We start from the raw sequence: 141,491 nt of genomic DNA on the forward strand, positions 1-141,491 counted from the left end.
TGGTTTTTGCTTGATGATGCTTATCCTACTAAGAAGGAAACCAGGACAGTTAGCTAAAATTGCTTAACTGAATCTACAAAGCTAGAAAGACCAGGATTGAATCCAAGGACTCTTTACTGCCAAATTGATGTCTGTACTAACAACAGCCATAAAAAAAAAATAACCAAAGTGGAGGGAATGTAGTAAGCAGTGGTAGAAACCACTTTGGAACTGAGGTCTAAAGTCCTTAGTGACCTTAGACAAATTATTTGACTACTTTGAGTGACAAGATACTTCCTTATAACATGGGAATAATCAATCTTTACTTCACAGTATAATGTTAAAGGACTGCACATGCCAAGTATTTCCTGTTGGTGTCTGACATGCAATAAATGCTTTGTAAATGCCATTCACTGTTAGTATTATTGCTACTGCTATTACTTCCTTCTTCCTTCCAGGGCTCTTACAAGGCTGACAGGGGGAAGCGGCTGGGAAAGTTCTGTTTGCTGTGTGCTTGTCAGCAATCTCTTTTGTTACAATTATAGCAGTCTAAGGGAAAGAGTTATTCCAGAAGCTCAGATCCCATTCCCCCTCAGAATCGTTCAAATTCTTTGCTCTGTTGCCAACAGTGATGACGAGCAAAGTTTGACTCAGTGCCCACTGTGAATGACGTCCTTCAACATCTCAAGAACTGTGCAGCAAATGCTTTTTCTGGGCTTATTTTAACATCAGAGGGACTTTGAAGCTAGGTTTCAACATTTAACATTATTATTTAGAGATGGTGTTTTTCAATGGATAAAGGGTTCTGACTTAGAGGTACCAGAGGGTAGACCAAGGGCATGAAGGAAAAGCACCTTAGATTCAAGCTAACTCTGTTGTTGATTGTTACTGATTATGACAACAGTGTATATGCATTGTAAAAAAAAAATGCAGAAATATGTGGAGATAAATTTAAAACATCCTGAGTGCAGTCACTCAGAAACAAAGAATGCTTATAGATCAGTGTACTTTGACTTGTTTTTATTCCGTGTTATCATTTTACATGTATTGCATAATTGTAATCATATGAGTTGTGTAATATATATTTTCCATAATTTCATACTACCAGAATATTAATTCACTTAATTTTTTTGTTTTAGGTTTATTTATTTTTACTTATGTCTTTGAGTGCTTCCTTTCTCTCTGATGGTGTTTGTGTGTGTGTGTGTGTGTGTCCAAGGATTCCAGAGGAAGGTGTTGGATCTTTGGAGCTGATGTTACAGATATCTGGGAACCAAACTTAGGTCATCTACAAGAGCAGCAAATTCTCTTAATTATTGAGCCATCTCTCCAAGCCCCATGAATTCATTTTCAGTTTGTAGATGCTTCATATTCCAACAAAGAAGCATAGAACACAAGATACTTAATCAATTCCTTTTTAATTGTTTGGGTTTTTTTTCTAATTCTTACTCACCTTTTTCCCTCCCTGAGGCAGGATCTCCAGGCTGGTCTTAATCTCTACCTCTACCTCTCAAGTCTTGGGATCATAAGCATCTGCCATCATGCCAAGCATTTAATTTTTGTACACACACACACACATTTATTTTCTTTGAGTAGAATCTTAGTGATAAGAGTTGAAGAAGAATGAAAAGGAGGAGGAGAAGAGAGTCAAAGAAGAGAATAAACAAGTTCAAGACTTCCTGGAAAGACTTCATTCTATTAATTTTTACAGTCCTAACAACTATGAGTGACACTCTTTGATCAGTAGCAAGTAAAAATAGTTCTTAAAATATTTTGATTCCATGCAAATCAGTAGGTTTAAAAGGATAGCAATCCGCCATCTTGGATTGCATTGCTGACTACTCTAGCTGCACATGCAGCATTTCTTGTTTTTAGTCACATGTTTCTTCTTTCGGGAGTTGTCTACTGTATTCTTTGCTGGACAGACTTGATTAATCGTGGCCCTGATAGCCCTACAGTTGTCTGCAGAAGATGCCAAACCTTGCATTCAGCCACATCTGATAGGAGACCAGATTCCTGAAGGATTAGTAAGAGTCTGTATTAGCACTTATGTTTCAATGAAACCAGAAAGGGCAAAGAGTCTGTGTATCATAAAGCCTTTGCTATCATATTTTTATGCTTTCTGACTTCCAATACCTCTTTTTTTCCGAACTGCTGCTCTAGCAGGAGGGCTAAATTTGGCGCAGTGTCTGACCTTTCTTCAGTATTTGCCTTTGGCCTCCTGCTATGCGCAACACCCAGTGTCCACATTAACAGACTCAAGTATAGAGACAAGAATTGGCTTTGAAGTCAGGCAGACCTTGGGCAAGTCTCAACCTTTTAGACATTTATTTTCCTCTTTCTTTCAAGTATAGATGACAGTCCCAACTATAAGGAATGAATGTGTTTCTGTTTTTTTGGTGCTGAGGATCAAATTCAACGTCCCACGCATGCCAGGCAATCACTCTACTCAGCTTCCGGGAGTATAAAACTCCGGAACAGTGCCTGCCCTATCACAAGACTCCTCTTACCTCAAGAATTTCTGAGCTGATTCTGTGGATTTCATGCTTAGCTAGTGCCTAGCACAAAGTGGAATTAGACTGTCCCTTCTTCAGCATCTGCTCAAACAGACTCCGAGCAGACCTTCTCTGCATCTTTGTGACCTTAACTGTCATAGTGGGACAACAGGAAAAGTACTGAACCCATTCTGATACACAGCATCAGAGTCATCACTTCTGTCTGCTCTTCTCTTCCTGACGTGATATCATGAGCATTTTCCCTTTGCAGTTAATGATGCCAGCCTGAATCCAGCCACTCTTCCTTATTAAGGGACCTTAGGCAAGCAGTTTAACTTCTCTGTGTCCTAGCTTTCTTACTTGGATCATACAGATAATGAAAAGGTATAGAATCACTCTGTGCTACTCCTAGGCTTGTGTGCTGAAATGCTAAAAGATCCTAGACAACTCCTTTGTCCTTTCTTCCACAAGAAGACAGTGAAAGGATGGTATCTGTGAACTAGGAATAAAGCTCTTCCCAGACACTCTACAAGGTGGCAGCATCTTGATCTTGGATTTCTGAACCACCAAAATTGTGAGAGACAAATTGGCATTGTTTGTAAGTGTCGTAGTCTTTGTTATAGTAACCCAAACAGTATAGGACATAAGTACTTACTTGGTGAGGTTCTGAGGGTTCAATGAAGTAAGTCATGAAGATCTCATGACTGGCACATGCAAACTCTGTTATCTGCTATTGATATCGGCTCTACTATCTTGACAGCCACCCTGATATGATGTTATATAACTAAATTGAACAGATGTATTCCTCTTTTCTGATGTTGGATATATATGGTATTTATAAAGTTTACTTACAAAATAAGTCATGTTGGGCATGATGTAATCCCAGTATTCAGGAAACTAAGGTAGAGGACTATTGTGAGTTCTAACCTAAACTGGGCTACATAGGGAGTTGCAGGCCAGCCCGGATCACAAAGTAAAACTCTGCTTCAGAAAACTTAATTAAACAAGCCATCTTGTAGTTTGTGGTTTAGAGATAACATCAAAGCAGTGACTTAAAAAAACGTGGGCTGCTGAGATGACTTAGAGGACAAAGGTACTAGGTACCATGCCTGCAACCTGAATTTGCTATGTGAAACTCACACAGAGGAAGGAGAGAACCAGCTCCCCCAAAATGTCTTCTGACTTCTACATGTGAGCCAAGGCATGCATATGATCATGTGCATACACACAAATGAAATAAGCTTTTAAAAAGTAATAAAAAGAATTAATGTTGAATGGAGCAATACTAGTATATTTAAGTTATTTTACAGAGCTGGAGTGGTGGTTATATCTGAAGCCAGCACCTGGGAGACTGGGGCCAGTCTATGCTATAAAGGGAAACTGTCTCAAAGTTTTATCATAAAGAAACTCAACATATCCTTGCCATGTTTCTGGCTAATTGTCCCACCTCAGAAACCTAGCCTAAAACATCCTTATTTGAGGCCCAGGAGACCTGGTAACTCTGCAAGGTCTTCTAGGCCTCTGCTCTGGAATCCTCCTGGCAGAAAAGCCAAATCAGCTTTTCTCCTCCTGTGGCGGAGAATCTCTGATACAGCACAGCTCCGGCCAGACCAGCAGTTTTTAGACAGCATTTGGAAATATCCAGTAGGGCAAGAGCCAAACCATGTCACCTGATCTGTAGTTTATGGGACAGAGGTTTCTGCAGACAGAGGCTTCTGTCTGTTAGTCTTTCAGCTAACAAAACTCAGAGTTAGCAATAGCAACCAAAATATGTAGTGACATACAGAGTGCATTTTGAGTGTCAGGGTATTCATTTTTTTTTTAAAAAAAAAGTTCTGTTTTGTTTAAGGAATTAATGGCCTCCTTTTATAGACCAGGAAACTGAGGTTCAGAGAAGGTAAAGTTTTCCTCCAGGGAAACTTGATCGGAATCTGTGGCTGTAAAGGCCCAGCTCTCCCCATGAGCACAACAGGATCTTTCAGTTTAACCAGCATGTATTAGTGCTCTCTGGTAGGCACTGGTACAGACAGAGCCTGATGGGAGAGAAAAGCAGGGTATTAATAACAAGTTCTAGTCCTAAGGATGTGAGTGCCCAGGAGAAGTAATTAAGTCATGTGGGTGGTTCATTTTATTTGTGGTACATATGTCTGAAAGCCTTCATTAATCCTTTTAGGAAGAGGCAGGGGTTGAAAGATCAGGGTTATAAACAAAGGACAGTAGGGAAATGTATGTGTGTGGGGGGTGAACTCCCACTCAGAAATTCAAGTCTCCTAGAGGATGTGGCATTTTGTTTGGGGTTGAGGAACCAAAAGAATATGGCTTGGGGGAGGGAATGCCATGTCCACTCCCTTATTAAGGACAAGTAAAAATAGAACTCTGGTCAGTACTTGCTAAATATTGATCTTCAGAATAATATATAGCCCTCTCATTTTGCCCCCTTTCTTACATAGATAGGTCTATAAAGACACAGCCAGAGACAACCTCACATTCAAAAACAGGAAATTGACACAAAACACAACACTGATACACATGCACACATTATTATGTTAAACATATCATATAAATTTATACAAGTTCTTATATTCACAGACTCACAGATACACACAATCTTCTCAGAAAAACAAATGTGTTTATGCTTTCATACACAAGCTTGAACATATCCTCTCTCCACCCACTACTCATTCAGGCAAATAAATGCATGCTTTCATTAACACGCACGAGTTCACACACAAATCTCACCCTGCCTGTCTGGTTGGAGGAGGATGACTAATGGGAAACCATGCACAAAGGCAAGCATCCTAGGAAAGACCAGGGCTGCCTTTAGCAGTGAGGCTGGTAGGATGGGACTAAACCATCGGAAGACAAACTTCATCTGCCAGGCTGAACTTAGAAGTTGCTCAGCCGAGGCTACAGAGTCAGACACTGCACTGGATCCTAGTGATGGTGTAAGTTTGCCTGCATGATTTCCAACGTCTTCCAGAGTTTAAAGTCATCCAGGGTCAAGCTATGCTATCAGCCCCACCCCAAGGCCGGCCACAGGCTGGAATCTCTGGGGATGTAGAGGCAGTGCAGGCTGCTTTCCAACGTCAGGAGTGTCCTGACACAGTGCAACCCCGAGTGGTTAGCATTAATGATGGTTTAGAAGGGTGGGTCAAGCACTAAGCCCTTCGTGTACATGATATCATGCTCACAACAGCTCTGTGAGGGGAATGGGGTGTTTCCTCTCATCTCACCATTTAAGTGGTTGAGAACACTGCCTGAGCCACAAAAACACTCAGCAAGAGGTGAGGAGCTGAAATTCAACCTGGTCCTGTCCTATTCTTCCCGAGGTTCGGGCCATAAAGTGCGCATGCGAGTGTGTCTCCCCGAGCCCGAAGCTTGCACCTTGTGCTCAAGATGGGACTCTAGACTGTCCCATCCAAATTAGTCTAGCGCCAGCCCCCTAGCAGGTGTCTGTTGGAGGTTCTAGGATTGACTTGCTGAAGCTGTCAGCAAGACCTTCAGTTTCCCCATCTCTGAAATGGGGGTGGCAGTGTTGACACTGCAGGGCGGGGGCCAGGCTCTCTTGAGCAACCAAGTGAGTGTAGAAAACCCATCTATATACCGCTGCCACCTCCCGCGCCCATCTCCGCGACGCAGCCCGGTCCCCGCCCGAGTCGGGGTACCGCTCCGCGTCCCCATTGTTCAGGAGGGCGGAGATACTGCCCCCAGGGGACTCCCCGCCCCGGGTCCAGATTGGAGCCCAGTGGAACAGATGACTTGGCCGGGTGTCTGCCGCGCGGGGCGCGTCCTTTGTCTCCTCGGCGGCGCCGGGTGCCCGAGGCCCGCGTCCCACTCTGTGGGTAGACAAAGCCGGGGCAGCCGCGAACCGGGCCGGCTCCAGCGCCGCTCGCGCCTCCCGACGTCCCGCCTGCTCCCTTCTGCGTCCTCTGATTGGTCCGCGCCGTTACAAAGAGGCCGGGGAGCGGGCGCGTCACGTGGGTTGATGCGGCTTCCTATTGGTGGATCCTGGCTGTCTATCGAGGAGGGCGGGCAGTGCGCGCTCCGCCGGGTCTCTCCCTCCGCTCTGAGGCCCGCCCGCGGGGCCGGCCGCCTGTCAGAGGGAGGTGGCGATGGTGCGCCCGGTGGCGGCAGCGGCAGCGGCAGCGGCGGCGGCGACGGCTTCCTTGGTCGGACGGCAGGGAGGAGAAGATGACTGACCGACCGACCGGATGAATGAATGAATGGCGGAGCCGAGCGCGCCATGAGGAGCCTGCCGAGCCTGGGCGGCCTCGCCCTGTTGTGTTGCGCGGCGGCCGCCGCCGCTTCAGCTGCCTCGGCGGGGAATGTCACCAGCGGCGGCGGGGCGGAGGGGCAGGTGGTCGTGTCGCCCACCCCGGGGCTGCGGGACCAAGACAGCCACCCCTTCCCTAAGGCCGCGGCTCCCACGGCGCAGGCCCCGCGGAGCGGCCCCCCGCGCAACACTGTCCTCAGAGCAGGGGCTGCGACCCCGCCAGCCGGCTCCCCGGAGACCACCCCTCTCCGCCCCACCGCGCCACCCGCTGCCACCACCTTCCCGGTTCTAGGCCCTTCGCCCGCCACCCCTTCGGAGGAGGGACACACTCCCGCCACCCAGCCACCACCCTCCGGACCGGCGCCCAGCACCCTTGAGAGCACAGCTGGCCAGGTGCCGACCACCCCCATAGTCACCACCGCTCAGGCTCCCAACACTGCCGGGACCCCGACTGCCGAGTCCTGGAACAGCAGCCGCCACAGCAGCGTCCCGCCCACCGCACCTGCCACTGAAGCCCCTGCGCCTCCTCCCCCAGGTGAGTCTGGGCGCTTGCTCGCTCTCTGTCCTTTCCCCAGGCACTGCCCGTCTTCACCCCGTTCTGGCCACTTCGTGCCCTATAGACTCCCAGGGAAAATCCAGGCTCCAGCTAAGACTCAACACCAATCCTCCAAATCTAGAAAGCCTTTTGTCCCCCCTCACCCGGTGCTGTGCTCCATCCACGAGGAAAGGCTGCTTAGTGCCTCTTCCTAAAACAGGGTTTTCTGGCTTTTATCAGAGTCCCAGAATGGCCACAAACTTTTGGGATCCGCTAAGAAGACCACCCTGCTTGGGTTATTTGGGGGGAAGTTTGAAAGCCAGAATGGTACTCTGTCAACCCCCAGGTAAAAACCTGAAAGGATTCCTCCGAAGTTCCAATTTCCTCGTTTCTTTTTATTGGTGTAGTTAATAGATGCTGGTGTGTATGTGGAGGGGATGGGGGTGGAAGACATACAAGAGTGAATTTTGCCTACAAACAGGTCACTTTGGGGCCTGAAATTAAAAATAAAAATGGCATTGTAATCCATATCTTCTCTGCAAGGGAAGTAAGTAGACTTGTTAGATTATTTGGGACAGGTGTGTATCTAGGTTGAGCACGTTTATAAATTAGGTTAAATCCCTTCCTTGCACTACTTCATTTTGTCTCAATTCCAAGGTCAGTGCTTGGGCAAATGCCATTTAAGCAAGGATGTCCATTTTTGCCTGTTTAAATCTAGGATGTTCCTTACTGCTGATGTTGACATGCCAATTTCTGTTTGCGCTCACAGTAAGAAATACAGCTCTTCTGCTAGTGAAACTCTTCAAGCAAAGTTAAGAGGCAACTGCCGTTCTTTCGCCCTTTGTATCTTAAGTGGGCCAGGAGTTTAACCCATAACTCCTACCTCTCTAAGACATTTGACAAGTTTCTGAGATCCTTTGCTTTGCATTGGGGTGGAGATTTGCCTAAAGCACTTGTCTAGCTTGATCTGATCATTGACCTAATTCTTTGGCTCAGTGGTTTACTGGGGAGTCAGGTATGGACTTTGGACTATAATTGAGCTGGTAGAGGATTTTCCCAGATGGTTAAGTCTTGAATTGTAGTTGGAGCTTGGCAAAGGCATAAGTAGGAATGCAGATTATTCACCCCCAAGAAGCCACATTTGGATCTCTTTCAGTTTCAAGGAACATATTAACTAGCCATTTTTTTAGACCTGAAATACTTTTTGGCTTTTATAAAGAGATTGACATATTACTAAAGTTAGACTAGTAGTTAAGTGTAGACTCTGAAGTCCATTTTTAGGTTTGAATTACAGCTTATTGCCCCCCTTTGCCTGTGTAAGTATGAACAGGTCACTTAGTCCTTGTGCTCTCACTTTCTTCAGTCCTGAGATAAAGGTTATCATAGTCCTTATAGGTTTGCTGTGCAAATTATGTAAGTTGGGCTGAGTGTGTATAGTGATATACTGAGGAAGCAGAGACAAGATCAGTTCAAAGCCAGCCTTGACTACATACCAAAACTCTATCAAGAAAAACAAAAACAGGGAAGAGAAGTTAGGAGAGCAAAAAATATTTCCCTAAGTTAATGCATACCTAACTAAAGCTTAGAATAGTTCCTGGAGCATCATGCACACCACGTGTATGCCACTTTTTGCTATGACCAGCTCTTTTTCTGATCAGAAAATTATTAGAGAAGCTGAGTGGAGATTTGTGATTTTTATACTTTGTTTTAATAACAGAAAAAGAATGTTAGAATCTTTAGAGTGTTAAGCTTACAATATTTAAGTAGAAATTGCATGTTTTTGTTAGTATCTGACTTGAGTCATTTCACTTTTATCATTTTAAGTTCAAAAGAAATAACTAGAACCCTACGAAGAAAATGGTAAGCATCACTTTATCGCTTCTCTAGTTCCATTCCCTAGAGGTTACTCTTCTTAGCAGTTTGGTGGAGCTTTAAAAGAATGCTCTGGGCATATATCAACGTAAAAATACTTTAACATAATTTTTAGGGCTCAGGAATAGAGATTTGCTTGGTTTGCACCGTCTCTGACACCATCAATCTTAATCAAATAGTCTGTAAAAATTAAAATGGAATAATTCTATACATATTGTTTCAACTTAGTGTATTCACTTAACTAAGTAGCATAAAACTTAATTTTTTCATATCAGTACTTAGGATCGACCTTATTCCTTCCAATAGTTGTGTTTTTCATTGTAAATGTACACAGAATAAGGAGACTTGTTTAACAAGTTCCTTATTAATTTATTTAACTGGTTCCTAATATATATACATAGATTACTTTGAAAATCACAGAGAAGAATTCTTAAGTCTATATGTATTTATTATGTTCTCTGATACTTTGATACCAAATCAATACATATAATTCAAATCAACTTGAAGTGAAGCAAAGCTGGGGTGATGAATATTTACCAATCTGAACTTTCAGTAGTTTCCATGTTCTAATATTCATATGGTTGTCTATCTGTAGCAAACACGTTCAGGATATCAAACTGAGGTCATTCACCTTTGTTTAAATAGTCTGTAATTTATACTCTTCTGTGAATTCATTCTGTTGTCTATATTTAGTTCTCAGAGACTCAACTGACTTTGTGGCCTTCTGGTAGGCAATTTTAGCCTTACAGTGATATAATTAAGTGGGACTTTTTAATTGTAGCATGAGCTCCATTCTACTTTAGATAGTGAGTATAGCTCTTTGACAGAGGTAAACTTCTATTTGAATTTGAAAAAGCTGATTTGGCTTGCAAAGCTGGATATCCTGCCATTGGGGAAGATGGTTGTAGAATTTTATTTCAACATTTCTATGAGGACTGAGTACCATTTACTATATCATTTGGTTGAGCAGGTCTTATGGCTGCTATATGAATCAGTAAGAATTTTTCTCCTGGAGATTTAGCTGAAAGCTCTTACCTAACTATCAGTTAGGGCCCAGTTGTTTACAGGGTCACTGATCTGCAAACTGAAACTAATTATCGAGCAGGCAGGCCCTTTCCTCTCACAAACCTAGTACAACACTATATGGATTCTTGGATGAAGAGTGGAGAGAAATGCTGTTATCTTACTAGAGAGTAATAATCAGCAGTAAGGCCCTGAGGTAAGGACAAATAATTGCTTGCTTGTTTGTTTTAAATGGACTCGGAGGCAGGTAGGAGCTTAGAAGCCATTTAAAGGCCAGTATGACTTGACATTTTAAGAAATATTTCTATAGTCTTAGGTGAAACACCTCTGCCTGTACCTAACACTTGACTAGGCAGAGTCTGGGCTTTGGGAACATGTACAAGTCTGCTTTCCCTGTTCATTTCTTCTGATTTTGCAGATGTAATCGTACTCTGAGTCTTAGCTAAATAACTTCAGCTTCTTCAATTGGTCTTTGACATGGTTTCATATTTCCTCACTATCCTGGTCACCTCTATTCTGAATCTTTTCAGTCTTTGTGTGTCTCTCCTAAAACAGAGCTGAACTGAACCTAATAATCTACTTGTACTCCATTATAGCTCATAGCAGAGAGAGTGGTTACCATTGTTCAATACTGATTATGTATTTAGTTCCCTAAGCACAGTTTCTTTTTTTTTGGCAGCCAAATTACGTTGTTGACTCATTGACTATATCAAATATCAGACTATTTTAACTTACATATAATTTATTTAAAATATATGTTAGATAAATCTTCTTTTATCTGAACTTAGAAATTATTGTAGTTTTCTAAAAATATAATCTGAAACATTTTCCAAGCTTTTAAGATTTATTATGTTAAATTCAGATGATCTTTTTCACTCCAGATTTGTCTGTCTGTTTACTCCACCTAAGTTGTTCATGACTTGCAGGGTGTTCCTACAGACCAAGTCTAAGCACAAGTCAGGGCAAGTTATAGTTACCTCACTGGAAAAAGAAATTCGTGGATGTTAAAACAGTTTGGAAGGAAAGAAATAATAGTTTAGATTAGTTCTTAAGGGTCTCTCTCTTCCAGCTCTTAAGTTTTGAGATATTAGATACATATGATTCAAGGTACCCCATAAGCAATCTTAATTATTTATTTATGATTCAGACTACAAGAATAGATGTTGCTTAGCCAAGCCAGAGAATTCAGTTGAAATCTCTAACTACTATGAGGTATGAATGCAACATTGCAAATGGATTCTTTATTTGCTTGGTTTTGTTTAAGATAGGGTCTAGTTGTATAACTCAGGCTGACCTCTAAGTCGTCATCCTCTTGTTGCTGTCTCCCTGGTTTTTGAATATGCCACTATGCCTGGCTCTTTAGAATAGATTTGAAAGGAACATTCTAGAAACTCAGGATCCTCCTAGCTGAACCAGAAAATGTTTTCTTTATCCCAACACTGTCTACTACTAAAGCCCAGAGTTGTCTTATGTGTGGTTATTTGTCACTGTAACATTTATTTTATGAAAAAAACAAACTCTATAGGCTCCAAAGATAAAGATTTAGAGTCTTTCTTCCAAAACCTGTGTGTCTTGATATATTGGAGAATATTTCAGATTTTAGAAAGTTGGCAAATATATCATGGTGAAGTTAGGACAATATCTACTAAGCAGATTAATGAAGACTTCCGTATCAACATGCACATTTAGTGGGATAAAGACCATAAGTAACCTTGCATTTCATCAGGTCAGGCTTTGTTGACATCCACTTTCAGGGAAGGGCTTGGAGGACAGACAGCATGGTTCTTTACCTGTCTTGGAATACATGCAAGCACTTCTCTCTGGCATTTAGATAAGGTTTCACTATGTTACCTAGATTGGCCTTGTATTCGAAGACTCAAGTCATCCTTCTGCCTCAGCCTAAGTAACTAGAATTACCGGAACTCACCAATATGCCTGGATTCATAATAGTTTTTGGTGTTGGCCATTTGGCAAAAGCAAGGTAATGCAAAGTCCTAGCTCAACCATGCCAAATGAGAACAGAAAATTTTTATGGCCAATATTTCTCTCTGCCTGCCTAGGAAGGGGACTATATGAGCCGAGGCAGGATCTCTGCCTTGGGAGAGGGACTATAGGACACTGATATTAAGAATAGTTTAGAGCTGGGGGATTCTCTGTCAGCACTTAAAGCTTTATAGGTTACCCCTCATCAGAGCTATAGTTTGGGAGCCCATCTTAAACATTGTCTCTTCCCTGGACTAGTTGTGGCTTGGTCCTAGAATTGGTCTGCATCCCTACCCTCTACACTTCAAGAACTGGAGTAAGTTAGAGGGAAACAGCATGGGCATTTGGGTAAAAACATGTGGGCTCCGAACACTGAGAATGCTCTGCACAGCCTTCTGCTTTGAAGACAAAATGGGATTCTAGTGGGTTCTATGTTTCTCCTGCCTCAGGGCCAGACTGAAGTGTGGGGGTGTATAAACCTTAGCACCATGTAGAGATTAAGGGTGGCTGGTGCCTCTCAATGGTGTTGTTAAAAGGGAGTCTACTTGAGGCTAATGAAGCTTCAGCCTCTTTTGGTATTTGTTCTAAATCTTGGTATCTTTTGCTACTAAGAGTTACAGAAAAAAAAATATTTGATTTTGGATCTTCCACTATTTAGCATTAGGTTTGAAGGCTATGAACCACTGTAATAGTAATTGCAAACATGCTGTGCTCCCGGCACAAAATATCTTACATGTGTTAAGTTATTTAATCCTTTGAACAGTAAGATACTGAATTATATATTATGATCCTTATTTTTTTCTGATGCTAGGGATTAAATCCAGTCACTTACACATGAGAAGCATATACTCTATGGGCTATAAGCTCAACAGTTTTATAAATAAAGAAGCAGGCCCAGAAGCAGTGCTCTTTGGTATTTATTGTGTGCTGCTCATCCATCTTTAACTTTTTGTTTTATAATGGTTTATTGCTGTGATACTAAACTATAGCTCATCTTTTTTATTAGGATTTATCTTGCTTTGTTGGATATATTTGTCTGAATTATCTTTAGGTCCAGACAGGGATTCTTACATTTTATTGTGTCTTATTCCTTGCCTTAGTGCCTAGTTTTGTGTAGAAATTCCTTCATCTGATTAGTTTCTGGAATATCATAAACTCCATAACATTAGTTTAGAATCTTTCAAATAAAATTTCCAGGAGGCCTTCTGGCTAGTTGAAAATTTACACATTGAAATAATCTGACTAGGTCTTTTTATCTTGATTTAACTAAAGACTCATAAAATTAAAGTACATTACTTTTCATCTCAACATTCTAAACATGTGTGCATTACCTTCCAGACATCCTGGCTCCCTTATAAAAAGAATGGACCAAAGTATTATATTGCTGTTTTTACTGATGGGCAAATTATGGGTAGAGAATTACTGCTCTAGGGACATTTCATAGAGCAGAAGTAAACAGAGATAGGTGATCTTGTTTAGCTGAAAGAAGGTTAGATAATATTTTTAGTTTTATATAGCTTTAATCTATGCTTTTTGCCATGGTCTTGATTTTTTTTGTTGCTTTCTTTAGATATAAAAAAATCTTTATTGTTAATTTTGGCATTATGTTATAGGTACTTCTGTGGCTACTTTTAGGTCTTTATAAAATACAGATTTCAGTTTACCTCTTTTTTTTTTTTTTTAGTAGAAACAGTTACACCATCTTCACTTGTACCTTTAAAAGGAGAGTTTTTTTTAAAAAAAATTGTGATAAAGAAGATAAAGATTGTACCAAGATCCATATGTGTTTAAATTACAGTAAATACTTACTCAAAAGTAGTAATCTTTTAGGTCTTTCTGTCCAAGTATGTCCAATAAATTATGTCAAAATAGTCTCTTTAGTAATGCTACTTTTCCATGAGTTACTGTCAGAGAACTCTTTCCCTACTTTCCTTCTCTATTTGCTAATGTTTTCAGTGCAAACTATTCCTTGTATTCCTCTTACTCTGTCTCATTCTTGGGCCCTACCCGTCTTTCCGTGTTATTTAAGGAGCCAAATTACCCTCTCTGGTGAACAATTTACCACTTTGTCCTCCTTCAGTGCCTCCTCAAAGCCTGATTCTTCTAAGAGATCTTTCTAGATGAACAAAAAGTCCTTGAAGATGTCTTGGCGTCAGGGTGCATGGGGTTGAAGCCTTTTCATGCAGAACAAAACTTGTCTGTTTTTTTCCTGTGACTTTGACTTTCTTCTTGATGATTTGGTTTTAGTCTACATAATGTAAATTATTAGGCCTATTTGATAAGGAAATATCATTTATATAATAAACACATGTAATTTCAGTACATGGTGCTGGAAAAAAATGAAGAAAGTATTTCAAAATGGAGACTATATGTTGTTGTTGTGTTTTACTTTTTAATGTTGGGAATCAAATCCTGGGCCACAATTTTGAATACTGGAAAAGCATTATCACTGAGTCATATATCCAATCCTGAAGTTTTCATCATTTTTCAGCCTTCCATTCCTTCTAAGGTACAATAAAGAAAAAAAGAAACTTTCCTAACAACAAAATATAAACCTTTTAAGGAGCAATTTCCCTTTTCTGTTTATGAATAATAAGGCTACTTCTTGTTATATTGATTTGGTATATAAAGCTTAATTTGGTTGAGAAACAAATATTTTCATCTTTCAAATGACAATTTTCTCTGTAGAAATAAAATTAATGTTAATAGTGAACCGAATGAACCTAATAATTTACAAGTATAGTTCTTGAAATACTCAGCATTCTCTAGCGTTTTCCATCTATCTTAGGTTAATTTCTGTGGATTAATGAGTGTAAAAAGGCTTAGTTCCTGCCCTCTTTTGATCCTTTTATTGGTAAGTTGGTAGGTTTTACACTTGATCATTTTTATTTCTAGCTGTTGTCCTTGGAATTTGTTTGTTGAGTTTAATTCTTTGGCTGGTTTTTAATTCTTTTGGCTCATATTTCAATAGCAGAAAGATGGTGGTTAGAGATTATGATTGTCTACCTTTCTTTCCTTGACACTAAATAGGGTTCAATATAATAATAATAATAAACCAGGCATAATTGAAAATAAATGGTGCTGAAGATAACAAGTGAAGCAATGGAACTAGATTGGGAAACTCGAGTAAATTTCTCTTTTTCATTTTAAAATATTTTTTAGGGTTAGGAATAATAGGAATCTGTTTGTAAATATCTTAATCTACTTCTTCAGCTGTGTTGCTCCAAATGAAATTGCTGGTATAAAAGAAATTTCCATTTTACCTCTCCTTTCTTGTCTGTGGCGAAGAATATAGAGTATTTATATGGCCAATTGCTTGTCAAGAATTTAAAATATGTATCATCACTTCTTCAACAAGAAAGAAGTTAATGTCATCATCCTCGTTTTATAGATGACAATCCTGGGACTCAAGAAGCTGAAAAGGAAAGGGAAAGATCAGTGAGATGACTCAGCTGATTATTACCAATCGATAACATGGGTTCATTCCCCTGGACCCTTGTGGCAGAGGAAGAAACTGGCTCTTGCAAGTCTGATTTCCACATGTATATGCAAGCACACTCTTATGTGCAACCAAGCATAAACACCTCATCCACCTATACACTAAAGAGATAAATATAACAAGAGGGGAGGAAGGAGTTGACTCCGACAGTTGTCCCACAAATGATCTCCACTCACTCAGCATGCTACATAAATAAATAAACGTAATTTTAAATAGGTTATTTACATTTATGTCTCCACTAATTAACCCCAAGTAAAATTTCATTATTTAGTGATGGAATAAATGGAGTGATTGGTAGTTAAGAGTAGGCATGCAGTATATTCTTGAGGAAAATAATGTAATCATAATTTTTCTCTTTTAAAATAAACTTCCCTCTAACTTTTCCCTTTTAATTATAATAGTAGGGCATGTGGAACTCTGAGAACTCACATATATTAAATTAATTATTCATTTTTATGACTTGGAATTCTTCATTCTATCTTTCTTAGTTGAAAGAAAAGCTAAAGTAAACAAATGAGAATCTGATGACTTTTGTGGAACAAAAAGCTAAGTTAGAAAGCAGAATCCATGTCTATAAGATATAAGGACTTGGGGCCCTTTTACTAATCTCACAAGTTGCGCAAATAATTTCATTTGTAAAATGAGATGAGACTTCTGGCTTGTAAATTGGGCTCTGTGGGTATTTCCGCTTCCTCAGGTGTTTTTGGAGTCCAGTATTGGGATGCAAGAGGTAAAGTGGGTTTACTCGTGCAGTTATCAACCTCCAGTTCCGACTTTTCACTCCCATACACTACCTACCTTCCAGTCAGCTTTGTTCTCCTCTGGTCTGTATAATGAGTACATTCTTTCAATAGAGATTTAAATAAGAATTCTACTACTCTTAAAAGTTTATGGTAAATAAATTGTACTAATTTCTGAATTATTATATAGTCATTAAAAGTCTTTCACTGGGTAGCAAAATACATAGGAAAGAGATCTACCAAAATAGTAATTGATGAAGAGTTAAGTAGGGGTATTGTGAGTAAATTTAAGTCTTTTCTTTGTGTTTTTTATGAAATTTCCAAGTTGTTTTTTTGTTTACTGTATCCAATTTTAATCCTGTAGTCATAACATAAATTTAAAATGAGAACAATGGACAATAGTTGTAATAAGCATGATAAATCTCTGTGTATAAGAGATTAAGTCAGATTATATCACACAAAGTAATTTACCTACAATTCTGTAGTAAATTTGATGTGCATCTGAGATATTTACTCAGCATCAGTGAGAAGTAATTCTGAAGAAAGCATCTGCTGAAGATGCTATCTTGATATAAGAAACCTACTGAAGCCTGACAAACCTTAGGTATGTAGATATGATGGATCATATATATTATACACACACATATGTATGTGTGTGTTCTTTTGGGAAGATTAACTGTGTGTTCTTTTTATTTTTTTAATTTTTATTATTATTATTTTTTGGTTTGTTGAGACAGGGTATCTCTGTAGTTTTGGAGCCTGTCCTGAAACTAGCTCTTGTAGGCCAGGCTGGCTTCGAACTCACAGAGATCTGCCTGCCTCTGCCTTCCGAGAGCTGGGATTAAAGACATGCGCCACCACTGCCTGGCTAACTTTGTATTCTTTACGAAATCTGAACATAGGAAATTTGGTCTTTTCTCCATTTTATTCAGTTTAAAGGATTGAAATATGCGCTTTAAAATCAACTTATCTTTCACTTGTATAGAAATTTATTCAAAATGGAACAAAACCTTAATTTAAAACTTGAAACATTTCGGCTTCTAAAAGAAAAAAAAAGGTGATATCCTTCAAAATGGTAGGGTAGACAAGAACATTTTTAGTAGAAAACTACTATCACAGGAACTGAACTCAGGTATCAGTAGATAGGATGTCATGTACACTGAAAGAAATAACCAGCAGAGCAAATATCCCACATAAGGAGAGAAAATCCTTACCAGCTGAACATCAGACAAGGGGCTTAAAGCCAGAATTTGGGAAGAAATGCTGAAATTAAATACCAAGGAAATAGCCATTTAAAAATGGGCAATGAAAATATATACATTAAAAAAACACAAATGTCCAATAACTATTTTAAGAAATGTTCAGTATCCCCACGCATTGGGAGAATGTAAATTAAACTATTTTGAGATACCACCTCATCCTACCCAGACTGGCTATCATAAATAAATATGATAACGCATATTGAACAGGTGTGGAGAAAAAGAAGTCTTATATTCTGTTGGTGGGAGTGCAAATTAATATAACCATTGTGAAAATTAGTTTGGATTGTTCTCAAAAATTTAGAAATAGAACTAGCATATGACCCAGCTATTTCATTCCTGGACGTATACCCAGAGAATCCCACATCCTACCACAGAGATAGCAGCCCCATGTTTATTGCTACTTTATTCACTATAGCAAAGAACTGAAGTCAACCTAGTTGTCAATCCACAGATGAATGGATAATGAAAATTTGCTGGGCATATAAATGAACACTATTAGAATGTATAATATTAAATATGGCCAAACAATTTCAGAAAGAAAAAATATGTTCTCCCTCATATGCATATCTGGCCAATAATATATATATAAATATGTAAGCAATATGCATGTGGTACAGTATAGCTTGTAGAAAAGAAGAAAGGCTAAATATTAGGAGATGAGGAAGGATTGTGTACAAAGTAATGGACACAAGTTATGAAAGAGGATATAAAATGAATTGTTTTTCTGGTTATAATTCTATCATTCATATTTAATTTTTGAAACTAAATAAATACATAAAAATATATTTGATAGTGAGAGTGTAAAATCCAGTCTGAAGCTCCATAACTTCTGTTCCCAGTGCTATTCTAGCTGAATATAAGTTCATTGAGTTGTACGGTTTGGGGGTCTGGTTAACTTGGATGTGCCGTTTTTATTTGCAATTTTAAAAATATATAATAAAATTTAAAGTAAGAAAACAATTAAAAATTATTTTATTAAAAAACACGCTGTTTAAATTAAAAAATACTTTAATTCATGGCATTGTTCACTGTCTTTACCAATAGTAATCTATAATTTTTTTCCCCTTAAAGATACAGAACCCTCTAGAATCTTGGTTTCAGTCTGCCCATATGGTTTGCAGTTATATCAGATGGGTTGCTTTTATACTGGTAATAGAACAGCTGTTCTATAAGATGCCTTGCCAAAGAGACAACTAAGCTCCAAGGAAAGGAGAAATTTATTCATTTGGAAGAAGGAATGTATTCTGCCTAGTCAAAGAGAAAGTGATAAGGAAAAGGAATGTTTTCAACTTGCAAGAGGAATGCTAAATAACATTTAGTTAGTCAACATTAGGCCCTTGACATAACTGATTTTGAAAGCATATCTCAGTCTTGCATGGTTCTTAGCAAATAGTATATTTTCAGGGATCTTCTTACATTTTCATGATTTATTTTAAACCTGATCCCTTTACTTCATGTATGTGGGCAGACAGGAGAGCAGTGAGCAGGATATGATAGTCACAAGTTCCTTTTTAATGCTCATAAAATGTGATTTTTATTTGTTTTAGTATATTCTAGGAAATGTTTGGATATTGGCCACTGTGGAGGAAATTGGGAGAACTGAATAGTTTTTTAGGTGTTGTTCAGCCTTGTCAGTCATTTATAGAAATGAAATACATATGTAGGCGGGGTTATTGGAAATAATGAGACTGAAGTAAGGGTGCTCTGCGTTCCCGTGTGCTCTTCTGTCCTCTTTTCCCGTTGAGGCCTGATTAAATGAGGCTGGCGGGACTTTGCTGCTGTGATTTCTCATCTGCTTTATGTTCCTTACAGTCCTAGTTCTGTGTGTACAGCAGTAATAGTACAAACCGCCACCCACTAACAATGTGTGGGATAATGAATAGCTAGACAGTGCACCAAATACTCAAAGCAATTTGGCTGTTGGGTATTATTATACTGAATTGTTGGTGTATTGCCTAAAAACCTATCCAGTTTAACTGGTTTTAATTTTTATGTTAGTTTGTTGTTTCAACTTGTCCACAAACGCAGGGCTGAATGGTCCAGCTAATCAGTGGAATGGCAGTCAGAGCTAAATTGCAGTCTTTCTTTCATTGATTCTGTATGCTATATAGAACACATTTTCTGATGTTCTCATATCTTAGTTTTTCTATCCATAGAATGACCTATATAGTTTCCAGTCTTCCAAGGTTTTTGAGCAGTAAAATATACGTCAATTTGGGTTTTTCTTAACCAGAAAGTCTTTATAGAGTTCAAGCTCTTTTGGAGTATTTTTCCAGATTACATGGATTATATTTGTTTATAACATAACGTGAATAAGATAGCTTTGTTAAAAAACACCACATGTACAAATTTATATGTGACTTTATGTTATGTTTTATAGTGTGTCTGGTTTACTCTTTTGTATAATAAAGTATGCTATTTTTTAAAAGTTTGGGATACTTTAGTGCTATTCTTTATTTCCCTGATGATATAAAAATAATAAATTAAGCTTTATAGGTATTTAGTATTATTTCAGTTGATTTTGAGAGGTTTTGCTTGGTTTCGATTTTGGGACAGGGTCTCGATATCTTACCTGAAATTTCACTGAGTGAAAATAGAGTAGCCTTGATCTTAGATCCTCCTGCTCCAGCCTCTCAAGTTCTGGGAATATAGGCATGTGCCACTAGGTCTAGCTCGTGGTTGTGCTGTTTTTAGTGGATTCTGTTTAACCATTTTTTACATTTAAATATCATTTTAGAAAATGTAAGCAGTTATAAAGCTTAAAAGTGGACCCAGTTATAATGACATTTTAGTGGTAACCACAGATGTTTTTTATTAACATTGTTTTTCTCTCCTTCCCTGTCACTGAGATAATTCTGTATGGATATAAGGTATAGATACCATCCTTTCACATTTTAGTGTTTTAAAATGACATGGTTTCCAATTGAAGTTGAAAGTAGAAACTTTGGTCTTATTATGTTAATTTACTTATCAAACTTTGAGAGCTTGATATGTTCAAGTTAACATATTGGTGCTTCCTTATTTTTACAGGAAGAAATCTATCCTATAAAGCTTTTTATCACTGAGTTTAATTTTTTATTGCTATACATATTGCTCCATTTCTCACAGAAATAAATGAGATCACTTATTTGTTAAGAAAACAAAAATGCAAGTTGGATTTAGCACTCTGAAGTCAAAGATATAACAGATCTACATGGGAAAATTTACCTTATTTAAATAATTTATTTGTTCTCCATAAAGAGTACAAATCTATTTTAGACAGTGACCAAGACTCTGTATGATACTTTGCTTGGTGTTCTCAGGCAGATCCAGATCAGTCACTTGCTTTTTTGTGTTTCTCCAGTACAAAAATGCTTTTTCTTGGGTGCAAGGGGACCCATGAAGCCTAAAGCTGTCTGGAACCAAGCCTGGCATGTGGTATTTTCAGTCTTGTGGTGAGAAGCCAAGGTACCCATCTGCCCAGCTCATTTATTGCCAAACGCTTAGGTGCTATGCTGAGGAAATGGCTTAAATGTAGCTCTGTCCCTCCAGAAACTGGTATTTGTCTTAAAAAATGATCTGTACTTTCTCAGTTTTGAACTTTGAAATCAATATAAATGATATAAGTGAATCACATAATGCTATTGAGAAAAGATTAGATTAATTAATGATGTAAATCAGTTTGACAGTGTTAAATAGTTTGCACTTAGATTAATAGACACCACATACTAAATACTCAAGATTAGCTTTAATTATTATTAATATTGCTTTATTACCTATCAGTAATGTTTGGGTAGCATCAGAGAGAACATTGTCTATTAATTCTAGATTAATAAACTTATCATTTTCCTTGATAGTCTGATAAGACTGTTATAATCAGAAAGACATACACATTGTCACAGATCAAACTTCTCTTAATGATGATTCTAATATGCAGAGTAGGATCAGTGTTCTCACAAAGGTTATGGATTATCCTTTAGAGGGACCCAATTCAAGTGAGAATCATCCCATGCCATGCTGTCAGACATGACAGTACTGGTACTGCTTAGCACTGGGCTACCTAGAAACTATTTTCAAAACACAAGTGTAAGTACTCAGGACTAAGAGGCAGGAGGATCATGATACCAATACCAGCCTGAGCTACATGAGACCCTACCTCAAAACAAACAAACAAAAACATAGAAGAAAAAGCAACCGCAGCAAATGCAAATGTAAGACTCTTAAGAAATCTCCGGAATAGTCACTGTCCAGTCTGGTAGAAGTACATGCCTCTGGGATCTTTTGTTAGTATCAAGTCATAGTCACAAATGACCTAAGAAAGTGAAAGTAAGAGTACATGTGTTCAGTTCTATATTGGTAGCATGTTGTTATTCTTAAAGAATACAAAATACACTCTGCATGTAACAAATGCAAATTATTCAAGCTCCCTGGACTTCAATACTACCCCTGTAACATGAGTATAATATTGCTACTTAATAGAGTTCTTGAGTGTTAGCCATATCATTTAAACCCACTTCTGCCTGACTCCACAGTTTATGCATTTTTTCCTCTGACTAAATTGTATTGTATTGCCAAAGCAGATGGGAGTAGCAGAAAATGGAATAAAGCATTAAGTGGGTACAAAACTCATTTTGGCTTCTGATTTTCTCACCTTTTTTAGCCTCCTCCAGCAAGCTCATATTTCTTTTTCTTTCTTGACACTTGGTTCCAGTTGTACACAGTGATCCGATCCATGTTTGCTTTCAGTAGCTCCTACAAAAATCAAAATTAGATCAAAGAGTCTTTCTCAAAGGCAGATATGGGTGCTAAGTAGGAGTAAAGAGAGGAGTTGGTGGTGAGAATAATATGAGGACAAACAGGTGCATGAGCATGGAAATGTAAAATAGAACTGAGAAGTAACTGAGATTTTCCTTCAACTCCAGACGGTTGAGACCGACTATGTCATTCTTGTTAGAATTTGGCAAGCGATACCACACACTGTGAAATGGAAGTATTGATTGTTTTTGACTGACAATAAGACCTTTCATAATTAGCATAATATGGACTCTAGATTAAGATGCTAATGTATCATAACATTGTACAAAAGTCCTAGAAGACTCATGCTTGTAAATATGAGTCAGACTTCTGCCAGTTACTTCAAGTTACAACCATCTCCCTATTTAATGAACTTCTCAGAGAAAAGTTAGTTTCTCTTGGGAAAAGGAATAGTTAGTATTTCAGCTATAGACCCAGCTCCATCTGATACATTCACAAAACATTGACACACACATATGTGTAAATTTTTGGAGGGTTTGTTTGCTAAAAAGAATTGAATAGCTTCAGTGTGTGGGGAATCGATATTCAACAATTATACTATCCCACCTGCAAGTGGATAAGAGCAGTGATCAGGTCCAACTTCAGATGTAGAGAACACATATATAATACAAAACCAAATCATGTCATTCTCCTAATTAATAATTTAATATTTATATAGTAGTATAATAGTCCTTCAAGTAAGCAGTAAGTAATCTCAGCCCATAAAGTTCAGATTGTTTAATATGATTTGAAAGTTCTTCATTATCTCTCTTTGTCTTCAGGTCCTACATCCCTTTGCTTGTGCTTTAGACTAGTAGAATCCAACTGCCATATTTAGTGTCATATACATACTTTGTGTCATCATTAGTAGTACTGGAGCAGTCTTCTGTGGAGATCTTTCTCTATGTCAGACACTAAGCTTTAGATCAGTTGCGTGACCTCATTTAATTCTCAAAAAGTATAATAAGAAATGTGCATTATCATCCCACTCTGTTAAGCTGGAATTGAAGTTTTGGGATTTTAAATAGAATGAGCAGATTTTTTTATGGCTAGTAGAATGTTGAACCTTGATTTCCATTCAAATCTTTCTAGCCCCAAAGCCTGCTTTCTTAATCATTAAGCTAACTAGACTATTGCTTCTTTTTTTTTGCCATTTTTCTGCCTAGAATATCTCTCTCTTCAGTTTAAATAGGAGTCTTATTTGTAAGTATCATAAATTACATTCTGATTTAAACAGAAATGTAGTTTATTACAAGGATTTTGAGGAATTCACAAAATTGCCAGGGGAACCAAATGTAGGTCATGAAGCTGACAGTGATGCCTGATCACACCACCAAATGGGCTGCAGACAGTGCCACTGAGTGAGAACACTGCTACCTGGGTACTGACCCTGATAGTAGGCACTGCTGCCCATTGCCATACTAGATCATCCCCTCCTCAGCCACCAGAAAGGGCCTCATGCCCAGTCTTTGAATCACTAGTTTCTAATTTTAAAACAAGGACGATAATTTGATTGTTTCATTTTCTGTCACTGTGTATGTCCTGCTTGCAGGGAAGGCCAAAAAAACAAGACTCTGGCTTGAACCACTTGGTGGGGAATCAGGGCTAAAAAAATGTGTATAATTCCTTTACAGAGACAGGGATTCTGAAGTGGTGGGAAATTATAACAGCAATCTGCTGAAAAGAATGTCAGACATAAAAACATCTCTTCCACAGTCTAACAAACTTATTTGTCCTTGAAAAACACCATTCATGCTGCCTTTTTACTACAATTGTGTCTTATATGTTGTAACATTTCTGAATATATGTTAGGATTACTTGTTTTAAAGGACTGTTGTTTTAAATATCAACAGTCTGTGTACTCGTTCTCTGTCCTCTTATCTGAAAGTCCGTTCTTTATTGCTGTTTGCACTTTAAAATCATCTGATGTTTAGCATGGAGGGTTATATTGCACTGAGGTGTACTTTCTTCCCACCTCCACCTCTAGAATGTCATTTCTATAAAGACAGCCCCCAACACCCAAACACAGGCTCCTAGATTAATTTTCCATGTATGTAACTCCTCAGTAATTATTGGATAGGAGAAAACTCCTGAAATAAATTATTTACCTTTGAGAATGAAACCGTAGTCAGAGAGACCTTTGAATGAGAATAGCCAGTTCAGAGCATTGTGTCATAGTTTCCAATTAAGCTATAAACAGTAAGTGGGTGGAAACAGCCTATTCTCTTTGGTTACCTCTTCCTCCTATCCAGAAGCATAACCAGAAAAGGGTAATTGTGAATTTTCCTGCAGATATGCTACTATGGTCACTAGCAAAATGGCCTGAGGGTACTATTTTTGCTCTATACAAACCTTTTTGTCCCTTCTCCATTATAACCAGCTTTATTCATGATTATTGTCTGTTCTTGAGGAATAAAGAACTGTTGTGGAAACTGCCTTGAATTTATGTTTTTAAAAAATAACCCATTAAAAATAAAGACTGGGAGATGTCTCAGTGCAAGGCCTGAGTTTGATACCCATTACCAGTGTAAAAAGCCAGGGTGGTGGTGTAGGAGGCAGATACAGGAGAATTCCTAAGGCTCACTGAAGCCACACCAGCTGAATATCAAGCCCCATGGTTAGAAAGGGACTCTATCTCAAAATACAAGGTTGAGATCATGGAAGACACCTGACATCAACTTCTGGCCTCAATATACAGATACATGCATGAATACATACAAATACTATCCTATAAGAACATGTACACACACAAAATTAAAATTAGAAACTTTACTTGGAGAAATGGAGTTTAATAATTCTGAAATTAACTTTTGTAAGAGTGGTGGAATAGTAGAAATACAGGCTGGAATTTTGTGCCCTTTTGATGTTAAGTGTTTTGGCATGAACAAAAGTATGATTTGGTTAGATTGAAAGGGAGCTTTCAAGTTAACTTGAGAATCATTATTAATGACAGCTATCATCTCTGAAGCTTTGGTCTGTGCTGCTTACCTAATGTCCTCATCTATAAAATGGGCACAATGGGGATTAATATGTGAATTAAACACTAATATATACAGCACCTAAAATTTCTGACATAAATTGGCCTTGTAAATATTAGCTGTTCTTTTCACTGCTGTGTTTTGGATACCTGCTTCCCATTTTTACACCCAATTCTTAATTCTTCTGTACATCTAATACTTCCAATTCTGATGATTAGTGATGCACTATCTGCTACAGTGAAGAACCAGAATCTAAAATGAGGTTAGGTTGTTTGCCCAATAATCTGGTGGCTGAGAAGTGCTAGTTATGGAATTCAAACTCATATATTTTTTGAAATTTTTCTGTAATGGCAAAATTACATGCTAGAAAGAGATTTAATTTAATGCTCTCTATTATCCCTTTCTTTCACTCCTGTTAGTTTTAAATGCATCATTCACCCCTTTAACATCTTTATTTCTCTTTTCTCATTTTTAGTCATAGTTTCTTTATGTCTATACCATCAATCTGTTTGCTACTCTCTTTAGCTTTATTCGTGATGTTTATAGTAGAAAGTTTGCAAATGATTGGAAAGAACAAAGTATATTATCCCACACTACTCTGTCAATTTTTATTTTTCTTTCTTTTGTTGTTGTTGTTTTTAGCCTAACTTGTCTGTATAGTGGTGGGTTGGTTTCCAGAGGATTTATTGCATCAGATGAGTAAATATACATTATCCAGGTTTGCCATTAAGGGAAAATATCATATGTTCATACACTGAGAGCCATTTTATCTGGTATAAAAGGTGAGGAATAAGTTGCTTAGAGCTGGAGATAGTAACAATGAAGATACTGATATACCTCGGAAGTTTTACAACCTGGGCATGGACTTTTGTGTGCATTAATCTTAAACTTGTGCACAAGACACTTGAAATTTTTCAAGTAGATTCTAGACATTTGTAGAAAAGAAAAGGTGTTTTTAAAGTTGCTATTGCTGTTCTGATAGCAACCCCTTGCCCCCATTTATAACAACAGGTCTTTTAAAGGTTTATCAGAAAGTCAACATTTGTATTTGTTGTGCTTTTTAAATTGATAATCTGTGTAACAGTATCAATTTAAAAATATATACAATTAAAGTCAGTGATTGCTAGTTTTCAAGGATGATAATCACAATTGTCAAGATGTAATTAATTTGTTTCCTTACTATTTAACCAATTTTCAATGTGATCTTCCATCTTTTAACTTAATCATATAAATTTTCAGATGTTCGTTTCTCTATATGTATCTGTATCTATGCTCAATTTTTTCCACTATACTTCATTAGCATGCTTAAACTCCACATTCCCTTCTTATTTATTGTCATTCTGAGGATTGAACTCAGGGTCTTCAGCATGCTCAGTGAGGGTTCAACCATCAGCTAATCATCCAGCTCTATATTTATTTGTGTTTATGTAATAAAGCAAAGGGTGCACTTTTGGTAATAACTTTACATTTGCTTTACTCATAGTTATTATTGGCAGTTCTTTTATTCATTCATCAGGTCTTTGTAAGTTTTCCACTAGGCACTGAGTGTTTGTTAATATAGCTACAGGGGGGACAAATAAGACAGGTTTTGCATCCTGGACAACACAGTGGAGGATGACAAAAATTAGAGGATAGACTGGTATGGGTAGAGAATAAGAGTAACAAAGAAGGGACACCCCACCCAGAGTTTTCTAAGATGTAGGAGGATGAGAAAAGCTTTCTGGATGAAGTTTTCTATGAGCTGAGTCTTGAAAATAAATAGGAAATGTCCAGGTGATAGAGAAGGTGAATCTAGGGAAATTACATAGAAAAAAAAAGTACAGAGGTAAGAGGGGACATGGGTGGGGCATTTGAAAAGTCTTGAGTGGCTAAAACATTATTGGGGTGGTACAGAGAACAGTGACGTCTGAAACTGGAATGAGTTAGCAGTGTCAAATCATGGACTGCTTCCCATATCATTTTCAGAATTTTTTCTGAAAGCCATGATGAGTTGCAGTGTAACCCAGGAAATGAACATGGTAAGGTTTGTGCTTTGAAAAGATTGTTGTGGAAAATGCATTGTTCTTTCAAAAGTGTGCTGACTCCCAGCAAATGTAATTAGAAGCCACTGGTTATTTCTTTTATTCTTTTCTGTCACCAATTTTCTGGATTAAAGGGCTTTGGTGCTAACATAATACTAGAGGGGGCATGAATTAGTTCTCTATCCTCTCTTGTTAAGAAAACATTTGAAACCTATTTGGCTTGTTGATATAATGTTTAGCTTAGATGATTAAAGTAAATCAAATAAAACCAATAAAGTCATTTTCTTTTATGTACATTTTACTTTCTAACCTTACTGTAAACCTATAGGATCTGGTGAGGGAACTGAGGAGAAATAATGAATTTTCTCAGGGTCATATTTAGTAATGCATAGTTAATAAGCACTATTCAATATTTTATCTTTTTTCACTTACCCCTACCATATTTCATTAGTCTGAAGTGTTCCTCCCCCTTAATTATTTCCAGTGCAAACCAAACCAAAACTAGTATTATGAGAAAATGTTGGCAAAGAACTTAAACAGTAAGAACGCAGAAACCCTAACAGACCTTAGAATCACTGTAGGAATAGCAGCTTATCTATGTTCCAAAAATAGTGCATTTGAACTGTTTTGCCATATTCAAATTAATCTTGGTGAAGAGCCTTCGTCTGGCACATATTTGAACTCTGGTTTCTTGTTCAGGAGCTCATCACAAATACAGATACAAGGAAGTATGCCATGTGAATAGCTTAAACATGACTTTATTGTGGGAAAATTGGTGTTTTTGCCAAAATAAACATAATAGGATTATGACGACTTTTGCACCTATTATCCATATGGGCAAGCATTTTCTGTACCACCTGAATAAGATATTGTCTCTTTTTTTAAATTGATTTTTATTGGGCTCTACATTTTTCTCTGCTCCCCTCCCTGCCCCTCCTGTCCCCCCCTTCAAACCTCCGCCAAGGTCCCCATGCTCCCAATTTACTCAGGAGATCTTGTCTTTTTCTACTTCCCATGTAGATCATGAATACTTTCATCTGTTTAACTTATTCTGAAATTGTTTTGAAATAAATGCCAATCATTGTATCATCTATGAATATTTCAGAATATAATTTTGAAAGAAATGGTTTTCCATTCAAAATCATACTTAAACAAAAATTAAAATATTTCTTAAACTAATTAAATGGAGATTCAGAAAGCCGTTTTCTTTTTAACCAAAGAAATCTTTGGTTGCTTGCTTCTAGGTACATTTAGAGGCTTGAATTGGGATATATAAAAAACATACAGTATAGTGACCTTTTTTGTACCTGCTACCCATTTGGACTGCCATCACCCCATGTTGTACTCTGCCTTAATCGATACTTCCACCCATTTACCTTGCTAAAGCTAATTGTAAGGCTGAACTTGTCCTTTATTTTTTGTTGTTATTATTGAGAATTGGTGGTTTTTGTTATTGTCTCTGTCCTTCTAAATGTCTCCTACAGTCCAACTGAGGATAGATATAGCAAGGAACCTTGGGGATGTTTTTGGTAGTGTAGGATAAAGATTATTATCCACTTTCTTAATGTAAGGTAACTGGTTCAAATAGATGGCTTACCAATATTAAGGTGTTAAGTACTGTTGAAATTTCTTATTTGAACCATGCACATCCATAAATATATATTAAATGCAAGAAGCTGTTTGTAGTTATTTTTGAGGTATAATTTTATGTGCATAAATGTCTTCCCTGCATATATGTAAATGCACCACATATGTGCCTTGTTCCTGTGGAGGTCAGATGTTTTTGTATCCCCACAAACTGGAGTTACAGAAGGTTTTGAGTTGCCATGTAGATGCTGAGAATCAAACACAGGTCCTCTACAATAGCACCAAGTGCTCTTAACTACCAAGCCATCTCTCCAACCCCTTACATTTTTTTCTAATGCCTATTACCCACATAATTTTTATAATTATGCTACTTCTGTCTTTGAATATCTAATTTCTTGTACTTTCTTACATTCTTCTTCCTCTGACTTACCCTACCTAACTTGAGTAACTTTAGAGCTAATATAGAAGAAATTTTGGTCTCCAACAAAGTGTCAGTTGCAACTATAAAAACAACTCAAGCAAATAGTCTATTGATAGAAGAACTTTTCATTACAAAATGTTCTTTTTAAACTCCAGGATATTGGTTACTCAGTCACTGAGGAGTCTGTACTGCCATTCACTAGCACCCTGGGTGTCTGAGCAGACCTGGATAGGAATGCGCTGTTAATTTTGAATAAGAGAAAAGGATAGGGAAACTGCCACAAACATTGCATCACCCAAGCCAAACATTCTATTTGTTTGGGACAAGCTATTGATCTTAGGGAATATCCTCAGATACAAAGAGGTTTCATTGTAAGTGGGCTTATTTTTACTGCTCTCTGTGGGTAAATAAAATTGTTTAATGTGTGTTAGGTCTTGTGCTGTCAGAAAATGTGCACTTTGCCCACCATCTTTATTTCTGTTGAATTTTCAAGCCCTGGGGCCTTATAATTACCCCAACACTTGCATGCTGTCCACTTGACAATTAGAATGTAGTGCTAATGGAGTATGTCTTTTATATTAGCTCGGTTATATATCTGGAATGTTTATTCCCCAACGCTTTCCAACTGAGGGAGCCCAGCATGAACTCCTACTTTGGAAAATATCTGAGTGGGCAGGCCTGTTTGCCACATTACCCTCATTGTCTGTCTTTGTTTATTCAGCTGAAAAGCAGTACTTGCCTCTTAGGCAGCCAGGGAGAATCTCCAGGTTTCAGAAGCTATTCAAGTGGGTAGGAAAATTGTTTGGGGAAGAGAAAGGATGAAAATTGTTATCAGACATTAACAAACTGTGCAGATGAAAGTGCTTTCTTACGTGAAGAATATAATGATTTTTTTTGTGATTATGTAGCCTAACTCTGGAAACATTTTTTTGTGGACGGTTTTATTAAGGTCTTTGATTTCATTTACCTTCTTACATTCAGGATAAGAGGCACTACTACTAACTTACTGACAAGCTTTATTTATTTTTACTACAGTAAAAAGTACCCTAGGTTTTTAAGACCCAAGCTGCGATCAGGTACAGGTGATGATGAAATTTCTGTGTCTAGATTAGCAGGCACATATTCTTGGCAGTTTTCTTTCATTGTCTTCATCTCTCAAGTGAATTGTTTTAGTGGGCTCCTGAAATTTTCTTTGTTTTTATCCTTACCCAGACTTTTCCCATGTTGCCTCCCGAGTTATAGTTCTATAATGCACAGCTGTGATTCTTACGTAAAATTATTTCATGGCTACTCAGGCCCCACATGTCACCACTTCTGTCTTATCTTCTTGCCCTAGTTACAGTCTCTAGGATATTCTTTCTTATTTGCTCATCACCCACATACTATCTCCTTCTCTTAGTCATACCTCCTCAATTCTTTGTTCCTAGGTTAGATGTTTCTCCTTCAGAAAACCTGAACTAGATGTTTACATGTGCAAACACATGTGCTGTGCTTTTCTTTAACACCATGTGCATATCTCTGTGTAGTACTTAACAGGATATATTGCTTCTTTCCTGTTGGAGATCAGGGATTATGTCTGCCTTAGTTGTTGTATCTCCATTTCCTAGAAATTATAGTCTCCATTTCTGGCATAGTGTAGCTTGCTGAATGATTGAATTAATAGACATGTATTTTGCTCAGAATCTTTTCTTTGGTGAATGCAGAAATTTTAGCTCCTTGTTCTTGTGTTCTTGAACTTTTCCTTCTTATGTTCTATTAATATTCATTTGTTCGTTCATTGATTGTCAGTCTGCCAAAATCTGGAATCACCTAGGAAACAACCTCCAGACACACCTGTGAGGGATTATCTTGATTAGGTTAGCCGCTGGCTAAGCATGTGAAGGATTATGTTAACTGAGATGGGAAAACCCAATGACTATAGGTGGCACCATTCCATAGGTTGAAGTCCTGTACTAAATAAAGATGACAGTGAGGTGAGCATCTCACTCTCCACTTTCTGACTACAGGCACAGCATGATCAGCTATCTCAAGTTTCTGTTGCTAGTTCTTTTCCACCACAATGGACTGTACACTTGAACTGTGAACCAAAATAAACCCTTCCTTCCCTAAGTTGCTCTTGTCAGGTTATTTTATCATAGCAACAGGAAAAGAAAATAAGACACCCAATTATTCAACAAAATGTTGCTTTGAACTTTTTGAACCTCCATGCCTTTCCCAGATGCACATGCAGAGATCTGAAAGGAGAACTTCAGCTATGTAAGATTGCACTATGACAGCAGGAGTGGCCCCTCTTAGGCCCCCTTTTATACCTGAACATTTAATAATTTTCTAGCTACTAGATGATCGATCAAAGTGCATTGTTTTCTTTATTTCCTGCATTTTGTACAGATGGGAAAACTCAGGCTCACAATTAAATGTTAGAACCATTGTTTGGATTCTAGACTGCTTAGCTTCAAAATTGGTTTCAAAAATATGCATACTTCTTTTGGCTTCAGTTAAGCTTCAGTCAAGAGTAGAAAAAGAAGAGAGTGATAGAGCAGGTGAGCATATGTTTAAGTGTCAGAACTTAAGACTCCTTCAAATCTATGGTTGGCAAAGAAATAAATGAAGGCATACTATATAATATTAGTTTCCTTTCTAAAACTAGGCTAGACCCATGGAATTTGCCACTTTGTCATACAATTCAGTAGTATTTTATGTTATCTCCAGAAATTTTTATCTTGCAAACCTGAAACTCTGTGCCCATTCAGTAGCTCCCTATTTCTCCTTCCCTAAGCCCTAGCAACCCAATTCTTTGGTTTATTTTTATGAATTTAGTTACTTCAGATAATTTCCCAATGGGCAGTCCTACAATTGTCTTTTTGTGCTTTGTGATTATCTTATTTCACTTAGTAACTGAAAATTCACTTATGTTATAGCATGCCACATTTTTAAAAATATTCTGTGGTTTGTGTGTGTGTGTATAAGTGTGTGTTTGTGTGCCACATTTTAAAAATTTATTTGCTTATCAGTGATTATTTAGGTTCTGCCATTCTTTGAAAATGAAATATCTCCCACAGTTGCATGTGTTTGAATACTTTGTCCCCAGCTGGTGGTGCTGTTTTGGGAAGTTGTGGGACCTTTAGGAGATAGAGCCTAGAGGGTCACTGAAATGTAAGCCTTGAGGAATATACGTAATGCCACTTCTGGCCCAAACACTTTGCTTCCTGATCCACTGAGATATTTGGAGTAAGCCTGGTCCCATGTATCTATGGACACCTACTGCCATACCTTCCCTGTCATGATAGACGGTATTCACTGAACCATGGTCCCAAATAAATCCTCTCTTCCTTGTGTTGCTTCTGTCAAACATTCTGTAATGACAAGGGAAATAATACAAATCATCTCTTTCTTGTGGCTCTTATGAGCACAGCTGTTTAAAGTTCTCTCTGAAGCCCTGTTTAATGCTTCAGACATATACACTCAGACATATTGGTTCATATGGAAGATCTATTTTTAATTTCTTGAGGAACTGCCATACTGTGATGGCTAATTTTGTTTGTCAGCTTGTTGAAATTTAGAATCACCATGGAAACACACTTCTGAGTGTGTCTCTGAGGATGTTTTCATAAAGGCTTAACTGAGCAGGAAAGACCCATACTAAATGTTGGTGGCTTTGGTACCAGATTGAAGGCAGGTAAAGCAGCATTATTCACAAGCCATTGCTTCCTGTTTCAAGTGCAGTGTTGGCCTTCCTTCACCTTCCTTGCCAATGTATTGCAAACTATACACTGAAATAAACACTTCCTCCTTTACCTTGCTGTTGTCAGGTATTTGACCATAGAAATGAGAAACATAACTAATATACATATTATTTTCTTTTTTTATCTCCCCCCCACTTTCTTTCCATGGTTCTGGGAATCAAATTCAGGGCCTTGAGCATGTTGAACCAGGCTTTTATTTACTGAACTGCATCCTCCCCAACCCTCTTTTGGAGGAAGTTTCTGTATGTGGCATCCATCATACTTGTGATCTTTATGCCTCTGACTCCTAAGTTCTAGAATTATAGGACAGTACCACCACACCCAGCTACCATACTATTTACTATAGTGGTGTACTGTTTTATGGTCCTACTGAGACTATTGATACAACCAAAAGCAAATAGAAGGAATGAAAACAGAAATGAAGTAAGAAGAGTTGGCAGTTTTGTTAGTATGAATGGAAACATCACTAAGCAATTTACTTCCTTTAGATTTTTCAGCTAACACTTCCTTTTCTCCTCAGCCCCCAGGGCAAATACTTCAGGAAGAAACCCAAAATATTTTAACAATCACTGATCACTGAGAATTTCTAAGATTACTAATTTTGATAGTACCTTGGCAATTATTAGGGAAAACTTGAGGATTGTATTTTGCATTTTTCTCTGAAGTTTCATTTTGGAATGATGGTAACATGAAACACTGTTAAGAGTTTTGATGTCTGTGTGATTCCAAATTCTTATTTATTTTTTAAGTGAAGTATCTTAATCTGTGTTTTAGCTACTAATATTTAGCATTATGAGTTCTGATGTCTTAGCTTCCTCTTGAGGATTCCATAAGTGTGTGTATTGCTGAGGAAGTGGTTGAGTTCCATCAATGTGTGTAAGATAAGGAGCCAGTAATGTAGTAATAATAGGGATTCCAAATAGATTAAACTTGTAGCCCTCTCATCACTGTAGATGTATTTTCCTCTTTGCAATATTTATTCATTCAGAAAGCAAGCAAACAGACTCAATTGTATTATATAACACAAAGAGAAACTCTATTACTGTACCAAATCTATGTGTTTCAAGAAATGGTTTTACTAATCCTGCCCAAACTAGGATTTTCCTTTATACAGCTACAATAATTTACTAATAAATATATTGCCTCTGTTATCTTTGTTCCAATCCTTCCTTTGTCCTGCTGTTCTAATCCCAGATGGATTACATGGCCATCTGACCATTGGAAAGTTACTTAATTTCTCTGTGCCTCCATTTCACCATTTTATCCTACAGCTGATAAACACCTTTAGTAATATGGCAGGATACAAGATCAACTCCAAAAAAATCAGTTGCCCTCCTATACACAAAGGATAAGGAAGCAAGGAAGCAGAGAGGGAAATCAGAGAAACATCACCTTTCACGATAGCCACAAATGGCATAAAGTATCTTAGGGTAACTCTAACCAAGGAAGTGAAAGATCTGTTTGACAAGACCTTTAAGTCTTTGAAGAAAGAAATTGAAGAGGATACCAGAAAATGGAAGGATCTCCCCTGCTCTTGGATTGGGAGAATCAACATAGTAAAAATGGCATTTCTAACAAAAGCAATCTATAGATTCAATGCAATCCCCAACAAAATCCCAACAAAATTCTTCACAGACCGTGAAAGAACAATAATCAACTTTATATGGAAAAACAAAAAACCCAGGATAGCCAAAACAATCCTATACAATTTTATCCTAAGATAAATATTGTACATATCTTTTAATTTCTTAGTAAATTTCCAATAATTTAGGGCATGTAGAATACATAAGACAATGTCTGATGTGTAATAAGGAAGTAAATTAATAAAACAGTAAATAGTCATAGAGGTTGTTACTGTTTGTTTTTTTTTGTTATTATTATTACTCATTTTTGCTTCTGAAGTAGAATTCTGGATACCTGTTTCAATTAGTTTTATGTAAACTTGACACAAGTTACAGTCATCTGAGAGAAGGGGACCTCAATTGAGAAAATGTCTCCATAAACTGTAGGCAAGCCTGTTGAGCATATTCTTAATTAGTAATTAATGGAGGAGGGTCCAGGTCATTGTGGGAGGTTCTATTCCTGGACTGATGTCTTGGGTTCTTTAAGAAAGCAGGCTGAGCCAGGCAGTGGTGCTACATGCCTTCAATACCAGCACTCAGGAGACAGAAGCAGGTCGATCTATGTACATTCAAGGCCAGCTGGGTCTACAAGAGCTAATTCCAGGACAGGCTCTAAAGCTACAGAGAAACCCTGTCTTGAAAAACCAAAGTGAAGAAAAAAGAAAAGAAAAGGAAATCAGGTTGAGAAAGCCATGAAGAATAGGCCATTAGGCCAGTAATCAACACAATTCCATGGCTTCTGCATCAGTTCCTGCCTCCAGGTTTCTGCCCTATTTCAGTTCTTGTCCGGATTCCCTTCAATGATGAACTATGATGTGTAACGGTAATTCAAATAAACCCTTTCTTTCCCAACTTACTTGTGGTCAAGTGTTTCATTGTAGCGATAGAAACACGTACTAAGACACTACCTTATTACATTGATCAAGAATTTTGCATTTTCCTTTGCTTATGACAAACCTTTCAGAGACATTAGAGTGATATTTCAGACTTGTAGTGATGCATAATCCTGAGTACCCTACCAGATCTGGATGAACCCCAGGAATTAGTGTATCATTATGCTCTCTAGCTATGGTGCTGGAATCTTTGGTGGTGAATCATTCCATGCAGGATCAAATGCAAACTTATCCTAGGTTCGGGCATGCAGGTAACTTTTTCTCCTTCTATTATTCCCCATTAATTTTTGCTGCAGCATGGTAAGTAAATCTTCACTTCACTCAACTATCTATTACTATAACTTTTGAAGTTTCTTAGGATGGTATAGTTCAACTCTGAGATCAAATACATAAATCCTCAGTAAGCTAGGATTAATAATAAGGAACATTAATAATATGTTCCACAGTTGGTTGCATTTGAGTATTAAGATATAATAATAATCTTCCTTTGGTTACATCCCCAGCTACTTCAGGACAGCAGCTTTCAACTGACCTTTCCTTTGTTCTCTTTGCACTCTTCTGAATGACTTTTCCAGGCATTACAGTGAGTAAATAGTTTCAGGCTTTAAGTTGCTCAGCTGCCTTCTGTAAACAGAGAAACAAAGGCAGATTCAGTCCAATGACAAAAAACATAGTGGTATTTGAAATTGAAATTCTATTTCATCTTATGTTTCTATTATACTGGGAATAAGATGAAGACATTACTTAGATTATTTGAGTGTATTCAGATTTTTCTGATGGTCTTTTTAGTCTACAGTTCTTGCTGTCTGTAATTACACCTACACCACTTTCCAGAAAGAGTACTTACAACAATAATATAGGGTAGAGAAAGAAACTACTTCTGTAGATATTCTTTTGCCTTGTATCTTCTAATTCTCAAGACACTCTTCAGTTAGAGATCAAGTGTCCTGGTTTACAAGCAGGCATGAAATTCAGTATTACAGAGCAATGAACAATGGTTTCAGGTTAGACCCCAAATCCTTTGACCCCACAGACTGATTTCCTTTTTCTTCTTTTTTTAAAATTGATGTTATGGAGCTCTACCTTTTTCTCTGCTCCCCTCCCTGCCTCCCTGCCTCTCCCCTTCCCCCTAGAACTCTCCCCCTAAGTCCCCATGCTCCCAATTTACTCAGGAGATCTTGTCTTTTTCTACTTTTCATGTAGATTAATTAGATCTATGTAAGTCTCTCTTAGTGTCCTCATTGTTGTCTAAGTTCTCTGGGATTGTGATTTGTAGGCTGGTTTTCTTTGCTTTATGTTTAAAAATGACCTATGAGTGAGTACATGCAATAATTGTCTTTCTGTGTCTGGGTTACCTCACTCAAAATAATGTTTTCTAGCTCTATCTATTTTCCTGCAAAATTCAAGGTGTCGTTATTTTTTCTGCTCCATTGTGTAAATGTACCACATTTTTCTTAGCCATTCTTTGGTCGAGGGCACATCAGACAGAGGTCTGATCTCCAAAATATACAAAGAGCTCAAGAAATTGCTCATCAAAAGAACAAATAATCCAATTTAAAAAATAGAATACAGACCTAAACAGAGAACTCTCAACAGAAGAATCTAAAATGGCTGAAAGACTCTTAAGGAAATGTCCAACATTCTTAGTCATTAGAGAAATGTAAATCAAAACGACTCTGAGATTCCATATTACACCTGTAAGAATGGTCAAGATCAAAAACACTGATGACAACGTATGCTGGAGAGGTTGTGGGGAAAAGGGAACACTTCTGCATTGCTGGTGGGAATGCAAGCTGGTACAGCCCCTTTGAATGTCAGTGTGGCAATTTCTCAGAAAATTAGGAAACAACCTTCCTCAAGACCCAGTAATACCACTGTTGGGTATATATCCAAAGGATGCTCAATCATGCCACAGGGACATGTGCTCAACTATGTTCATAGCAGCATTTTTTGTCATAGCCAGAACCTGGAAACAGAAACAGACTGATTTCTTTCTACTGTTCTCTGGGCCAGATTTTAGGCTGTTCAAATTACTGTGTTTACTCTTTCAACCTCTTCCATCCCATTAAACTCTGGGCAACTGTGATCATGCTATCAGAGAAAAGACCCATATATATTCAAAAATGACTAAGATGGAGTAACAATCCTGCAGATACTAAGATATAATACTTTTTAGGCCTCAGATAGTTTAGCAATAAGTTTATTTGTTTAGTGCATTTTAGATTTGACAGTGACCTGGGAGAAGAAAAATAGTTTTTATTAAATGGGAAATTTTTCACGTAGCCTTGAAAACTGTACGTTTGGAGAAATAGTAGCACAAAGTTGCGTGGTTTTCTGTTTATTTATCTTTTGTTTTCATTGGGCTATATATTTTTCTCTGCTCCCCTCCTATACATTCTTCCCTGTTCCCCTTCTACCCTTTCCTGTGATCCCCACGCTCCCAATTTACTCAGATCATTTTGTCTTTTTCTACTTCCCATGTAGATTGAATCTATGTATTTCTCTCTTAGGGTGTTCTTTGTTGCATGTCTGTCTAGGTCCAGGTAGCAGGTTGTTAGTTTAGCTTAGTCCATCCCTGAAAGTCTTGGCTTTAATTTAGCACAATTTCTTTTATAAAGATATTTGAAAACTAATTCATGGTATTACTTTGGTAATAATAGTGCATTCAAATAAATTAAGCTGATGACAAATATTAAATCATAAATTGGATTTGTACAATATATTAAGACTTGCAAGCCAAGAGCAAATTCAAGATGCTCTGTGTCACCAGTTGAGAATTAATTTTGTTTCTTGAGCAACTGTTTCCCCCTACCCACCATTTGGTAATCATTTGATTTGATGTCATTTGCTTACAGAGAAGGCAAATGAAAGAGATGGATTAGACATAATTGGTAAATGGCCTATTTTATCTGAAGGAAGAAGGTTGTGTGGTGAAGTAAAATGAACAAGGACATCAGAGTAAAACAAGCATAAATGTGCCTTCTGCCTCAGCCACTTACTACAACTGTGGATTCAGGCAATTACTGTGGATCTTTAAGTTTCTGTTTCCCTATTAATGAACTCGGGCTTAAAAGCATATGAGAGCTAAATGTTAATTGAAGTAAAATGATCAACAAAGGGTGGCATATTATTGATAATAGTGAATGGTAACTTTTTATTGTAATTAATAATAATAAGGTTGATTATACTAGTAAGGTTTTTATTACTATGAAAATACCCTGGGAGAAGGGATTTAAAAGGAAGAAGGATTTATTTTCAGTCCCAGTTTCAGAGATTACATGATCAAGTGGCTACTGGTTTTGAGCCTGTGGTAAAACAAAATATGGTAGCGTTAAGTATGTGGCAGAGGAGGCAAAGATGCCTGGGACAAACACAGTCTGCAAGATCACAACTCCAGTACCTACTTCCTCCAACTAGGCCCCACCTCTGAAATATTCTGAGCCTGTCTTAGTTGGGCTTTTATTGCTTTAAAGAGACACCATGACCATGGAAACTTTACAAAGAAAACTTTTTTTTTTTTTTTTTTTTTGGTTTTTCGAGACAGGGTTTCTCTGTGGCTTTGGAGCCTGTCCTGGAACTAGCTCTGTAGACCAGGCTGGTCTCGAACTCACAGAGATCCACCTGCCTCTGCCTCCCCAGTGCTGGGATTAAAGGCGTGCGCCACCATCGCCCGGCTACAAAGAAAACTTTTAAGTGGAGTGACTTACCTACATTTTCTGAGGCTCTGTTTTCATCATGATGAGACGCATAGTGACATGTCAGCAGATGTGGTACTGGAAGAATAGCTGAGAGTCCTACACATTGCAAGAAACAGAAAGTTGACTGACAGTCATACTGAGGGAAGTGAACAAAAGAGACTTGGAAACCCACGCCCACAGTGACGTACTTCCTCCAACAAGCTCACAACTCCTAATAGTGCCACTCCCATTGGGAGCATTTTCTTTTAAACCACAAGATGATTCATTCATCAATGGATAAATCTATTGATTAGGTCAGAGCCCTACTGACCTACTAACGATGAGTAGATCCATCAACTGAGGATCAAACTTACAACACCTGATCCTTCTGAGGGACATTTTATATCCATATTCAAACCATAACACTGACTTAGTTGTATGAGTCATTTATTGACAAGGTACTGTGGTTAAGGAAAGTTAAAATTTGCTGTTAACTCAGATAAGTATAATCTTCAGTGGGTGACCTTATAACATGTAACTTAGAAATAAGAATCTTATAGAGAACTAAGGAGAAAAATCATCTGGAATAAATTCATCAGAATGTTTCTGTGATTCTCATAATGTAAAAGTTAATAATTCCTATTAACTAATCTTTGATAGAAGATAAAATGGAAAACAATCAGTTTTAACCACTACTGACAATGAGTAAACAGTTTAGAGGTAATCGCCACAAAATTTATATAAAACACATACATATATAATTTTTTTCCGTTTATTTATTTATTAAAGATTTCTGTCTCTTCCCCACAACCACCTCCCATTTCCCTCCCCCTCCCCCAATCAAGGTCCCCTCCCTTGTCAGCCCATAGAGCTTTCAGGGTTCCCTGCCCTGTGGGAAGTCCAAGGACCACCCACCTCCTTCCAGGTCTAGTAAGGTGAGCATCCAAACTGCCTAGGCTCCCACAAAGCCAGTACGTGCAATAGGATCAAAAACCCATTGCCATTGTTCTTGAGTTCTCAGTAGTCCTCATTGACCGCTATGTTCTGTGAGTACGGTTTTATCCCCGGTTTTTTCAGACCCAGACCAGCTGGCCTTGGTGAGTTCCCGATAGATCATCCCCATTGTCTCAGTGTGTGGGTGCACCCCTCGCGGTCCGGAGTTCCATGCTCGTTCTCTCTCTCCTTCTGCTCCTGATTTGGACCTTGAGATTTCTGTCGGGTGCTCCAAAGTGGGTCTCTGTCTCCTTTCATCGCCTGATGAAGGTTAATATTTAGGAGGATGCCTATATGTTTTTCTTTGGGTTCTCCTTATTTAGCTTCTCTAGGATCACTAATTATAGGCTCAATGTCCTTGGTTTATGGTTAGAAACCAAATATGAGTGAGTACATCCCATGTTCCTCTTTTTGTGTCTGGCTTACCTCACTCAGGATAATGTTTTCTATTTCCATCCATTTGTATGCAAAATTCAAGAAGTCCTTGTTTTTTACTGCTGAGTAGTACTCTAATATGTATACATTCCATACTTTCTTCATCCATTCTTCCATTGAAGGGCATCTAGGTTGTTTCCAGGTTCTGGCTATTACAAACAATGCTGCTATGAACATAGTAGAGCATATACTTTTGTTGTATGATAAGGCCTTTCTTGGGTATATTCCCAAGAGTGGTATTGCTGGTCCAGGGGTAGGTTGATCCCGAATTTCCTGAGAAACCGCCACACTGCTTTCCAAAGTGGTTGCACAAGTTTGCATTCCCACCAGCAGTGGATGAGTGTACCCTTTTCTACACAACCTCTCCAGCAAAGGCTATCATTGGTAGTTTTTATTTTAGCCATTCTGACAGGTGTAAGATGGTATCTTGAAGTTGTCTTGATTTGCATTTCCCTGATTGCTAAGGAAGTTGAGCATGACCTTAAGTGTCTTTTGGCCATTTGAATTTCTTCTGTTGAGAATTCTCTGTTCAGCTCAGTGCCCCATTTTATAATTGGGTTGATTAGATTTTTACGGTCTAGATTCTTGAGTTGTTTATATATTTTGGAGATCAGACCTTCGTCAGTTGCGGGGCTGATTAAAATCTTCTCCCAGTCAGTGGGTTGCCTTTGTGTCTTAGTGACAGTGTCCTTTGCTTTACAGAAGCTTCTCAGTCTCAGGAGGTCTTATTTATTCAATGAGGCCCTTAATGTCCGTGCTGCTGGGGTTATACGTAGGAAGTGGTCTCCTGTGTCCATGTGTTGTAGAGTACTTCCCACTTTCTCTTCTATCAGGTTCAGTGTGTTCAGACTGATATTGAGGTCTTTAATCCATTTGGACTTGAGTTTTGTGCATGGTGATAGATATGGATCTATTTTCATTCTTCTCCAGTTTCGCCGGCACAATTTGTTGAAGATGCTCTCTTTTTTCCATTGTATATTTTTAGCTCCTTTATCGAAAATCAGGTGTTCATAGGTTTGTGGGTTAATGTCAGGGTCTTCTATTCGATTCCATTGGTCGACTTCTCTGTTTTTATGCCAATACCAAGCTGTTTTTAATACTGTAGCTCTGTAATAGAGTTTGAAGTCAGGGATGGTAATGCCTCCAGATGATCCTTTATTGTATAATATTGTTTTGGCTATCCTGGGTTTTTTGTTTTTCCATATAAAGTTGATTATTGTCTTCTCCAGATCTGTGAAGAATTTTGATGGGAGTTTGATGGGGATTGATTGCATTGAATCTATAGATTGCTTTTGGTAGAATTGCCATTTTTACTATGTTGATCCTCCCAATCCAAGAGCAGGGGAGATCCTTCCATTTTCTGGTGTCTGCTTCAATTTCTTTCTTCAAAGACTTAAAGTTCTTGTCATATAGATCTTTCACTTCCTTGGTTAGAGTTACCCCAAGATATTTTATGTTATTTGTGGCTATCGTGAAAGGTGATGCTTCTCTGATTTCCCTCTCTGTTTTCTTATCCTTAGTGTATAGGAAGGCCACTGATTATTTGGAGTTGATCTTGTATCCTGCCACATTACTAAAGGTGTTTATCAGCTGTAGGAGTTCTTTGGTAGAGTTTTTGGGATCGCTTATGTATACTATCATATCATCTGCAAATAACGAAAAGTTAAATTCTTCCTTTCCAATACGAATCCCCTTGATCCCCTTATGTTGTCTTATTGCTATTGCTAGAACTTCAAGCACTATATTGAAGAGGTATGGAGAGAGTGGACATCCTTGTCGAGTTCCTGATTTTAGTGGGATGGCTTTGAGTTTTTCTCTGTTTATTTTAATGTTATCTGTCGACTTGCTGTAAATAGCTTTTATTATATTTAGGTATGACCCTTGTATACCTAGTGTCTCCAAGACCTTTATCATTAAGGGGTGTTGAATTTTGTCAAATGCTTCTTCAGCATGTAATGAAATGATCACATGTTTTTTTTTCTTTCAGTTTATTTATATGATGGATTACATTGATAGATTTGTGTATGTTGAACCAGCCCTGCATCTCTGGGATGAAGCCTACTTGATCATAATGTTTTCTAATGTGTTCTTGGATTCAGTTTGCCAGTATTTTATTGAGGATTTTTGCGTCGATATTCATGAGTGAGATTGGCCTGTAATTCTCTTTCTTGGTTGAGTCTTTGTGTGGTTTTGGTATCAGAGTAACTGTAGCTTCATAAAAGGAATTTGGCAATGACTTTTCTGTTTCTATATTGTGAAATACATTAAGGAGTATAGGTATTAGGTCTTCTTGGAAGTTCTGGTAGAATTCCTCATTGAAACCATCTGGTCCTGGGCTTTTTTTGGTAGGGAGGTTTTTCATGACAGCTTCTAATTCTTCGCGACTAACAGGTCTATTTAGATTGTTCACCTGTTCCTGGTTTAACTTTGGTATATGGTATTTATCTAAAAAAGTGTCCATTTCTTTTGCATTTTCCAGTTTTGTGGCATATAGGCTTTTGTAGTAAGATCTAATGATTCTCTGAATTTCCTCTGTGTCTGTGGTTATGTCCACCTTTTCATTTCTGATCTTATTAATTTGCATATTCTCTCTCTGCCGTTTAATTAGTTTGGATAGGGGTTTGTCGATCTTGTTGATTTTCTCTAAGAAACAACTTTTTGTTTCAATGATTTTTTGGACTGTTTTCTGTGTTTCTATTTTGTTGATTTCCGCCCTCAGTTTGATTATTTCCAGTCTTCTGCTCCTCCTGGGCGTGTCTGCTTCTTTTTTTTCTAAAGCTCTCAGGTGTGCTGTTAAGTCCCCGATGTATGCATTCTCCGTTTTCTTTAAGTGGGCACTTAGTGCTATGTACTTTCCTCTTAGCACTGCTTTCATCGTGTCCCATAGGTTTGAGTATGTTGTCTCTTTATTTTGATTAAATTCAAGGAAGATTTTTAATTTCTTTTTTAATTTCTTCCTTGACCCAGGTGTGGTTCAGTAGTTGACTGTTCAGTTTCCATGAGTTTGTTGGCTTTCGGGGGGTAGCATTGTTGTTGCCTTCTAACTTTAATTCATGATGATCTGATAAGACACAGGTGAACACTGATATTTTTTTTGTATCTGTGGAGGTTTCCTTTGTTTCCAAGTATGTGTTCAATTTTTGAGAAGGTTTCATGAGCTGCAGAGAAGAAGGTATATTCTTTCCTATTTGCGTGGAGTGTTCAATAGATTTCTGTTAAATCCATTTGCTTCATTACCTCCAATAATTCTCTTAATTCTCTATTAGGTTTCTGTCTGTTTGACCTGTCCATTGGAGAGAGAGGTGTATTGAAGTCTCCTACTACTAGTGTGTGTGGTTTGATGTCTGCCTTGAGTTCTAGTAATATTTCTTTTACATAAGTGGGTGCTTTTATATTAGGGGCGTAGATATTCAGGATTGAGACTTCATCCTGATGAATTGTTCCTGTTATGAGTATAAAGTGTCCATCTCTGTCTCTTCTGATTGATTTTAGTTTGAAGTCAGTTTTGTTAGAAATTAGTATGGCCACACCTGCTTTTTTCTTAGGACCATTTGCTTGAAAGACCTTTTCCCAACCCTTTACTCTGAGTAGATGCCTGTCTTTGTGGTTGAGATGTGTTTCTTGCAAACAGCAGAATGTTGGATCCTGTTTTCATATCCAATCTCTTAGCCTGTGCCTTTTTATGGGTGAATTGAGCCCATTAATATTAAGTGATATTAATGACCAGTGGTTGTTTACTCCGGTTATTCTTATTGTTTTTGGTAGTAGAGTTTGTGTGTCTCCCTTCTTTGAGTTGTGCTGGTGAAGGGTCGCTAGATGCCTGAGTTATTGTAGGCAGTGTTGGCAATGTTGGGTTCCTTGGGTTGCGATTTTCCTTCTATTATTTTCTGTAGGGCTGGATTCGTGGCTACATATTGTTTAAATTTGTTCTTATCCTGGAATGTCTTGTTTTCTCCATTGATAGTGAACGATAGCTTGGCTGGGTATAGTAGTTTTGGTTTGCATCCATGGTCTCTTAGCTTCTGAAGTACCTCAATCCAGGACCTTCTGGCTTTTATGGTTTCCATAGAGAAGTCATGTGTAAGTCTGATAGGTTTACCTTTATAAGTTACTTGACCTTTTTCCTTTGCAGCTCTTAATATTCTTTCTTTAACCTGTGTATTTAGTGTTTTGATTATTATATGGCGAGGGGATGTTTTTCTTTGATCCAGTCTGTTTGGTGTTCTGTATGCTTCTTGAATATTCAAAGGAATATCTTTCTTTATGTTGGGAAAGTTTTCTTCCATAATTTTGTTAAAAATATTTTCTGGGCCTTTGAGCTTGACTCTTCTTCTTCTATTCCTATTATTCTTAGGTTTGTTCTTTTTATTGTGTCCTATATTTCCTGAATGTTTTGTGATGAGAATTTGTTGGCTTTGCTGTTTTCTTTGATCAGTGCGTTTATTTTCTCTATGGTGTCCTCAGAATCTGAGATTCTTTCTTCTATCTCTTGTATTCTATTGATTATGCTTGTTTCTGTGGGCTCTGCTCGTTGACCTAGATTTTCCCTATCCAGCTGGTCCTCAGTTTGTGTTTTCTTCCTTGCTTCCATTTCAATTTTCAATTCTTGAACTGTTTCCATTACCTGTTTGATCGTTTTTTCTTGGTTTCCCAGGGTATCATGTACATATTTACTCATTTCTTCAAACTTTTTGTTATACTTCTCATCCATTTCTATAAGGGCGTTTTTCACATGTTGTTTAAGGGACTGTATTGCTTTCATAAAGTCAATTTTTTCCACTTCTTCTGTGTTAGGGTGTTCAAGTCCTTCTGTTGTAAGATCATTGGGTTCTGGTGTTTTCATGTTGTTTTTGAGATTATTGGGTGAATTTTTGCCTTGGCGCCTGCCCATCTCCTCCTATCCATGCTATCTAATGGGTCTTTTAAAACCGGTTCAGGTTTCCCTGCTGGCCAGGGGCTCTTCTTACAAAATGCCCTCACTCTGTTTCCTGGCTCCTGCCAGGGGCCACCATCCCTCTCACCCCTCAGAAGGGTCTTCAGGAACAGGACCCGGCTCCTCTTTTGCTAGAGACCTCGCCAACCAAAGGCCTACCTCTTTGATTTAATTGTAGTGGGGCGATCTGCTCTTGGTGTTGTGCGCCGGTCCCCACCGCCTGCAGCCCCCGCGCATTGTCTGCCGCCGCGCTGGTCCCCAGCGTCCGCCTCTACATATATAATTTTTAATTATAAACTTTTACTGATGCTATAAAAATACTGAATAAATAAGTTGTAAGGTATACCAGTACTTTTAGTTGGAAAATTCAAATATTGTAAAAGCTACTCATCTTTAATTTTTAGGATAAATGAAATTTTTAGGAAAACTACTATGGTATTTTTGGAAGGAATGTGCCTACCATGTTTAGAAATATAAATAATTATGGTAATGTGAGATGTTTTGTATACGTGTTGCTTTTATTGGTTAATGAATAAAGTTGTTTGGGCGAATGGCTTAGCAGAGTGAAGCCATGTGGGATATATCCAAACAGAGATATAGAGAGAGTAGACAGAGTCAAAGAGACGCCAATGTCGCTGTTGAAGGAGACAGATGCTGGAATTTTACCAGTAGGCCACAACCTCGTGGTGATACATTGATTAATAGGAGTGGGTTAATTTAAGATATAAAAGTTACTTGATAAGAAACCTGAGCTAGTAGGCCAAACAGTGTTATAATTAATATAGTTTCTGTGTGATTATTGAGGTCTGGGTGGCTGGGAAACAAATGAGTAGTCTCCAGTTACGTTATGGAGAACTAAAGGCAAATGTGGAGACGAAAAATAAGGAGCATTTTATAAAGCTGTAGTTAGTAAAACCATTTCTTCTACTGGCATACAGACAGATCAATTTAATAAGTTAAAAATTGATTTTGATGTTTAGAAATGTATAGTGTGTGTGTGTACATGTGTGTATGCTTTCATATGGGTCTACATGTATGTGGGGGTGTGTGCAAATATACGCAAGTGGGTGGGAGCCAGAGTCAACTTTGGGTGTTATTCCTCAAGCCATTTTCCTCATTTATTCAAATTAGGGGGCCTGCCTTGCTGTGCCTACCTGAGGGGGAAGGGAGTTCTGTCAGCTGCTGTTGTCCGGCCCACCCCATCTCACATGCCTCAAGACAGCAGAGTTTGTGTGTACGTAAAGCAAACTGAGATCGTCTGCTTTATTGCACATGTGCAACCACTTAAATAGTGGAAGCCTATTAACTGTGATTGATTTCAATTTGTGAGTGCTTATAATACCAGGTTCTCTATGTGGAGGAAGCCCATTAAAGGAATATATTTTGGGGTTTTTTGGTTTTGTTTTAATAAAGTATAATTTGTATATTTTTCTTTTTGTGAATTTTATTTCTGTTGTTATATTTAAAAGCTCTTCATATAATGCAAGGATTTGTCAAACCCAATCAAATTTTTCTTGGTTTTCTTCTGGTAGTGTTTAAGGTGTATTTAGGATGATGTTTCTTCTGATAAAAAAAATCTGTGTAAGATATGAAGTTAGATCAAATTTTGGTCTTTTTTCTATGGAAACTTATGATAGTGTTAACTGTCAGCTTAACAAAATTTAGAATCATCTGAGAGATGAGTCTCTGAGCGTGCCTCTTAGAGATTTTTCTCACTGAGTTATTTAACATCAAAAGACCCACTCTGAATGAGGCAGAGAGAGCTGAGCAGCAAGCATGCGTTTGGTTCTTTCTTCTGACTGTGAACACAGTGTGGATAGGTGCCTCAAGGTCTTGCTGCTGTACCTTCCCAACACTGATGGACTGTAAACTAGAACTTGGAGATTAAAAAACTAAGATAAACCCCAACTGTTTAAAATCATTTGTTTTGATAAAAAAGAAACATATCCTTTTTACATTCACTTGGCTTTTCTCTTTGTTAAAACTTGGTTGATATCTATGAAAAACTTGTTTGTGGCTTTGGGAGGGGTTGAAGTAAAGATACAAACCAATAAATAAATAAAATGTAAGGGCAGATAGAGTGATGTATTTGTACAAATAGTGTAATTGTACTAATGATATTTAATTTAAGACTTAAAATTGATAAAATAGTAAATTTTGCTGTATCTATTTTGCCACAATTGAAAAAAACTCTTAAAAAATAAAATATCAAGGAACTAAGAAACCAGTAAATAAGAAAAATTATCCATCTAGTGACATAGTAACCTCTTTACATACTAACCAGTTTTGTATAAATATTTAGCCTTGGATGTTTCTAAAAATTATTCAAATATAATTTAATTGAACTTTAATTGTATTTTATGATATATTGTTATTATAAATATTAAATACCATGGTGGCTCACTTTCTACCATATACTATACTAAAAAATTTATTTTGCAGAATTCTATAAGGTATCGCATGAGTGTGTGTGTGTATATGTGTGATATATGTGTGGGCATGTGTATCATGGTATATCTGTGAGGTCAGAGGACAATGTTGTGTCAGTTCTCTCAATTCTCTCCTTCCAGCTTCATATGGATTCTGGGTATTGAACTAGGTCTCCATCTTGCTAGCTAGTCAGTGTATAAGGTGTCTTTTGAGAAAACAAATATAAAAACAAACCAAGAGGGGCTGGAGAGATGGCTCAGAGGTTAAGAGCATTGCCTGCTCTTCCAAAGGTCCTGAGTTCAATTCCCAGCAACTACATGGTGGCTCACAACCATCTGTAATGAGGTCTGGTGCCCTCTTCTGGCCTGCAGGCATACACACAGACAGAATATTATATACATAATAAATAAATAAATAAATAAATAAATAAATAAATAAATAAATGAAAAAAACAGACCAAGAAAGTATAATTACAACACTTCTGTTCTCCAAGCCCTCCCCAACACCTTTTGTTTTTGAGATAGGATCTCACTATATAACTGTCCTGAAATTTGCAATGTAGAACAGTCTGACCTCAGACTCTCATAGATTCTCCTGCTTCTGCCTGTCGTGTGCTACCTCAATCTGTCCCTCTCTCTGTTTCCCCCTCCTTCCTTCCTTCTTTCTTTCTTTCCTTCCTTCCTTCATTCATTTATTCATTCATTCTTTTCTTTCTTTTTTTTTGTACAGGTTTTTGCCATGTAGCTCAGAATGAACTGAAATTTGTGATGTTTCTGCCTTGATCTCCTTAGTGCTGGTAATTCAAGAATACTAGCCTTGCTAAGCAAACAGTGACTTATTGAATAGATGGAGTCTAGTTAGGTATCTGTAGCCAGAAAAGGAAAATTGTTCTAAAAATGTTGTTATTCGTGTTGCTGGGAATGGAGCCCATATGTGGTAGACAAGTGCTGTACTACTGAATTACATCCTCAGCCCTGAAGCCATTTAATGTAACTGACTGTGATGAACGTATCTTATTTAGGCCACTGGGTATCAGATGTCTATTGTAGTGTGACAGCAAATAACAAACCTCAGGGTCATAAACCAACATTAGTGATTTATTTCTGTTTCTGGATGATTCTGTTGATTTCTTCTGGACTTACTCATTATTTTAGTTTGCTTTTCTGTTGCAATGATGAAACACTGATCAGCAGGAGCTTAAGGGAAGAAATAGTTTGTTTTATTTTACAATTTCCAGGTCACGATGATTCCCAGGTCATTGAGGGAAGTCAGGACAGGAGTTCAAGCAGGAACTTGGAGGCAGGGACTGAATCAGGGAACATGGAGGAGTGTGAATTACCGGTTTACTTGTGTTCTGCTTCAGTGATTTGCTAAAATGCTTTTCTTATATAGCCCAAGCCCTCCTGCCTATGGATGATTTTGCTCACAATGGTCTTCTTATATCAATCAGAAATTAAGAAATGGCCCACAAGTATGCCCACAGGACAATCTGTTCAAAACATTTTCTCAATTGAGATTCTCTAGTCCCAAATGACTAATCTGTGTCTAGGTGACAAACCAGTATTGTTTGTCAACCCATGTTGTTGAATTGGTGCATTAACTAGATCTAGAGAATCTAAGATGGTCTTATTCATGGTTGGTGCCCCACTAGGGATGTGTGGATAGCCACCTTTTCTATCCATAGAATTTATTGTAAAAGTCTTTTAAATTAGATTTATTTATTTTACTTCATATGTGAGTGTTTTGCCTTCATGTGTTTGTACGTGTGTGTGTGTGTGTGTATGTGTGTGTGTGTGTGTGTGTGAGAGAGAGAGAGAGAGAGAGAGAGAGAGAGAGATTGGTGCCTGCAGAGGTCAGAAGAAGAATCAGATCCCCAGGAACTGTAGTTAGCAATGATTGTGGGTGCTGTGGTGCTGAACCTAGCTCCTCTGCCAGAGCAACAAGTGCTCTTAACTGTTCAGCCATCTCTCTAGCCCCATCTGTAGAATTTCTTCTTATTACTTCTCCTTCTTTCTTCTTCTTCTTTTAGTCTTTCAAAACTGTTTCTTTGTGTAGCCTTGGTTGTCCTATAACTTGCTCTGCAGACCAAGCTGTCCTCAACTCACAGAGATCCCCTCTGCCTCCCGAGTGCTGGAATTAAAGGTGTGCACCACCACGGCCCAAAGAATTTCTTATTGTATAGGTTTTTTTTTTGTTTTTTTTGTTTTGTTTTGGTTTTTTTAGCTCAGGTTTCTCTGTGGCAACTGGGTCCGAAACTAATGAAGGCAGAAGATGTAAGGTACTCTGAGACCAGGTTTGGAACTGTCACCTCACTTATGCCACATTGATAAGACCAAATCTTCTGATGAGAACATCACAGTGCAAGGAGGTATAGACACAGGCAAAATTCATTGGGAAACATTATTATAAGGATCTTCAGTGACAGGCACACAAGCAAAAGGATAGGAATTAGCATGGTAAGTTCTCAGTGAATACTCAAAGTTGTTAGAGACTTAAGTGGAGAAAGGACCCAGAAAGGAAAGAGAAGGTATGTGAGTGTAGCTTAGTGATGGATCACATCCTTAGATGTGTGAGGCTCTGGGTTCAATAGCCCTACCTCTCCTCTCCGCCCCCCCCCCCCAAAAAAAGAAGTAATCAAAGATTAAAGGGGTAAGTGGCTTAGGAAGGCTGATGTTTTGTATCCTTAATTTTTGAGAGAGTATTTTCAGTAGTTCAGAAAAAGATTGTAGAATATTAAAGAAAAAACACATGGTAAAAAAATCTTTCATTTTGGGAACTTTATTTGGAAGATGAATGGTTGTTATACGGGACAGAAGGTTAAGGCAAATATATCTTAGACTCTCAGAGCACTTATTTGAAGGCTGATCTGTAAAAAGTGAAAGACTGAATAGGTGTGAATGGAGATGAGTGAAAAGAGGAGAGAATCATGAAAAGAGCTGGGAGAAGGGGTGGCAAAGAGCACAGTTGCAAAGACCAATTAGTTCATCTGGAAGGAGCTGGACACTCTGAAACTGGAGAGAAAGTTAAGTGGTTGTACAAATGGAGGAAGAGAAACATTCTGTTTCCATGAAACTGGAAATAAAATCATTTGTATTTTGTAAAGAAAAGTATTTTCAGAAAGTCTTAGTTAGTACATGTAACCATAGATAATTTGACCTTTTATTTACCCATTTTTATGGTGAATGATGAGAATCAGACTCATCATTTAAGACTCATCAAAGAGCACAGAACTAGCAAATGAGTCCTAAAGTATAACGTTAAGTGGTTATGGCTTTGTCGAATGGTATTTCTTTATTTCTTTGGTTCTAGTTAGTTATATGATTTATTTCTTCTTCTGAGTATCAGATTTCTCACTCAAGATTCCTATATCCCCAGGTTGTAGTAGATAACAAGGGAGGCCATTCGTGCTGTTTCTAATGTTATATATGATATATGTAGCACATATTAAATGACTGATGATATCATTTTCATACAAGTAGTAAAAGCTAGCTGTTACCTTCTTGGACTCTATCATCTTGTCCTATTAATTAGATGAATTGCCCTTGAATTGTGGAATTCTGGCAGGGATAAGCTACACTAACAATATAGCCTTCGCTGTGAGACAGAAAATTTTGTGCAAAATGTCTGCTCCTTTATTCTCAAATGTCTACATTAAAGTAAATTAAATGTTTCACTGTAGAAAATTGTGTTTGGGAAGTTTTGTGGATACATTTTTATTTTTAAGAGTTAATTTTAGAGCTTTGCTTTACAAGCAGTGACTTTTAATCTTTCCACATTTCTACTAAGCCTGCTTTAGCTCAAGAAACTCATCAGCTTTAACATTGTTTCCCAGATTTTTAAATATTTATGACCCTAACCTAGCATATCATAAACATGAAATGTAACTCGAATATCAATGCTGTGTTCGAGTAAGACCCTTTATGAAAGTATAAAACAGTAGATTTCTCCTTTTCCTTAGAGTGAAGCCTTTCCAAGATTCCTTTTCTCCAAATATACTAAAAGTGACACAGTCCTAATAAAAAAAAAATTACATTTGAACACACCATAGCTTTAGGAAATCAGGCCTGTGGTCAACGTATTTTTCTTGTTTTTTGTTTGTTTGTTTGGTTTGGTTTTCAAGAGAAGGTTTCTCAGTAGCTTTAGAAGCTGTCCTGGAACTAGCTCTTGCAGACCAGGCTGGCCTTGAACTCACAGGGATCCTCCTGCTTCTGCCTCCTAAGTGCTGGGTTTAAAAGCCTGCGCCACTGCCACCCAGCATTTTTAAGAATCACTTGACGTGGCCTGAATCAGCGAAGAACACAAAAGGTGCCCCTGCCCTAGACTTTTAGGTCTGTGGGGCCACAAGCCTCGAGGAGCTGACCTGGTGTCTCTGATGCCAGGCGATCAGATACCATCATTCTAAGTACTGCCAGCGGTCTCTAGGTCCTGGAATAGGGGAGAGGAGAAGCAACAGCTAAGCACCATTCCTTATGACTGGGGTGGGCAGTATTCATCCAAGTCCCACCTGTGACCCAAATGAAAGCCCATTTGCTAGGTGGTTGGACCCCATAGTGGTGAGAGAGTACAGGATAGAGAAGTAGAAGAGAAGGAGAAGTAGAATGGTTTGTGGGCTGGGGAGAGAGGTGGATCCAGAGAGGTGGGAGTGGTGAGAAACAGACTGACATGAATGGCTAGTTGGCCACCCAAATCCAGGGAGATGTCTGGGCCAGAACCTTATTTAAATAATTGGTTTGCTGCTTTTTTGTTTTGTTTTGTTTTTCGAGACAGGTATAGTTCTTTTGCCTCTGTAAAGGGCTAACACACTATTGTACAAAGTTAATTGAGCTTTTGGACATCACCATTAGTTCTAAGATTTATAACATTCAGAAAGAACTTTTAAAGACAGCATAGGGAGAGGGCACACATTGGCTAGGATGTGCTAGTAGTGTTAGAACACAGACATGCGCACACCTATCATTTTTGTTTTTGTTTGCTTGTTTGTTTAATTTTTGAGATAAGGACTCAGATATTTCAGGTTAGCACTAAACTTACTATATAGCCAGGATTAGCCTTGAATTCCTCATCACCTTGCTTCTGCTTCCCAGCTACAAATACCAAAAAGCACTGAAAGTTCTCTAAAGGGTATAATTGACCTCTGTGTATGTGATACTGGGGATTGAACCAAGGACCTTATGAACTCTAGGCAAAATCCCCTTTCATGAGCTATATCATCCCTAGCCTTTTTACTATTTTGAGACAAGGTCTCACTAAGTTGTCCAGATTGGCCTCAGACTCATAATCCTCCTGTCTCAGCCTGTAAAACAGCTTGGATTGTAGGAATATGGCACAACTCCCAACTGAACAAAAACATAGATTATGAAAGTTAGAGAAACAAAAAATTTCCCAGTATGTACAAGGCTCCCAAGAAGTCAGTTATACATTAATGAAGATAATGCCCTTCCAGAATAGGTGTTTGCGTATGAAAAAGACACTTAAGAGAACTTGCAAGAAAACTCTTCCCTGAAAGCCAAGGTGGTTTCATTTATTGATCTTTAGTAGAGGGACTCTTGAAGAAATGTGCTGATGGGGGTAGAGATTCAATGACTCCCATGATATTTTACATTAAAATCATTCCATAAATTTAAGTTCTCAGGAGAACTACTGTCTTTCTCTGGGTCTTCACATTTCTATTCTCAAACACTAAAGCAGGGCTGGAGAGGTGGCTCAGGGGTTGGAGGCACTTGCAGAGGATCCAGGTTTGGTTCCCAGCACCCACATGATGGTTTACAACTATCTGTAACTTCAGAGCCAGGGGCATCCATGTGGTATGCAGACAAAAACCTGTACATATGAGTTAAGCATTAAAAACAAAACAAACAAACAATCAAAAACCTTAAAGCCATTTAGTACCAGATTTTAGGGTTTTTTTCAGTGTTCAAATCACTTTATTACATTATTCTTCAGAACCCAGGCAACAAAATGTTGCCCAATATTGTAGTCTGTCTGTGAGCATTTATTTTACATCACTCCTTCTAATTATATCTTTATAGAGTTTTCTCCTAGGATTTCAAGGCTTTAGAAGATATACACTTGATAAACAGTATTCCATATTCACTCCTAGGAAACTGAATGAGCTTTGCATACTGTCTGTGATGAGCTTCTGTTATTTCATCTCCATTAGTGGCTGTATTGGTGCCTTACTATTAATCATACCATAGCCCCTTTGTGTTACTCTGATGTCTATGATTACAACTTATTAAAAGTCAGTACTTCCTCTGTTGCCTTGGGCTACATGTCCTTCCTATTATTTTATCAACTGAAATTTACTTTTTTCATTTTTGTAGAGCTTTCCATTAAGGGAATTTACTATTTCTGCATTAACGCCTATAGTTCCACATGAATGTCTAGAATTGTAAAAGATCTGAGATTTTTCTTACAAGTTATTAAATTACCTTGACATAATATAATAATACTCACAGTGTTTCATATTTATTGCAGTTGCTCATCTTTCATTTGGTGTGCATAATTTTTATTTGTGGACCATCTCTGAGATAGAGGCCAAAATTCTGAGCTATAATTTAAAAGCACATATACCCTCTCACATTTATCCTAGCTTCCTGTCCTTGCTTATGTTTGTGAGATTTTTGTGATATTGCATCATTTTATCTTTTCTATTATTGGATCCGTCTTTTTGGCTCAAATATTTGTCACTTACTCTGTTACTGTTAGTATGGCCTAACACTGTAATACCAAGTGTATCTAATCAATACATATTGTTTTCATTCTCCTTGAAAATTCTGTCGTAAATTCTTTTATTTTCATCACTATATCATGGGCATATTTATCAGTACTGCACATAACCCATTATATATAGACAATTATAACAGTGCTAATTCTGTTTTCCAGACATTGTCCAAAAAATGATCTTTCCCGTAGGGCATAGCAAAACTGTGAATCTAACATCTGAACTACATGTGTATATTTTGTGTGGTATCACCTTCCACTGTTTTCCTACTCTTACTTCAGTTATTACAATACTTCAGGCCCTATTTGGAACTATAATACAAATGCTATTATTCTACACTGTATACAGATGAAAAAAAAGAAAGCAGAGTAACTTACTTAAGACTATACAGTTAGGAGGTAAGAAGGCAGAATTTTAAACCTCAGCTCACCACCTCTTGCCCGTCTTTCTAAATTTCTCTCATATGAGAGTTACAGGAAATATGTAGTATTTTGTTTCACAGTAATAAAATAAATTTTAGCTTTTTGTTGAATTTGATTGCATGAGAGAACCTTCAAGAATGTAGCAGAAAATGAACAAAGATTCAGAGATAGGCTCAATGAGTATTTTTAGGGAATAATGAAAACATTTAATTTTCTCCATAGAAATAATAAATAACCAGTTATCTTCACATCCAAGGTTTATCCACTAGAACTCTACTAAAGAAATATTTTGTTTTAAAAATATATAAATTTTTAAATTAATTAGATTTTTAAAAAATACTACTAATTGGAGATGGAGATAATAACTCAGTAGTTTAGAGTACTAGCTGCTCTTCAGAAGTCCAGATTTGATTCCTTGCACCCACATGAAAGCTCACACCTGTCTCTAATTCCAACCCTAGGGGATCTAAACTCTTTTGGCCTCAGCAGGCACCAGGCACGTGTGTGGTCCACAGACACACATGCATACAAAACACCCATACACATAAAATAATATAACAAAAAGACATGTTCTAAAAAGTAAATAAGATACTGCTAATTGTATATAATCTGTTGAGAGTATTGATTTATTTTTAATAAATACTTTATTAGTAAAGGAATAATAAAACTTTCAGTGATTATTGTAAGGCCTCTTCACCTTCTTTTTCCTTGAGACATTTTTGTCCAGTCCAGCATTATTTGTTTAGCATGTAATGAAATTTGATCTAGCAAGAAGTGTTAGATGTATGTTGAATTTCTGCCAAATTCCAGAAGAAAGATGTTATTTTGTTTTGGCCAATTTTTGTCCAGCAGAGGTCTTGTCATGACAGGTTTACAAACTACTGTATGTGGTTTCTTTATATTCAAAAAAGACTGCCCACATATCCAAAGTATGAGAAACAGAGAGAGAGTACTGTAGCTTGCATTCAGGGCCTTACACATGCTAGGAAAATGTTCCACTAGTTTACAATCCCCAGGCCAAATATAAGAATCCTGATTTTGTGATAAAACTGATTCCTTTCCCTAATCTTGGGACTAAAGATGTTAGATCTCTCCATTAGATTTTATAGTTCACCATTCATGCTTGAAATATACAAAAAAAAATTACCCACTAGTATATTCATTACCTTTACAGATTCAACGGAAATGGGAAGAAATGAACTGATATCAAAGTATAGGAAGAGAAAAAGCATGAGGGGTGGTTGGCCTAATGGGGATTTTATGTGGAATCCTTTGTTTTTACCTGTATGGATATGCTATTTTTTAAAACTTATTTCTCTTTCTACAATCCAACCTTATAAACACCCTTTTGGCAATTCTACCAAAAGCAATCTATAGTTTCAATGCAATCCCCATCAAACTCCCATCAAAATTCTTCACAGATCTGGAGAAGACAATAATCAACTTTATATGGAAAAACAAAAAACCCAGGATAGCCAAAACAATCTTATACAACAAAGGAGCGTCTGGAGGCATTACCATCCCTGACTTCAAACTCTACTACAGAGCTACAGTATTGAAAACAGCTTGGTATTGGCATAAAAACAAAGAAGTCGACCAATGGAATCGAATAGAAGACCCTGACATTAACCCACAAACCTATGAACACCTGATTTTCGATAAAGGAGCTAAAAGTATACAATGGAAAAAAGAGAGCATCTTCAACAAATTGTGCTGGCAAAACTGGATGTCAACCTGTAGAAGAATGAAAATAGATCCATATCTATCACCATGCACAAAACTCAAGTCCAAATGGATTAAAGACCTCAATATCAGTCTGAACACACTGAACCTGATAGAAGAGAAAGTGGGAAGTACTCTACAACACATGGGCACAGGAGACCACTTCTTACATACAACCCCAGCAGCACAGACATTAAGGACCTCATTGAATAAATGGGACCTCCTGAGACTGAGAAGCTTCTGTAAAGCAAAGGACACTGTCGCTAAGACACAAAGGCAACCCACTAACTGGGAGAAGATCTTCACCAACCCCGCAACAAAGGGGTCTGATCTCCAAAATATATAAAGAACTCAAGAAACTAGACCGAAAAAGGCTAACCAACCCAATTATAAAATGGGGCATTGAGCTGAACAGAGAATTCTCAACAGAAGAACTTCAAATGGCCAAAAGACACTTAAGGTCATGCTCAACTTCCTTAGCGATCAGGGAAATGCAAATCAAGACAACTTTAAGATACCATCTTACACCTGTCAGAATGGCGAAAATCAAAAACACCAATGATAGCCTTTGTTGGAGAGGTTGTGGAGAAAGGGGTACACTCATCCATTGCTGGTGGGAATGCAAACTTGTGCAACCACTCTGGAAAGCAGGATGGCGGTTTCTCAGGAAATTCGGGATCAACTTACCCCTGGACCCCGCAATACCACTCTTGGGAATATACCCAAGAGAGGCCTTATCATACAACAAAAGTATATGCTCTACTATGTTCATAGCAGCAGTGTTTGTGATAGCCAGAACCTGGAAACAACCTAGATGCCCTTCAATGGAAGAATGGATGAAGAAAGTATGGAATATATACATATTAGAGTATTACTCAGCAGTAAGAAACAAGGACTTCTTGAATTTTGCATACAAATGGATGGAAATAGAAAACACTATCCTGAGTGAGGTAAGCCAGACACAAAAAGAGGAACATGGGATGTACTCACTCATATTTGGTTTCTAGCCATAAACCAAGGACATTGAGCCTATAATTAGTGATCCTAGAGAAGCTAAATAAGGAGAACCCAAAGAAAAACATATAGGCATCCTCCTGAATATTAACCTTCAGCAAGCGATGAAAGGAGACAGAGACAGAGACCCACATTGGAGCACAGGACTGAATTCTCAAGGTCCAAATCAGGAGCAGAAGGAGAGAGAGCACGAGCAAGGAACTCAGGACCGTGAGGGGTGCACCCACACACTGAGACAATGGGGATGTTCTACTGGGAACTCACCAAGACCAGCTGGCCTGGGTCTGGAAAAGCCCGGGATAAAACCGGACTCTCTGAACATAGCGGACAATGAGGACTACTGAGAACTCAAGAACAATGGCAATGGGTTTCTGATCCTACTGCACGTACTGGCTTTGTGGGAGCCTAGGCAGTTTGGATACTCAACTTACTAGACCTGGATGGAGGTGGGGTTTCCTTGGACTTCCCACAGGACAGGGAACCCTGATTGCTTTTCGGGCTGAGGGGGGGGGACTTAATTGGGGGAGGGGGAGGGAAATAGGAGGCGGTGGCTGGGAAGAGACAGAAATCTTTAATAAATAAATAAATTTAAAAAAAATGATTTTAAACATACAAAAAAATAAATAAATAAAACTTATTTCTCTTTCTACAATACAACCTTATAAACACCCTTACTATGTAAGACTCTGGATTTACTGCTATCTGGTAATTTTTTAAATGATAAATAATAATGTTAATTAAGATTAGTTAACTAATGTTAAGTTAAAGTTTTGTCATTACAATGCCATGTTTATAGTGCCTTAATTATTCACAAATATAATTTTTCTCTCACCCAGTTTATCCCTATTTGTGAATGAAAGAAACTGGTCTATAGAATATACACAACATTTTATTTTTTTCCTAAAATTGATTTAAAGGGCATCTTTTACAAAAACAAACTTGCAAAGTCCTTTGTTAAGACTGTATTAAGCTCTGTTAAAAAATACTTTGCCTTTGCTAAAATGAGTAGAAATACTAGCAAAAACTTGCAAACAAATATTTGCATTAGAAGTCTAAAACTAGGGACTTCTAAGTCATTTACATCCAAAAAACTGTTTGAAATATACCTAAGAAAATGTTTATTTTTCTAATAATTTAACTTAGAAAAGATATTTGATTTGTGATTGATTTCTCATCAGGGTGAACTTGTACTTCCTTCTCTGGGCTTATTGTTCACTTCCCTTACCACTGAGTTTTAATCCTCCATTTCTTCCTAGTCGGAACATTGAATTTCTGATTCCAGCTGTGACACAGTTTTATGTGACCTTGTATAGCTTACTGGAGTTAGTCACCAGAGCCTTATGTCTTTCCTGCTCACAGGAGAGTTATTTATGATTTAATATGTTGTCATTTCCAGTATGTACTCTGAGAGTCATGTAAATAAGCCTGCTTTGAAAGGCTTTAGTTCAGAAGCACACATGCGCAAACACACACACACACACACACGTTTAGGGTAAGGAAGTAGACAATGAAGACTACTGTAAAGCAAATTGAGAATGTCAGTTTTATAATTATGAACTATACACATGTTTTGTAATCTGCTGTATACATTGCTCAATTTAAATAAACTGAATAATATGGGAAGTCAAAACTAGACTTGATTTTATTTGGCCTTACAAATTTGTCACAATTGTTTATTAACAAAAATGAAGGTTTAATAATGGCTCCCTTCTCTTTTCAGAGTATATGTGTAACTGTTCTGAGGTTGGAAGCTTGGATGTGAAGCACTGCAACCAGACATCAGGGCAGTGTGAGTGTCGTCCAGGTTATCAGGGACTTCACTGTGAAACCTGCAAAGAGGGCTTTTACCTGAATCACACTGTTGGTCTCTGCCTGCCGTGTCACTGCAGTCCACATGGATCTCTTAGCATTCTCTGCAACAGGTAAGCAGCAGAGGGTGAAGGTGAAATTCATTGTATTTTAGTAAGGAAAAAATGTACTGGGGAGCTAGGAGGAATCAGAGGAAAAGAGCAGGGAATAGGAATGGCTAAGATTACCTATGTGTGTGTGTGTGCACATGTGTGTGTACATGCACACACACAAACACACACATATAGATATAAAAGAATAAAACACAAAGGTTTTCACTGTGGAGAATCAGTCATTTAATTAATGGGGAAAGTCACTATGTCATAGATTTATAAAATTTCATATACACTAATTCTATCACTTTGTATATTATATTTCATATCATAATTATAAAACATTCTTTTTCTGCTTTAGTTGATTAAGAGGACTTGGGCTTTGTATTGGTTTTTCTAAGTTTCCTGGAAAAAAATCAACGAAGGATTCTGTTTACTGGAGGGAGTTCCTTTCAGGCATTTTTAGTGGAATATTCTTGTTGTAGTTATTAAAATGTGGCTGTATATTAAGGTAACGTATTCTTGATTTACTTTTTCTGTTATCAAAAGTCTCAAATTTGTGTGCACTATTTATTGTTGATGTTTTTGTTTTCTTATTGTGGGGAGGGGTGCCATTGCACTTGTGTGGAAGTCAGATCTCTATTTGTATAGGTCCTAGAAATTGAACTCAAGGCATTAGGCTTAGTGGAAAGCACCTCTACCCACTAGGCCATCTCAGCAATCATATATCTATTTTTTAATGAGTGGATAATAAACTTCATTCTTGTGGGGGAGATGGGTGTAGGAGAGATACTAAATTAAATTATTTTCTGTTAGGAGGTGACTTAATCTTATGGTCCATGTTCTTTGACATTTGCTTTCTACTACATGAAAGTTATTCTTTGACCTTGTATGAGTGAATACTTTGACGTTGTATGAGTGAATGTTTTGTGAACCTCAAGCTAAGAAGCTGAAGAGCCAGTGTTTCACAGTGACAAGAGCATAAACTTTAGAGTTAATGTAATCTGAATATGGACCCAGTATCTGGAGCCATTTCTGAACTGCACTGTGCTGTGGGCAGTTCCACTTATTTCAGTGACTCAGCTTCTTCTCAAGGCTGCTATAAAGTGAAATAAGTTTGTGCATATAAATTGTTTAGCACATATAAATAAAGAAATTTATACTTCATTTCAAAGGAATATTGTTGAATTAATTGAGGATTTTTTAAGATAATACTTTAATTGAATCTTTGAGAATTTCATATATGCATACTATATATTATTATATTTATACCATACTCCTTATGATGAATTTTAAAAGAATTTTATAGCTCCATGATTTAAAATATGCTTTAGAGCTTACCAATATATATTTTAGGTGTTTTATAAACCATTGTGTTATTATATAATGTGCTTGTATTAAAGTATAGAAATAAATTTGACCGAAAACTTTATATTTTGAAATGCAACAATAATGAATGCTTATGTTATGTTATGTTATGTTAATGTTGTCTTAATCCTTATAGTAACTTTTTATATGTAGGTTAGTAGGTCATAAAGATATTAAATGACAGAATAAGAATTCCAAATTAGACCTTTTAAGTCCAAATCCTGGCTTTACCACCATGCCTCATGCCACCTATAATGAAAAGATTGATACTCTGGTTTTTGAGATTGCGGCTATAGTACTTTTTTAAAAGACAAACAAACAAACAAACAAAAACAACAAACATCTGTGTAGCCCTGGATGACTTGGAACTCTTAAACCAGGCTCTTCTGAAACTAATGGAGATATGGCTGCCTCTGCTGCCTCTGTTTCTGTCACTTCTGCTTCTGCTTCTCAAGTGTTGGGATTAAAATTGTGCACCACTATGCCTGCACATTTAAAAATTTCTTACTATACCCCCAAATCCATGCCCACACAAGCCATAATTTAGAAACTCCTCACTTAGTTTTATTGTGGTACTGGTGACTGAACCCTGGATCTTGTGCATGCTAGACAGGCACTCTACCACAAAGTTATAGTCTCAGGCCAACACCTACCATTTTAAAAGACAAGATGCTAAAAAGCTGCTAATTTGCTGACTAGCTTAATATCTTAAGATATATGTATTTTCTGAACCCCAGTGTTTTAATTTATAAAATATGATTAATATATTTAGCATGAAGGATGTCTATGAGAATTAAATTTTGTGTGGTATGTATATATTTACATTGTGAGCTGTATTTAGGTTTGACTCAATAATTCAATAACTCTTGGAATTGAATCTGATTTGTTTGTTTTGGTTTTATTTTATTTTATTTTTGGGAGGTATAAATTCTTTTTTAAATTTTTTTATGTATTTATTTATTTATTAAAGATTTCTGCCTTCTCCCCGCCACCGCCTCCCATTTCCCTCCCCCTCCCCCATCAAGTCCCCCTCCCTCGTCAGCCCAAAGAGAAATCAGGGTTCCCTGCCCTGTGGGAAATCCAAGGACCACCCACCTCCATCCAGGTCTAGTAAGGTGAGCATCCAAACTGCCTAGGCTCCCACAAAGCCAGTAAGTGCAGTAGGATCAAAAACCCATTGCCATTGTTCTTGAGTTCTCAGTAGTCCTCATTGACCGCTATGTTCAGCGAGTCCGGTTTTATCTCATGATTTTTCAGACCTGGGCCAGCAAAGTGAGAAATAGAATTAGTGTCTCACAAAGGAGAAGGATTAAGTCAGCAGGCTTGGATATGAGTACAATATGGAGCCATTTGTTAGTAAGTTATAGGAGAAATGATTCATTATAAAAGAAAAAACTGCTTTTTTCTATTTGTATTGTTTAGCACATACAAATCAATTATAGCATGGAAAACTAACATTCTATGTTTTAGGAAAAGAATATCTAAAAATAATTGAATATATGCTAAACAATTATCTGTGCCCTTCACAATTAAACCTCATGTCAAGCATATGAAGTAGACACTAGCATTGCCATTCTTATTACATTGCGGCTTTGAACATTTGCCTAGGTAGTAGCTAGCAAGATAGAGAGTAGTTTCTAAAATACCTGCTTTCTAGAACTAGAGTACATGCTCCTGTCTACTATCATGATACAACCTTTCTCAGAACCAAGAGAGTAAGCATTATCGTTTTGAGCTCTGATTCTTGACTACTAATGTTCAGAGTTCTTGAATTGTTAAGGAATTTCCTCCAGTGGTCTTCTGGTAATCAGATCGTGACCCTGGTAAGATAATTCATGTTAAATCATAACTAATCCCAGTGTAGATTTAGAAGATAAAGATCAATCCTGTAAAGAAGTAACTTTTGTGATGCTTGTGTTGCTTTCTCATTACACTAGCACTGTGGAGTGAAAATATACATTTGTTCTTATCAGGAAACATACTCTGTAAAGACTAAGGACATAGGCTATTAACTAGAAAGTAACACAAAAGAATGTTTGTTATCTGCTGGCCTAGTCTGTCACCTGGGTACCCTGTCCCTTTAAGAGAAAAACCCCGCCCACTCCCAAACCACCCTTCCACTGAGGCAAAGGGACTCTTCCTCTCTTACCCTCTCCCTTCCCCACCTTTCCTTTCCCCACTTACCCCTCCATAATCCATTAGATAAACTCTATACCCAAACTCTCTGCATGACGTATCTGTCTGTCTCTCACCCGCCCCGCTGTGGTCTCCCACTTGCTGTCAAGGCCTCATCTCATCAGTCCCACCATATGTTTATAAATAACAGTGTCTGAATGCAAGCCTTTTATCTACCAAAGGAACTGAGATGCGCCTTTTGGGGTTCTGATTTAAGGAAGTAGAGCGATAAGACCTTATTTTGGGGAGGTGACACAGGATTCTAGAGAATTTCCTAAAATAATACAAGAAGATGAGAAATCACGTCCCTTAATGCCTGCCTAAAATCTTTTGACTTGATCTTTCTATTCTCATTAATAATGAATAGAAGTTCTGACCTGACTCTTTCACACATTGAAGGTCTATGGAATAAACAACTGACTTTTTAAAAATTCATTTTGCCACTCTTTCTGTCCATATGTTCGATGGGAGTTGCTTCAGTGAGGGTAGATTTTGGTTGTAGGAGGCAGATGTGGGTTGAGCAGTGTCTTTGTGTGCAAACATAAAGTCCTCTATGTACTGACAGAAGGTCACCCCCTCATGTCAGTATTGGTGTTCCAGTCTGTTTAATTGGAAAAAGTTGGCCTGTAGCATCTGAACTTTTTTATTTTTGATTTGGATCACATTCCTGGTGTTTTCCTGATCACATTTTAATCTTCAATAAATAAAGAAAGATACAATGATTTTTAATTTTGTTATTTATTTTACATACCAACCACAGTTCCCCCTCCTTCCCCTCCTCTGGCTCACCCTACTTTACCACACTCTAACCCCATCCACTCTCCAGAAAGGGTAAGACCTCTCATGGGGAGTCATTGAAGCCTGGCACATTAAGCTGAAGCAGAGTCAAGCCCCTCTTACCTATATCAAGGCGGAGCAAGGCATTCCAACATAGGGAATGGGCCTCAAAAAGCCAACTCATGCACAGGGATAGATCCTGGTCCCACTGCTAGGGGCCCCACAAACAGACCAAGCTACATAACTGTCATCCACATGCAGAGGGCCTAGTTCAGTCTCATGCAGACTCCCCAGCTGTTGTTCCAGAGTCCATGAGGGTCCCAGAAGCTCAGGTCAGCTGGCTCTGTGGGTTTCCCCAAAGAGGTAATATTTGATTTAAAAAAAAAAGCATTCTTCTAGTAATGTCCTAAATCTTTTCATATATAGCTCTTAAGATATTTTCAGATCTGACTTTGTATGTAAGTAATTAAATGTATCTGCAATTTTTAAATATTCATAATATTAGGATACATGATTTGGTATTTTAGGTGACCTTAACATGGTAAGTTTTATGATGATCTAATATTCTTCCCCTTAAAATCCATGTTTGCTGCTATATAGTATATCTTGAAATACTTATTACTTTGCTTTTTCAGTTATTGGAAGGTGCTGCAGATGAGAAGGCAAATGTTAATTATGTCATAAACAAACACCAAAATTAATTTCAAATAGAAAGATTCCAGAACTCCTCCAAGGCTTATGTCCATAGAGGGCACAGAAAATAAGTTTTTGTGTGTAGTATTTGGGGGGAAACAGCTGGTACAAAATCACTGCTTTATTGTGAAGTTCTAGAAATTTTGAAAAGAAAACTTTTGATCACTGAAAGCAACAATATGGAAAGCTTTGTCATTTCATCCACCCATTGTTTCATGTAATACAGACAATTGCATTGCCAGGCATGGCAAAAGATATTATCCCTATTCTCAAGAAATTCACACGTTATTAGAAGGGTAGCTGTGAAAACCAAATGTTAGAACTTGCAGAGTATGCAAGTTAATTCAGGAAGTTCTTAGGAGAAAATTCGTATTTAAACTGAAATTTGATAAGTAATTAGAAATTTATATGAAAAGAAAGGATCACTATTTCGTGAAGGCAAAGATTGGTCATAGAGAGGAAGGTTTAAAAGAGAATACGAAGTAGGACTCTTGTCGTTTATTTTCTGTTGTAGCTCTAAAGTTTGACTATAGTGGACACCCAATAAGCATTTGATAAGTGAAAAGAATAGATTAATGAAGAATTAATAGAGCAAGACCATGAAGGAACTAGTGTGTCCTCACATTCAGTAAATATGGTTGAATAGGAGGTGATAAGAGATTCGTTTTTTAGAAAAATCATCTGCCATCCATCTTCCATCTTGTGAACGGAAAGAGTCTAATCAGGCAAGGAAATACATAAGAAAGTCTTCTCTGGAAGAACAGTACATGCTCTTTCTGTTAAACAGAAAGCTTGATAACAATTTATGCAAGAGAAGAGAAGCCCATATCTAAAGCACAGAGAAGGGAACTAATTTTAGGGTTAAATGGTTACTTTAAATGTATGAAGTTAATGGGAAATGACCAACATGTGTCTTTCTCACTTGGACATAGTAGTAAAAGTATGCACCTTGCCAGAACAAAAAGAAATAAAGAAAGAAAGAAAGAAAGAAAGAAAGAAAGAAATCACAAGCTTAAGGCAAGTTGAAAGAAGACAGTGATGCTGTTTTGCTTTAATCATGTAGATATTGAAATGACTGAAAATTCATATAGAGATATCTAGTTGACATTTTCTTATATGTTTTCTGACAAACTAAAGAAATATTCTAAGTTATTATTTCTTAAAGGTTTCTTTTAAAGTATATGTTTATGCATGTGTGTGTTCATGTGAGTACAGGTGCCTGTGGAATTCAGGAAAACGTATTGGTACCTCTAGAGCTGAACTAACAAGTGGCTGTGAGCCACGTAATATGGATGCTGAGAACTGAATCCAGGTTTGTAAATGCAGTATATACATAAGATACTATACTTTATGCTGTTTTGTAGAAAAAATAAAACAGCACTTCAAACTTTATCCTATATACCAATTATTATTCCTACAAGTCACAAACCTCAAGTTTAAAGTATTTTTTTATCCTTCAATATACTTTTTCTTAAAAGATAATCATAGTGGTAAAAAGAAGTATATAACTCAGTCTGTATCTTTGATGTTGGCTTATTTGTTTCAATAAGCATTTATACATTGTCAGATAGTTTATGTTTTAGGAGACGTGGCACATAGGTTTGTGGGAAAACAAGTTAGGCTAAAGTGTGACCTCAGTGGTCAGAGAGGGTCTTGCTCAGAAACGGGCACCGAGAACACTGAGGTGTTTATGGAAACAATGCATATCTAATGTGGTCTGGAAAGAGTGGTCTGTCTTATATCTAAAGACTCCATTTCATGGCAGGCACAATTTGCCCTCCTAGTCATCTAATTATTAACTAGATAGCAGCTGTAGGCAAATGAATGGAAGAAAGAAAAAAAAATCATTCCAGCCACTAGTGACCTTTGAGACAAGGTGTCACAGTGATTGATACTGCTGTTGAACAAACATGTTACTGTTGCTAAATCTTATCATAGACTCCTCTTGTTTAAGTCAGGTTTAGAGAAGTTTGGAATTTTGAAAGTAGTATTTTAATGCTTTATTATTGGTAACATTAAACAATCTTTTATTTTGCTTCTAATAGTCTAGTCTACTTCATCTACATGCTAAATGGTAAAATCAAGTTCATATAAATGTTGTAGTTAGTATCAAGGTATTATTTGCTTAAGGTAAAAACTGACTCATATCACAAAATATGAATATGAACTATTTAAAGTGATCAAGAAGCTGAGAGACATCAGTTATACATGAAAACCAGAGTTGATTCATTGACGCAGTAGCATTTAACCTGTTTATGAAGAAAGGAAACAATTTAGATATACAGAGTTTAAAAAAAAAGAGGACTTTTTAGAATAGAAAATGAGAGTTAATGACTCAGTGATACACTCAACATAGATGTCAAATATAAAAAAGAGCAGGGATAAGAGATGAATCTTATAAGTTCTTCTGGGGTCAAGTCACAAAAGGCCATATAAATAGAAATTTACTCACTAAATATTTTTAAAGATTTATTATTATTATTAATTATATGTATGTGTATCTGTATGGGGTTTGGGCAGATGAGTACAATTCCATAGAGGTCAGAAGTGGGAATTAGATTCCCTGGAGTTGAAGTTATAGGTGGTTGTGAGTTGGCTAACATGGATACTGGGAACTGAAAATGAATCCTCTCGAAAAACAGTACATACTCTTAACTGCTGGGCCTTATCACCAACTCCCTAGCAAGCTATCCTCAACAGCAGGAGTAAGATCAGCACTGTATTGTAGCAATATCCAATGGGGTTATGTGTAATGGTGAGTGCTTAAATGCAGAGTGAAAATTAACAAGGATCGAAATAAGTGTAACACAACAAGAATAAGAGAATAGTAAGAAAATTAAGAGTAGTTTGAAGGATAAAGTGTTGTAACAGCCGTGTTCCTGTGCATAATCTCTAGGAATTAATGCTTGGATTAATGCAAACAAATGTAAGGGTAGTTTGTGTTCATAAACTGAATTAGTAGAAGTGTGCAGCAGTGCCAGCTTCCTTCTCAGGTCTATACCCTCTCAATGTGCTTTCTATTCTATTGTAGGCTGCAGGGGTTGAATTGCTATACCTACTATACCTCAGGAAATTTTAATCTCCCCAAGTCTTGCTGTTGAGTATCAAACAGTGCCTCTATTCCCATGTTCTTTATGTGCTGCTAAATATAAATCCAAGGATCTTTAAAGAGTTTTAAGAGCTGATATTTTTTGTAGGGAGGCCTTTGGTGTACAAACGTAAATCAACAACTTATATGGTTGACAGTTTTTCACAAAGTTTGAATGAAATTATTCTTCTAATTACTTAATTTCTACTTAATTACTTTGACCCTCATATGTAGTAGCAAAAAGTGCAGTGCTTTGCTTTTAAGGTCACCCATTCTCCAACAGTTAATTACTCATTGTTCAGCAACTCTGGGGGCAGTCAGTCCCCCTATGACACTAAGTATAAAGGGAATGATTCTGATCAGTTCACTGATGTTTTTTTGCTGATATATGGAATTACTGATGACAGCTTGGACCCTGAAAAACTGGATGCCTGATACACGCTCACTATTTTGATGATATTTTACCAGTCTGGATCCTTACAGGTAGCGGTGATCTTTTTGTTTTAAGGGAGGATGAATTTAATCCTTTAATGCCAAGTTCTTGAAAGTATGCTCTTAACTGGGCTTCCTAAGTTACAGATCTTAACAATTAGTGTACATGGACTGCCATATCCTCTTGTGTTCTTGCCAGGGCCAAGAATATTTTTTAGAATTTCTACTAATAAATCTGAAATTCTCCCCCTTCCTGTCATAGACATTCAAAATGAAAAGGGCTTTGTTAAATCCTTCTCTCCAGATAATGGGACTTGTTCAACCACATTTACATAACTGAGGGAAACCCAAGTAAGTTAAAGGATTCAGTTTAGGAGGATCAGCCTCAATGTTATTTTCGACCTCTGTTCAAATGACAAAGCAACCATAAGTTTCTCCTGCTTGGCTTTGGGGGAGCCTAGGCAGTTTGGATGCTCACCTTACGAGACCTGGATAGAGGTGGGCGATCCTTGGGCTTCCCACAGGTCAGGGAACCCTGATTGCTCTTAGAGCAGATGAGGGAGGGGGACTTGATCAGGGGAGGGGGAGGGAAATGGGAAGCGGTTGCAGGGAGGAGGCAGAAATCCTGAATAAATAAAAAGGGGGAGAAGGGTGGGAGGAGGGGGAGAAGGGTGGGAGGAGGGGGAGAAGGGTAGGAGGAGGGGGAGGGAAATGGGAGGCTGGGAGGAGGTGGAAACTTGTTTTTTTTTCCTCCTTTTCTCAATAAAAAAAAAATGGAAAAAAATAAAAAAATAAAAAAAATTAAAAAAAAAAAGAAATACACTAAAAAAAAAAAAAGAAAAAAGAAACCACAGAGGTAATCTCTAGGTAAATACCTTCATCATAGGTAATTTCATTACACTTTGAAAGTTTTAGAACCTTACTTCCCTGCTCCGTCCCTCCCCCAACCTGATCCCTTGTGTTCCCATTCGCCCCTCTCCCAGTTTACATATGAGATCTTTTCTATTTCATCCTTCCCAGGAAAATCTATATGTTCCACTTAGGGTCTTCCTTGTTACCTAGCCTCTCTGGAGATGTGGCTTGTAGCCTAGTTATCCTTTACTTTATAACTAACAGCTATTCATGAGTGAGTACATGCCATGTTTGTCTTTCTCAGTCTGATTACCCCACTCAGGATGATTTTTTTTCTAGTTCTATCTAGTTGCATGCAAATTTCATGTCATTTTTTATAGCTGAGTAGTAGTCCATTGTGTAAATGCACCACATATTCTTCATCCATTTTTTTGGTTGAGGGGCTTCTAGTTTGTTTCTGAGTAACAGGGAGGGGAACATTTTGGGGGTTAGGGAGAAACCTGGTACCAGGGAGACTCCAAGGAATTCACAAAGATAACCCCAGCTAAGACTCTTAGCAATAGTAGAGAGGGTGCCTGAAATGACCTTCTCTTGTAATCAGATTGGTGACTACCCTAATTGTCATCAGATAACCTTCATCCAGTAACTGATGGAAACAAATGCAAAGATCCACCAGTCAAGCACTGGGCCAAGCTCTGGGAATCCTGTTGAAGAGAAGGAGGAAGGATTGTACAAGCCAGATAAATCAATTTCATCACAAGGAAACCCAAAGAAACAACTAACCTGGGTTTATATGAGCTTACAGATTCTGGACCGACAGCTAAGGAGCCTGCATGAGGTGAACCTAGGCCATGCATGAGGTGAACATATGTGTGACAGTTGTTTAGAGTGGTCTATTTGTGGGACTCCTAGCAGTGGGAACATGGCCTGTCCCTAAGGCTTGAGCTGACTTTTGGGAACCTATTCCCCTTACTAGGTTGCCTCACCCAGCCTTAATACAAAAGAAAGAGTTTAATCCTATGTCAGCTTGATAGACTTGCTTTATTGACACCCAAGGAAGGAGGCCTGTCTCTTTCTAAACAGAAGCAGAGGAGAAGTGGATGGGGGAAAGAAGTGGGGAGGGAACTGGAGGAGAGGAGGGAGGAGAAACTTCAGTCAGAATGTAAAATATATGAAAATTTTAACTAATAAAAAGAGAAAAAAGCTTTAAAGCCTTATAAACATATAATGAATTTTGGTCTATAGTCTGACTTCCTTCTAAGATGAAAATAGCATATAATTAGAAAACACTACTGACATGTTACTACATGCTATATATCCTCTCTAAAATGCTTGGAACCAGAAGTGTTTTACATTTTAGATATTTTTATTAACTTTACTGTTTAAGCAACCATAATCTAGAAATCAAAAGTCTGGTGTAGAATTTCCAACAATTGAATGCTCACCTTACGAGACCTGGATAGAGGTGGGCAGTCCTTGGGCTTCCCACAGGTCAGGGAACCCTGATTGCTCTTCGAGCAGATGGGGGGGGGGACTTGATCGGGGGAGGGGGAGGGAAATGGGAAGCGGTTGTGGGGACGAGGCAGAAATCCTTAATAAATAAATAAATTTAAAAAAAAAGATGTTCAAATCACAAAAAAAAAACTATTTCAAAGTTTCAAGGTCATAATTGACAAGGAAGGACATTGAAGTTACAAAATTGTAGAGACTCCTTTGAGATGTGACTAGTAAATGATGGATGATAGCCTAAGACCCTGCAACAGAAAGACATAATTGGAAAGTTTAGAAAAATCCAAGTAAATGCTGTAGTTATTAGCAGTCATATTAGGATTCTCTAGCAAAACAGAACTTATAGAATATATATATTATTAGATATCATACAGAGAGAGAGAGATAACATGGGTATAATATTCTATAAGACAAGATGTATAGAGATATATGGGTGTACTATAAATAATACAGGAGTATTATATCTGTATGTTTAGAATATAGAATATTTATTTATTTATTTAAAGGGATTTATTAGAATGGCTTACAGACTATGATCCAGCTAGTCCAACAATGACTGTCTACTTACTAATGGAGGGTCCAAGATTCCAGTAGTTTTTGAGTCCACTAGGCTGAATGTTTCAGCTGGTCTTCAGTGTATATCAGAATCCTGAAGGAGTAGTGTGCTGGCTAGTATTCTGTCAACTTTGACAGAAGCCAGAGTCATTGGAGAAGAGGGAACCTCAACTGAGAAAATACCTCCTTAAGATCAGGTTATAGGTAAACCTGTAGGCCATTTTTTAATTAGTGATTGGTGTAGGAGGGCGCTTGTGAGTTGGGGCCACTCCTGGACAGGTAGTCTTGGGTTCTTTAAGAAAGCAGACTGAGCAGGCCAGGTAGAGCAAGCCAATAAACAGCACTCTTCCATAGACTCTGTATCCGCTTTTGCCTCCAGGGTCCTGCCTATTTGAGTCCCTGTCCTGACTTTCTTCAGCGATGAACAGTGATATGGAAGTGTAAATCAAATTAAACCCTTTTCTCCTTAAGTTGCTTTTGTCATGGTGTATTTTTCAAAGCAGTAATAACATTAACTAAGAGAAAAATAGGCTCCAATGGCAGTGAGGGAATGGATTTGCTAATGAGAGTGGGGGCAAGTAGGTAAAGAGTGTTTCCTTCTTTTATGTCCTTTATATAGGCTACCAGCAGAAGGTGAGGCCCAGATTAAAGATAGATCTTCCCACCTCAAAAGATCTAAATTAAAAGTGGGTCTTTCTACTCCAAATGATGTAATTAAGAAAAAAAAAACCTTCATAGGTGTACCCAGCTGCTTGGATTTTAGTTAATTCAAGATATGTTCAAGTTGATAACCATCACATCAGTGTATGTTAACTTCTCAGTCTATAAATGTTTAGTGGTTATATATAATATTTAAACATTAGGGGAAGTTGGGTGTTTAGTTAGGGTTTCTGATGCTATAAAGAGACACCATGACCATGGCAACTCTTATAAAGGAATACATTTAATAGGATAGCTTATAATTTCAGAAGATTAGTCTATTATCATCATGTTGGGACATGATTGTGTGCAGGCAGACATGGTGCTGGAGAAGGAGCTGAGAGTTCTACATCTTGATACACAGGCAATAGGAAGTAAACTGAGACACTGGGCATAGTTTGACCATAGGAGACCTCAAAGCCCACCCCCACAGTGACAGACTCCCTCAAAGAGACCATATGTACTTTTAAAAAAAGCCACATCTTCTAATAGTGCCACTCCCTGTGAACTTACATGGGCCAGTTGCATTCAAACTGCCACATTGGGAAAAAGACATGTGTTACTGGGTCCTAACATCTCCCTCAGGGGAGAGGGTGAGAAGGCACAGAGTCAACAGCAAAGATTCAGAGAGTCAGGCAAGTGCCAAAGCAGACTCATTTATTCAGCAATGTGGAAAGCCTTATTTTTTTTAGAGTCTAATAAAACAATTTAATAAAACAAGGCATAATGTTTAAGGCAAAATTCATGAAGAAGGTATATAAAGTTAATATAAGATATTTTTCATAACCTTTGGGGGAAGAGGCACAAGAATTTAAATAGTGTAAACATTCTTTTTAGAATATTAGCCATTATAAGGTAACATAAATTTGATACAACAGGACTATATCTTTTCCAGGAGACAAACTTCATTATTAGTTCACAATTCTGAGTTACATTTTAATTATGTATATACTTATATAGCTATTTCTATTATATAAGATGTTAGGTACTGAAAATTAAAGATGTCAGAGCATATATAATAATTTGACCAAAATAAAAGTAACACCTTTTCAGCATCTTGTTTTACAGAAAGCTCAGGCTGATTATTTAGACAGTCTTTCCCATTGTGTTCTTCTCTAAGAAACACCAAGTAGACTCAGAATGCAACAGACCTCAACACAAGTCTGCACTTGACTGTTAGAAAGTGACCACTGGAGTCAACACTGTTTCTCAGGAACACCAGTACTGACCATGTGAACGGTGAGAACTATCCCTAGACACAACTATCCCTAGACACAAAACTAACCAACTTATTTATAATTCCAGTAACAGCAGTGCCAACCTCATCCTAGTTTCTTCTTCCAGCTGAAGTTTTGAATAATATACAATTTTATTCAGTTTGGTCATGGCAAAAGAATAAAGTATGTTCTAGTAAATGCAGACAGTTTTATTCATGTAAATAACCTTCACCAAGCTACTAGATTTAATACACGCATAATACACACATGAGACTGAATATTCTATCAATTATTGAGGCTGACTAATGCTAAGAGAAAATCTAGCAGCACCTGTCAAGACCACCTCCTAAGTGTTCAGCTGTGAGCTAGTGGAATGCTTAATTTAATCCTTAGTAAATAGAGATCAAGAAAATGTAAAAGAACAGTGGCACTTATACGTATTAAACTACCCTCTTTCAACCTATAGAAAAACTAGCGATATAACATGCTAATCCTCAGTGACAATATTTTCCTAAGATGCTATAAATATGACAGAAGAAGAACTTCTGTTGTCTTTTGTGGTAGCATATACATTTAAATAAAATACTATATAAAAGATAAACTTCTCTTCTGAGGGCATAGTGGTGGTAGTGGTGCTTGATGCTTGCTTCCAGTGGGCTCTGATCTCCTTGCACAATATGATTAGGATTCCCTCTCCAGAATTCCCTCCCATACCAACAGTGGGCCCTGTTGTAGCAAAGGAAATCTCTCAGGATCAGTGTTTCTCCAAGTCAATGCAGAAGACCACATGACCATCACTTGTATACCCTCCTCCCGGCACCCAGGCTGTGTTCAGATTCATTGACATTCCATAGTCGCATGATCAGGATTCTGGCACAGCCTGTTGCTAGACCCTCAAGCCTACTCCAGGTTGGCTCAACTCTAGGCCTTGTAGGCCTTGTCTTCCTTCAGCATGTGAGAACTCTGTATACTTTAAAGACTCTTTTATAATCTCATATTTTATGATTAAAAGTCAATAGAATCATTATTGGAAGCAGTCAAAAAAGGTAATGCGGATAGCATTGTTGTCTTGACATGAGAGGAGAGTTAGTCCTAGTGATACTTCTTAGGCTAAAGGAATAAATATACTTCATTGTATTTGCACATTTAGATATATAACATTGTTGTAAGAACACACAATTAAACTCAAGGCTAATTTAATAACCTTTCTTAAGATTTTAGAAGAAGACTTTCTAGAACTATGCTAGTAGACTTAGTTTGAAATAGAAGGAATTCTATTCCTACAGAGAAGACATTATCTTCCCTCGTGTCTTAAATCAACATGACTTTTTCCATTTTCCATCTCTGTTTTTTTTTCTATCATCCCACTCCCCCCAAAAAAGAAAGTGTCATAGTAGGCAAAGCTACTGGGATGTAGAGCTTTTTTTTTCTACCAGAACGTAATTTCCACTCAAAATGCCTAAATTTTTTAACCCAGGAAAAGGATTTGGTTATGACATTTCTCCAGACTTCCTAAAAGAAAGGCTTAAGTCCAGTATTATTGTGGCCTTCAAAATGTAAGGTTGGTTTAAAAAAATCTGTTGTCATTAGTCTCTGATATGATACAATGCACTTTGACAATTATTTACTTAATTACATTTTTTACTCATATATAAAAACAAAAGTTATAAAGTACATGTGTGCATTGTTCTATTTGCATTGAAAATATATCTATCTCTTCAAACATGTATCCTTTCTTTATGATAAAAAATTTAAGTCATTCCCTCCATTTGTGACAGTGGAAAAAATAAAGTTTTTCTTAGGTCCTTTTGAAATGCACAGCACATACTTGACATCAGTAGTCCCCTTAAAGTGCAGAGGCACACCAGAACTCTTAGTCCCCTTCCCCTCACTCATACATCTTTCTTTCTCATTTCGTAGTTCTACTCTTCCAGGGCTCTGGTAACTACCATTCTATTTTCAACTTCAATGAGATCAACTTTCTATTTTACATATGAATGAGGTCATGTAGTATTATCTTTCTGTGTGTGGCTTATTTCATTTAACATAATGATCTCCTATATTATCACAAATGACAGAGTTTCATAATTTCTATATCTGAATAGGGTTCTATTGTGCATACTTCTTTATCCATTCTTCAAGTGATGGACAGTAGGGTTTATTGTATTTCTAGATTCTTGTGAATAGTGCTCCAATAAACATGAGAGTAAAGATTCCTCTTTAGCATGATGATTAAATTTCCCTTGGTTATATAACCAGTAGTGGGATTGCTGGATCATATAGTTGCTCTTTTTTAATTGTTTTAAGGAACTTCTGTTCTCTTTTTTTCTTCATAGCTAGCTGTAGTAGGATACATTGCCACCAATGATGCAGTGCTTCCCTTTTTTCTACTGAATTTGTCAAACTTCTACTTGTATTGGTAAATTCAGTACTTTTGTGAGAACATTTATTTGATAATATTTATGAAGCAATTTACAGTTCATAGTATTCTTCTAATTTGATTCAATAGCAACTTTGAGAATTAGGTAAGTGTGATTATCCAGCAAATTACAGATAAAAAATAACAATCAAAAGGTTATATAGGCCCAAGTTTGGTACCTTTTTCTACCAGACTGAGAGGAGATAATTTGATGGCTTCTAACATTGCATTTTCTTTCACTACTTTAAACTCCCATGAACTGTAGTGTCATACAGGAGGCAGTTCAGAAAGAGATCACAAGTTCTAGGGTAGCCTAGGCTAAATAGCAAACCCTAGTCTCAAGGAAGAACAACAAAGAAATAACAAGAACAAACCCTAAAGATTTCTATGGCATTCAGTGCTGTGTTAGTTTGAGGCTCTGTGTTCTAGATCAAGAGTTCTCAACTAAGAGGGAGACACAAAAAATATTTGAATAAGTACATTTTTCGGTAGATACATTCCATAATTTTGGATAGGTTCTCAAAGATATCACAAGGATTAAATTTTATTATAATTACTACACTGAAAGGGCATAACCATAATTTCCATGTTGTCAAAAAAACTATAATAAAAAGAAAGCTTCTGGTGTCAATGACAAACCTTTTTCTCTTCTGTGTCTAATTTTCAACACATACCATGACAATATCATTTATTTTTACCTTTTTAATTTTGTAATAATCCCTTAAAGAGTTTAGAAAATGAATAGGATATACAATACAACAGATGCTAAAGCTATTTTAAGGAAATATTTACAAGGAAATGTATTACTTTTCTTGACTGGCCTATTTGGTCAAAGAAGCAGCATAGTCCAGGAAAAGTATCAGGGGAAATAAGGAGATTCGTGCTAATGAATGTGGTTAATCCTCTGTGTTTGATGCTTTACATGTACACACTCTCAATCCTCATTCTCTCAGGGTAAGTTACTTAGCGACATGTAATAATTATTAAATAGCACAGTTTCTATTTGAACTGAGGGAAAATAAACCCGATAACTTGCACATGTTAGACAACTGCTTTTGAACTTTATAAATGGAATCTTAGAGTTAAAAAATTGTTGAACTCAGATCTGTTTGGCCCAAAGACTCTTCCCACTGTGCACTGAAATAGAACATGGCAAGATTTTAAATGGCAGTGTGGGTATCTCATGGAAGTGCTAGTTGGTGTGTGCACGCATGATTCATTGCTGTAGGGGTTGTTTGTTGAAGAGATAAATTTAGAAACCGCATTGGTCCACAATGACAATAAGTATTTTATAGAAGGAAACATGAAGTAGTGAGAGTACATATTGAGAATCATTGAAAGGAAAAGGAAAGAAGTAGGGCATATCAAACTGATTTGAAGAGTCAGAATATGTCTTGGGATTTTAATTACACGTACTTTACTTTTGGAGATCTAAACACAGTGTCATGGATTTATTCACTGGAGTGGGAATAAGGCAGACAGGGCAACTAGGACTAATAGCCAAACACTGCAAAGCTAGAGACAGTAATTGTAATTCCATTATTGAGAAGATTAGAGAAAGGTAAAAAGGTATTGGGGCTTAATGACAAACCCCTGGGGTCATTTGCCTGAAGTAGGTTGGAATTCTTGTCAAGCTAATAGTATAATTCTGAGCCTAGAGATGGAAAGTTTACCAGGAAGGACTAGGACTGTAAACATGAAATATCTAGTGATTTTTTTTTCAAGTTAATTTCATACAGTTTCTCTAGTTATGGTCTCTGAAGCAATATGAGCATAGTCTGGGGATTAGTTGAAAATATAAATCCTAGGCTCAAACCAGACTTGTTGAACCAAAACCTCCAAGAATGAAGGTTACAATAAGTCCTCTGATAATTCTGGTGAATACTATACAATTCCAGAACCACTGATAATAGTGAACAATAAAAAAAATTGTTGCCAATACCCAGACAACATATATACATGAGCAAGAAACGCAAGTGAAAGAGGATGGTAGAGGAATCCTCTAGTCTTTGCTTATATAAAATAATGAAAAATGTTTGTCAGAGTCTTAATTGATTAAGCAAATTTATTAAGAGAGGTTTAGCTGAGGTAGGGGTGATTCATTTGGTAAAGTGCTTGCCAGACTGAGTTTGGATTTGCAGTACCAATTTAAAAAGTTGGACATTGTGGCACACACTTGTAATCCAAGCGCTTGGAGGACAGATAAGGGAGGGTCACTGGAGCTTCCTGACCAACTGGTTTTGTTGAATAACTGAGCTTCAGATAAAGTAAAAAAAAAAAAAATAGGGGGCTGGAGAGATGGCTCAGTGGTTAAGAGCATTGCGTGCTCTTCTAAAGGACCCGAGTTCGATTCCCAGCAACTACATGGTGGCTCACAACCATCTGTAATGAGGTCTGGTGTCCTCTTCTAGCAGGCATATATGCAAACGGAATATTGTATCTATAATAAATACATAAATGTTTAAAAAAAATACTTTCTCAAAAAAAAAACACAGTGGAAAGAATAAATGAAGATACCCACCAATTCTTTAGACTGCTACCTGTACAGACACACACACACAAAAAAAAAAAATTTATGTGTATATATAACATGTATGGCAAGGTTTAAGCAAAATAGTTTTTTCTTTGAGGTACTTTTTTTTTTCCAGTAATCTTTTGTTTGTCGTGTTTTAAAGAACAAATCTAAGATCTCTGATGTGTTTATTGGCCCATCAGGACCTGCCATTAAGGTTTGTTCTGGTCACCTAGAATGTCATTTTATTCCCAGAATTTAAAGAGTGTACAAAATGTGACATAAAGGATCGGGACAAAGTGCACGGGAGATACTAAATGTACTAAGGCGCAAACAGATGTAATTCAGTTAGAGATTATCATGAGTTAATGAAGAAATTTCATGAATTTTGGAGCCAAACGAAGTCTGTGTGACTGACTGCTGCTACATAACAAGCTATGCATTGGAAATACAACAATGGATAAAGCACATAAAGAAAATATGATACATTTACACAATGGAGTGCTACACAGTGGTAAAAAAAATAATGGCATCTTTAAATTTGCAGGCACATGGATGGATCTAGAAAAAAAACATATTAAATGAGGTAACACAGACCCAGAAAGACAAATATACTATGTACTCACTTATAAGTGGCTTCTAGACATAAAGCAAAGAAAAACCAAGCTACAGTCCATAACACCAGACAACATAGACAACAAAGAGGACCCTAAGAGAGATGTACATATATCCACATAGAAAGGAGAAAAAGACAAGATCTCCTGAGTAAATTGAGAGCATAGGGATCATGAGAGAGGGTAGAAGGAAAGGGAGAGGGAGGGGAGCAGAGAAAGATGTATAGCTCAATAAATAAATAAATAATAAATTATGAAAAGGGAAAAAAAACTCCTTGACTTCATAGAACTGATTTCCTAGAGGAAGAGAGAAAGTGAACAAGATAACAAGAAAATAAAATGTGTACTTATATAGAATATTAAAAAAACTTAGAATTTTTAGTGTGATTAGGTAAGTTCTTATAGAAAATAAAGCATTTGAATAAGAAACAGAATAAATTAGGGGCATGCCATCAGCCTCTGTTTTGGAAGAGTATTGCCAGTGTCTCTGATAAAGGAGTATGCTTTGCTATTTGGGCAATGCAGAGTCATTGTGGCTATAGTGGTGAAAAATTGGAAGTAGTCATTAGAGAAGCAGAATGCTCAAATATTTCAGAGATATGCAGAATGCTGCTCTTTTGAGAGCTACATTTTCAAATGTTCCCATAACAACATTGGTGGGAAGTCAGATGACAGCAGTTCCAACACTGTCAATCTAGCTCAGAGACAGGCATATAGATAAGACAGTGTGAACCCTAAGATAGCTCATATGCACAAAGACACAAACATGTGGCAGAAGTTCTCAGGAGTAGAGGCGAAGGAGTTTACATCCCAATAGATCTTACTAGAGCCTTGATTAACTGATACTATTATGAAGAAAGTGTGGTGGTACCCCTAATTTATAACATACACAAAGGAAGATTTCAGGCATATTAAAGACTTAAATGTGAAAACAAACATAAAGTTGTAGGAGACAGCACAGAGAGATGCTTTAACAGTAGTATAAAACTAATGGCAGCATATATAATTTTTAATGTGTCAGACATTGTTCTACATGCATGCCTAACATGTTTACTAAATTAACCTTTATGGCACTTTTATGAGATGCTTTCTCCATTTTATAGGTAGTAAAGGGGGTTAAGTAATTATATAGAAATAAGGAAAGGGATTAAATGATTGACCCAGAACTAGAGAAATGGCTCAACAGTTAAGAGCACTTAGTCATTGTTCTATTGCTGTGAAGAGATACAATAACCACAACAACCCTTTTAATTGGGATTGCTTATAGTTCCAGAGGTTTAGTTCGTTGTCATCTCATGGTAGGAAGCATGGTGGCATGCAGGCAGACATTGTGCTCGAGAAGTAGCTCACAGTTCTACATCAAGATTCTTAGACAGCAGAAAGAGAGATAGTTGCTAGGAATTACTTGGGTTTTTGAAATTTCATGCCCCACTCCCCCGCCCCCACCCCACCAGTGACACACTTGTTCCAACAAGGCCATACCTCCTAATCCTTTCAAATAGTATCACTCCCTGATAACCTAGCATTCAAATCTATGAGCGTATGAGCACCATACTCATTCAAACCACTATATTCAACTCCTTGGCCTTCTAGTCACATCATAACTTAAAATGTATTTAGTCCAGCTTCAAAAGTCCCAATAGTCTATAAAGTCTCAATATTGTTTAAAAGTCCAAAATCATGAGAATCAAGGAAATTTCTCTTAATTGTAACCCCCTGTAAAACCAAAATCAAAAAGTGAATCACATTCTTGGCACAAAATATACATTACATTCCAAAAGGGAGGAAAGCAAGCTTAGTGATGAAATATTAGATCAAAGGAAGTCCAAAAAGCAGCAGGGCAAACTCCAAATTCTATATCTCCATAGCTAATGGCAAAATGGTTTTTAGATCTGCAACTCCTTTCAGCTTTTTTGTCGGTAACCGTTTCCCTCTTAGGCTGGTTCGACACCCAGTCTGCAGTTTTCTTTAGAAGATATTCCACAACCCTGACTTCTCCAACATTCTGGAGTTTCCAAGGAAATCCAGGCTTCACCTTTGCAGCTTCACAAACTGGCCTCTCTGGGCCTCCATGACAGACATGCTTGGTCTCAGAGGCTTTCCTTAGCTATGGAAGGAGATTCCACAATCTCTTTCCTTGATTCAAAGCTGCCATGTTCTACTGCTTGCTGGGGCTAGAACTTGGCCCCCATGTTCAAATACACATTTAACAGCTTTTTGTTTCCAGTGGTTTCCTTCACTCCTCAAGTTTTTGTTTAGTTCCTTTTCACAAATTGGAAGCTTAGCTGGGTGGGATCTTGCCCTGAGGTCTCCACTCCCTTTATTCCCTTCAACATCAGGCTTTTCTTTAAATTTTTTATCTCCTTGAGTGCTGGACTTAACTCCATTGCTTATCTCCTCAAATGTACATTTTGCATTTTTTCTTGCTCCTTTTATTGTAGAAATTTATAGGAGTGGCCACTAATAACCACTCCACACAATCAATACTAGGCTGTCTTGAAATCTCTGTTAATGCCATTAATCCAAAACTCTTCCATTTAGCCTCAGGCAGATTTTTTTTTTTTTTTGAACAAGGGCAAAAGCAGCCACATTCTTTACCAAAATAATTCAATAATGGTTTCTAGGTCACTTAACTAATATTCTTCCTTTCTGAAACTGCTTGAACTGGACTCCCATCATTTAAATTGCCCTCAGCACTGTCTTCCATGCTCCCCCTAGTATGGTCCATTGAGCTTCAAAAAAAAAATGTTCAAATACTTTTCTAATTCAAAGTCCCAAAATCCACATGCTGCCAACCAAGTGTGATCAGGTCTGTTTTAGTCATCTGTTGCTGTAAAGAAAAACCATGACTGAGCTCCCAAGGTCCCAATGAGGAGCAGAAGGAGGGAGAACATGAGCAAAGAAGTCGGGACCACGAGGGGAGCACCCACCCACTGAGACAGTGGAGCTGATCTATTGGGAGCTCACCAAGGCCAGCTGGACTGTGACTGAAAAAGCATGGGATAAAACTGGACTCTCTGAGCATGGCCAACAATGAGGGCTGATGAGAACCCAAGGACAATGGCACGGGGTTTTGAACCTACGTAATGTGCTGGCTTTGTGGGAGCCTAGCCAGTTTGGATGTTCACCTTCCTAGAAATGCACGGAGGGGGGAGGACCTAGGACTTACCACAGGGCAGGGAAATCTGACTGCTCTTTGGGCTGGAGAGGGAGGGGGAGAGGAGTGGGGGGAGGGGGAGAAGGGTGGGAGGAGGGGGAGGGAAATGAGAGGCTGGGAGGAGGAGGAAATTTGTTTGTTTTTTTTTTCTCTTTTCTCAATAAAAAAAAAAGTTAAAAAAAATAAAAAAAGAAAAAAAAAAGAAAAACCATGATTACAGAAACTCCTATAAAGGAAAACATTTAATCGCAGCTTGCTTACAGTTTCAGAGGCTTAGTCCATTGTCAACATGGCTGGAAGTATGGGCTTGCACAGGCAGACATGGTGCTGGAGAAGTAACTGAGAGTTCTATAGCAGGATTCACAGGCAACAGGAAGAGAGACAGCTGCTGGTCCTGCTGTGAACTTTTGAAACTTCAAAACCCATGTGACACACTGCCCTCCTAATTCTTTCAAATAGTATCACTCCCTGGTAACCACGCATGCAAATCTGTGAGCCTAAGGAACCATTCTCATTCAAAACACCACACTGTTTTTTCAGAGTAAAATTTAGATCCCAATATCCATGATAGAGATAGATGCATGTAATCCCAGCTCTTGAGGATCCCACACCATCTTCTAACCTCTGTAGGCACCCATGTACATATGCATGTGTACATACAAATTAAACATAAAAAACTTCAACAATATTTTAGATATATATATATATGTATATGAATATATACATACATGCATCCATGTTTGTGTACCACATGTGTGCCTGAAAGCCATGGGATTCAAAATAGGATGTTAGATATGGAACTGGAGTTATGTATGGTTGTGATCCACCATGTAGATTCTGAGAATTGAATCCAGGTCCTCTGCAAAAGTGACAAGTGATCCTATCTGCTAAGCCATCTCTCCAGTCTCATAAAAAAGAATCTTAAAAGTATGATTTGCATAGAATCATATGACTAGTGAGAGAACGAAGGTTTGAATTCAGGCAGTCTAATTCCTGAGTTTGTGTTTTTGTGTTTATTTTTCACAGATACATAAAATATAAAAAGTTGTACATCAGTGTCGTGCATACAACATGCATATGACTTTTTAATGCATATACACTTTGTTTTTTATTTAAATCTGGTTAAATATATCTGTCTCCTCAACTACTTTTCAATTTCTTTATGCTGAAAACTTTCAAAATGCTTTCATGTTTTTTTTTAGTTAAATTTTTATTTGCATGGGTGTTTCACTTGCAAGTATATCTGTGCATCTCTTGCATGAGGCCAGAAGTGGGGATATAGGGTCCCCTGGGCCTGGAGTTACAATTGTGACCCACCATGTGAGTGCTGGGAATAGAATTTGGGTCCCCTAGAGGATCAATCAGTGCTTGTTACTCCTGTGCCTCACCAGCCCTTTATTATTTTTTAAATGCATTAAACATTATTACTTTAGTGTGTATGCCCTTAATTTTGTTAAACTAATCTTCAAAATATAAAAAGGAAAATTCTGATCAATTTAACTACATTAAAAGTAAAAAAAAAAAAAAGTAGAGACTTCTGTTTAAGAAAAGATCTTATAAAGAAAACAAAAAGAGAAACCACATTTTGAGAAAGGACAGTTACAGCATTTGAAAGTGACAGGACTGCTTTCCCAGAAACATTTCTAGAGTTTCTAGAAATAAATGTGAAAAGCACTTGGGAGACCCTTTACTGAAGAGCAAACTCACATGACCTGCAGTATGAAGACACACCTCATCACTTTAATAATCACAAGAATGCCAAGTGTTGCTGAAACACAGAGCGCTTTGCTTCAGTTTAAAACCTGCACTGCCTGGTGATGTCAGTTGACTAGTAATTTATTCCTTAGGGTGAATTGTACTCAGGAGCATAAGGGATATAGAACAGGTCTGCAGAGTGCTGATCACAACAGTTCAAAAGTTGAAAACAAACCAGGCATGATGACACATATCTTTGATTCCAACACTTAGCAGACAGAGGCAGGGGGATCTCTGTGAATTCAGGGCCAGCCTGATTTGCATAGCAAGTTCAAGGTCAGCCAGGGACACAGAATGAGACCCTGTCTCAAAGAAAGAAATCACTGTCCAAGTAATGAAGTAATTGAGTGGGCTGAGAATTCTTAGAGCTCTATTTCTTCTCTTAAAACAAAAAAAGTGACTGCTCTTCAGACTGGAGAGGGAGGGGGAGGGGAGTGAGGGGTGGGGGAAGGGGGAGGGCAAAGGGAGGCGGGGAGGAAGCGGAAATTTTTAATAAAAAAAATTGCTTCATACAAAAAAAAGTGAAGGGAATGAGAAATAACTTTCCTCTCAAAATTAAGCCAAGCTCCTGAGTTATAGCTCTGGGAATATGATATTTTTGCTGTTTTTTGCCTCTGTTTTGCTTTTGCATTTTCAAATAGACTTTTAAATTTGATGATGGTAAAGTTAGTTATTAGAAAATGTTTGTACTTAGACAGTATATTTTAATTAATAGGAATTTCTGTCTGAATTTGACTTTCCTCTAATATTCTGTGCTATTTGTTCTTAAAAATTACAAGGAATGTTTGGCATAATAGCCCAGTGTTTTCAACAATAAAGCTACCCTTTTTCCTCCAGAAAAGGAGCTTTGCTCATTGTATAATGATCTTTTCCATGACTAGAAAGATAGGGAACAGACAGTCTTCAGCCAAAACGTCTAATTGTTGAGTATTTCTGCTAATAACACAGGAAGCTATTTTATCATCCCCTTTACAAAACTATGGCTCAAAAATAAAATGAAGAATTGTCAGTAACTTTTATTTTATTTTCCTATGTAAAACCTTTTTTACTGGCTAAATTTTCTTACTACCGCCTAAGCCTTACTTTAATAGTTGAGAGAAGTTATAATCAACAGAGATTGGGGGGGGGGGGGCGGTGTTGGTTTGTCTATTTGTTTGGTTTTGGTTTTTCATGATAGCTTTAGAACCTGTCCAAGAACTAGCTCTCGTTTCCCAGGCTGGCCTCAAACTCACAGACATCCTCCTACATCTGCCTCTTGAGTGCTGCAATTAAAGACATGTCCCACCACTGCCCTGCTTCAACAAAGTTTTTTTCATAATTTTATTTTAATTACCCACCTCAATCTCTTGCCAAACTAAATCATTCCTCCTTCTTCAAACAAAAAGAAAAAAGAAAATTGATAGACATAGTTGACATAATTTTTCTGTTTCTTGTTCTCTCTGTCAGAGTACCAACATGTAAACTATCTGAGAAAGAAAGAGAAGAGTAAGGATCTTCAGGGACATGTAGATATGTATTCTGTGTGTGTGTGTGTGTGTGTGTGTGTGTGTGTGTGTGTTTACAGACGTGTGTATATGTGTATAAGGGTGCCCACCTTGGGTCAGAACATTTCATTGAATCCTCTTCAGCTGGAGTTATAGGCAGTTATAAGCTTCAGGGAATAGGTACCAAACTCTGTTCCCCTATAAGAACATCAAGTGTTTTTAATCACTGAACAATCCCTCCAATCCTAGTGACCATTAATATGTCATTTTATATATTTTAATTAAAGTTAATGACATTATATTTAAATGTATACATAAACATGTAGTTTATATCCTGCAAATCTTAAGAATCATACAGACAGATGTTTTAATGAAAAATTTCCAAGATATTTGATATTTAAAAAATAAATGAAATCATTCGCTGATGGATACAAATGGTCCAGCTGGCTTTGATTCTATAAAAGGTAGGACTCTTCAGAGTTTTCTCTTGACGATTGTACATTTTCTTTCCAGAAACTATTTGTAACCTTGTATCATAATATATGTCTTTCCCTAGCTACCTGTTACTCCAAACTAATGAAAAATTGTTTACCATTAAATTAGTACAACTTTTTAAAGGTTTTATGCATTGAATCTAAAAAGTAAAAAGTAAAGAGTCTTTCCTTTATTTAGATACTGTAAATTCCACCTATTCTAATGTCTTGAGGGAAAATCATGATCTAAGGCTATTGTTACCATCTTCACAGTTGCTTTCATGTTTGAGTTGAAGTCTGTACTGACATTGTATGTATGGCTTTTATCTTCACTTTACGAAGGAGAATAGGTAGGCTAAGGGAGAGCATGTGCTTTGTGCAAGCTACTCACCAGGAAAGCTGAATGAGAACCAAGCTCTATATCCTCAGGTGCTTTCCATAAGCTCCGATACCTTCTTTTCTATCTTCCACCCCTCTCACATAGTCAAGGAAATTATGAATACTCTATGTCCACACATCTTAAGCAAAACAACCCTTTTTAAAAAACAGATTAGTGAGTACTTTTTTACATGGATGTGAGTCATATCTTGAGATGCCAGACTTTTAAATTTCTTTTTGAAAAACGAGTAGCTAGCTATTCATGTTGGAAAACAACCAACTTTTAAGAAATGCACTTATTGGGGTAAAGATTAAACCCAGGGCCTTAATGTGTTTGTGTGCTCTGCAAGTTGAGCTATGCTGTCAGCTATAAGAAATAACTTCCTAAAGCTTTTACTGAGTTTTTTGAAAAATCATTTATATATAATACTCATTCTGATTATTGAACTTTGCTGAAGAAATATCTTTCTAAGTATTAAAGCCTTACAATATTTATTGATACCAATGATTGTGCAAATTATGTAACTAAGCATTGGTACCACAAGAAAATCTAAAACCATATTTCGAAATTTTAAGATATGTGGGGTGTATGCACAATTTTCTTTTCTTTTTTTTTTAGAGTTTTGTTAATCTTTATTAAAGATCCTTCAGGAATCTTTGTGTAAGGATTAGGACTATAACCAGAAATTAGCATTTTTAAAGCATTTTTAACTATTGAGATAAGAGATGTCATTACTAAGTAAATTAACGACAAGAGAAAATTAGCAGATAAAGCAGAGTGAAAATATGTTTATTGTGCTCTGACAGCAAAGAAATCACACCAATATTCTCTTGTCATTAATCAGACTTAATATTTGAAAACATAAACCCTAAAAATAGAAATACTGATACATAGAATATGCATACGGATGAGCAGTTGAGACCTGTTTTCTCTTCCACAATTTTCTTTTTTTCACAATTTTCTTAAATAGAGTAAACTTATTATCAGTAAAATGTTCACAGTTTGCTAGAAATACAAATCCCTAGGAAACGACAGCAGAGGAACAACTTCTACCTTAAATGTCTTGCTAGCATATCTTACAGATTTTTGATTTCTATTCAAGAACAAACCCTCTTTTTTATAGCCACTCCCCCACATTTATATCATTGACCTTTGCTTGTGAATGCATTCAGCAGTCTGTGACAGGGAACCCATGAAAGGGTGCTGTATGGCTTTGCTCCGTAAAAGAAGTCATACAAGCAAAGCTTTATGTTTGCTGACTGATTGGATTCTTTAATGAAATTGATGGTGTGCCATGAGTAACCTGATGGAGAGGCACTTTTAGTGCACAACCCATAAGCAAACTTCCCACTCTATTCCCTCGATTTTTTTAAGTGAAAAGAAAGCACCGTCTTCCCTGTTGTTAAAAAAAAAAAAATCTCCCCAAGAAAAGTGAAGTGTGATATCTAGATTCAACAATTGACTTTGTCAGGATTCCTGAATTAAGTCTGGTTGGTCTTAAAATAAGTAACTAAGAGGTAGATTCTCTAGGGAAAAACATGACATCAGTGTTTTCCAGCTGACATGGGTGTTGTGAGTGCCCAGAACAGAATGCTAAAGAGAAAACACCTTAGAGACCACTGGTTCTCAACCTTCCTAATGCTTCAAGACTGTAATATAATTCCTCCTGTTGTGATTCCCCCACACATGAGTTTTTCTTGCTACTTCATAACTGTAATTTTCCACTCTTATGAATCATAATGTAAATTTCTGATATGTGACCTCCAAAGGGGTCATGAACCCCAGATTGAGAATTGATTTTATAGAGATAGCAACAACAAAGAAAACATGTCTATATTATAGCTGTGGGATATTTGCAATTCATTATCTCACGGTAGATCCTCAGAAGTAACTCTTGATCCACTTGTATATGAAGTCATTTCTTAGTGGAATGAAGAGCAAGCATGTTTCTATAGATGCCTCAGAATTCTTAAAACTTGGCTAATAAAATGCTGGTAGCCATCTTCATTATGAGTGATATTTCCTTGTGATTTTCTCACATGTAGAAGGACTTAAGTGATCCTTCTTACTGAATCACAAAATCTTGCGCTGTTTCAGACACGATGAAAAAGTACATTCTCTATGCCAGTAGCTTTGAGGTATATTTGGGGAAGAAAAAATATGTATTAGGGCAACTTTTATGTTTTTCATAGTTACTTAAGAAGATTTACTTAACTAAATTCCTATTGGATTTTATGAAAGAGCAGTGCTCACCATCTATATGGATGGTACAAAGTTTATAACTGTCCTCTAGCTTGAATATCTGAATACCTGCTATTATATTCTCTGAGAACCTTGGGCTTTGTTACCCTACCACAGCTTTTCAAACTTCCGATTGTTCATCTTCTATTGGGGAAAATTTGACTCACTGGAAGTGAGAAAGAAACAAAATTTATCCTAAACAAAGTATAAAAGAATTATTGCTCAGAACTGCAGAGACACTGAGCTATGATGACTGGGATTCACAGAATGATGGTGACAAATAAACCCAACCCACTGACTATAGACAATAACTCTGCCTTCGCCAATTAAAGGTTATGACTTCTACCTAGAACAGTTACTTGGAGAAGAAGGAGATTATTTATTAGCTTAGGTCTTCAACAGAGGGGCTCATTGTTTTTATATTATTGTTATATTGTTACTTCTTTTAGAATGCCTCCATTTTAAGTTTTTTTTATGTAGATTCACTTATTTGCCAGAAATTTACATGGCTGAATAGACTAGGTAGCTTTGAATAGTAATGCAATTCAATGTTTTTTTTATTATTATTTAAGATACAATAGTTGAAAAGTGATGTAGCACAAATCCTAAATGTTCTTAATAACAAAAACCTGTAGTCTGCCATCGGGGCGAAAGCTGAAAGATCAGAAAAGTAAAAGAGATAGGGAGTTCTTTTACCTCTACTACTAGGGAGTTCTTATGCTCAGACCAAAAAGGTGATCATGTCCCTACGAATCATCAGTCGTCATACTCTCTCTACAAAACCTCAGACTGCATCTGAGCTCCTGTCTCTTTCCTCCTTATTTTCCTCTTTCTGCCCAGCTATGTCCCTCCGGTCTCCACCTTCCTAGTGCTGGGATTAAAGGCATGTGATCCTAACTGCTGGATCCCCTTTGTATGAGCTGTGTTTTTCTTTTAGAGGGATTCAATCTCATGTAGCCCAGAGTATCTTTAACTCACAGAGATCTGTCTGTCTCTGTCTCCCAAGTGCTAGGATTAAAGTTGTGGCCACCCCTGTCTGACTTCTATTACTAACTTAGTGAGTTAGCTCTGCACTCTGATCTTCAGGCAAGCTTTATTTGTTAGATTACAAACAAAATATCACTACAAAGTGGTAAGTTTATAATATTAACACAAGACCGGCCTTCTTTCCTTCTTTCTTTCTTTTCTAGATTAAATTTATTTGACTAAAGCTGCACTAACTTTCCGTGCAAAAATGGGGGGTTTTGTTCCTACTTTTCTGCTCCTTTTGACAATTCTCCAGATAGCCATGACAAGAAGAGGAAAGTGTATTAGTTATTCTTCCTGTTGTGATAAAAAATACTTGGACAAAAGCAACTTATGGCAGAAAGGACTTATTTCAGCCCTCAGCTTCAGGCTACGTACAGTCAGTAATGGTGGCAAAGTTCTGATACCAGAAGCTTCGGACTGCCGGTCATAATGCATCCCCAGTCAGGAAGCAGAGAATAATGAATAATAATGAATGCTCATGCTGAGCAGCCTTTCTCCTTTTTATGCATTCCAGAACCCAAGCCACTTTTAGGATGGGTCTGCCCACCTCAAATAGCCTAGTCAACATAATCCCTCATAGGTGTTCCTCAGGTCTTGCCTTCTGGATCATTCCCAATCCTATGAAACTGGCCATCAACACTAACCATCACAGAAGCAAAGTTAAACTCTGTTTAAAATATTTTCTTAGGGATGAAAGTTAAACTTACTCTTTGGACTAGGAGCATAGTAAACTGAGAAGCGTATCTTATTTAAATAAATAAAACCTTTACATTTGTTAACTATAGTCCAGTATCATGGTTAAAGGTTATACTCTGCAAAATTCAGTCCAGAGTCCCAATAATCTTCAAATTTAGAACTTCTATTTTTATTGCACTAATAGAAGTAGGGGTGTGATAGGGAATTGCACTAACTGACATGCATAAGAGCTGTGTAAGTATTAATAGTTTTAGCTTGGCCTGCTAAACTGAATCAACAACTCCTTAGGGAATCACTATTAGAAGCTAAATCTCTAAGAAATCTATTTTTAAATGTAGCCTTCAGTTAAACTGTATCCTATGCAAAATGGCTGTTGCCTAAATCTGCTCAGACAAAGTCTAAACTTTTGAGGTCTAGATGAGCATGTAATAAAAGGCATGCATGCCTGTGGTCACAGCATTCATCAGGCTGAAAGAGAGGGAGAAGCCCAGCTTGGACTGGATGCCCCACTGAATGTCTATCTTCAAAAAAATAAAACAGCCAAACAAAAGCATTATCCCTAATGAAGAAAAGGGGGACAAAGAGAGAATACTTTGGTTCTTTTTTCCCTAAGAACTCTGGTAATTAGTGTTTTTAATTTTTTTCTCTTCCCAGTGCCTAATTCTAAATTTTTGTCTGTCTATTCATTGAACATTCATCAGTTATTCATTAAATATTTAAAACAAACCAGGCATTTACTTTTCTGCATTTCTGAGGTTACCAGGTTGCTTACCTTTGGATTGAAATACCCATTTAACAAGGTATACATTAAAACACTCTGTTACAAGTCCCTGTACTTGTGTTAGATCGTGACAAAAGGAAACTACTTGATCAGCCTTTGTTTTGGGAATTTTTATAATCTAATGGCAAATAAAAGCTTAACATGTTTAAAAAATATAGAACTGATTGTACTTGGGATTAAAATGTAAATATGGAACCCACAGGAACTCTGTATACAAAAAATATAGAACTGATTGTACTTGGGATTAAAATGTAAATATGGAACCCATAAGAACTCTGTATACGAGCTAGAGAAAGTTTCATTGGAAAAAGAACCTTGAAAGCAGCAAAAATTATAGAGGTAAAAATGAAAAAAACTATTGCAGAAAAGTTTACAGAAGAAATAACTGTACCAAGAGTTACTTGAGGAGAATTTTGCAGAAATGGCTGATAAACCCCAGATAAGTGAATGTTTGTAAGAATGTAGACTGTGAAGGAGGAGTTGAAAATATCCAGAGGGATCACTGTGAATTTATTAAATGCTGTCAGTTATACCTTATTCAGCCATTCTGAAATGCTGTGCTCTGTGCCATGTGTTCCAGTCACTTTGATGGCCTCTGTGACTTTGGATAGAATATACCAGGCAGTGATTTTATTCCAGACAGGTCTGGAATAGGTCATCAGATCCCCCTGGATCTGATTTTCAGATTTTCTGTGGCTGGAACTATGGATGGTTGTGAGCCGCAGTGAGGGGGCTGGGAATTGAACTTGGGTCCTCTGCAAGAGCAGTAAGTGCTCGTAACCAGTAAGCAAACTCTCCAGCAAAATATTTTGTATATTTCTGCCCCAACTAGCTGTGATTTTCCTAAAATCCATGTCATTATTTCTCCAGGAGCCTTCCTGCTTCTTGTCGTTGGTGTACCACATGCTCAACCTGGTTCCCAGCACTTGTATTAGTCAGACATTAGAAGCAACCTAAATTCCATCTAGAGTGGTATGTTGCTATCAAAGAATCATTTGAGGACTGGGGTTGAGTGTTTGCCTGGCAAATTATGTCATGCCTTGGGTTTAAGTCCTCAAAACTGAAACACAAACCTGTATACTGATATGGACCCTCTCTGCTAGATATTTATGTAGATGACAACCATAAGCATATCCTCCTTTTGTTCCTTCCATTTCCTCTTGGCCCTGATCCTCCTGTGTATGGTGAAAGGCTGTCTTAAATGGATCACAGCAATGGGTGTCCTGTGTGTAGTGGAAGGCTGCTTTGCATGGGTCACAGGAATGAATGTTCTTGCCCTCTGACTTCTGTTTTGATTCATTCAACAGAAATTATTAAACTGGATGTGGTAACACATACCTTTAATCCCAGCATTTAGGAGGCAGAGGTAGGAGGACCTCTGTGTATTTGAGGCCTGCTGGTCTACATAGTGAATTCCAGAACAGCCAGGATTACATTGGGAGACCCCATCTCAAAACAAAAACAAAAATAATAGTGTTTAAAAGAAAATAACTAAAAGTTTTGTGTTTTAATGATTGGAGAGAATTATTAGTGTTATAAAATAAGTAGAAAGAGATCAGATTGTAAACTAAAATTTTATGTCTTTTATTTTTAATTCGAGAGGTTGATGATCAACCTAGAATTTTTATAGGATTTAGTGCAGGAGCTGAAGAAATGACGTTGTTTAAGAGTGCTTGCTGCTGTTACAAGGGACTAGAGTTCAGTTGCTAGTACCTATGTCTAGCAAGTCCCAATTGTCTGTAATTTTAGTTCGAGGGCATCCATGGCCACCTTCTAGCTTCTGGAGGTACCCACAAACATATTCACAGACACACAAATACATAAATAAAGATAAAATTTTAACAATTTAGTATGAAATGCTTCAGATGACCCCATTTTAATCGTAATAGCTTAACTTTGAACTTGATCTTACTTACCAGAACTATGATTTAAATACATTGTAGGCTCAAAATAGAGAATTATATCAAATTCCTAGTCTAGAAATAAGTGTGAAATGGTTCGATAATCAAGATATTTTTGTTTGTTTGTTTGTTTTGGGTTTTTTAATTGATTTTCATTGAGCTCTACATTTTTCTCTGCTCCCCTCCCTGCCTATTCCCTCCACTTTAACGCTCTCACAAAGTCCCCATACTCCCAATTTTATCAGGAGATCTTGTCTTTTTCTTCTTCCCATATAGATTAGATCCTATATATGTCTCTCTTAGGGTCCTCATTGTTGTTTAGGGTCTCTGAGATTGTGATTTGTGAGCTGCTTTTCTTTGCTTTATGTTTAAAAACCACTTAATGTCAGAATACTTGTGAAAATTGTCTTTCTGGGTCTGGGTTACCTCACTCACAATGACGTTGTCTAACCCCATCCATTTTACTGCAAATTCAACCTGTCGTTATTTTTTTCTGCTGTGTAGTACTCCATTGTGTAAATGTGCCATGTTTTCTTTATCTATTCTTCAGTCGAGGGTATTAGGATTGCTTCCAAGTTCTGACTATGACAAACAATTCTGCTATGAACATAGTTGAACACATGTCCTTGTAGCACGACTGAGCATCCTTTGGATATTATAGAGGGAGGGCCCGCTTGTTCTTTTGGCCGCCTGGCTAGCTTAGCCCTGAAATAATCACACAGAAATTGTACTAATTAAATCACTGCTTGGTCCATTACCACTGCCATCTATTTGGCTAACTCTTACATCTTAATTTAACCCATTCCTAGTAATCTGTGTATCGCCACGTAGCAGTGGCTTACTGGCAAAGATTCTGCATGTCTGACTCTGGTGGCTCCATGGTGTCTCTCTGTCTCTTTCCTTCTCCCAGCATTCAGTTCTGTCTTCCCCACCTACCTAAGTTATGCCCTATCAATAAGCCAAGGCAGTTTCTTTATTCATTAACCAATGAAAGGAAAACATAGACAGAAGGACCTCCCACCCAAATATACCTAAAAGTGGTATTACTGGGTCTTGAGGAAGGTTGTTTCCTAATTTTCTGAATGTTTTTGGTTTTTGAGACAGGATTTCTCTGTGTAACAGCTCTTACTGCCCTGAAACTAGCTTCGTATACCAGGTTGGTCATAGAAACTCATCTGCCTCTGCCTCACAAATGCTGGGAATAAAGGCATGTGCCACTGTGCCTGGTTCATTTATCAAGATATTAATCTTCACATTTGTGAGAAAGAAGCTAAGTAAAGACTGGCTTATTTTCTCCAAATTGGAACAGATGCCTGTTGAGCTGTGGGATAATCTTGAAATGGGAAACAGCAGTGGTACAAGTTCTAAGCCCCCACTGGTCATTAAAGAGAAGTTTTACACTGGTAACTCCATGGATCCTTTGTCATGTGTAGTGATAGGAGCAGCGGGGCTGCGTTCCTAGCACCCCGGCCACCTGCTCGGCTAGCTTATGCCTCGAAATAACAACACACAAACTGTATTCATTTAAACACTGCTTGGCCCTTTAGCTCTAGCCCTTACTGGCTAATTCTGATATCCTAATCAACCCATCTCTAATAATCTGTGAGCACCGGTCTTACCGGGAAAGATTCAGCATGTCTAACCTGGAGGCTTGATTCATTGCGTGCGTCTGCCCGGGAGAGTGGAGCAAGGCATCTCTCTGAGGCATCTTCTCCCGAGAGGAGAGCTGTGGAGTCTGAGCTCACTTCCTCTTCCTCCCAGCGTTCTGTTCTGTTTACTCCTCCCACCTATCTTCTAACCAATAAAATGGGCCAAGGCAGTTCCTTTATTAGCCAATGGCCTTCCTCCATCAGTCATGTATTTTAAATAGAGGATGGAATTGTCATAAAGTATTATTATTAATGCTATTCACTGAATTATATCCTTGAAGTTCTCTAGTTTTGAAATCTGGGGCTAGGAGGTTATGACTTGTGGCAAGCCTGAGCTACATAGAGAGGTCCAGGCCAGACTGGTCTACACAGCGACACGCGGGTTCCAGAAAACAAAACCAATCAGACAAACAAAAGCCCTTTAAAAATCCCTATTATGCCTCTGGAAAGTAAAATCTAGTTGAAACTCTTGGCTGTCTTCAAATAATCTGTGGAGCTTTAAATAATGCAGTTTTCAAAATCACTGAACTTTTGTTCATTGTTCATTGTCTTTTATTTTATTCGTAGTTCTGGGAATTGCCAGTGCAGAGCAGGTGTCACTGGCTCCCTGTGTGACCGATGCGAAGATGGACATTATGGCTTTAATAAGACAGGCTGCTTGCCCTGCCAGTGCAACAACCGGTCTGATAGTTGTGATGTTCTCACAGGTACGTAGTTTCCTTAATTCGTATGAAATTACTCTTTATTAGTTCAATCTTGAAGTCTTTATATATTCTTTTCAAATATAATTTATTTTCTCTGTTTTATAATTTTTTGTTCTTTTAAAAAGCTATAATAAATCACATGGCAAGCCAAACTTTTATAACAACAAATATATTTCATTGATTGAAGAGTTCTAGAAGTATGGAGATCAACACCACGTGAAGTGAAGACTCGGAAGTGAAGAAATGTGTTAGAATTCTTACAAGCGAGCATGATCACTTGGGAAATTTTGTGTGAAAAAAGTTGAGGCTCCATGAGATCTGAGGGAGAGTCAGATAGATCCAGGATTGCAGGGTGCAATTTACTGGGTGCTCATGTACATAAGAATGGTCAAGGGTGGTAGCAAGATTGACCAGTCCTCACAACTTGGATCAGCAACTGAAAATTATGTAGTGTTACGAGGACAAAGGTGACTCTCATTAAACCTAGAATGAAGCTAGTTTATCTCACACTAACATCAAAGATGCCAGGCACATTCCTGGTGATATTGGACAGGTTCTAATAGTGAAGTCCTGTTTACCATACCACTTTATTTTTTTTATCTGAAGTGTGCAGGGGAGCTATTTAAGATAAGGGGATAGGGTTACTTAGGCATAATCATGAAAGTTATGGCTCATGTTTTCTACAGTTAAGTCAAACTACATGTTTCTTTTCAGGGGAGATTTGCTGGTTCTGGGTGTGGGGTGAGGAGTAAGGGTTAGCCACAAGGAAAGGATGTGTACTTGAAGAAGAGCTTTTGACTGTGATTTGGAGCCTGCAGCACAGTTGGAAACTAGAAGAGCCCTAAACAGAAGACTGGTTTCCCCGAGGCCAGAAAATTCTTTATGCTGAGGAAACAAAATCCTTTTAGAGAGAGGAGAACCTGTTAAAACATACAGCCAGCTCTTTGTGAATCTATTATCAAACTCTAAAGCTTTATGGAATGGGTCTGATTGGCCCCAATGGCCATTGCTGAATCTCTCAAAAGTCTTTCAGAGCTGAGGAGACAAAAGTCTGCCAGATTCTTAATCCAAAAGATCATGCTAAGAAATAGTGAAGAAGTAGAGACAGATACAAAAATTGAAGTCTACATTCAACCCACTTCCATGCCTGATTGAATTGGCACTATCATTTTCTCATATTTGCCTAATACAGGAAAAGAGGATCCTTTCTGGTTCTTTTATGTATCAGGTATGATATACAATAATAAATAACAAATACAATAATAAATAACAAAAAAATAAATAACAAAAATGGAGAAATGTGTCCAGTGATAAGCAACGGAGTCAGTACTACGAGTAATAGTGTTATAAGAGTTAACTTTGAACCTTTAAAATACCTAAAATTAGTATATTGTGGAATTAGAGGGAAAATCAGACAAAACGGGTAAAAAGAGATAAAATGTTACTACAGAACAGCACTATACTGAACATGCACACACACACGGGGTGGAGTGGAGATCATGAAGATGAGGGAGGTAGGTAATGCAGTGAAGTGTTTGCTGTGCAATCGTGAGGACCTGAGTTCTAACCCCAAAGCTCATGTAAAAATGTTGTGTAGTTCTATATGTATGGGTGCTTTGTCTGCATGTATGTCTGTGCACCACATATGTGCAGTGTATGTGTAGGTCGGAAGAAGGCATCTGATTCCCCTGTAACTAGAGTAGTAAACACTTGTGAGCAGTTTCCATGTGAGTACTCGGAATTGAATGTGCATCCTCTGGAAGAGCAGCCGATACTCTGAGCCACCCATGTCTGCAGCCCCAATGGCATGCAGTTGTAATCATAGTGCTGGGGAAACTGAGATAGGAGGAATCCTGGGACTTGCTGGTTATCCAGTCTACCCTAATTGATGAACTACAGGTCAATGAGAGATTCTCATCTCAAAAGAAATGGACAGCATTCCTGAGGATGACACTTGAAATTGACTGCTGACTTCCACTTGTGCACACAAACATATACTTACCTACATATAAACCTGCTCACACATACACGTGCATTTAAAAGTAGCTATCTAAAACTGAAAATTAGTGATTTTTTTAAGTTAATAACATGACATTAGTTTAAGAGCAGGTTTTACCCAGTGAAGACAAAGTTAGAACCAAATGGAATACAATAAAGACTATCTAAACATACACATTTTGATAAAATTGTAGTAGAAGAAATGACAGGGGACAAGTAGGTCACAGCCTGAGTTCATGTAAATATAAGGGAGGCTCTGGAAGTTATGGCCTGGAATTTTCTAAATGATTAATAAAAAAAAGAGTACAAAGTCCACTTACAGATCAAAAATCTGAGCAACACCCACTCTATTACAGAGAAAACCACATTTGTGCAAACTCATTTAAATTGTCACAGATTCCCTAAATGTAAGATTAAAGGAACTTGTTAGAAAGTTTTTAAACACCAACAGAAAAAAATCCAGGACTTAAAGAATTCGATAAACACAAGAGGTTATGAGAAAAGAGTATCAGAATATTTGAAACTGAATGGATTCCCAGAAGAAAATATGCTCGAAACTTATACTGTATGCTAATCCTCTATTCTCCAGTGAAGTGTGCACTGTTCAGTGTGAAATCTGTTCAGAAGACACTGTGTTATATTTTCTGTGTCATCTGGCCATCCCGTGCCTGTGCATGATATTGCCTACTGTTCTTCTTTATTGATATATGTGTGATCCCAGCCTGTCTTCTATTCCAGAGTTATGATTCATGATATTTCCTTCTGCCAAGAATCACCTTTCTAAGCTACCTCTATCCACACTGCAGACCCCTTTGTCTTATTAAGTCATATTCTTCCTTTAGGTCTGTCTTCATTAGCATTTCCTGATGCTCCTCACGAAACGCAAAGTGCTTTGCTATACGTTACCACGTGCACTTGTAATTTTTCAGAGCACTTGTCACAGTGATGTTTACATGTTTACTTATGACGGTCACTCTCATGTGCTTGCCCACAGTAAGTTCTATCAGGTCAGGAACAGCATCAGCTTCGTCGCCATCCTTTCCGCAATCTCTAGCACAGATATTGGCACATACTGAGCACTCACTGAATCTTTGTTGGATAAGTGAACAAACTAATGGGAAAAAATGAACAAAAACAGTGAGACTCAACATTAGATAACAAGAAGAATGCTTCATTGTCCTGTCCATTAGTTACTCACGGGGTCTTTTATGGTACCGGAAAGCCATGTATAAGATTCTTTTCTTTTGTGACACTGAGGCAGCTCTCACACACTCTTGCACATGTTCTGAAGATAAAGTAAAATAAATCCTTTGAATTATTCTGATTTCTAAAAGAAACAAATGTTTACCATATAAAAAACTAAGAATCCAATTTAAAGAAGTGACCACCTGACTTAGAGCAGCCAGTTCATGTACAACTTTTCTAACAAGTGAGTTTTTAACAGTTCTGGGATGCGGTTGCCCTCTGGTGGCCACGTTGTATGTTTGCTCAGTTGTACTTCCCTATATTTCTGGAATTTCTGTTTTAAATTGATTTCGAAGTTCTGTTTTTGTAATAAAAATAAATTGGTGAAAATGGCACAGGGACAATTTTGACAATGTATATAGAAAGGGTCTTAAAATATTTGACTCAGAAATTCTATTTTCAGAAACCTTCTGAGAAAATAATTCTAAATTCATTAAAAGGTTCACGTTGAAAAAGAAAATGCTCATCAGAATGATATTTATGATCCTAAAAAAGATAGATACTCAAATTCATAACAATAGGCAATTAATAATGTTGCCTGGATATATATGGTTAGAAACACATTAAGTCAAAGCCACCTAGTAGGTTGTTGTAAAATTAAATACATTTGTACATCTACAGGACCGTGATCATCATAAGAAGCTGAGAAATGGTATCTACTAGAATGTTTTCATTGCAGAGCTTTTATGACATATAACTACACGACAGTGTGAATAATCAGACTATAAAATGATAAGTACCATATAATTAGACTGTTTCAGTGGCAAAACCCAAATCTTTATAAATAAGGAAAGATTTCAAGAAATGTGTTCCAAATGTTAATGAGAGTGTTCAAGGAACTTTTATTGTTCTTTTTCTTGTTTTCCAGATTTTCTTTATTTATCTCATTTTCCTTAACTTAAAATAAAATGTAAGAGGGTCAATTATTTTCTAACTATAAACTTTTCCTTCAGAAAGCAGGCTTATTTTTAAGAACTCAAGACCCTATTGTGTGTTGGTAGTGTTCCACACAACAGATTCCAGCAGCCTGACTCGCTGGCTGCCTTGACTGCTCAAGAACCACTTTGCTTCAGGGTGCCACATCCTCCTGGCTTTCTTTGTATGGCTGCTTTTCCTTCTCCGTCAGCTGTGCTCCATCTCCCTTAGTCAGCTCTACACTAGTGCCTGGGGCTTGGAACTTGGCATGTCTGTCAGCTCTGCTTGTCCTTTTCCTCTGAGTGATCTCACCAGGTCTCAGATTTAGCTTAATGACATTAATATATGAGCTCTCGTCAGATTTGCTTCTCCCTTGGTCTCCATGTCCAAACATCTATGTGTCATTCTTCAGTTTGCTTTCCAGCCAGTGCTGTCTTTAACACACCTGTTTGTATACATTGCTAGTTCATTCTTCACTACAAATTCCAAACTATGAAAGTGCCACAATTTATTTACTCTTCTATTGACATATTATCTTTTTTATAATTTGTGCAGTTAGTCTGTTTTTAGTGTGTAGCCAAAAAATGGCATATTGTGACTATAATCACACACCCAGCTTTTTTTCTCATAGGACACATTGAATTCACAGACAAGTCTAGATCAGAAATAAATCAGGAAGGGTTGGAAAGATGACTCCACAGTTAAAAACACTTGTTTCCTGGAGAGGCCGCAGGTTGGGTTCCCAGCACCTTCTCTGGGCAGCTGACAACCACCTGTGACTCCATTTAAAGAGCTACAGTTCCGTCTTCTGCACTCTAAGGGCATCTTCACACAGTGGTGCACAGAACCAGGGGTAGGCACCCACACACATACTCATGAACAACGAATCTTCTTTAAAGTTAGGTGTATTTATTTTATTGTTTTGTGTATATGAATGTTGGGCCTGCATGTATCCATGTGTACCTGGTGCCCACAGAGTTCAGAAGAGGTTGGTCTTCACAAACTAAATCTCTCTCTTTCTTTCTTTCTTTCTTTCTTTCTTCCTTCCTTCCTTCCTTCCTTCCGTCCTTCCTTCCTTCCTTCCATTCTTCTTTCCTTCCTTCCTTCCTTCCTTCCTTTCTTCCTTTTTCCCTTCCTTCCTTTCTTTTTCTTTCTTTTTTCTTTTTCTTTTTTATAACAGAATAGAAAACAAACACTACTCCTGTTATTTTTTTTGTATGTAATTTTATGGTCTTCTTGTTGCAAGCAGGATTTCTGAAAGTTCCTTAACTCTGAAACAATTATTTGATTCTTTTAGGTGCTTGTTTGAACTGCCAGGAAAATAGCAAAGGGGATCACTGTGAAGAATGCAAAGAGGGATTTTTTCAAAGTCCTGATGCTACTAAAGAATGCCGCCAGTGCCCTTGTTCAGAAGTGACTTCTACAGGCAATTGCACCATAGGTAAGGACTTTTTTTCTAGGGCTTCACTTCCTTTGGTGAAGTACAGTGCATTGATGAAATAGGTTCTGGAGGATGTAAGTGAAAGTGAGATATAAAAATCACAGTAGTTTCCCATTCTACAAATTTACAACCAAAGCCTAATACATATATGAAAAGATACCTCAGATGTCCTAATAGCCAACACTGTGCATGTATCTGGCTTCTTTCTTGTTTGTAACATATCTTCAGAGTACACCTATATTGTAATATATATTAGTAATGCCTACTTCTTGTTGAATTATACAGATGCCACACTTTACTTATTCTTCCCTATATTGGTGGACATTTGAAAGTTACCTAGTACAGCAATACTGCTATGAACATTTCTGTTCATGTTTTTGTGTATATAAATGTTGTATATAAAATATAATGTTGTCAGTACACCCTCCTGTCAGTTGATATTGGATGTTTTCCCCATTGCTGGAGATTGAGCTCAGGAATTCATTCACATTTGCTGGCCAAGCACTGTGCCTCTGAACTGAATCCCCCAGTGTTTGTCTCTGCAAGTGTTTTTATTTCTTTGGGGTATATAACTAGGAGTGAATTTTTTTATGTCATTTATCAGTTCTGTTTAACTCTGTGAGGGAGTACCAGATGTTTTTCCAAAATTAAACACCATTTTCTGTTATCATTTTGTTGGGGATGGTCCATGCATAATGTGTATAAGTTTGTGTGTGCACAGCATGTTGTGTGGAAGGCAAAGATATATATGAAATAGCTCCTATCTCCATCCATCCTATATTTTTAAGATTTTCTATATTTTTAGTTACTTGTGTGTGTTTGTATGTGTGTATGTGTGCGTGTATTGTGTGCATGTGCATGTGAGTGCATTGCCTATAGAGGCCAAAAGAGGGCATCCAATTTCCAATTTCCTAGGTCTCCAAAGGTGAAGTTATAGGCCATTGTGAGCCACCCTACATGGGTGCTGGGACCTGAATTCTGTAAGAACAGTGCTTGCTCTTAACCACTGAGCTTTTTTCTAGCCTCCCCCTCTTTGTGGGGAGCAAGATTTCTCAGTAAACCTAAAACACACTGATTTAGATTGGCTAACTAGCAAGGTCCAGGGATCTACCTGTCTCTACCTTTTCAACAGAGACATGCGTAGCACCATGCAGTGTAATCCCCATGGCTCCTGGGGCTTGAAATCAGGTCCTCATGCTTCTACAAGTGCTTTACTGATTCAGCTGTCTCTCTATTCCCTACATCATCATTGGTAACGAGAATATCCGAGGATTCTAAATTGTTCACAGCCTCAACAACACTTAACATCTATCTTTTTTTTTTTACACCTGTAGCTTTCCTAATGGATGTTAAATGGTATTGCATTGTGGCTTTAATTTGGACGTCTCTGATGGCTAATTGCATGCGTATTGACCACTTTTGTATTTCTTTTGGGCAAATAACTCTTGAACTTTTTTGTTCATCTTAAAATTATAGTATTTTTATCAATTTGTTGATAGAGTTATAGGTACAAATCACTTACCAGATGCATGATTTGTAAGAAATAAGGATATAGTTCTATGGGGGAGCTATTGCCCAGAAAGTAGGAGGTCCTAAGTTTGTTCTTTAGCATTGTAAAATACTTGAATAAAAAAGGTTCAAAACATAATTACTTGCAAATATTTTCACATATCCCATGGATTACTTTTTTACTTGCTTGATGTCCTTTTAGCACAAAGGATTTGTTTCTTTGATTTCACGGGCATTCAGTTTAATTTTCTTTCATTGTTTATGTTGGCTTGGAATTTCTTATGAGACTGCAGTCAAGATATTAGTCAGGGCTGCAGTCAGTAGTCTGACAGCTTAATTGGAACTGTAGAATCTGCTTTCAGTATGACTTACTCATATGGCTTGCTAGAGGCAAAAATATTCTGATAGTTACCATGTGAACTTCTTCATTAAGCTACTTAATATTATTGCAAAATGACTGCTGGTTCCCCTACAAGGGAATGATCAAAAGAGGGCAGTATGGGAGCCACAGTGTATTCTTATCATTTAGTTTCTAAAGCCATCGAGATGTTCCCAGGGCCACATTACTTACTCATGCTTATCCTAGCCAGTATGAACATGTCATTATCAGGGGTAGGGAACATTTGACAGAATCTGAAGTCAGTTGCTATACCTAATCATAAGCACTGCTATATTCCTCTTTTCATAGGAAGCTCTGAAAAATTCTTTCATTTAGTTCACAAATAGTAATGGAGTACCTAATACATGCTTGTCATTATGATACATAAGAAATACAAAAGTCTAAAATATGCTCTTTTTTCTAAAAGACTATTCACTGTCATAGAGAGTAAAATACACAAAGCAAATAAACTTATGGGTATGAACTTACAGGACACGAAGAAGGCTGAGCCATTGTCCCTGGGACTGGATTTATTAACCCCTAATTTTTCCTAAAAGTGATGATGCTTTGACATAGCATAATTTGATATTTATCACTATATATGTATGCATACTAAACATTTCAATGTTATGACTATCATCTTGAGTCAGGAGTATGAAAATTGTGTGTTAATATTGAAATTTGCATCAGCAGTGTCAGAATTCCAGAGCATACATAGTAACATACTGTTAGTGACAATTTAAGATTTAAGACTTTTATAGGATTTGCAAATAAGACCTTTGGCTACATAAGTTTGGCTTATTTTAAAGAACATTTTAACAAATTGCTTTACTTAGGATGTTGCTTTTTAATTATTTAATTGAGTAACTGATTGAATTCTCTTTCATATGATTAATTTAAAATGTAGAATTTCGGGGCTGGAGAGATGGTTCGGTGGTTAAGAACACTGTCTGCTCTTGCAGAGGACCCAAATTCAATTCTCAGCACCCACAAGGCAGCTCACATCTGTCTGTATCTCTAGTTCTAGGGGATCCAACACCCGTACACAGACACACATGCAGCCAGAACACCAATGTATATAAAATAGAAATAAATCAATCATTTTTTTAAAAAAATATAGAATTTCTCTGTGGAAAAAACATCCCTGTGAAAGTAATGTACTTGACATTCTTTGTTCATTTTTTATTTTTCTTTAAAAAAAAGAATAAACTATCATTTTTTATTTTACATACCCATCCCAGTTGCCACTCCTTCCCCTCCTCCTATTCTGTCAACCTCCTCCCAACCCATGCCCCACCCACTCCCTAGAAAGAGAAAGGCCCATTTCTCCAAGAAAGGACCAAGACCCTCCCCATTATATCCAGACTGAATGCGGTATCCATCCAAAGAGATTGGGTTCCAAAAATCCGGTACATAACAGCAGGGGCAAATCCTGGTTCCACTACCAGTGGTCCCACAGTCTGCCTCTGCCATACAACTGTCACCCACATTCAGAGGGTCTAGTTCGGTCCTATACTGATTTCTTCCCTGTCCAGCTGGAGTTGGTGAGCTCCCATTAGCTCTGGTAAACTGTTTCAGTGGGTGACCTCATCAAAGTCTTGACCTCTTTGCTCATATTCTTACCTGTCCCACTCTTAACTGGACATGGGAGCTCAGCCCAGTGCTCCACTGTTGGTCTCTGCCCCATTTCCATCAGTTACTGGATGAAGGTTCTATGGGACATTTAAGATAGTCATCAGTCTGGCTACAGGGCAAGGCCAGTTTGGGCACCCTCTCTGCTATTGCTTAGGATCTTAGCTTGGGTCATCCTTTTGGATTCCTGGAAATTTCTCTGATGCCAGGTTTCTTGCTAGCTCTGTAATGACTCCCTCAATCAAAATATCTCTTTCCTTGCTCTCCATCTCTTTCCTTCCCCCATCTCAACTATCCCGTTCCCTTAAGTTCTCCTCACCTCTTCCCCTTTTCCCCTCCTCCTGCCACCCCCATGCTCCCAATTTTGTCAGAACATCTTGTCTAGTTTCTCTTCCAAGGGGAATCTATATATGTTCCTCTTAGGGTTCACCTTGTTACTTACCTTCTTTAGAGTTGTGAACTATAGGCTCTTTATCCTTTGCTTCACAGCTAGTATCCACTTATGAGTGAGTACATACCATGCTCATCTTTCTGGGTCTGGGTTAATTCAGGATGTTTTTTTTTCTAGTTCAATCCATTTGCCTGCAAATTTCAAGATGTCATTGTTTTTGACCATTGAGTATTCTCCATTATGTAGATGTACCACATTTTCTTTATCCATTTTTCATTTGAGGGGCATCTAGGGTGTTTCCAGGTTCTGGCTATTTACAAATATGCTGCTATAAATATAGTTGAACAAAGGTCTCCTTGTAGTATGATTGAGCAACCTTTGGGTATATACCCAAGAGTGGTGTTGCTGGATCCTGCGGTAGGCTGATTCCCAATTTTCTGAGATGCTGTCATACTAATTTAGAGTGGTTGTACAAATTTGCATTCTCACCAGCAATGGAGGAGCATTCCCCTTACTCCACATCATCTCCAACATAAACTTTCATCAGTGTTTTTGATATAGCCATTCTGACTGGTGTAAGATGAATGATATCTCAGAGTAGTTTTGATTTGTAAGTTTTGATTTGTATTTCCCTGGTGGCTAAGAATGTAAAACATTTCTTTAAGTGTCTTTTGTCCATTTGAGATTCTTCTGTTGAGAATTCTCTGTTTAGATCTGTAACCCATTTTTAATTACATTATTTGGAATTTTGATGTCTAATTTCTTGAGGTCTTTGTATATCAGTACTCTGTCTGACGGCGGGTTGAGGAAGCTCTTTCCCATTCATTAGGTTGCCTTTTGTCTTACTGACTGTGTTCTTTGCTTAAAGAAGCTTCTCAGTTTCAGGAGGTCCCTTTTATTTATTGTTGCTCTCAGTGTTTGTGCTACTGGTGTTATATTTAGGAAATGGTCTTCTGTACCCATGCATTGAAGGATACTTCCCTCTTTCTCTTCTATAAGGTTCAGTGTGGTCAGATTTATGTTGAGGTCTTTGTTCTTATAATGTCTTTTCTAAATACCATGTGTTCCACAAGGGTAGAGATAATATCTATATTTTTAATAATTAAATACCCAGTGTATTGTTAATGCCATTAGTACATGCTGAATAAGTAGAAAGGGATATAGCTATAAGTCAGGTAGAGAGTAGTCAGGTATGTAAACTTGGAGTTTAGTCAGCTTTGGAGGGACTTATTTTTCCTACTGGGAAATACAGAAAAGTCTTTTTGAGAAAAGTTATGAATGAACTGGGCCTTGCAAAGTAAGGACTGACTGGGAGGACACTTAGAAATTTATCCATGTAAAGGCAGTAGATCACAGCCAGAATAAATTGGGTTGGAAGAAATCTAACTAAGGTGTGCATGTGCCTGTAGGGGTAGAAAGTTCTAAGTCAATTCAGTTTGATACTTTCAGAGATTGTAGTTTGTTTTCTTACTCTTACTCTTTGGGACCTGTTACCCAGCTCTACAATAATTACAGAGAGGCTTATTCTTTCTTATGAGTGCCCAGACTTACCTTAACTTGGTTCTAACCAGTTTTTCTTAACTTAAATTATCCCATCTTCCTTTTATCTCTAGGCTTTTATTTTTTCTATTCTGTATACTTTTCTTTACTTTTGGTTCTGTGCCTGCTGTGTGACTAAGTGGCTGGTCCCCGGAGTCCTCCTTTTGTTCTCTTTTCTCCTCACTTCTTGGCCTTTTCTTTTCCTCCTTCTATTTATTCTCTCTGCTTTGTAGCCCCACCTGTTTCTCTCTCCTGCATAGCTATTAGCCATTCAGCTCTTTATTAAACCAATCAGATGTTTTAGACAAGCAAAGTAACACAGCTTCACAGAGTTAAACAAGTACAACATAAAATAATGCAACACATCTTCGCATCATTACACAAATATTCCACAGCATAAATAACTGTAAGACATCTTCAACTAACATTCCACAATAAGCGATCATTGTGTGTAATGCACAAATAAGTTCCGTGTAGTGATTCAATCTATATACAGTGGATGCACTAATAGGGTTTTTAGTTGAGGTTTCTATTACTGTGATAATACACCACTACCAAAAGCAACTTGGAGACGAAGAGTTTGTTTCATCTTAAAATTTCAGGTAACAGTCCATCTTTGAGCAAAGTCAGGAGAAGAACTCAAGCAGGGCAGGAACCTGGAGGGAAGAACTGAGACAGAAGCCATAGGAGAGTGCTGCTTACTGGCTTGCTCCTCCTGTCTTGCTCAACTTGCTTTTTCATAGCACCTAAGACCTACATTCAGGGATGGCACCAACCGCAGTGAACTGGGTCGTCCCACATCAATCACCAGTCAATTTAATGTCCCAGGTTTGCCCATTGTCCAATCTATTGGGGGCAGTTTCTCAATTGAAATGCCATTTTCTCAAATGACTGTCTTGTGGCAAGCTGATGTAAAACTAGCCAGCACAAAGGGAAGCATTCTAGGCTAGTGGGGGAATATCAGTAATAGTCTCAGAAAGAGGCGGTCGTGTGGTGAGAGTCAATGGAAGGAAGGTTGTTTCAGGTCAGCAGTAGGGACAGAGAGGCAGAAGGATCACAATTTTAAGACCAGATTAGTCTATATAGTGAGACACTCTTTTTAAAACAAACATCAAACAAGACAGAGTCACAAGAGGGATGTTAAAATCATGGATCAGATACTATAAGTGAGGCCGAAGCAAAGTGCAAGCAAGGAGGAGTAAAAGAAGAGGCAGATCGTGACTATCATGTCATGAGGTCCACAGGGTATGAACATTAGAGAGAGGAAACACTCTTACAAGCCTTGATTTCAGCCCTTCAATCTCTTCTAACTGTAATTTTTGAAAAGAGTTTGTGTGCTATAGCTGTTAACAATAAAAATGTAAAACATGGTAACATTGTAAGTTATAAACTTCTCCAAAATAGGTAGAAACTTTTTGTTAAATATTTTTTCCTATATATCATCTGTTGCAAGAGTTATGAATCACTCAATTGTCACTGTTTTGTACAAAGTAATTTAAGAATTTCTGATTTAAAATCCCTTAATTATAATATGGGAAACCAAGGTTCTGAGTTTATTGGCTTAACTTGATGTCACGTGACCAACTGGGGCTCTAAATGCTAAGTTAAATTTGTTCCTCACTCATACAACTCTGTGGATTATACTGAAAACCCTTGATTTGGAAGTGTGGATGACAAATTATGGATTGTTTCTCAAATGAAACTCACTTTTCATACAGAGTCTGAGATGAGGTACCTTGCTGCCACTTTCATTACCCTTGTAAATTATTCTTTGTGTAATAAGTTTACTATGTAAGATGAAATTATGCAAGTAGCAAACATTTATTGAACAGAACTGTGTGTCAGACACTAGGAAAGGATTGAATATAAAGATGGAACACAAGTAGATTTTAGTGTGATGGATGAGATAGACCACTAATCCAATTATTACCCCTTTGATATTATGTGTTATGGCTGAGTATCTGACTCAAGCCCCGCTTTACCCTGCCATGGTCAGTTTATTGAGTACTAGCCTGAACTACAGAGGAGAAACAGGGTGAGCACGGGCAGGGCCAAAGTAGCTCCTGAAACAGCTATGAATTCTACTAGAAAGAACATCTAGGATCCTGTTAGTAGACAGTGCTATTATTGGAAGGGGCAAGGGGCAGTTATACCCTAGGAGGAATGGCCAGTTGGGTCTATACAGTGGTATGCCATTGGTTGTGACAATAACATCTAGGGGTTCTCATTTGCATACTCTGGGGCAACAGGAGCCAGGGGAAGGAACCTTATAAGGTCAAATAAAGTCCAGCCAGGATTATTTCCATAGTCAGAAATGGGGCACGTCTGCACATACACTTGAGGAAGCCTAACTGCTTGGGGCATGGGGTGGTGCCAGACACTACTATTGCTCTCGGGATGAGAAATCCAGGATTTTAGGCATGTCTCCCCCTTCTTGGCTTTAGGCCAGACCAAAGGCTGGAGAGTATCTCTAACCCAAACAAAGAATCAGGTACAACTTTTTGTGCTTCTGAAAAGTAAGACCTGAGTTAATTTTTACAGTTTAAATTTGCAAAGTGATTAGGGGTAAGGAGGCAAGATTATGCTGTGTGTTGACAAAACCATAATACAACATTTCAGAGAAGAAAATGGTCAGGCTCTGGGAGTACTCCTAAGCCATCTGATAAGCTTGAAACAAAGTAGGTGGTGAAGTGTGGAGAGAAATGAAAAGAGCTAGGGAAAGTGGGCAGGGAATAGATTATTTCCAGTAGAAAATTCTATTAAGTTTTCACTAGTCTGACAGCCCATTGGAATTGAAGTGACCTCTAGATTGTTAGTATATGTTGTCAGATTCACTCTGGAGGTGATAGAGACTGTAGAAGTGTACTACAGTAAAGAGCTTTAAGAAATATTGAGAGCGTTGGAGGTAAGAAATGATGAGAGCCTTACCCAGGAGCATAACACTGGAGTAGACTCCCGCCAATATAAGAGTCTTTTAAACGATCACTGACATGAACTGCTAACTGCTCAAAATTGGGAAGGAGATGGAGGACTGAGAGTTGGTTCTTAAGTTTGGGACCTAGGCAAGTGGATGGATGTTGGGACCATCACTATGGTGTTGAGGACAGTCATCTGTGTTAAATTTGAAAATTTTGTAGACCCAGGTACGCAGGCAGTTTGTACATCATGTCCAGTTTGTAATATAAGACAGGGAAAATGGAGTGGAGGTACACTCCATCTTCCTTTGTTAACTGTACAAGTGAATGAACTCACCCATGGGTAAATGGATAGAGTGAAAGGTGAAAGAAACCAAGCATAGGCTTTCTGGACAGGCCCATCATTCCTTCAGTATGCTAAAGAGTTAATAAACTATCTCGAGTATTGTTTCTGCTTATCTCTTTTTCTTTTACTGAGAAAAGGAAAAAAAGTTTCAGCCTCCTCCCAGCCTCCCATTTCCCTCCCCCTCCTCCTACCTTTCTTCCCCTTCCCCCACTCCTCTCCCCCTCCCTCTCCAGTCCAAAGAGCAGTCAGGGTCCCCCCTCTGTCCATGTCTAGGAAGGTGAACATCCAAACTGGCGAGGCTCCCACAAAGCCAGCACATTACGTAGGTTCAAAACCCCATGCCATTGTCCTTGGCTTCTCATCAGCCCTCATTGTTCGCCATGTTCAGAGAGTCCTGCTTTATCTCATGCTTTTTCAGTTATAGTCCAGCTGGCCTTGGTGAGCTCCCAATAGATCAGCCCCACTGTTTCAGTGGGTGAGTGCACCCCTCATGGTCCTGACTTCCTTGCTCATCTTCTCCCTCCTTCCGCTCCTCATTGGGACCTTGGGAGCTCGGTCCAGTGCTCCAGTGTGGGTCTCTGTCTCTATCTCCATCCATCACCAGATGAAGGTTCATAGCCAAGAGAATAACTATATGTTTTTCCTTGGGTTCACTTTCTTAAGCATCTTTAGGTTCATCAATTGTAGACTCCGCGACAATAATCAACTTTATATGGAAAAACAAAAAACCCAGGATAGCCAAAACAATCCTATACAATAAAGGATCTTCTGGAGGCATTACCATCCCTGACTTCAAACTATTACAGAGCTACAGTAATGAAAACAGTGTGGTACTGGCATAAAAACAGAGAAGTCTACCAATGGAATCGTATATAAGACCCAAATTTTAACCCACAAAACTATGAACACCTCATTTTCGATAAAGGAGCTAAAAGTATACAATGGAAGAAAGAAAGCATCTTCAACAAATGGTGCTGGCACAACTGGATGTCAACCTGTAGAAGAATGAAAAGAGACCCATATCTATCACCATGCACACAACTCAAGTCCAAATGGATTAAAGACCTCAATATCAGTCCGAACACACTGAACCTGATAAAGGAGAAAGTGGGAAGTACCCTACAACAGATGGGCACAGGAGATCGCTTCCTATGTATAACCCCAGCAGCACAGACATTAAGGGCAACATTGAATAAATGGGACCTCCTGAAACTGAGAAGCTTCTGTAAAACAAAGGACACTGTCACTAAGACAAAAAGGCAACCTACTGACTGGGAGAAGATCTTCACCAACCCCGCAACAGACAAAGGTCTGATCTCCAAAATATATAGAGAACTCAAGAAACTAGACTTTAAAATGCTAATTAACCCAATTAAAAAATGGGGCACTGAGCTGAACAGAGAATTCTCAAAAGAAGAAGTTCAGATGGCCAAAAGACACTTAAGGTCATGCTCAACTTCCTTAGCAATTAGGGAAATGCAAATCAAAACAACTTTGAGATACCATCTTACACCTGTCAGAATGGCTAAAATCAAAAACACCAATGATAGCCTTTGCTGGAGAGGCTGTGGAGGAAGGGGTACACTCATCCATTGCTGGTGGGAATGCAATCTTGTGCAACCACTGTGGAAATCAGTGTTTCGGTTTCTCAGGATATTTGGGATCAACCTACCCCTGGACCCAGCAATACCACTCTTGGGAATATACCCAAGAGATGCCCTATCATATGACAAAAGCATTTGTTCAACTATGTTCATAGCAGTATTATTTGTAATAGCCAGAACCTGGAAACAACTTAGATGCCCTTCAATGGAAGAATGGATGAAGAAAGTGTGGAATATATACACATTAGAGTACTATGCTGCGGTAAAAAAACAATGACTTCTCGAATTTTGCATGCAAATGAATGGAAATAGAAAACACTATCCTGAGTGAGGTAACCCAGACCCAAAAAGATGAACATGGGATGTACTCACTCATAATTGGTTTCTAGCCATAAATAAGGGTCTGCTTATCTCTTAACAGTGAGTGAGAGAATTTACCAGGGAGGATTTGTAAACATTTTTGGAAGGCAAATAATTTAATATTTTAATGTAGCTTGAGAATTTACTGAATTATTTTTTATGTTCTTTCTATTTTAGAATCTGGTGAATTGGAGCCTACATGTGTCCAGTGTAAAGATGGTTACACAGGACAGAACTGCAATAAATGTGAAAATGGCTATTACAATTATGACAGCATCTGCATACCGTGCAAATGTCATGGCCATGTGGACCCAACTACAACTCCAAAGATTTGCAAACCTGAGAGTGGTGAATGCATCAACTGCATCCATAACACCACTGGGTTCCTGTGTGAAGCCTGCCTAGAAGGGTATGTCCGAGACCTCCAGAACAACTGCATCAAGCAAGGTAAGGCTCTACCTAAGATCACACATTTTGTATCTAATGCCAATGGTGAGTGCTTCTAGACAACTGCAATTAGCTTTGTAAACCTTCCAGTTCCACCAGAGGACTTTCTAGAAATAAATTTTGGTAGCTCTTTGCCTAAAGAGGCTTCTTTCTCTTCCTGATTGTCTCCTGCAACTATAGCATTAACTCTAGAAATATGAAGACTAAGATAAAATCGGTGCAACAGTGAGACAAAGTGTGCTCATGTTTCCTCCTATCTGTCTGTTATAATTGAAAGGTCCCATCATTTGTTTTCCTCAGTGATAATCAAAAGCCTTTTCAGGTAGGGACCTATAGTCTGCTTAGAAGTTCCTCTGGAAAACGGGAGTTTATTCTGTCCTCTTCACCCTTTGAGCTGACATATCTCTGTCTGTGGTATGTGAAATTTCATTAATATTCCCTTGGGTTTGTTTAAAAAAATGCCATTCATAACATAGAATGTTTTCTGTAGAGAAATTTTGTGAGGATTAACAAAAGTTAGTTAGGAATTCAGGAGGAGCTAGGGATATTTAAGGATTATTAGAAGACAGAGATGTTAGCCCCTGCTCTTATACAAACTACTCCTTTTGATATTCTATTGCACACTGATTACTAAGCTGAGGTACAGTTGGTCTGTGACCTGTGACATCTTTCTGCCATGTTATTGATATTTGTGATTAGATTGTACCACATCAGTAGGTAGAAATGTTTTCACTCTGCATCCACCATGTGGGAGGTATACCATATCCAGTCCAACGAGTACCAAGAAGACAGACTGATGGTATTTGTTAGCCATGAAGAAATACAAGCTTTGTCTGTGTTAGGTTAATTGATGTAGTGTACTGTGGTGATGAATAATACTAGTTATTTTATAGTAATTTTATTGAGTATCTATAATGTTCATTGAAGTCTTCCCAAAAGCTCTGTGAAGCATGCATTATTACCCATGTTTAACATTGAAAAATCTAAAATTCTGAGAGATTGACTTTCTTATTGTAATAGAGTCCTAACAAGTCCAAGGCTTTCATCCTCCCATTGAGCCATGCTTTCGACTAGAAGTCTAAAATGTAGTTCCTTGGTTATAAAATAGTTCAAATATACACAAAGCAAGAACTCTATACGTGGAATTAAAGGAAAGCTCTTTTCTATATTGGCTGACATCAACTCTGATGTCAATAGATTTTTAATAGATTTTTAGACTTCCTCTGAAGAAAATTTTACCTTCATGAAATGACATCAGGTGTGTTGGATATATTTTTGGTCACATAATTGTCACCATTAACCATGTGATTTAGAACTTGGTGGTGGCACATTATTGCCTTTACAGAAATGTCTGAGATTATCAGTGAATGAGGAGGGAGGGAAAACTCCTATGTTCGAATTTTCTTAAAGTTTCAGCATGGGTATCATACACATTGAAGATGTAATAAATAGGCTTTCTAGATCCCATATCTTATCATAATATTTATTTAAAAATTATTTTTAGCTTGCCTTACCTTGGGTGGAGTACCATGTCAACATCCCACATCAACTTCCACTCTCATGTGTATTTCTTTTATTGTTTCTCAAAACTGGATAATTTTGTCTTTTACATTTCATTCTCTGTTTTTATTTTCAGAAGTTATTGTTCCAACTCCTGAAGGTTCTACCATTTTGGTTTTCAATGCCTCTTTGACCACATCAGTGCCCACCCCTGTTATAAATAGTACATTTGCCCCCACAACCCTGCAGACTATCTTTTCAGTAAGTTCTTCTGAAAACAGCACCTCAGCTCTCGCTGATGTATCATGGACCCAGTTTAACATCATCATTTTGACAGTCATCATCATTGTGGTAGTGCTGCTAATGGGATTCGTAGGAGCTGTGTATATGTACCGGGAGTACCAAAACCGGAAACTCAATGCTCCCTTTTGGACCATCGAGCTGAAAGAAGACAATATCAGTTTCAGCAGCTACCATGACAGCATTCCCAATGCAGATGTGTCAGGATTGTTGGAGGACGATGGCAGTGAAGTGGCTCCCAATGGGCAGCTGACCCTGACGACACCCATTCATAACTACAAAGCTTGAGGAGCTGGGCTGTCCTGGAGTGTCAGGACACAATACTCACTAAATTGAATCTGCCCTCCAACCCCACATAGCCTGGGTAGAGTTTGCTGAGAATGGCATCGTGCAAATGAACTGTTCAGGTACAAACTGTAGTGAGCTTAGCCTATCTGTTGCTCTTAATTCATCCCCATGAAGATCTGAAGCACTCGTCATCATTGAGGACTTGAAGTAAAGTATATTTTTGTAACAAACCACATGTGTGTATGGAAAGGCTGAATCCCACACAGAAGCTCAAGTCTACCCAGCCTCTCAGAGGACTGCTGGGAAAGTGTTCATCTCACCAGCCGTGACAAAATGCTGATGTGGAGGGGAAGACTGATAGAAGACGTCATCTTCATTTTGGAGATATTTTATATTTTAAGGAGAGGCAGGGATTGCGTACGTTTCACTGCACTAAAAGCTGTAACTGATGAAAAGCTGATGTCTAGGCTGAACCACACTAAACAAGCTTGGCTCTGTGTAGACTGAGGGCAGAAATGTTCCAAGAGGATCTGTAGAAGGGCTTGGCTTTCCTCCCATGAGTCTCCTTCAAGGATGGGATGAAAGCACAGGATAAGCCTCTGTGGTGAGGGCAGGTGCAGCATCCAGAGAGCAGAAAGTTGATGATCCTCCTCAGGGGAGGTGCCTGCCTCTAAAGAAACAAGGTGTACATAGTAATGTAGCATACCTGCTCAACATTGTACTTGTGTCTATTTGTAAAAAAATCATGTCCTATTTTATCATCTAGACTTTATTTGTATAGCAGTTATTGGTGTTGTAAAAAGAAGATAGGGAAATTGGTTAAAATACTGTAAAATAGGTGGCAATATTGCTAGAGCTGGGACTCTGTTGAACACCATTCATTTTTCATCCCTGTTTGGACACTGTTGAAATTTACAAGAGGTCAAATGTTTCTAATCTTTCCTCTCTCAACCTAGAGTCATATACTCTTTGACTTACCATAGATTCAAGCAATAGATTTGAAGTCTGTATTATTAAACTGGGACACAGGCTGCATTCTCTAGATACCCACTTAATTAGCCACTCTGTGTGTTTTACATTGCTCAGTGTAAACATCCTCAGAAAAAGACTTCTTTCCTGAATGTAAAGGACAGTCTTCCAAAGGACAGAAATTTTAAATTAAAAAAGAAAAGCCATCATGTTACTTGGGGCCCCTTGTTTTTATGCCCATGAAATACTTATGTACCTCCCATAACCTCCAAAATAAAGACCTCTGACATTTGAGCATAACCTGTTCCCCACAAATCATGAGGGATGTTTGAGTTCTTCAGTGTAGAATTCATCCGTCTTCTTTCTGGCCGAAGGTTACTGTGGTTGAGTGTGCATTTAGTCGTTGTTTGTAGGTGCCATTTCCCCTGAGGCTGAGTACTGATTTTTTCATCTGTTATGCACTGACAGGTTGTGGACTAAGCAGGTCAAAAAAGGTGACCCAATCCATGTGGTTAGGGAAATACAAAACAAAGACTAGACCTAGGAAACTCAGACTTACCTTCCTCACAGAGAAAAGAGTTTGTTCATCCTCTGTAGGAGACCCCACGTTTGTCTCAGGGTTTGGAAATGACTGGACTAGAGGATCCGGAGGTAACCTGAGGGCGCTCTGATTATGTGACTTCTTTATTAGAGTAAACATGCATCTCCTTGTACAGAAACCATTTTCAACTGGCTGATGAGCTTAGCATATGAGTTTAATAGGTTTAATCCCCACAATTACAGAATAGATCAATATTTTTACTGTCCTTTGTCATTTACAAAACACACTTTCCCATGTGTGTTCTTTTGTCCTAACCGTGTCCTCCTAAGGAAGTAGTCTTTTACCCCTTTTATAAATGAAGAGATGCTAAATCATTCAGGGCTATATGCACACTATTTTATGCTTGGAATCAATTCTCACCTCTATGGCATAGTCATTTGGCTATATGATAAATATATATATTAATGAATCTACTAATCCTAGGCCCTAGAAGCTGGGATGAAGATTCACATATGTGGATGATTCTACTAGAGTTCTTATGTGCTCTCAAGTGTGCATGTTTGTGTTTCTGTCTGTGTGTGATATATGTGCTTTGTAAGCACAAATCACGGCCACATAGCTACAACTGACTTTGTGGAAAGAAGACGAGGATTTCTATCTAAAGTCAGAATTAATGATGATAAGGTAAAATTGCCAGTTAGAGTTCATTAAAATGAATTAATTCTTGGAATGGGGGGAGGGGCTTCCTCTAGCAATTGCAACACAGGTGTGTACTGACTGCATCACACAAATTACAGAGCATTATGCAGAGTGATTACCTCACTGATACCAAAAATAAAGGTCAGGAGATAAAAAGCAAACATTTGTTAAACAGATGTTTACCCAATAAATAAATAAGAAGTGTTTGTAGGAGCCTAAAAACTAGTCAAATAGTCAAGATTCCAGCTCAGTAGAGATTCCTTGAAACAACTCTTAAAAGATAACACAGAAATTACCACAAAGAATGTTTATCAAGTAAGGCTCCTAGGTCATATTAATTTTTCACAATGATGAAAAGGTATAGCCTTAAAATGTATTTTAAATACACAGCACTCTGCTTGTAGAAATATTTTTGCTCTAAAGATCAACCATGAGGTAATCTTCTCTTCGAATTAGAGTCGTAAACCATCGTAAAACACAATGCAGGGTTTTCATTCTCTGGATGCTTCACTGTCCAGCACCAAGTGTCCTCTGGTAAATCTAATGTTTGAACAACTTTTGTCTAAGTATTGATTGTGTTTTCTTTTTAAAATATAATACCTATGTGAACCTTGCTGAGAAATAGTCATCACTGCTATAAATGAACTGATCCTTGCTTGCATCTTTATTGGCTTTTGTAGTAAGCCCTATGCATTTCTGTTAGCTGGGTGTTCTCATCAGACTCAAGCATTTCTTTGACATCCCTATCACTAACACCCTCCACACCGCTTCCCAGGGCTCTTATTTACAGTCTTTTCAATTATAGAAAAGGAAAAAGGATAGTAAAATCTCTTATTTATTTGAACATCCTGAGTGCATTATTTTTCCCCAGGATACTTGAATTTTTAGAGAGGGCAAAAAGGCAGACATGGACTAGGGAAAAAAAAGGGTTTTATTTGTTTTTCTTAACAAGATTATCTAAGTCCCAATTGATATCACTATTCTGTAGTTCCAGTAGTCCATGAACCATTAACCATCAAAGCAGCACTCATTGACCTGCCAGTTTATCTGGGTTATTTTATCATCCAGATGTACTTTGGAAGATGAGAGACAGCTGGAGCTTGATTATTGATTATTCACCCTGGCCCTATACCTTTTTTCTTTGTGTTGTTGCTTGTAAACGTAAGATTGATTCTAAATGACTGTCCCTGGATTCTTACATTTTGAAGTAGTATTGGGTGGGAGTTGAGTTTCTGTATCTCTCAAGGAAAGTTCTCTGGCAAAATATTCAGAATAAGTTAAAAAAAAAACAGTGTAATCAATTAGGGTAGCAGAAGTCTTTGTGATCTCATACACACACACACCCTAATCTGTTGCTACTTCTGACAGCAGGTGGTTTCGGAACTGAAATGGGTTTGGTGTCTATGCTCAGGGTTGGAGAAGGTGATGGAGGGTTAAATCATCATTTTCTTTCACTCCGAGCCAGTGACTATGCCATGGGAAGAAGCAAGAAAAACAGTTATCAAGCTGAAGAAGTCAAATAAATACTATCTAATGGTTAACGGTTATGTATCATTAAAATGTCAGTGGTTTGAATGATAATTTTTCAAAGGCCTTGAGGATCTTTCTTGTTACTTATGCATATGCAGAAACTGCAGCAGCCCTGGAATGAGCCCAGAGCTTCAGATTCGAGCTAGCCCAAAGCTAAGTGACTTCTAGTCAATTGTAATGCTAGGCACAAGCACTCTGTACTCTTAAATTTCAACCCAATTAATTAGGGAGTGTTTCTAAAACATTAAACTTGTATTTAGGTCACTAAAATCCTAACCCAAAATTTAAAGACATGTCTCATATGTGTACTGTACTAGGTTTCAGATGCATTTCTAAATTTGTGTATGATTTGAATATATGAAAGAATTTATACAAGAGTGTTATTTAAAATTATTAATAAATGTATATAATTTGTACCATTGTGGATTGGTTTCAATTTTTTATGTAGTGAGAAATTTTAGAAGTCTTCAGGTAAGTCCTGCAGGTCATTTGCCAGCTCACTTTATGGAAGTAATTGAATCCTTCATGTACAGACCAACATTTTATATCAGTTCATTAAAGGAGAGTCTACCCCTTGGGGAGAAGATAGCACATGGAACAATTCCTTCTCATAAAGCAAATCCGTACCAGAGATAAAAATACATATTAAAACATAGTATTGGGTAGGGATTTGGCTTAGTTTTAGGGCACTTGTATATCGTGCACAGGGCTCCAGGTTCCATCCCCAGCACTTCCAGTAAACAAACGCTAGCATATATTTTTGTTCATGCTGCTTTCTGTCCTCTTTGCCATTCACTGGGATATCTATCAAAATTGTGTTGAGAGTGACTCCCTTTGAATTTCTGACTTTCACGTGTGACACTTTCTGAAGTCTGGAAGTGAACATATTCTATGTTGATTAGGTAACCCCTAACAAGAGTGCATCTTTCTATTATTTCCAAGTTCCCTTGAAGAGGCTCTCTTGACATTTAAACATATTTAATGAGACACTGTCTGCATATCCCATTACACATCCAAGGGGTGTTTTGAAAAGAGGCTACAAGAAGTCTAATTTCTTTGTACTGAGAACTTTATAACTTTGAATCAATTTATTCTACCTCAGATGCTCATAACTCATACCTGTGATCCCAGCACTCGGGAAGTGAAGGCAGGAGGATCAGGAGTTCAGGGTCATCCTGCCGATATAGTGAGTTCTAGTCCATCTTAGGCTATGTCAAACTATCTTAAAAAGAAATTATGTTTCAGTTAATTTATCTGGAATTTTGAAACACATTTTTTGTCCTTAACTTTACAATCAAACTTTAAGAAGTTAACATCATCTGTCTGTCTAATGTATATAAATTCGGTATTTTAAGAAAATGGAATAATTATGCCAGAAAGCTAAACAAATTAAATTTTCAAGAGAAAAAAATGTATAGAAACTCAGTCACTAGGAAAAATACCACTAAAACAATAAAGTTATTTTATGCTTCTGGTGAAAGTCTATAAAGACATCTCCATTCCATTATCACAACTGATTGTATTAATTTTTTGAGGAAAGCAAGACATGTGCCAAAGAATCAAATGCTCTTTCATAATTCCATTGTAAATAAAACCATTATAACTAGTTTTGTCTTACTGATATTTCTTGCGGTGCTGGACATCAGGTGCTGGATCTCATATCTGCTAGACTCTAAGCCTTGCTTATTCAGATCTTCAGAATGAAAGTAGAACTGGTGGGATGGCTCAGCTGGCGGAGGTGCACAAGCCTGCAGATGTGAGTTTGGTCACCAGGACCCAGGAAAGGTGGACGATAGTACTGACTCGGCAGAGTTGTTTTCTGATTCCAACTGCACGCTGTAGCCCACATGAGTACCCACTCATAATAAAAAAAAATTAATTAAAAACAAATTTTTTTGCAAAAGTTGATAGTGTTACTAATGTGAGCAGCCTGAAAAGCCAAGTCTACGTCAGGTTAAAGTCAGTTTCACCTGTAAGTCTACTTTTAGTTTTAAAAGCCATTTTATGAAAAATAATTACAGTAAATATTTTTCAGGTTTTCTAAAATTCCTATTTATAAAATGAAAGCCACTGGACAATGGTAAAATGTATTGTTTTAGAATGCACTTGATTACATTAGTCAGTAATTTTCAAACTGGTGTGCCAGAGCCGGGGAGATGATTCCATCGGTGTTGTACATGCATGAGGACTTGGGTTCAGATCCCCAGAATTCACATAAAGGGCCACATATGGCAGTGTCTGTTTGTGATACCAGTGTTGTGGAATCAGAGAGGCAGATCCCTGGTCAGTTGATCCAGCCAAATCGGTGAACTACAGGGTCAGTGTGAGGTAAGACCCTGTCTCCAAAAATAAAAATCACTAGAAGGACACATCTGATACTAAGCTCTGGGCCTCCACACACACTCCAGAATACATATGTGCACATGCATCTGCTTGCATCCGTAAATGTATACACACACACACACACACAAAATCAAACTCACACATACACATGTGTGCCCCAAACAAAAACCCTGTCTGCTGCTGAGCTGAGCACTGTACTTCACACTGTTACAAAATAAAAGCAGAATATTTATTATGTGTGCAATAGTAAGCTTTTGTAAGAAAATGTTTGGGAGGAGAATTTTTGTGGTTCCATTTGTGCTTTCAGATCAACTAATAAAATCATGTGTGTTGATATTTTAATTTCTGTCCCAAATAAGGACTCCCAGCTCTTTCCCATGTTCATTATTAACATTCAAATCTACCACTTTCAGCACACGTATAATTTCCCATATATTCATCTTAAGAAATTTTTTCTTTACCAGTGCCCCTACATATAACATCCTGAGAGTGTTCATTCTTCACAGCCCTTTGGTAGAGAGCTTGTGGTTTCTTAATATGTGAAATGATATGAACACTTTTTTCTGTACCTTACTGAAAAGGCCTTTCTTTATTCCTGCCTCTTACTGTAGCCTCATTTTCCTTACAACCAGGAGCTTTTCTTCTATCTCTGGTGTCTATATGTTGCTGATACTTCATGAACTCTGAGTTGTGGTGGTATAAAATAAATGACACTTAATGGAGCCAGGCAGAATTGGTTTATGAACTTACTGGGCTTAGTATGGTAATGTTATGGTAGGATGCTAGAGTTCTTGTAGTATTGCTCTTCCTAGGAATTCCTGTACTGTCTTCACCCCCAGGATGATAGCAGTATGGAGGTGATGAAATCTTTTAAAAGCATCTTTTAAAAGATGGGCTCAATGGGAGGTGACCAGGTCTTAATAGGTATTGATGCTTTTATCCTGGAAGTGTGTGCTTCCTCTCACAAGAGAGTCTCAAGAGAGCAGCTTGCTAGGTGAGTCCTGACCTTTCTCTATGTTTGCTGCTGGTAACTCTTGAATTTTTCCCACCCTTTATAATGCCGTCTACGGTTAGACCCTCCCTATAAGCAAGCAAATGCCAACCATGCTCTTGAGTTCCCTGAAATGTGAGCTAAATAAAGTTTTATAAAGTACCCTGCCTTAGGTATTTCATTATAGCGACACAGATAAACTCAGAGAAGTACAATATTTCCTATGCAATAGCGCTATCAACATACAGGCTTCAGAGGGTTTGAGAAACCCTTCAAACTCTTATAGATCCAGCTCTTATTTATTTGTTTGATTTTCGCTTTTTGACTTTATGGATTAACAATTGCTTGGATAGGGATTATTTCTCTTTTTTTTAACAGTAGATATTCTCCTAAGGAATGTTAATTGGTTCAGTTAGTAAACTGGTTTTGACATAAAAAAAAATCCAAGACCTAAAAAAACAGAGACTTCTACACAAGATTTTTTTTCCAGTCTTGTGTGCAGTGTTTCTAAAATGGGAGAAAATTCTAGATGTTCAACAATAGGGAGATAGCTTAATGCAGATTCTTGTTAGATAATATATAGCCAGTAAAAATGATTAAGAATTATTAAAATGGAATGAAAATTAAGAAACATGTGAAATTTAAAGACAAGCATTAAATTACACTCCTTGGACTACTAAATATAGAACTGCTTATGTGCGTGCACCAGATTCCTTGTTGAAGCATTATTAAAGTAAGATAATTACAACCAGCCATATGTCTGTCACTATAAGAATGGATAAATTAGTCTACTTATATTCTCATAGAATCCTATGCAGTAGTGGAAGATACATGAATTATAGCTATTCATTGGCTTGATTATTATGGCATCCCCTAAAAACATTGAAAAGGGGAAAAAAAGCATGTCATGGTGAGTGTACATATAGAACAATTTATCTTATAAAAAAGCCAAGAATTGGGAAATAAGACATGTTGTTCGGAAGTATATGTATCTCAAAACAATGGAATAATTAGTACAAAAATGTAACTTTAGACCAAAGCAGGAACTGCAGAGATGGCTATGATTGTATTGGAAATGCTCACTTCTGAAGCCATCGTGAAGAGATGGGTAATCATGCTGCTCTTGTACCCACAGAAAATCGGTGTCAGGACACCAAGCACTACAAATGCTGCAGATGCTGGTACTTCTAATGTAAATTTATGTCATATTTATAACCTACACATGTTGTATAGACTTTAAGGCATCTCTGATTTCTATTACCTACTGTAATATAAAGTTAAATTTTTGTTAATCTCCAAAGATATCATATATGGTTTTTTTGTGGCTAGACAAGGCATTTTTATTGAAATAACATAGATAAGGATAAGCATTTTAACTGGAAACCAGAATGGTAAGTGATGAGCAGATGGTTCAGGAACATTGCTATCTTCAAAGGAAATAAAATGGGGATAAAAAATTTAGAAAAAAAGTATCATCTGTAGACCTAGAGTTCAGTCACCTGTGGAAAAAAACCTAATCTTTATTGCACTCATATTTGGCAATCATCAAATCATAAAGAAGAGAAAAAAACGTTCTGTCTTGCTCTAGAAACTACATTCTAATTATTAGTATAACCAGCAAAGTTGGCAGGAGTGAAGCATCATGGTCAAAACTGCCAGGCACATGGTCTCAACCCAAAATATCGCATTAGAAACTTATAATTCCTAGGTCCTCTCCTCTCTGTCCTTTCCTAGGAAGGTGAACATCCAAACTGGCTAGGCTCCCACAAAGCCAGCACATTACGTAGGTTCAAAACCCCGTGCCTTTGTCCTTGGTTTCTCATCAGCCCTCATTGTTCGCCATGCTCAGAGAGACCAGTTTTATCCCATGCTTTTTCAGTCACAGTCCAGCTGGCCTTGGTGAGCTCCCAATAGATCAGCTCCACTGTCTCAGTGGGTGGGTGCACCCCTCGTGGTCCCGGCTTCTTTGCTCATGTTCTCCCTCCTTCTGCTCCTCATTGGGACCTTGGGGGCTCAGTCCAGTGCTCCAGTGTGGGTCTCTGTCTCTATCTCCATCCATCACCAGATGAAGGTTCTATGATGATATGCAAGATATTCGTCAGTATTGCTATAGGATAGGGTCATTTCAGGTTCCCTATGCTCAACTGCCCAAGGAACTAACTGGGGACCTCGGCTTGGGCATCTGGGAGCCACTCTAGGTTCAAGTCTCTTGCCAACTCTAAGGTGGCTCCCTTAACTAAGAATTGTGCTTCCGTGCTCCCCTATCTAACCTTCCTTTATCCCAATCCTCCTTTTTCCCCAAGTTCCCCCCATTCTCCCCTTCTCCCTTTTCTCTCCCCATCTCCCCTTACCCCCATCCCACCCCACCCCCCAAGATCTCAATTTTCTCCCCGGCAATTTTGTCTACTTCCCATAGCCAAGAGGACAACTATATGTTTTTCCTTTGGTTCACCTTCTTACTTAGCTTCTTTGGGATCACCAATTGTAGACTCCCACAGGGCAGGGAACCCTGACTGCTCTTTGGACTGGAGAGGGAGGGGGAGAAGGGTGGGAAGAGGGGGAGAAGGGTGGGAGGAGGGGGAGAAGGGTGGGAGGAGGGGGAGGGAAATGGGAGGCTGGGAGGAGGTGGAAACTCGTTTTTTTTTTCTCCTTTTCTCAATAAAAAAAAATGGAAAAAAAAAGATTTGCAATCTAGTGAAATAAACACCAGTCCTTTTAAAAAAAAAAAAGAAAAGAAACTTATAATTTCATTATAAATTCCTGATAACTCAGTGTATTTCTTTTTTTTTATTACTGTTTTTTTAATTAAAAATGTCCACCTCCTCCCACTTCTTTCCCCTCTCCCCACTCCCCCTTCCCCTCCCTCTCCAGTCCAAAGAGCAGTCAGGGTTCCCCACCCTATGGGAAGTCAAAGGTCCTCCCTGCTCCCCCTAGATCCAGGAAGGTGCACATCCAAACACACTAGGCTCCCACAAAGCCTGTCCATGCAGTAGAATCAAAACCCAGTGCCATTGTCCTTAGCTTCTCAGTCATCCTCCACCGTCAGCCACATTGAGAGAGTCCGGTTTGATCCCATGCTCGTTCAGTCCCTGTCCAGCTGGCCTTGGTGAGCTCCCATTAGATCAGTCCCACCGTCTCAGTGGGTGGGTGCACCCCTCGTGGTCCTGACTTCCTTGCTCAAGTTCTCACTCCTGCTCCTCATTTGGACCTTGGGAGCTCAGTCCAGTGCTCCATTGTGGGTCTGTCTCTATCAAGGATATCATATATGTTTTTACACCACATATTTTTGAAACCATTCTGATCCATGCTTGCTTGAATCAATGATTGTAGAAGATAAGGATATAGAGGGGTGATGATTATAACAGACATTGTTATATATGTAGCATACATAATGAAAACTTTTAAAAATTACACTTTGTTGTTTGGGTTGGGGGTACATTCCCTGGAGTGTGGGTATGTAGATCAGAGAATAATGTTTGAGAGTTAGTTCCCTCCTTCCACCTCTGAGTCTCACTAGTGGACCACTTAATAGAGGAGAGTCAGAGAGTTAATAGAACAGCATGATTTAATGTGTGATGGTTTGGATAAGAATATCAACCCCCCAAAAGACTCCTTTGTTTAAATGTTTGGTTCTCAGTAAGTAGAAGTGTTTGAGGAGGATTAGGAGGCCGTTTTGGAGGAGGCTTCAGAAGTTCACACCAGTCCCAGTCTTGTTCACTTCTCCCACCACCCCTGCCCCTCACCACATAGCAGATAAGATGTGACCTCTCAACTACTTCTTCAGCAGCATGCCTGCTTGCTGCTTGCCTGCCACCATGCTCCCCACCATGAAGTTAACAGACTAAGTCTGAAACTATAAGCAAGACCCAAATGAAACACTTTCTCTTAAAGGTTGCCTTTGCCATGTATCTCCTCACAGCTAGAGAACAGTAGCTAAGATATCATCTATGTCAAAAATATATACCTATGAAGGCGATATTTCTGGGGAAAATACCATAACTTAATTACCTGTGCTAAAGAACAAACAATATGAAGATACTGCTTTATTTCATAATGGTAAAAGAATAAATATAACAAGAGAGTACAAAATCCTGTTTATATGTACTTAATAATGTTGCTTCAAACCAGATGAAACCGAAACTAATAATTCCTTTAAAAAATAGATAAACCCACAATTATAATTGGAGGTTATGATACCTCTCTTAATGCAAAGAACAAGTAGACAGAAAGCCAGTAATGATGTAAAAAAAAACAAACAAACAGGAAAACACTCTGCCCATCTTGGCCTTGTTAGCCTAGAGCACTACAACCAACAATAGCAGCCTATTATAGAACACTTACCAAGATAGGACATACAGTGGGCCATTAAAGATGAAATACACTTATAGTATCAAATCAGGGCCAGTAATATGAATCACCAGGTAAAACACTTGCTGCCCAAACCTGATGACCTGAGTTCTGATCCCCGGAACATATGTAAGGTGGAAGCAAAGAACAGACCCTTCTGCATGAGCTTGATGACACCCATGTTCACATCTTGGCGCAATAAAAAGCAGAGAAAGGGAAGTGCTGTCCCTCAGATGACTTCTTTTGTTATTTAGTCCAAGACTCCAGCCCAAAAGATGTTACCTTCACCAAGCTTAATCCTTCCACAGGTACCCTCGCAGATATACTCAAAGGTGTGCCTCATTAATGCCCAAGGTGGTGTGTTTGCTTGTTTGTTTGAAGATTTATTGATTTGCATTCCATGTGTATGAATGTTGTATCTACATGTGTAGCTATACACTACATGTGTGCCTGGTGAGTAAGAATGTCAGACGCCTACATCAGATCCTCTGAAACTGGCATTACAGATTGTTTTAAGCTGCCATGACAATGCTAAGAATTGAACCATGGTCTTCGGGAAGAGCAGTGCATGCATCTAAACCACTGAGTTCTCCAGACTCTTATGTTCATCATCTTCTTTTTGTTGAGACAGGGTTTCTCTGTGTAGCCCTGGCATTCCTGGCACTTGCTCTGTAGAACATGCTGGCCTCAAACTCAGAGATCTGCCTGCTTCTCATTCTTGATTTCTGAAATTAAAGGCATGTGCCACCACAGAGGTTTCCAGGTCACCATGCACAAATGAAAAACCTTTACCTGCTGAGCCATCTTACAGATCCAAGGTAGTTTTTAATCCAATAAAGTTATCACTCAAAATTAACCACCTTTGCCATGCATCGTGGTGCATGCCTTTAATCCCAGCACTGGGAAGGCAGAGGTAGGTAGATCTCTGTGAGTTAAAGGCCAGCCTGGTCTACATAGGGAGTTCAAAGTGACCCTGGTCTACATAGGGAATCCAAGGCCAGCCAGGGCTACATAGGGAGTTACAGACCAGCCTGGTCTTCATAAAGAGTTCCAGGAGAGCAGGGTTACATGGCAAGATTCTGTTTCAAAATGAACAAAAAAGAAACAACCCCAAATTAACCACCACATTAGTTGGTAAAAAGCCATAGAAACATCAAGTTCTGAATATCTGGGTTTTATTGCTGACCCTTGAAATAGTTCCAGAATGGTAAAGGTATAAGGAACTATTTTTTTTGTAACCTTAAGCCCTTGTCTACTGTACCTGAATTAAAAATTGTCAGAAAATCCTTATAGATGACATAGATGGCCAAGCGAATCAAATCCACGATTTCAGAGGGTCCAGACATTTAGTCTACCTCCTAAGGTCTAGAGAAGGGAGAAAGGCTGAGAGTGATTTTAATTATCAGTGGTCAGTGTCCTCATTAGTTATACCCCTGAAATGACACCTCCTTAAAACTCTAACCTGAGGAGTTTGGACAACTTTCAAATTGGTGACCATGTAGAGATGTAGGGATAGACTGTTCCAAGACAGCTCCTGAATTTCTGCTACCTGTGCTTTAGCCTGTTCATCCCATCTACCTGGCAGTTCTGAGTTACACTCCGTAATAAACAGGTAAGCGCAAGGAAAGGTTCCTCCTGAATTCTGCCATCCGTTCTAGCACAGTAGCAAACTAGAGGAAGAAATCATAAAAGCATTCGATCAGAGTCTGAAGTAATAAGGGCGGCGGCGGGGCTGCGTCCCCAACACCCCAGCCGCCTGCCCGGCTAGCTTATGCCCCGAAATAATTCCACGAACACTGTATTCTTTTAATCACTGCTTGGCCCATTCTTTTCTAGGCTAATTCTCACATATTAATTTAGCCCATTTCTAATCATCTGTGTGTAGCACCCCAAGGTGTGCTTACCGGGGAGATTCTAGCCTAGTCCATCCTGGGTCGGAGCTTCTTAGTGTGCGTCTGCCCAGGAGCCAGGAGCATGGCGTCTCTCTCAGGCGTCTGCTCCCAAGAGGACAGCGGTCGAGTCTGAGCTCACTTCCTCTTCCTCCCAGCATCCTGTTCTGTTTACTCCTCCCACCTATCCTCTAACCAATAAAATGGGCCAATGCAATTCCTTTATTAGCCAATGACCTTCCTCCATCAAGAGTCAGCATAGGAGGCCTGGATTTACATAGACATCTGACATGGGACACATCTTAGTGGGATAGTATCCCAAGGCTATAGGATCTCATACTACTTCCAGGTAGACAGTGTCAGAATAACAATAAACTGTGTGCAGACCTTTTGTTGTTGGCAAGGATTTGGGGAATAGTCTGCATATATATATATATGGTGTCTGTCTTAGCATTTGTATTGCTATAAAGAGACACAATGACCACAACAACTCTTATAAAGGAAAACATTTAATTGGGAAACATTTAATTAGATTGAAAGGGTTAGTCCATTACTGTTGTGGGAAGAAGCATGGCAGCATGCAGGCAAACATGGTGCTGGAGAGGTAGCTGAAGGTTCTATATCTCTGCAAGCAAGAAGAAAGACACTGGGCAAGTTTTGAGTATTTGAAACCTCAAAGATTACCCCTGGTGATACACTTCTTCTGAAAGGCCACAACTACTCCAACAAGGCCACATCTCTTAATATTGCTACTCCGTGGTGGTCCAGTATTTAAATCTATGCACCTGTGGGGGCCATTGCTATCCAAACCACCACAGGGACAGAGGTGGAATACATGAGAGTATCAGAATTGGCATCCCTCCATTTTTCTTTTTCTGATGTGAGATGATGTATGCAAGTTGATGGCAAGGGCTGTCCTGTTGTCAGACGTTTCTATTCTGCCTGGTTTCTGTCTTCCCACCAGGTCCCATAGCTGTTTAGTCCTAAAGAAATTACACTGAGGTCTATATTAACGATAAACTGATTGTCCCATTAGCTCAGAATTCTTATTAACTCTTATAACGTATAAACCCATTATTCTTATCTATGTTAGCCACATGGCTCAGTACCTTTGCAGCAGGCCAATCACATCTTCATTCTTCTTTGGTTGGGACAGGACTGGGGAGGAATGGGTTTCCTCATTCCCAGAATTCTCCTGTTCTCATTGACCCGCCTCTACTTCCTGTCTGGTTGTCCCACCTTCCTGCCTGGCTACTGGCCATTCAGCACTTATTTAAGCCATAATTGACAGGATATAGACAATTGTCCCTCACCACTTTCCCTTCTTAAAAACAAACAAACAAACAAGAATATCCATAGTCCATTTTTTGGGGACTATGGGCATCGTTCTCCAGGCTACCCCCTGCTAATGTGAGGCACTAATAATCTTATGGGGACCTAAAGAAAATTTAGAATTATGATCGATTCTAAATCAAGTCCTGACTGGATATCCTGTGAGTCTTGATCATCTCAAGCAGCAGACTTGAATCTATTCTGTATGTAGAATTCAGACATCCAGGCCATCTGTTCCTACTGGAGATATCTTAGGTGGTCTTCCTTGATCAAACCTGATTTTTCTTAACTCAGAATGAATCCACAGTCTCTCATTTCCTGTGGAAACAAAAGCAAAATCAACGTATTTTCAAAATACCTATCTTGGATTAATTTAGCAGCATTTATAAACAAATATCTTTTAGCATTTGTTACTCCTTCCTCAGCATTCAAACAATTCAAAGAGAACATAATAACATGCACTATCCAGACTCTCTGTATATTTTTCACCTTTATATGGCTTTATTTTAACCTCTATTTCTTTTATTTTTACTTTTATTTTTGGCTTTTTGAGACGGGTTTTCTGTGTATCTTTGTCTCAGAACTCACTCTGTAGACCAGGCTGTCCTTGAACTCACAGAGAGCCACCTGTCACTGCCTCCCAGGTGCTGGGATTAGAAGTGTGTGTCAACACATCCTTGAATTCACAGATATCTGTCTACTTCTACCTCCCAAGCTTTGGAATTAAAGGTGTGTGCCACCACACCTTGAACTCACAAAGGTATGCATGCCTCTGGCTCCCAAGTGTTGGAATTAAAGGTGTGTATCACCACACCCAACTGCCCTCTTTCTTTTTCTTTTTTTTACATTAAGGCCTTTAACCTTTAGGCTGCATATATTTTTAATACTCTGTAAACCATCTAGAGGTTTTCTTTATCTTTGACACTCTCTTTACTGTATATCTCTCTTTTTTTCTGACCACATGAGACTTTAATTTGCAAAGCAATATGAAGAGGATTAAATCCATGGCTTTGACTGCTAGATACAGCCAATTCTGTAGCTTTCTGAAATTCTAGGCTCATGGCAGAGGTACCATGTTTATTGCCACAACATTATGGCATTCCAAGGTCCTTGCCAGCAAGCAATCTGCAACAGTGTGTCCACAAACAACACTTAAATGCTCTCTCTATAGCCGGACCTTCTGCCTCAAAGAGTCAGAGTTTGTACTGGCAGAACAGCCCAGAAAGCTGGAATTTTTTTTTCTGCTACCGCTGAAAACCAAAAAGCATGTGGTCAGTTTTATCAACACCATTTAAGTGTTTCGTGGCAGACATCTTAAAGAGCTGCAGGGCTTTGCCTCTCTTAAATGTTGCTTGCCTCTAGCAAGCAGAGCAGAGCCCATCTGAGAAAATGCTGCGATCAATAAGTCATGCTTTAATTCCCAAGTTCTGTCAAGTTTTATGCGGATGCAATTGTCCACATGGGTGCCATTCGTCATCTGGGTTTCTGTCCTCCCACCAGGTTCCACAACCATTTAGCCCCAAAGAAATCACACAGAGGTCTATATTAATGATAAACTGGTTGGCCCATTTGCTCAGGCTTCTTATTAACTCTTATAACTTATATTAACCCATTATTCTGATCTATGTTAGCCACATGGTTCAGTACCTTTTTCAGCGGGCCAATCACATCTTTCTTCTTCTGTGGTTGGGACAGTACTGGGAAAAAACGGGTTTTCTCCTTCCCAGAATTCTTTTGTTCTCATTGACCCACCTCTACTTCCTGTCTGGTGGTCCCTCCTATACTTCTTGCCTGGCTACTGGCATTTATTTAAAACATAATTGAAAGAATATAGACAATTGTCCCGCACTACTGTCCTTAATTTGGCATTCCATTAAAGTAGAGGGCTAGGGTCCTTCATTCTAGAGAGGCTCAAAAAATACTAATAAATGAGAAACGGAATCCTGGGTAAATGTAGTGGACACTGCCTATACATTGCAGCCTGGGATGTTAAGTTAGTGCTTGATTCAAAGACCAAAGAGGCTGGCGTTTGGGTAAGCATCAAGTCCTCTGTAAAGAGAGATGCTTGTGAGGGACCCTGGGAAAAGTACAGCCTTCTTGACTAGTGGAATGATGCTGATGCAGCAGATTCCTTAGGGAGGCCTCCTCTGTGGCCTGGGCTAAGGATCCTCACACTTCCACACACCATCCTTCATGCTGAGTGGGTAGAAAGCAAACCTCTTCTGAAGTGTGGATGCTTTGGGTGCCCTCCCCTGTCTGCCTTTATTTTTAGAAACTTGTTGAACAAACAGACTGCATTATAGCATTTTACACATACACACACACGCACACACACACACACACACACACACACATTAATCATTTTATAAATGAGTCATTGTCTTTAATCACCATGGAAAAAGTATTATACAGTCTTGCTAAAAGGAATTTTTTTTCTTGCCAAGAGATAAAGTTCTCCCAGACCAGAAGAAGGACATTAAGGATTGCCTATTGAGATTATGCTTTAATTTAGATAATAATTTGTGAATAATTAACTAAATTGTATAGACATCAATGGACCATAAATCCCTCAGAGGAATTGCCTAAGATGCACAGGACTTAAAGTGTTGAAAGAAGAGATCAGAGCCAGGTAGTGGTGGTGCATGCTTTTAATCCCAGCACTCAGGAGGCAGAGGCAAGTGAATCTCTGTGAGTTCAAGGCCAGCGTGGTCTACAAGAGCTAGAACCAGGATGGGCTCCAAAGCTACAGAGAAACCCTGACTCAAAAAAGAAAAAAAAAAAAAAAAGAACAACAGATCAGAATTAGGCAGCAGTTACTTTTGAGTTTCCTGGCATTATAATGAAAAGGTAGATTCAGAAATGTCTCTTATTCTACTCACTTAGGAGGATCCCAAGCTCAATGCTAGATTGGGCAATTTAATGAAACACTATCTCAAAATAAAAGATAAGGCTTGTTATTTAGGTGTGTAGTAGCTCAGTGGTAGAAAGCTTCCCTAGCATGGGGTCCTGAACCACAAACAGGAAGCAGAAAGAGCCAGCTAAAAATGACAAGAGTCTTTTGAAACCATAAACTACCCCCAGTGACATACTTCCTCCACAAGGCACTTTCCCTATTTTCCCCTAACAGCCACCAAATAGGGGTCAAGCATTGAAGTGCATAAGACTTAGGGAAGCTACCTCATTCAAACTGCCACCTTCCCTTCACTGGCCTGTGGCCATATCACAATGCAAAATGCATTTAGTCCTACTTTTCAAAAGTTCCATAGTCTTCCACAGTCTCAACAATGTTTGAGGTCTAATGCCTTTTGTGACACTCTAAGAGATCTTTTAACTGTAACCCTGTAGAATAAAAAGTAGGTATGATTCTTTCAACATACAATGACACATAATATACATTACCATTCCAAACAGGAGGAATTAGAACAAAATGGGAAAATACTGGACAAAAGCAAGGCCAAATCCCAGCAGGACATCCTCCAAATCCTGTAGCTCCATGATTCCTAATACTAAATGGTTTAAATGTCTCTGCTTTGTTGCCTGCAAGATACAGCCTCTCTTTCTTGGGTCGGTTCTAATCTGTGTGTGTAATGGTTCTTGGCAGATGTCTCAGGGTTTGGGAACCTCTAACCTCTTGAAGTCAGACTTCACATTCATGGCTTCAGAAAATGACATCTTATGGCCTCCACACAGGGACTTCACACACAGCCACAAAGCTGGCCTCAGTGATTCTCTATAACTACAGAGGAAGGTTACATGACCCCTTTACTTGTATATGCTTACTGACACTAAAGGTAACACCAGAAGCATACATACCATTTACCCTCAGATTCAATTAGCCAGGTTTTTTGCTTGCTATAGCGAATCTTAGCTGGACCCTGATGGGGTGCTGAGGCCCTATATGAAACCTTGCATACTCATATACACTTAAAATTAATCTTTCCCCTTTATTTTTAATGTAGAAACTTATGCTAAAAAGCTATATATTGACACACATAACTCTACTCTGAATTTCTTGGCAACCAATGGAACATGAAAGCTGAGTCTTGAAATATCAACAGAAAATCTATTTGTCTGGGTTCTAAATAACAGGTCACACTACCAAGAACATTTTTTTTTTGAGGCAGAGAGATACAGCTTCCAATGCAAGCTTCCCAACTACAGGCTTTTAAGAAAGTCATCTAAACTGTAAAAAGAGGAGAAGACTTATCTCCTACCATTGCAGTGCTGCTTAATGAAGCACCCAGGCACACTCAAGCCCTACGGTGCATGGCAGTTCCCTTCCTCTCTCCCTGCTCCTTACCAAGTTTTCAAGGAGGACATTACAGAACAATAGAGTGTTGTCCTTTCTCTGGTGAGTGAAGAGCTGGATCAGGAACAGTGAGCTTTGTCTTCTGATGAGAAGGTCAGCACACACCCTAGGGTTGTCATCAGCCCATTGCTAGGTTTGGGGAACATTTGAAACAGGATGAGTTGCTGCTGTTTTTGTGTTTTCTATAGGTGATCCAGAGGACTGAAAAGTCAATGTGATATCTGGGCACATCCTGTGGCATCATGGGAATCACTGTGCTCACCTGTTAGAAATGGGTGTGTACGCATCTATGTTTTGTGAAGTAAGAAAGATGAATGCTTAAGAGTCTGCACACTTTGAATCTGATCCACGCCCTAAGCTTCCAGTGATTGTGGACAACACTGATCCCATCTGGAACTAATTCAAATTTCCATGGCTATATCAGGAGATTTTGATGCTGTTCTTCATGGGGCATTTATATTACTGATTTCTATTATGTGACAGCAAAAGACTGTTTATGGGTTCAGGTCATTGCTTCTGGTTAAGACTGAGTCATTCATGCTTTCAACAACATTTACTGAATACTCACCATCTTCCAGAAACTGTAATAAACCCCAGAATATAAAATTAACACCCTCCTATTCAGAGAAGACTAACACAAAAGAGAACATGCTCTCTCTGGAATAATCTGTCTGTACATGGTATAAATTATGCCGTGATTGCTTTAATAAAGAAGCTAACTGGCCGAGAGTGGGACAGGATAAGGTTACATGAAATATACAGACTAAGGACTTTGGGAAGAAGAAGGATGGAGATAGAGGAGTCCCCAAGTGAGACACAGAGAGGAAACGGGAGGAACAAGATGAAAGAGAAGTAACACCACAATTAATGCAGATTAATATAAATGAGTTAATTTAAGTTGTAAGAACTAGTCAGTAATAAGCCTGAGCTATTGATCAAGCATTTATAATTTATATTAAACCTCTGTGGATATTTTGGAGCAGCTGCCAAGACACAGAAAAACTCCACCTACAAGAACACATGGGGCATTACACTTACATGAAAAGTCAAATCCTTAACATGGAGAGAGAAAGATTTACACTAGGTCATTGGGGATCTTTTAGAAGTAAGGGAAATCTTTTCTCTTTATGCTGAAATAATAGTTAGTTGCTTACTATAGCTAGGTAGACTTAGGATAGTTATGTACAATATAATACTTCAGGGCTGGGGATATGGTTCAGTTGGTGAAATTCTTTTCCAACATACATGAAGCATTGGTGTAGGGATAAGTCCCGCCCCTAAGGGGGCGTGTTCTCCTCGGGCTAATGTTTGCCTATAAATTTGGCGAGTGTGCTCCCAGCCGCTGCTTCTGCTTTCCTGGTCTCCACAGGAACGGTTGTTCTGTAAGTCTATTTCTCCATTAAAGCTGTATATATATTTTTACAATCTGCCTGCATTCGTTTACGCCATTACACATTAGCTTAAAAATCCCAGCATCATATAGACTGTACTGATGTCATAAACCTGTAATACTAGCATACAAGAGGTAAAGACAAGATCAACAGAAGATTAAGGTTATCTTTGGCCTTATGCATTTGAACCTAGCCTGTGACACAAAAATCAATAATGGTGAGATGTCTTACATCAAGAAATCTCAGCAATGCAGTGGTAGAGACAAAAAGATTGCCATGAGTTCTAGTCCAGTCATCATTATATAATGAGTTTCAGGCCAATCTGGGTTACAGTGGGAGACCTTCCCTGTCTGAAAAAAAATCAGAAAAAAATTAAGTCACTCATTCATAAAGTTATACGTGCATGTTTCACTTCACATGTGTAGCTGGTAGTTACTTTATTGGACCCCAAAGACTGAGATCACTTCTGTATTCCCTCAGAGTTTTGTCAGGGAATATCGTGAGATATCCTACTGTGGCAATGGTTACATAGATGTAAGCTTTTCTTGAATTAAAATTGGTTCAACATAAAGTCAGTCTCCAGGAGCGCGCCGTATAACAGATGGCTAAGGGCCATCATGAATGTAAGTTTGAACCAGATGTGATATTGTATGCTATAACCACAGCACAGAGAAGCTGAGGCAGGAGAATCATGGGTTCAAGACCAGCCTGGCAATTACAGCAAATAGACTCCCCCCCCAAAAAAATATCTCCAAAATGGCTCAGCAGGAAAAGTGTTTGTGGCAAAGCATTTGGACTTGAGTTCAGATCCATAGTATCTAGGTATAAGCCAGGAGTGAAGGTAAATTTATAACCATGGTATTCAGGGGCGAGAGGATTGGTGACATGCAGACCTTGGATCTTACTAACTAACCAGTTTAGCAAAACCATGAGCGTCAGCTTCAGGGAGAGAGCCTGTCTAAAAACTAAGGGGAAGAATAATGAAGGACATTTGACATTGACCCCTAAGTTCTACACATTTGCTGGTGCACATACATTCATACTCACCTATGTAACCACACACACACAACAAACACACACAGAAACTTGTTCACATACAAGTATCACACAGGTGCACTTATATGAATATCACACATACATTCACATACAAGCTCGGAGAACTATGGAAGTTGGGGTCCATATGAGGCTCCAAAACTTTCTCCTCAACTGTAGCCACAGGGGTTTAATGGCGTACTGAAGATAGGCTTAGCACATATGTGGCCCTAAGTTCAATCATCAGTACCAAACACATTTCAAATCTGATTTGGAAGACACTAGGAAATTCACAGTATAAGCAGTATAAAAAGTCTCCTACACTGACTCACTGAAGCCATGCTTCCCAAGCCAAGAATCCCTGGCTTGTTGAACAGAGCTCTCACTGATGTTCAGTCTCCTCTTGTTTGTTGGCTCTAAGATTTGTTCAGGAAGAAGACTGTGCAGGGTGCTGGCACTCTGTCAGACAGAGTGGCCAGGGTTTGGGGGAGGCAGAGAAGCCTGATGCTCATCCCTCTGTGGCAGGAGGCACTGTAGCCTTCCCAGTCCAGGACTATTCTGTGCTGTGGCTCACTTTGTAAAGAGCAGGCAATATTTACCACCCACTTCTGCGACTCACAGACTCTATGTTCACCTTTTTATCTGCAAAATGTCCAGGAAATTTATTGACTTGATTATCCTCCTTTGCCCAGAGGAATTGTTATTTTACATATTTAATAAAGGGCTGTGAATGATGATTATAAGCATTCTCTGAAATTTTGGGATAATTTCCCCAGAAGCTTTTGGCCTTCTTTTGGTTTTAGATATCCTGAGATGTGCCTTCGACAGTGAAGCTCATCAATGTAAGCTCACCATGTATCTTGACTCTCTGTGCTTTATGATGTTTACAAGTGTCAGGTTTTGAAGAATGGGAATTGAAGCTCAAGTTCATGAACATGTTCCATGACTTCTGACAAAACTGGTTCATAAGTCTGAGTCTCAGTTTCTTTATCCCAATAATAATGGGAAAAGAGCTTCTCTCAGGGCTGATTTGAGGAAGTATTAAGAGATGAAGAACAGGGACTGGAGAGATGAGTCAGAAGTTAAGAGCACTGGCTGCTCTTCCAGAAGTTCTGAGTTCAAGTACAAGCAATCACATGATGGCTCACAACCATCTGTAATGAGATTTGATGCCCTCTGTTAGCATGTAGGCAGAACACTATATACTAAATAAATAAAACCTAAAAGAGAGAAAGAAAGAGATGAGCCTAGTGATGCACGACTATATTTGGGAGGTCGAGGATGTAGGACCTTAAATTAAGTTCAAGGCCTGTCAAAGCTACTCAGTGAGTTCAAGGACACTGGGTAAATTTTCTCTCTCTCATACAAAACCAAGAATTGCCCACTCGCACAAGGTTCAATACTGTATAGCACATATCTTGTTGCCCATACCACATACATTGAAGAATGAGACACAGGCTTTGTAAGTAATGTTAAACAGTTGCACATCCAATTGGAGGTTTTGCTTTCTTTCCATGATCCTCAAAAAGTAACACTACTGTGGTTTTGGTATATCCAGGTTTCCCTTTATAGGGAAGAGATCTTATTTATAAAACTTTTTCCAAAACCTGGATCACAGGAATTTGATCCCTATCCTGATTTTTATTTTTCTTATGTAAATAAAATAAGGTTTTTTTCTTTGCGTCTAATTATGAATACTTAATTCAGCTGCTTGAGGGAAGAGATTCGACCAGCCTACCAAAAGGAAAGGTTATGTAACTTAATAGTGAGCATGGGCTTCAGAGTGAAATCTGGGCTCAAATTCCAGCTTTGCTGTTTAGCTGCTTGCAAGGTGGTTGGGAGGAAAATACTTTATCTTCTCAGGTTCAGTAGCCAAGAGATCAATGACTTGAACTAGCAAAAGACACATTAACGGGAAAAAAGGGAATGTCGTGTTTTATAAACAGTTATATGTACAAGAGTTTATATAAAAGAAGTAAAACTCAGGGAAGTGTGGGCCAGTGAGTTGATTTAATAAAAAGAAAGGAGAGTTGGCCTTCAGGGGATGGTAAGTCATTGGGAACTGACAGTAGACCATCACAAAGGGATGCCTATGCTTTGATTTTAGGAGGAAAGGGGGAATGTAAGTACTCCTTTTTTTTTATCTTGTGGTCTTATTTGCCTTTAGCTGCAAACGATCCTTAAGCCAAAAAGACACATTTGATGCTGACATGTTAAGTGACCAGTCAAATTTGTTCCTCCCCTCAACTTGTCAACTGTAAATCTGGAACATAAGCATTCCTTCACAGGGCTGTTGTGAGGGTTCAATGCACTTGGGTCAACATTCGGAGTATTCAGCGAGCTCAAGTCCTGGTAGCTCAATTCAACTATTCATGGAATTTCTCAGTTGAAGAGGCCTTGGTGCTGTGATTCTGTACACTGGCAAACATAAAGCAAAATAAAAAACAAGAGCCAGAAGGTTGAATTGGCAAGTGGTGCTAACTAGTTGGGCTTTTGTTTGTTTGTTTTTGTCAGTTTGATACAATCTAAAGTCATTTGAGGAAGAGAATGTCAATTGAGGAACTGCCTCCATGAGATTGGACTGTATTAGGCAAGTCTGCTGAGCATTTTCTTGATTAATGATCGATGTGGGAAAGCCCAGCCCACTGTGAATGTTACCAACCCAGGCAGATGCTGCTCCTGGATTATATAAGAAAGCAGAATGAGCAAATCAGTAAGTATCTTTCTTCTTTAGTGTTTAATTGAATTCCTGTTCGGATTTGCTTCAAAAATGGACTGTGATGTGGAAGTGTAAGCTAAATAAATATTCTGCCCCCCAGAAAACCCTGACTGCTCTTTGGACTGGAGAGGGAGGGGGAAAGGAGTGGGGGGAGGGGGAGAAAGGTGGGAGGAGGGGGCATAGGGTGGGAGGAGGGGGAGGGAAATGGGAGGCTGGGAGGAGGTGGAAACTTGTTTTTTTGTTTTTTTTTCTCCTTTTCTCAATAAAAAAAAAACTGAAAAAAAAATAAAATTTAGTTTCTATATTTATAAAAAAAAAATATTCTGCCCCCAAACTGGGTCATAGTGTTTATCTCAGCAATGGAAAGCAAACTAGGACACAATCCAGTGTAATGTCATATTATATTGATGCTTTCCCATCAATCTTATCTTGTTCCTCATAAAAGGGTGTCTCTTATCCCCTTCATATTGTTCAATTGTATTTTAAATTAACATAGTGATTGTATTCCTAAGTGTATTTCAGTACATGTACACAAGATATTCAATCAAATCAGAACAGAAAGGATTTTTAGTTCCTTATTTCTTTATATGTGGATACTTTGAGTTTTTCTCATTTGATTCTTTTCACATATATAAGTCTTTGTGAACTATATCCACCCCACTCTTATCATCTTGAGAAGAAGCCAGGACTGGAATTAATTTAACAAACTGGCAATAACACTTACCATGTGCATAGCCTTAGGCTAGATGTTGGATTTATTATAGTGTTGATAAACCAGCATACTGTGAAAAGGAAGTGGGTGATAATTGGGAGCTATCTCTCAATATGAATGTTGGATGTTGCAGTCTAGCTGCAAAGAGTTCTTCAGAATAAGGAGGTCTTTCAGAATATTTCTAACTTTGGGAAGAAACAGACTGGTTTTTGATCTTGGTTTAGCACAGCCTGGGGTTAGAAGAGATTGACCAGAACTAGTGCAATTTATGCAACAAGACAGAAGACAGATAATAGCAATTGACTTTAACAAACAAAATGAAATAAATTTATGCAAGGCCTTACTAATGAAAATAGGTAACTGTGGTAGTTTGAATGTAATTGACCCTCATAAACTCACAGACAGTGGCACTTTTAGGTCTGGCTTTTGGAGTAGGCGTGGCCTTCTTGGAGGAAGTATGGCACTGTGGAGGGGCACTTTGAGGTGTCATATGCTCAGCCCACATCCAGTGTCTCAGTTCACTTCCTATTGCCTTCAGATCAAGATGTATAATTTTCAGCAACTTCTCTAGCACCATGTCTGCCGGCACACTGCCATGTCTCACCTACCATGATAAAAATGAATGATAAAGATCTGTATAAACCATCCCAACTAAAAGTTTTCCTTTAGAAGAGTTGCCATGGTCGTGTTGTCTTTTTACAGCAATAGAAAGCCCAAGACAGTAATTGAATAAACAGTTAAGAAGGGATGATGAAAAAGTTCTTCCTTAGAGTTAAATTTCAATAATAACTTTCAATAATAGAAAGAAAAGGATGGAAATACAAAATCACCAACTGGCAAATGACATAGTCTTGGTTGTTTGGCTTTTTTTCCCAAAACTGTTTTGTATTTATATAGAGGAGTGTGTGTGTACGTGTGTGTATGTGTGTGTGTGTGATGTGTGTTTCATTGTGTGCATATGGAGATCAAAGCACAACCCCAGGTGTCTGCCTTTGCTTTCCATCTTGAGACAGGGTGTCTTTCTTGTTGTCAGGCTGGCTGGACTGTGACTTTGCAGGGATTCTCCTTTCTCTGCCTCCCACCTCTGCACAGGAGCCTTGCTACAGCATCAGGCTTTCACATGCATTTAAATCAGGTTATCATAGTTGTGTGGCAATTGTTTTCCTATAGTGGCATTGGGTAAGATTTAGACACACATGGTAAAATTACTGTAGAAGTTTGAGAAACAGATTATGAAATCTCAAATAGTTCAAATAGCTCCCCACAAGAGTCTCTATTATGTTCTTGGTTTATTTTTGTTTTTTTGTTTTTGAGACAGGGTTTCTCTGTGTCACTGGCTGTGCTAGAACTTGCTGTGTAGACCAGCTGGCCTTGAACTCATAGACTCGTAGAGATCTGCCTGCTTCTGTTTCCCAAGTGCTGGTATTAAAGGCACGTGATGCCACCACCTGGCCCCACAAGGTTCTTATTAATTACAAAGGAAAAATAATACTTTTATTGTAGGGAACCTGGCATATGAAAACCTCATCTAAAATATGAGTTGCTATCCCACTCAGTAAATATATCAAATTCACATGCCTCCTTTCTACACCCTGAGAAGAGCATAGCATCTCAGTTTTATTCTATTGATAAACACATCATCTATAGTTGATCGTGGTGTGGGATTGTTTGTGATTTACACCTTCAGTACATTATGGGAGGTTGCTGCTCCCCTGCTGGTAGCCAGGAAGCAAATACTGAGGGAGAAGGGAGGCACCAGAATCCAGTTATCCCCTTCAAGTGCATGCCTCCAATGACCTGCCTGCCTTAAAGTAGGTTCTACCTCTTAAAGATTATACCATCCCCCATTAGGGACATCAAGAGGATTTGGCTGTGGCTTTTGTCAGTCAGTTGATCACTGAACCAGATTTGGCTGGCTAGGCTGGTGCCCCCTTCCTCTTTCACTTCTTCATGGGTGCCCTTCCAGAAGCTGCAGCCTCCATTGAAAATGGCATCTTTCCGTAATGGAGAACTATTCTTCCATCGAGAGCATAGGAGAAGATGGAATCCCCTGCTAGAAGTACAAGCAAGTTCTCATAGGCCACCATCTCCTAATAGCATCACAGGCTTGTGACTAAACTTTGATATGTGGAACTTTGTTGCTCATCTGTATGGGGGTGGGGAAACCATCCTCGTCAACTTCCTAGAATCAGGAAGAAAAAATAGACTACAAAAAAGAGCAATGTGAACATTTTAATCTGCAAAATTTATTCTTGCTGTTAGTAATAGTAACTCTACTGTCTTGAGCTGTTACAACTTCAGAGGGTTCCTGCCAAATCAAAAGCATCTGGACACAAATGACTTCCAGCCACGCAGAATGCCCTTGTCCAAAGAAGTAATAATGCTGTCTTTGTGGGTGGACGACTGTTGTCAAGGAGATGGCTCCAGAGAACCCAAACCACTGATGGGGGTGATGTCACTTCTGGGCTTGGTGGAAAGAAAACCCACAAAGAAAAAAAATGGGGCAATGGCTTCTCTGTCTCTAACCATGAATATGCTCCAGGAGCATAAAAAACAACTTCTGGTATGATTTTTATTTTGCATAATTGATTCTATTTTCAGTTTTCAGGTTCACCAAAGGTTAAGCTCATAATCCAGACACATGGTCTTACTGAACAGGTCAAGGGATTAATCTGAATGGGAACTTCCTATAGGTTCTTTGTAGTTCTCTACTCTGTTTTTGTATGTGGGAAAGCGAAAGTACTGACAGGGGAGGAATAAGTTGTAGTG

At 38.2% G+C, this 141,491-nt stretch overlaps 1 protein-coding gene across 1 annotated transcript; it reads left to right on the top strand.

Moving 5' to 3' along the window:
* The first annotated feature begins 6,529 nt into the window (after window positions 1–6,529).
* Window positions 6,530–118,073, top strand: LOC121433819 (multiple epidermal growth factor-like domains protein 9). Its single transcript, XM_041632452.1, has 6 exons — window positions 6,530–7,282; window positions 59,770–59,971; window positions 94,973–95,112; window positions 100,565–100,708; window positions 111,561–111,830; window positions 113,467–118,073. The coding sequence occupies exons 1-6, from the start codon at window positions 6,694–6,696 to the stop codon at window positions 113,916–113,918; spliced, it is 1,797 nt and encodes a 598-aa protein (XP_041488386.1). The 5' UTR covers window positions 6,530–6,693; the 3' UTR covers window positions 113,919–118,073.
* Window positions 118,074–141,491: the final 23,418 nt, after the last annotated feature.

This window comes from Microtus oregoni, unplaced genomic scaffold (genome assembly GCF_018167655.1).
Source record: "Microtus oregoni isolate MIOR12 unplaced genomic scaffold, Mior012 000041F_ref0000270, whole genome shotgun sequence".
Classification (NCBI taxonomy): Eukaryota; Metazoa; Chordata; class Mammalia; order Rodentia; family Cricetidae; genus Microtus; species Microtus oregoni.

Coding starts and splice junctions, on each gene's coding strand:
- LOC121433819 (XM_041632452.1), top strand. CDS start 6,694: ATGAATGGCGGAGCCGAGCGCGCCATGAGGAGCCTGCCGAGCCTGGGC. Junction 7,283..59,769: donor CCCTGCGCCTCCTCCCCCAG/GTGAGTCTGGGC, acceptor TTCTCTTTTCAG/AGTATATGTGTAACTGTTCT. Junction 59,972..94,972: donor CTTAGCATTCTCTGCAACAG/GTAAGCAGCAGA, acceptor TTTTATTCGTAG/TTCTGGGAATTGCCAGTGCA.